Here is a 123,208-nt window from a genome sequence, read left to right as displayed (position 1 = left end):
TGAAGAATGAGGGTGTAAACGAAAATAGAGTTTACAGCTCTCCTAAAATGTCAAAAAATATTTACGATCTCATGAAAAACAAACCGGCAATTTAACATGGAGTTCCAGATTTTGGATGGAGGAGGCCGCAACAGGTGGGGTCTGAAGCAGATCCTGCTGCTGTAGCCTCTCTCCCAATTCCTGCACCATTTAGGCCAGGTTATGTACCTGATCTGTGAGGACACGCATAGGGTCCATGGTAATTGGTATGGCCTGTGATCCTGTTATGTAGGAAGGAAAGAGTGCAGCCCTGAATTCCACCCACACCTCTATCCCTGCCTACTTGCACAGACCGTCCTAACTGACGGCATACAACTTGGCGGCGGTCCCTAGCGGGTCCCTACTGAAGAGAGCAAAAACGTAACAGTCAAGGAAGCAAGGGTCAAGGCCAGGAGGTCACGCAATACACAGCAAGAAGGCAAAACAAGGTAAAAAACTATCTGAAGTCAGAAGCCAAGAGGTAACGTCAAATCCAAGGAGGCAGCAAGGTTGAGGTCAAAAACTAGCTGAGGTCAAAACACAATAGGAAATCCAAACACGCAGGTGAAGGTAGAAAGACCAATTACAGGCAACCTGTGGCCAGGTGAGTCACGTGACGTGGCCAGCCTCACGTGACTCGCATTGCACACACACATCTGAGCGCCAATTCATTCCCATCAGCGCTCAGATCCCCTGCTGCTCGTTGCCTAGGGGATGGAGGCCGCCGGCCGCGCTAAGGAGGCGCACGCGGCCGGATTCTCCCCGCCTCCTGGTTGCTGTGGAGACGAGGACGTCAGCTACGTCTCCGCTCCCTCCCAAGCACGGGATGCTACTTCACCGTGGCCAATCCAAGACTAAGGGCTGTATTAGAAGTGCAGATGGTCAGCCAGATCTTCTCTAACAAGCGTTTGTAGGAATGCTTGCAATGATCTGCCTATGTAAAAATGACTCAGATTACCCAATGAAGGAGCAAACGCTTGTTCATTGGGCAATCGTAACTTTTATTCAGGCTAAAAAAGCATCATTTGCTGGTGACAGATGGTGCCGTCACGCTTTGCTGCCAGCACAGCAAATACTGATTTTAAATGGGAACAAGTAATTGCATTAGCGACCACTCCTCCGCATACTGTGGAGGAGATCACTGAATGTAATAGCAGCTCTCTCCTTCACTGATGAGCAGGCAATTGTTGGGAAGGAATCCTTGCTTCTCGACAATCTTCTTAGTGTGATTTGGGTATTCACTATGTCAAAGTCCACCCGTCCCTGAGGAGACATAGGGTGAAGAACACACAATCTCTTAGACCCTACACACTGCAAATGATATTACAGCTTTAGGATCCACCTTCGCCCCCGGTGGTGTAACAGTAGCATTGCTCCTCAGTTTCTATTACCTTATATCTTCCTACTTACTGAAAAGATAGGGCATGTACAGGATTTTAGTGATAACCTTTAGGTTTCTTCATAACATGAAATGGTTACATTATTTACTGACTACAAGGGTTTCTTATAATGTCCATATAAACAATGCCAAATGGAGGTTAAAAATACAGTGCCTAATGACTTGGTAAATGAAGAGTTGACTTTTTGCTACATCCCTTGGCACCCAGTACTCCTAGAAAATGCCCTGATAGCTTCTTAGATATGCCCCTGAGTTGATCATTAAATCATTTCATTTCTGGTATATGGGGAACTACCTTTAAGGACAAATGAATGACCATTTCAAAAAAGGTTTTACTATATGGTCCAATGAGTAAAAACTTGGAGGTGTTTGAAGCTTCGGAGCGGATGTGTTCTCCTGCCAATTCTGAGCTGACTGCGTGCTTATATTTGCTGAATTGTGGAAGTAATACACAGTTAAAAACACTATAGACAGGCCTGAACTTTAGGAGCCTACTTTGACATGAAGATGGGAAAATCAATTAATAAATTATTAAACTTTTTTTTTTTTTAGGGCATTTGTAATAGTTTAAAAGCAAGTTGTATTTGAAAGTTTTGCTACACTTTAAGGAGATTTCTCTCATTGGTTGGGGTGATCAAATGCTTGTCGGTGGTCCATGCACCAATATAGTCCACTGAGGAAGGATTTCCTTCCTTTTTGGGTCGTCTGCAAAGATACCAAAAAGAACCCACCCAACAGCCCATCCATCCCTTCAGTTGTTACTTAACCTGTTAGTTTTTTGTTATATCAAACGTCAGATTATTGATTCTTACATTTGTGTAGATGTCACAGTTGTTGGTACTTAAGGACATGTCTCAATTCCAGTTAAGGAAGGGATTTGTCAATCTGTGGTGGCGAGGCATGCGAGGTCTGTTTTGATTTTTTTTTTCATCTAAATTATTAAAGTAATCACCGGCCAAGGGTCTCCATACATTAATAAAGCAGTGGATGACCTCCACCTAATTCACAGAACAGTCTCTGTTGGTATTTAATATGGATGACTGGTGGCGCCGCAGGGTCGAATCCGTCATGCTGCAACTCACTAAATCATCCTTGCATTGTGTGAATTACTGTATCTCTACTCTGTGACATTACTTTGTGCATTGTCACATTAGGGTCCATTCGCACGTTCGCAGTGTTTTGCGGAACGGATCCGGACCCAAAGTGTGGACGTGTGAATGGATCCTTACTGTGAGATTGCTGTGCACATAATTCCTGTGCTGTAACTTTAGTTAGTTAAAGAGTGATAATCCAGCAGTCCAACTGCCCCCCGGAACAATGCCAGAAGATGCCAGTAGCACAAAGATTAAGAAGTGACAAGCTCAGAGTCTTGTCTACAAATGCTCGCAGTTTAGGGAATAAGATCAATGAACTTGAGGCTATAATGGCATCTGAGAATATAGATGTACTGGCTGTTACTGAGACGTGGTTCAAGGGGAGTAATGACTGGGATATAAAAATACCAGGGTTCTCTCTATACAGGAAAGACAGAGAAGGCAAGAAGGGGGAGGGGTGGCCCTGTATGTGAAAGATAGCATAAAATCTAATTTGATACAAGTTAGCGAGAACAATTTACAGTCAGTTTGGGTTACCTTGCAGCTTTATCATAAGGTAACTCGTGTAGGTGTGATATATAGACCACCTAGCCAAAGAATTAGACGATCTACTAGTTGAGAAAATAGCTAAAATGACATTGAAGGGGGAAGTTATCATTATGGGAGACTTCAATCTTCCTGATGTAAACTGTAAAACCAAAATAGCTAGTTCTGCCAGGAGTACAGATATTCTAAATTCCCTACTGGGATTATCCGTACAGCAAGTAGTTGAGGAGCCAACCCGGAAGGAGGCCATTTTAGATTTAGTATTCACAAATGGGAATTTGGTATATGATATTAATGTAGGTGAAAGCTTGGGATCTAGTGATCACCAGTTAGTGTGGTTTACTATAAGTACAGTGACTGAGTCACACCACACAAAAACAAAAGTTTTAGATTTTAGAAAAACTGACTTTTCTAAAGTTAGATTAGTGGTATACGAGTCCCTTTAAGATTGGAACAGTTTCATTGGAGTCCAGGAGAAATGGGACTACTTAAAAGTGGCACTATTGAAGGCAACAGAAAATTGCATTAGGCTTGTCAGTAAAAGCAAAAAAAGGAAGAGACCACTGTGGTACTCAGCAGAAGTGGCCAAAATCATTAAAAACAAAAAGATAGCATTTAGGAATTATAAAAAAAAAAAAAGAGGATGACAGGCAAATTTATAAGATTAGGCAGAGAGAGGCCAAACAAGTTATAAGAGCTTCTAAAGCACAGGCAGAAGAGAAATGAGCTCAGTCAGGGAAAAAAGGCGATAAGGCATTCTTCAGATACATAAATGAAAAAAGGAAACTAAAACAAGGAATTACCAAATTAAAAACAAAAGAAGGAAGGTATATGGAAGAAGATAAAGAACTAGCTGACTGCCTCAATGAATACTTCTGTTCAGTTTTTACAAAGGAAAATGAAGGAAAAGGACCTCAGTTAGGAAAGAATACTAATGAATCTTTTGATGCATGTGTCTTTACAGAGGAAGAGGTTCTAAGTCAGCTGCGCACATCCCCATACATAACCCTTTCTGCTCAATGTCAGTGAGACCCGGCGCTGGAGGTCACGGGTCTCACAGGAAGACGTGATGATGGGGGTGGGGGGCCCCAACCCAAAGTTTGCCCTGGGGCCCATAGACCTCTAGTTACGCCACTGCTCAACAGCATACTGCTAAGGACAGTGATTGGCTGCAACAGTGATGTGCCATTTACCCGCACGTCACCTCTGTAGTCTGTAAACAGACAGCAGCAGAAAAACTGGACTACTACAGAAAAGGGCACAAGAAAAAGATGGGAGTATGCAGTACTTTTTTTATGATTCTTTTTTTTTTTTTTACAGCATTCGGCGGCATTACTTAAACTTTCAATTATCAAGGACAATCCTTTTAATTTTCCCTTTACTGTGAGGTTACACGTGTATAATCTGTAAGCTATGGCACCACTGTGGGCAGTATCCAGGGACATAACTATACTTAATAGGGTTCTAGTGCAAAAATTAAAACAGTGGCATACGGTAAGTAGCAATAATAAAATATATGTCTATACATAGACCATATCTAAGAAAATCCATATAAAAAAAGCCACCATATTGTTATTCCCCACAAAAGGTTACAATGTTCTTGAACCTAATTGGCGACTATGGCTATAGTTAGGCCCCTGGAGACATTATGTGTGCCCATAACAAGAGTTTGAATTTGAAAGACCAACTTTACTCGGCCTCTAATCCTGTGCACAGTAGCAAATAATCAGATATTAGAAGGTTTGGTACCGTGAGGTTCGACATGTATGTTTAACCTCTTACTGTACATAGTAAACTGTACCTTCTTCCCCTCATGTATGGTCCTCTGCAGCTGCCTTCTGTGGAAACGTTTCTAGAGATGCTCACAATTTCACATTAGTGTAGAACCCTTTTAATCATGTTATACAGTATAGATCCCATGTATGGAGAATTGAGTCCTGTATATGAGGGCTGTAGGTTCATGCTGCTAATCTTATTGTACAGTTCACAGTGACCCGACATGTCCGCAGTACACTGTTAGGTACACAGGCCCTGATTGTACAAGGAACTTGAAAAATCTGCTGCTCTCCCTTATAAATAACCCGTGTTTCCTCCCTCTAGACAAAGTTCACATACAGCCTTATAACAACACATCCTTTTAGGGAATGCCAGACATATGGCTTGCGGATGTAGGACTGATTAAGTGAGATGTATATCAAAGAAGACCAGATTGCTTCAAGTGGAAAAAGTTGTACATTTCAGTGCCAGCATTCCTCGCTCTCACTAACTGCCTGTCCTCTGCGTGGAATATTTTTGAAACCATTAGTCTAAAGGACTTATTTTCTGCTGTTGGTGAGAAAATCTTTGACGTTTGCATTTTGTGTTCTACAAATTTGCCAGGGTCTACTAGGGTATAACTGATCCCTAAGAAAAGGAAAGTTGAAAAAAAGATTGAGATTCCTCAGTGGTTGTTACCTTTTAATGGCTAAAGTTATCAACCACTGAGGAATCGCAATCTTTTTTCATCGTATATTTACTGGCTAACACGGTACAAATATATATTTATCTTTTTACTCATAGAAAAGAAAATCGTTTTAAAATATTCACAGATTTCTGTCCTGTAGAAAAAAATAGTTCCCATTCTGAAGTTCTGTGTATCTGTTATTACCTGGGTGTCATTAAAATGAGTTGTGCACTTTTAACCGTTTCTTTTTGTTATTTTCTTTATTTTACTCACTTATATGGTGCTGACTAGGGGTGAGCGAATCGCGCTTCGGATCCAGGATCCAAAGTCGATTCATTGCCCAACTTCGTTTTAATGCTGTACGGAGACAGGTCCATAAGCATTAAAATGTATGAACTTTGTTAAGTCCGAAGTCGCACGAGACTTTGGTGAAGAACTTCGGCCTTCGATTCTACAACTTGAAAAACATTTTAAAACAGCAATCCGAAGTCAGTTTCGGTACCAACTAGTACCTTGGTATCGGTCTCCGTACAGCATTGAAACAAAGTTAGGGAATGAATCGACTTCGGATTTTGGAGCCGAAGCACAATTCACTTACCCGTAGTGCTAACATTACTTGCTGTCTCCAGTGGATTTCACAATCTAAGTTACCTATTAAGAAGAGTTCACATCACTGTTATTTTTCCGTTCTTCTGATCCCTCAGAAGAACAAAAAATAAAGAAAAAAAAACATCCTGTAAAAAAACGTATCCTGTGCATTACTTATGCACATTTGGCATCCGTTTGAACCATTTCTGTCAGAGATCTGTTATTTCAGATCAAAACAAATATTCCTGCATGCACAGGACCTGTTTTTTTTATAGGACCCATTTTTTTTCTTTATTTTTTTTGTTCCTCTGATGGATCAGAAGAATGGAAAAATAATGGTTGATGTGAACTCCCCCTTAACCCTTAGAGGACCCTGCGATATTCGTTTTTCACTGCACGCCTTCGCATAGTCTTAACATTTTTGTTTTTCCGTTCCCATAGCCTTATGATGGCTTATTTTTTGCGGGACAAGTTGTACTTTCTAATGGCGCCATTTACGGTTGCATACAATGTAGTGAGAAGTGAAAAAAAATTCCAAATGGGGTAGAATTGGGAAAAAATTCTATTCTGACAAAGGTTTTTATTTTATTTTTTTCTACACCGTTCACTATGCGGTAACTTTCTCCAGGTCAGTAAGGTTACAACGATACCACACTTGCGTTTTAATACCCACATTTTTTTTTAAAACCCTTGAGAATTTTTTTTATCACCATATTCTGACCCCTATAACTTTTTTGGCGGGGCAATCTGTACTTTTTAGTGATACCAAATTGAAGTGTGTGCGACTATTTGATTACTTATTATAAAAAAAAGTTTAGGGTGTTGAAGTGACAAAAAAATAGCGAATTGGCTGTTTTTATTTTTTTCCTCATTATGCCATTTGCCGTTTGCCTATAATATTGTTATATTTTAATTGTATGGGCATTTTTTGCACGTGACGATGCCCATGATGTTTATTTTTTTATTGGTTAAGTATTTTTATTTTAAGGAAAGGGGTTTGATTTGAACTTTTTTTTTTTTTTATATTTGTAAAAACTTTTTTTTAAGTCACCCTGTGTGACAATAACTGTCAATCATTAGATTGCCCATTGTGTTCATTGATGGCTAAATACAGTGCTGCCGCCTAGTGGCCTGTATTGGTATATAGTCTATTAGAGCAGTGTAACAGGTTCCCGATCTCTGCGGGGGAACACTGTTACCGCAGCGGAAGCGCGCGACTTCCGCTTCCGGACTGCTAAGATGCCGTGGTCACATTTGACCACGGCATCTGAAGGGAAAAATGTATGTGATCAGCCTTAAGGCTGATCGCATACATGTGCCGCAGGTCTCTGCTATTTTAAATAGCAGAAACCCGGCGGCTATGGCGCCCACTGCACGTGCGAGCGGGCGCCATGTTTAAAGACTGTTCCAAAGATCCACAGCGGAAATGGAAATTTCTGTTCATAGGACCACTATGAGCCTTACACTTAACAGAGCAGGAGTTTATGGAAGAGTGGCCATAAAGAAGTAATTGCTTAAGGAAAAACCTAAACCATGTTTGGGGTATTTCAGAACACTTGTGGCAACCCCCTCCTCCCCCCAAACATATGGAAGAAGGTTGTCTGGTCAGATGAGACTAAAACTGAACTTTCGGGCCATCACGGGAAATGCTATGTGCATCACGAGATATTCCATCACCAAAAGCAGGGGCGTAGTGGGAACATAAAGTGGCCCTGGAAAAAACCTGAGTGGCCCCCAAGTTGTAGGCAAGTCCAAATTAACAGAAACTTAAATCCACAAGTAGGCGGGGACAATAGAAGTAGGTAGGGCCAGCAATACTATAGTGCAGCACAAAATACCATACAGCAAAACCAGCTACCACAGTGCAGCATAAGATACTGCCCTACCAGCATACTGAGGACGGTAATACAGTTGAATTCAGGAAAGCACCTGCAGTTGCTGGCCAGGTGCATAAGTATCTGAAGCTCCTGGCTTAATTAATGCTGAGAGCATCAGATCTATATGTAGCTGGCCAGCGGCTGTGAGGAGGGCTTGGGTGGCCCCCTAGGCATCAGCCCATATGGCCAATCCGCCTCTGACTAAAATACCACCATTCCCACCGTAAAGCATGTTGGCGGTAGCATCATGCTTTGGGGATACTTTTCATCAGTATGGACAAAAAAAATGGTCAGGATTGAAGAAAGGATGGACTGTAGTAAATACAGGGGAATTCTTAAGGAAAACCTGTTTCAGCCTTCCAGACCTCAATCCAACGTTAAGACTACTGTACATCAACATGACCCATCTAAAGTGAAAGCTTTGGAGCAATTTAGTCTGGATGAAAAGACAAAACTCCCAGTGTCTAAATGTGCTGAGCTAATAGAGACCTAGCCCATGAGACTATCTGTAATTGCAGCAAAGGGAATTGACTTTCAGGACATAAATACTTATGCACATTAAAATAGTGTTTTTTTGTCTGAATTATTTTTTGTCACAATAAAAAATATTTAGCATCTTTAAAGTGGTAGACATGATGTGTAAATGGTATAAACCTCCAAAGGGGTTGTCTGCCATTGGAGACAACAACTCCTTTGGTCCGCCTGAGCAAAAAGCTGCAGCTGCTCTGTTTGTAGCTGCTTCAGGTCCAGGAAGCGGCTTGGTACTGTGACCGCTGCAGCCAATCACAGGCCTAGAAGACATAGAAGCTTGAATGGTACGTGACAGCATTGAGGCCTGTGATTGTCCACAGCTGTCATGGGACCTAGCCGCTTCCTGGTCCTGTGGGGACTGGAAGTGGCTGGGAACACAGCTGCAGCCGGACCCCAGAGAGGTGAGTTTTTTTTATGGCTTTTCAGGGGGACAGGGGAGGACTCTAGGATTTGTCATTTCAAGGCTGGACAGGCCCTTTAATTCCAGGTTGTAATACAACAAAGGAAAAACAACAAGGGGAGAATACGTTTGCAAGGCACTGTATGCTGCTAGCTGATTGGTGTAATCCTCACACGTGCTCCATAACCACCTCCCGACCGCCTAACGCACCGATGCGTCTGGGAGGTGGTTGATTTACTCCTCCTGGACTCATCGGCGCGTCATCTCGCGATACCCGAGATTTCCTGTGAACGCGCGCACGCAGGCGCGCGCGCTCACAGGAACAGAAGGTAAGCGAGTGGATCTCCAACCTGCCAGCGGCGATCGCTCGCTGGCAGGCTGGAGATGTGATTTTTTTTAACCCCTAAAGGTATATTAGACGCTGTTTTGATAACAGCGTCTAATATACCTGCTACCTGGACCTCTGGTGGTCCCTTTTGTTTGGATCGACCACCAGAGGACACAGGTAGCTCAGTAAAGTCGTACCAAACACCACACTACACTACACCCCCCGTCACTTATTAACCCCTTATGAAACCCTGATCACCCATGATCACCCCATATAAACTCCCTGATCACCCCCCTGTCATTGATCACCCCCCTGTCAGGCTACGTTCAGACGTCCGTATGATTTTTACGGATCCATGGATACATGGATCGAATCCGCAAAACACATGCGGACGTCTGAATGGAGCCTTACAGGGGGGTGATCAATGACAGGCGGGTGATCACCCATATAGATTCCCTTATCACCCCCTGTCATTGATCACCCCCCTGTAAGGCTCCATTCAGACGTCCGTATGATTTTTACGGATCCATGGATACATGGATCGGATCCGCAAAACACATGCGGACGTCTGAATGGAGCCTTACAGGGGGGTGATCAATGACAGGCGGGTGATCACCCATATAGATTCCCTGATCACCCCCTGTCATTGATCACCCCCCTGTAAGGCTCCATTCAGACGTCCGTATGATTTTTACGGATCCATGGATACATGGATCGGATCCGCAAAACAGATGCGGACGTCTGAATGGAGCCTTACAGGGGGGTGATCAATGACAGGCAGGTGATCACCCATATAGATTCCCTGATCACCCCCTGTCATTGATCACCCCCCTGTAAGGCTCCATTCAGACGTCCGTATGATTTTTACAGATCCATGGATACATGGATCGGATCCGCAAAACACATGCGGACGTCTGAATGGAGCCTTACAGGGGGGTGATCAATGACAGGCGGGTGATCACCCATATAGATTCCCTAATCACCCCCTGTAAGGCTCCATTCAGACGTCCGTATGATTTTTACGGATCCATGGATACATGGATCGGATCCGCAAAACACATGCGGACGTCTAAATGGAGCCTTACAGGGGGGTGATCAATGACAGAGGGGTGATCACCCATATACACTCCCTGATCACCCCCCCTGTCATTGATCACCCCCCTGTAAGGCTCCATTTAGACGTCCGCATGTGTTTTGCGGATCCGATCCATGTATCCATGGATCCGTAAAAATCATTCGGACGTCTGAATGGAGCCTTACGGGGGGTGATCAATGACAGAGGGGTGATCACCCATATACACTCCCTGATCACCCCCTGTCATTGATCACCCCCCTGTAAGGCTCCATTCAGACGTCCGCATGTGTTTTGCGGATCCGATCCATATATCCATGGATCTGTAAAAATCATTCGGACGTCTGAATGGAGCCTTATGGGGGGTGATCAATGACAGAGGGGTGATCACCCATATACACTCCCTGATCACCCCCCTGTCATTCATCACCCCCCTGTAAGGCTCCATTCAGACGTCCGCATGTGTTTTGCGGATCCAATCCATGTATCCATGGATCTGTAAAAATCATTCGGACGTCTGAATGGAGCCTTACAGGGGGGTGATCAATGACAGAGGGGTGATCACCCATATACACTCCCTGATCACCCCCTGTCATTGATCACCCCCCTGTAAGGCTCCATTCAGACGTCTGCATGTGTTTTGCGGATCCGATCCATGGATCCGTAAAAATCATTCGGACGTCTGAATGGAGCCTTACAGGGGGGTGATCAATGACAGGGGGGTGATCACCCATATACACTCCCTGATCACCCCCTGTCATTGATCACCCCCCTGTAAGGCTCCATTCAGACGTCCGCATGTGTTTTGCGGATCCGATCCATGTATCCATGGATCCGTAAAAATCATACGGACGTCTGAATGGAGCCTTACCAGGGGGGTGATCAATGACAGGGGGGTGATCAATGACAGGGGGTGATCAATGACAGGGGGGTGATCAGGGAGTCTATATGGGTGATCACCCGCCTGTCATTGATCACCCCCTGTCATTGATCACCCCCCTGTCATTGATCACCCCCCCTGTAAGGCTCCATTCAGACATTTTTTGGGCCCAAGTTAGCGGAAATATATATATTTTTTGTTTGTTTTTTCTTACTAAGTCTCATATTCCACTAACTTGTGTCAAAAAATAAAATCTCACATGAACTCACCATACCCCTCACGGAATCCAAATGCGTAAACATTTTTAGACATTTATATTCCAGACTTCTTCTCACGCTTTAGGGCCCCTAAAAAGCCAGGGCAGTATAAATACCCCACATGTGACCCCATTTCAGAAAGAAGACACCCCAAGGTATTCCGTGAGGGGCATATTGAGTCCATGAAAGATTGAAATTTTTGTCCTAAGTTAGCGGAAAGTGAGACTTTGTGAGAAAAAAAAATAAAAAAATCAATTTCCGCTAACTTATGCAAAAAAAAAAAAATTCTATGAACTCGCCAGGCCCTCATTGAATACCTTGGGGTGTCTTCTTTCCAAAGTGGGGTCACATGTGGGGTATTTATACTGCCCTGGCTTTTTAGGGGCCCTAAAGCGTGAGAAGAAGTCTGGGATCCAAATGTCTAAAAATGCCCTCCTAAAAGGAATTTGGGCACCTTTGCGCATCTAGGCTGCATAAAAGTGTCACACATCTGGTATCGCCATACTCAGGAGAAGTTGGGGAATGTGTTTTGGGGTGTCATTTTACATATACCCATGCTGGGTGAGAGAAATATCTTGTCAAAAGACAACTTTTCCAATTTTTTTATACAAAGTTGGCATTTGACCAAGATATTTTTCTCACCCAGCATGGGTATATGTAAAATGACACCCCAAACCACATTCCCCAACTTCTCCTGAGTACGGCGATACCAGATGTGTGACACTTTTTTGCAGCCAAGGTGGGCAAAGGGGCACATATTCCAAAGTGCACCTTTCAGATTTCGCAGGCCATTTTTTGCACATTTTGATTGCAAAGTACTTCTCACACATTTGGGCCCCTAAATTGCCAGGGCAGTATAACTACGCCACAAGTGACCCCATTTTGGAAAGAAGACACCCCAAGGTATTTCGTGAGGGGCACGGCGAGTTCCTAGAATTTTTTATTTTTTGTCACAAGTTAGCGGAAAATGATGATTTTTCTTTTTTTTTCTTTTTTCCTTACAAAGTCTCATATTCCACTAACTTGCGACAAAAAATAAAAAATTCTAGGAACTCGCCATGCCCCTCACAGAATACCTTGGGGTGTCTTCTTTCCAAAATGGGGTCACTTGTGGGGTAGTTATACTGCCCTGGCAATTTAGGGGCCCAAATGTGTGAGAAGAACTTTGCAATCAAAATGTGTAAAAAATGGCCTGCGAAATCCGAAAGGTGCACTTTGGAATATGTGCCCCTTTGCCCACCTAGGCTGCAATAAAGTGTCACACATCTGGTATCGCCGTACTCAGGAGAAGTTGGGGAATGTGGTTTGGGGTGTCATTTTACATATACCCATGCTGGGTGAGAAAAATATCTTGGTCAAATGCCAACTTTGTATAAAAAAATTGGAAAAGTTGTCTTTTGACAAGATATTTCTCTCACCCAGCATGGGTATATGTAAAATGACACCCCAAAACACATTCCCCAACTTCTCCTGAGTACGGCGATACCAGATGTGTGACACTTTTTTGCAGCCAAGGTGGGCAAAGGGGCACATATTCCAAAGTGCACCTTTCAGATTTCGCAGGCCATTTTTTGCACATTTTGATTGCAAAGTACTTCTCACACATTTGGGCCCCTAAATTGCCAGGGCAGTATAACTACGCCACAAGTGACCCCATTTTGGAAAGAAGACACCCCAAGGTATTCCGTGAGGGGCATGGCGAGTTCCTAGAATTTTTTATTTTTTGTCGCAAGTTAGTGGAATATGAGACTTTGTAAGAAAAAAAAAATTTAAATATAAATCATCATTTTCCGCTAACTTGTGACAAAAAATGAAAAGTTCTATGAACTCACTATGCCCATCAGCGAATACCTTAGGGTGTCTACTTTCCGAAATGGGGTCATTTGTGGGGTTTTTCTACTGTCTGGGCATTGTAGAACCTCAGGAAACATGACAGGTGCTCAGAAAGTCAGAGCTGCTTCAAAAAGCGGAAATTCACATTTTTGTACCATAGTTTGTAAACGCTATAACTTTTACCCAAACCATTTTTTTTTATCAAAGACATGTAGAACAATAAATTTAGCGAAAAATTTATATATGGATGTCGTTTTTTTTTGCAAAATTTTACAGCTGAAAGTGAAAAATGTCATTTTTTTGCAAAAAAATCGTTAAATTTCGATTAATAACAAAAAAAGTAAAAATGTCAGCAGCAATGAAATACCACCAAATGAAAGCTCTATTAGTGAGAAGAAAAGGAGTTAAAATTCATTTGGGTGGTAAGTTGCATGACCGAGCGATAAACGGTGAAAGTAGTGTAGTGCAGAAGTGTAAAAAGTGGCCTGGTCATTAAGGGGGTTTCAGCTAGCGGGGCTGAAGTGGATAATTAAAAGGGTTGTCTCAGCTCAGACATTGGGGGCATATCGCTAGCATATGCCCCCAATGTCTGATAGGGGCAAGTCCCACCTCTGGGAGCCGTGCCTATCTTTAGAATAGAGCCCACAAAGTGAAAGAGGGAGCACCGCGCATGCGCGGCTACCCTCCATTTATTCCTTTGGGATCGGCAAAAATAGCTGAGCGGTGCATGGCTATTTTCGGCAGTCCCATTGAAATGAATGGGATGCACACAGCGTAAGTGTGACCACCGCTCTATTAACTTCTATGGGGCTGATGGAAATAGCCGATCCAGCACTCCCCCTAGGATATGTCCCCAATGTCTGAGGTGAGACAACCTTTTTAAATTGATAAAGAAACTCCCAGAAAGAATTTATAAAAGGCCATTTAGTTAAATTTGCTGGCAATGGTTGACATAACCTTTAATGGTAATTAAAGAAAGCCACACTTATGTGACATACTTATTTCACAATAAAGATACAGCCATAATAAGTACAAACCCATTCCCCCCCAAAAAAAGTTATTTTTAAGGCACTGTTAATGGATTCTCCAGGCTTTTCATAAAATCCTACCATCTTCTGGTACATGCAGCTGAGCAGCAAGACTCGGGAACCAGGATTGGACTGGCCCACCAAAGTACTAGACGATCCTCCATTGAGCCCAAGCTTTGACAATATTGCACCCCTAATAAAAATAGGCCCTTAAAGTCAGACCGACGCTGTCGGGAACACATCAGGTCGGGACCCGCAGTCAGTCTCAGTACAGATGACACAGCAGCACTGGTGGTGCAACGAACGGTAAGTACTGACCAAACCATCTGTCAGGATTTTTTGAAAGCCTAGAGAACCCTTTTAAAAACTTTGGCCGGACTGCGGGGCAAAGCCTTTAGGGGAGGCCATCATGACGGGGAATTTGGTTCAGGGAGACCCCTGGGGATAGGCTTGGGGGTTAGAGGGGTGGGTTTAAGGAGACTCTGGGGAGTAGGGATTGTCCATTTTGCGTTTAGGGGGAGTGGGGAATGGGTTGAATAGTTAAGGCCAAGGGGAAGAAGGGGCCATTTTAGGTACCCTTGAAAAGAGCTCCCACCCACCCTCCCCGGATTAAGATATTGGTAGGCAGGGGCGTAGTGTGGGGGGGGGGCCAGGGGGGCCGTTGCCCCGGGCGCCAAACTGCAGGCTGCTAAGGCTAATAGTAAAAGTAAGTTTTTCAGGGCGGCTCTCTCTCTGCCGGAGTGCCGGGCCCTGCGCAACGGCCTGAGAGCTGTTTGATAGCGCGCCGCGCCCAGCGCCCTGATGATTCATTTGTGCGGTGCGGGCGCGACGCACTTCAGTTAGTTAACTTAACATACATAGGGTCGGGATAGGCAATCATTAGGCTGGCCTGGCTCCCTCCGGCTCCACCCACTTTCCAGGCGGGAAACACAGTGCGGAGCGCGGGAGCCAGAGCCAGCAGAAGCCACTGCCAGTTGCCCAGTAGAAGATTGCCAGGAGCAGGAGGCGGCGGCGGAAGACTGAGTCCTGTCAGACTCCAGTCCAGAGAGAACTGTTGAGTCAGTCACTGACCAGTCAGCCTGAGTGAGCCCTGAGCCTAGAGTCCAGACTACAGAGCAGAGGTAGAGGGGGAGCCAGGCAGCTGCTGCCCGACGGCGCTGAGGCATTAGGTCTAATGCTCCTGATGAAATACCGACAAAAGTAAGAAATACATGCAGACTGACTCTCGCTTCCATACTTAGCCTATTAGGGATTAATCCTCTAAGTGTGAGATCCTATACAGCACTTACCAAAGGGTTTACAGCCCCGTATATGTAGTGCACTAGAGGATTTTTTCCATTATCCATATACTCCTAAATATAAAGGAGTCTTTCTGGTAGGGTGTTACTAGGAACCAGCATATAAATAGTCTGAAATATTCCAGTTCACCTTATCAGCCTATTCATGTGGAGATTTATTATTTTTAACATTATCAAATAAAGTGTTTTTAACGTACTTTAGATAGGCAGTAAACAATTATTTTTGAGCAGTACGTCTACAACATTATCATATTCAAGTGAATTAGTGACCATGTCACCATGAATGATGACCTCCCTGAGTCTGTGTGTGGGGGGATGGTGGCTGGTGGGTTTACAGTGTGCACCACTGCCTGGGCATGCAATAATAAGGGTAATGAATCAGTGAGTGAAGTGCCAGAGCTCTGCCAAATAGGTGGCATGGCAGTCTGGCATTCATGGTTCTGATGTGGCAGGATAATAGTAGAGAGGCACTGAGACAATACTGCCTCTGGGATGCCATCTGCCTATCTCTATACTAGGCCTACCCTGGGCCTGGGCTGGTATGGACAGCAGAGATAGGCAGAAGATGGCATCCTAGAGTCAGTACCGTCTCTGGTCACCCTTCACCAGCACCCTGACTGCCACCTGCTTGGCCTGCCTGACTCTCATGGCACTTCACTGCATACCTGCTGTTTGGCTATCAGCTTCCTCTTCACCTCATGTCCAGACAAGTATCTCTGCAGTCGCAGACCAAGTTTTAGGCTAATTTCTCATTAGCGGCAGGGCATGCTGTCCGGCGGGTGAACAGCCTGACGGATCCTGCCGGTGATTTACATGTGCCCACGGACTGACAATCCATCCCCATTGACTATAATGGGAGCGGTGGTGGAGTTCTGGTGGCCTCTTACTGTGCACTGCCGTACTGCCGCCGGAACTCAGCCAACACCCCCATTATAGTCAATGGGTATGGAGCGGCAGTCCAGAGGAACATGCAAACTAGTGGTGGGACAGATACGTCAGGCTGTTCAACCGCCGGAATGCTGGTTGCTAGGAGCAACGTCCAGTACTGCAGTCTGTGCTTTCACTTCAGTATTCATGCAGGCTCCCCTCCCTGTTTAATTCTGATGGGGTTAATGGAACCCTGTATTTTATGAGATCCTGCAATGAATTGAGGTATATGTCTCTTTTATAGTATTAGTGGTAATATTGGTCTTGGTATGCCTGTGGGGCGTCATTCTATAAAAAGGCGCATGCACAAAAGTTAGGGGGCGCCTTACTAGGTTCGCCCCGGGTGCTGGCAACACACGCTACGCCACTGTTGGTAGGTTATAAGAGGTCGGGCTATGAGGGGAGAACAGGACGGTATCATTTGTCACAGCGGCTGGGGCGGGGGGAGGTCCTTGAAGTTGGTATATTCACAGGGGTGGATGATGGGAGGGCTCCATGGTTGGGGCTGGACTCCCAGTTGTGGCGGAATTAAAAGGGGCCATTCAGTGGTGCTTCCAAGCTGGTGGGCAACGGCTGGAGGCAAGATGGCTCACTCTGGTGGGGTAATTTCAGTTGTTTGGGGCTTCAAGGACCTCACCTTGGAGGGAATTATTATTTAGAAGTGTTTATGGTTTTATGTTTTGTATGTTAATAAAAAACGGCTGCTGTGGCCGATTTATTCCAACCTAGTGTCTGAGTTTTATTATGGTAAAAAGGGGGGATTGAACACTGGGTGGGGGAATTCATCGGTGGGGAAGGGGTCAGAGGAGGAACAAGTGAGGATTAGAGGGGTCGGACGGAAGGTAACCAATACCACCGTCATGTGTTTCCCATCAATTTGCACTAGCGGTTTGTATGTTTGCAGTAATCAACTGAGGTAAAACCTCCCCATCACATGATTTTTCAGATACACTTCAATGGACCTGGAATTCAGTAAACAGCATTAAATTCACATCCTAAAGATATGAAAAATATAATAAATATATACAATTATTATTATTATCCTATTGCGTTGATTCATAAGCCTAGTGCAGTTTATAGGGCCTAGCGCTTTCTTCTACGATATAAAATATTGTAGAAATTTGTACAATAAAAATAATCTAATCTGAAGAGTTTACGCTCTTGGTAGGTTCACTGTAAAAGATTAGAAATCCAGCCTACGCATCTGCTGCCACGTAAACAAACGTAAGAGTTTCCATTTGCTCAGACCTATCTATCTGCAGGTTGGAACACTGTGCTTTATGTACTGGAACAGCTTACATTTTTCTCTGCCACAAACCAGGTGCAGGAACAACGCAAGCAAAAAGAAGCAAACTTCCTTCCATTTATCTAGCAATTAAAAATAGCTACACAGGCCCACAAGTATCTGCAAGCAAAAAGGATCAAAAAGATACATTTCGCCCCCACTGTGAAATAAACATAGGCTTACCGGTGTTCACTTAGTTTTCAGTTAGGTGATGAATAGTTTATTGATATAAATGGAAGCAGCATTCCACGTATAATCTTTGAAAAATAGTAGAGATGTGGGTGCTCGCCACAGTGGGGTTTGGTCCAACTTACCCTAAATATGACAAATCCAAAATAAAAAGTTGAGGCAGCACTCCAAAATGAAGCAAGAACGCCCGGCTTTTTACGGAACTCCCATAGAGGTGAAAGGAGAGCGCCCCCGGGGCAAGTGCGGTCACCTTTACATTCACTTCTGTGGGAGTTCTGGAAATAGCTGAGCCGGAGCTTGGCTATTTTTGGCACTCCCATAGAAGTGAATGGAGGGTGGCTGCGCATGAGCGGTACACCCTCGTTCACTTTGGGCGACCAGCACCTACTGTATATGATATGAGTATGCTATCAATGTGTGAGGTGGGCTATCACAAAACCACAGCAATCATGGTAAAATCAAGTGCGTCTGTTTTACCACATGGTCATTTTATGTAATTACTGTCCCCAAGTCAATAGGCAGCTTTAGCAGAACTAACAGTGCGTGTGAGCACTAGTGATGGACGAACATCTGCCGAGACGGTTCGCGAACGTGATCGCGCGAACACGATCAAATGTTCGCGAACCGCAAGTTCGCAGCGGGTCCCATTCATTTTAATGGCAGACGAACCTGAAAAACCTTCAGCTCATATTTGCAGCCAAGAAATAATTACTAGAAGTGCACAAATAGTCCCACAACATGGACAGTGACATACCAGAAGTATTATTAGAATTTGCGATCTCCATTCATTTTTGTTTTTAATGCAAAATATTGGCAATATAATTTTCGCATACGCACATGCGCAAATTCACTATACAGTACCCAAATGCACTATAAAGAAAGTACCGTATTTTTCGCCCTATAAGACGCACCGGCCCATAAGACGCACCTAGGTTTTTGGGGAGGAAAATAAGAAAAAAAACATTTTTAACCAAAAGGTGTGCTGTGGGTTTGGAACTAATGGTGGTCTGTGGATGGCACTATTACTGGGGATCTGTGGATGACTGACACTGTTATGGGGGGGATCTGTGGATGACGGACACTGTTATGGGGGGGATCTGTGGATGACGGACACTGTTATGGGGGGGATCTGTGGATGACGGACACTGTTATAGGGGGGATCTGTGGATGACGGACACTGTTATAGGGGGGATCTGTGGATGACGGACACTGTTATGGGGGGATCTGTGGATGACGGACACTGTTATGGGGGGATCTGTGGATGACGGACACTGTTATGGGGGGATCTGTGGATGACGGACACTGTTATGGGGGGGATCTGTGGATGACAGACACTGTTATGGAGGATCTGTGGATGACGGACACTGTTATGGGGGGATCTGTGGATGACGGACACTGTTATGGGGGGGATCTGTGGCTTGCACTGTTACAGGGGGGGGGGTCTGTGGCTGACACTGTTACAGGGGGGATCCGTGGATGGCACTGTTATGGGCTGGGGGGGGGGTCTGTGGGTGGCACTGTTATATATGTGCCATCCACAGACCCCCCAGCCCATAACAGTGCCATGCACAGACCCCCCCAGCCCATAACAGTGCCATTCACAGATCCCCCCCCCCTGTAACAGTGCCATCCACAGATCCCCCCCCCCCTGTAACAGTGCCATCCACAGATCGCAATCTGAACCGTCGACCCCCCCCCCCCCCCGCGCCCGTCGCCGCACAAAATATAAGTTGTCATATTGAATTAATATTTATTAAACATGCCCCCCAACTCCTATTACTACCTTTCATCCTAATCGCTGCTGTAGAAATCAGACTGGCAGGACGGCCGGCCGGCGCGTCTCACTGACGTCACTTGCCTGCGCCGCCTACTTCATTCATAAAGTAGGCGGCGCAGGCACGTGACACGAGTTACGCTGCCGCCCGCCCGACTGGCCTGAATTCTACAGCAGCGATTAGGAGGGAAGGTAGTAATAGCAGTTGGGGGGCATGTTTAATAACTATTACTTCAATATGATTTCTTATATTAGTATACCAGAGCGGCGGGGCGGTGCTATAATACACTGATTGCACCGCCCCGCCGCTATTGCCGGCCCCCAGCTCCTCCCAGTCCCTCCCCGCTCACTGATACATCGCTGCCAGCGATGTAAAACTCCACGCATTCGCCCCATAAGACGCAGGGGCATTTCTCCCCCATTTTGGGGGAAGAAAAAGTGCGTCTTATGGGGCGAAAAATACGGTATATTGGTATATAACACCCCACTTCAATCAGTTTTTTTGGGGCGGCGACTGGTATATCACACCAGTAGAAATGATTTGTTCCAATAACGCTTGTCCCTCTATATACCTGCAGTATCGCAGCAGAACCGCACACAACTGCCGCACAATACAAAGGCACTATAATATACTTTCTAACATAGAAAGTATATAATAACATTGTACAAGGAAGGCAATCCATTAGAATATACATGAAGATAAAACGTAACATTTAATAATTTTACTATGAGGGTCCATTCACACGTCCGTAAGTGTTTTGCGGATCCGGCAATGTGCATTCCGCAATTGGCCAGCATATGCTGTGAAGATACGAGATGTGCAGCACCTGAAACTACGGATACTGGAAGCCTGTGCTAGCATTTCTCCTGCGGTGTTGCTATCAGTGTGTGAAGAGTGGGAGAAGAGGGTTGCATTGACAATCCAACACAATGGGCAGCACATTGAACACATTTTATAAGTGGTCAGAAACTTGTAAATAACTCATGAAAGAATAAAGTTACGTTAAAACCAAGCACACCATAGTTTTTCTTGTGAAATTCCCAATAAGTTTGATGTGTCACATGACCCTCTTCCTATTGAAAAAACAAAAGTTGGATTCAAAATGGCCGACTTCAAAATGGCCGCCATGGTCACCACCCGTCTTGAAAAGTTTCCTCCCTCACATATACTAATGTGCCACAAACAGGAAGTTGATATCACCAACCATTCCCATTTTATTAAGGTGTATCCATATAAATGGCCCACCCTGTAGTATGCAGCAGCTTTTGTCCTCCTGAAGAACAGAAGCTGCCGCACAATAGTTCCTAGGGAGCCTCTGGCACAGACTCCATAGGAACATAGGGGGTCATTTATGAATAGATATACGCAAAATTTTTGGTGTATATGTTTCGCACATTTAGACGCAAAGGGGATTTGTGGCCGAATCTGCAACTTCTCCCCCATCCACGCCATGTACGCCAGTTCTAAAAAAGGGGGTATGGCATGGGCGGCCCGGCCAGGTCATCTCAGTTATCATATTGTATGCCTGTAGTTATCATTCTCTACGCCTGGCATAGATTTAGGCCGGCGGTGGATGAGCCTAAGTTATGTAGAGGCCCGGTGCTTCTACATAATTTAGGCGCATCAACTGCCAATGCAGGGGTATTAAGACTGGCGTTTTTCAGCGTTTTTCACATAACGCAGGCCCCATAGAAGTGAATAGGGTTGCGTGAAAATCGCAAGCATCCGCAAGCAAGTGCGGATGTGGTGCGATTTTCACGCATGGTTGCTAGGAGACGATCGGGGTGGAGAGACGATCAACTGGACTAAGGTGAGTTAAATTATTTTTTATATTTTTTTAACCCCTCCAGCGCTATTTTACTATGCATTCTGTATTCAGAATGCTATTATTTTCCCTTATAACCATGTTATAAGGGAAAATAATAAAATTTACAGAACACCGATTCCAAGCCTGAACTTCTGTGAAGAAGTTCAGGTTTGGGTACCAAACACGCGCGATTTTTCTCACGCGAGTGCAAAACGCATTGCAATGTTTTGCACTCGCACAGGAAAAATCGTATGTGTTCCCACAACGCACCCGCACATTTTCCCGCAACGCCCATCTGAAAGAGGCCTAAGGCAACTATAAAAAACTGATTTACAGCGCCATCGACACTAGAGGGTTAGAACTTTTTAACTGACTGAAATTAAGTATAATATTTTTATGGGTCTTATATTTTGCTGGAATTGTTTTTAAAGAAAAAAAATATAAAAATCACTTCACTCCCCTTTCCCCAAAAATGTAAATAAAAATATGCAAACAAAAAAATACACATCATGAGCATCGCCACGCACGAAAATGACCGTACTTAAAATGTAAAAATATTTATTCCATACGGCAATTCCCTTCAACAATTTTTTTTTATAAAAAGTGATCAAAAAGTCATACAGACTCCAACATGGCATCAATGAAAAGTGCAGATCGCCCCACAAAAATTGAGCCCTCACACAGCACCGTACACATAACTTGAAAAAAAAATATAGGGGTCAGAATATGGCGATGAAATGAAAAAACTTTTTTTTTTCAAGGTTTTTATTTTTTTCAGCATTAAAACTAGAGATGAGCTAATTTAATATTTTGAAATATGTTCACACTTCGTTTGTTGGTAAAAGGTGAATTGCGTTATGGATTCCGTTACCACGGACCATAACGCAATTCTATGATGAAACGCATAATGGAATGCCTTTAGAGGCATTCCGTTATTCATTCTGTCATAATAGAAGTCTATGGCCTGCATAACGGATCCGTCCTGTTATGCATGTTTAGAGGTTAAGCCCCCTTTGTGCTCCTATGCAATGATAATGTCCCCCTACATGACAAATATCCCAATTCATGCCCCTTTTGCAACAGAACTGAACCGCATCCCCACAATCAATATCTGGACTCACTCTACTTCCTCTTCCCTGCTGTCCAGGGCTCAGCGCAGGTGGCTTGATACAACACATCCTTTCAGTGCTTCTGGTCTAACAGGCCTAAAACAGCCTGTCATTTTTCATAAGAAATGATAGGGCAGAGAGCCAATGATCATCCTGAGGATGTGGATACAGCTGGAACCAGTGCTTGCCCGGAAATTTGGTCTCCCTTCTACTTCAGACCTGGTTGTAGTTGCACGCCCTGCAACCACGATCGTTACTCCACTGCTTGACACCTGACTGGCTGTAACTGCCAAGCCGTGTACCATCTGTAAACACCAAGCTATGTACCATCTGTGACTGCCAAGCCATGTACCATCTGTGACCTCCAAGCCGTATACCATCTTTGACCACCAAGCCATGTACACCATCTGTGACCGCCAACACATGTAACATCAGTGACCACCAAGCCGTGTACCAGCTGTGATCGCCAAGCTGGGTACCATCTGTGACCATCAAGTCATGTACCATCTGTGACCTCCAAGCTTTGTACCACCTGTGACTGCCAAGCAACTGTACAGACTAACCGTAAAGCCTGTCCCTCATTGTTGGAGTAAAGTTTCTGTGCCTTCCCATCCACTATGTGCTGTGCCATTCCTGTACTCGATTGAGCAACCACCATTCCATTTGCTTAACACCCTGCCTATTGCACCCCATGAGCTTTAATGATCAGGTAGAGCACTCCTGAATGTCTCTGCCAGATCATAGAGAGAACTGTGTGGACGTACCACGGCACAGTCCTCTCTCGACCCCCTCCCCGCCCCCAGCACTTATCTCTATGATGTGTGCTGGGAGGAATCAGGAAGTTACAGACAGGAATATGCCAAAGCCTGGAGGTGAGTAACCACTTGACCCAAGTCGTGCTACATCAATCCCTACACTGTCCTAGATCACCAGGGATTTCAACATTAACCCCTTTAACTGCCTTAGAACACTAAGGATTTCGACATCAACCCCTCCACTGTCCTAGACCATAAGGAATTCTGACAATAACCCCTTTAACTATCCTAAACCATCAGGGGTTCCAGCATTAACGCCGTCACTGTCATAGACCAGCCGGGATTCTGTTATTAACCGCTTCACTGCTCTATACCAGGGATTCTGAAATTAACCTGTTCACTGCCATAGATCACCAGGAATTTTGACATTATCCCCTTTAACTGCCCTAGACCACCAGGGATTCCGACATTAACGCCTTCACTATCATAGACCACTAGGGATTCCAACATTAAGCCCTTGAAATGCCCTAGACCAGGCATCCTCAAACTCCGGCCCTCCAGCTGTTGCAAAACTACAACTACCAGCATGCCCGAACAGCCTACAGCTATCAGTCTACAGCAGGGCATTGTGGGAGTTGTAGTTTTACAACAGCTGGAGGGCCGCAGTTTGAGGATGCCTGCCCTAGACCATTAGGCATTCTGACATTAACCCTTCACTCCCTTAGACCATCTAGGATTCTGAGATTAATGCCTTCACTGTCAAAGACCACCTAGGACACTAACCCCTTTAATTGTAACAAAAGATAAGATATTTAGTAGATTATTCCTGGGGGTACAGTGTAACATACAAGGTTAAACCACGGGATGCAGTGTAACATACAGGATTATACCCAGGTGTGCAGTGTAACATGCAGGATTATACCCGGGCATGCAGTGTAACATAGAGGATTATACCCAGGTGTGCAGTGTAACATGCAGGATTATACCCGGGCATGCAGTGTAAAATGCAGGATTATACCCGGGCAGGTAGTGTAACATACAGGATTATACCCAGGTGTGCAGTGTAACATACAGGATTACACTTCAGGGTGCAGTGTAACATACAGGATTGTGCCCGGGCATGCAATGTAACATACAGGATTATACCCTGGCGTGCAGTGTAACATATAGGATTAAACCCTGGCGTGCAGTGTAACATATAGGATTAAACCCTGGCGTGCAGTATAACATACAGCTTTACACCCAGCAGTGCAGTGTAACATACAGGATTATACCTGGGCATGCAGTGTAACATGCAGGATTATACCCGGGCATGCAGTGTAACATACAGGATTGTGCCCGGGCATGCAGTGTAACATACAGCTTTACACCCAGCAGTGCAGTGTAACATACAGGATTGTGCCTGGCATCAACACTGCATTTAAAAAAAATGGCACACCGTCCTTCACTGCTTCCCTTCACAGTACTGACTATTCAAGTCTTGTGTTAATTTCCACAATGACAATGACTTGAACAACCATCTTCCTGTTCCTCTTCTCACAGCATTTCGATGCTCCCTCTGTCTTTTTGCTGCGGAAGCCTTGACGCTTGATCATTAATACTCATAAATATGACCTTGGTTACCAGTCTGTCTTCACCTTGCTTAAAGGGAACCTGTCGCCTCCAAAACACAATTTTAAACCGACATCATTACCTTACAGTGGCCCCCAGTGTGTTCCTAATCATGTTTTCATTCCTCCACTGGTTGTTGTATACTTTATAAAAACGCAGTTTTAATCTGTGTTTTCGCTATCCTCAGAGTCAGCCTGAAGTCAAGAGGGCAGCGGCCTCCTCGCTTCAAGCCAAGTGAAACCCGGCCCTTACCCGTACTCCGTGCAAGTCTCGCGCATGAGCGGTGAGCTCCTTGTCGCTGCGCGATCCTGACTCCCGCACTCAGCCGGCCGCTTTCCCTTCTCTGTGCATGCGCCGGGCGCGTGCGCGCATGATGGAAAAGCCCGGTGCATGTGTAGTGTACGGGAGAGTAATACCCCGTCACTACAGAAGGGTCACTTGGGTACTGTCGTTCCCCCTGTATTTATGGGGAGGTTGGTATAAAACATCTTGTTAATGTAATGCTATGTACTTCCTGTTACTGTGAAATGTGCATGTGCAGGCCGGCTAGGGTGTCATTCCAGCTCTGAGTCACTAGAGGGAGCTAGGGAACCCTAGTTTATATAAGGCCCAGTCAGGAAGTAGTAAGCAGGCAGACAGTGGGAAAAGGAGTCAGAGATGATCCTGTGTCTGAGTCAAGGCCAGGCTATGGGCCTGTGAGAGCAGAGCAGGCCTGAAGCCTGCCGACTAGGAGAGGGTAGTAAAGGCCCTGTAACCGGGTTCCGGATCCAAGGAAAAGGTTCCCCTCCTGAGTCATCATCCGTTTCATCATCAAACATCATAAGCAACCAGCCGGGACACAGAATACCACAGAGGCCAATCTGATAAAGCAAGAGGTACTCAAGATAACAGAGGAGGTACTAGATAAAGACAGCTTCAAGGATACGCCAGATATAGGGCATTAGACCTTGGAGAATAAGTCACATGTTTCAGGACCAGTCAGGAATAGTGTGCAAGCCGCCTGTACTGCATCTCCTGTAATTCAAACTCTGTAAAGAACATTGCTATGACCGGCCAGTCTGTACTTCTAAGAACCAACTGTATTCAAATAGAAACCAACTGTCTTCCATGGAACTGCGCTTCCAACTGCGTCCATGTATGATTATCACTGATATTCAGTAAAGTTCCAGTTTTGGTTGGCTATCCCGTGGTTGCTTCATTCTTCTACATTACTATACACGGCGTGTCACCGTTTAATTGACACTGGCGTCACGAACATTAAATACCTGCCTGTTCCAGTATTTGCCCCGATTGAAGACGACAGTGGATCCCAGGTTAGTGGGTTAATCTGCACTACAAAGCCCAGAATACACTACTGACCCCCTGGGACACTGCATCGCTCTTTTTGGCGTCACGAACAGGATCCGCATACTTCTGAAGTGCAGAGAAGTGTGAACTGTGTGCTTTAACTATTCCACCACCGTATTGCAAAGACTGTAACCTTTATTCCCAAATCTGTGGATTACAATTGTGCCTGGGAGGAATCAGAGACGCTGTACTGTGTTGCGCTACCCCCAGAGAGAAAATCGTATTTGTGGACTGTGATTTATTGGACATCTAAAATGGCCGCCGACGCCATGAGGCTTTTTACTGCGCCATCACGATGTACAGAGGCGCGAATATTTGGCGCCAAAACCCTCCAAGAAGGAGGAGGAGATTGCCCTGGAGCGCCACCCACCTTGAGGAGTGATGATGCAGCTGAGTTCCCTGGAGAGTTACGCCTGGGAGGCGGGCCTCAGATGGAGGTAGACCGGCCCAGTCAGAGGGAGGGGCCAGTGTCGACTCTGCACACGGTGGAGAAAGAGAAGCTAGATAGCTACCAGCGGGCGGAGGAATGCGCTGAGGCCCGACGTCTAGCAGCGGCTGCCACCGTTACCCTAGAGGCCACTGTCACCGGACCTCCGGTAGCCCCAGTGACCTGCACAAAGGCTGACATAGAGGCTCTACGCAAGAGGATTTACTGGGTGGAGGACCTCGGGTACGCCGGATGCCAGTGGATCCCGTTTCCCAGAACGGACGCAGAGATGGAGGCAATGAGAGATAAGCCTCCTCCTTTAAAGATCGTCAGGGGGGACGGATTCCAGATGTGGCCGGCCTTACCAGAGCACTTGCTGCAAGATCCGTTCATCGACTCTTCATCAGAGGAGGAGTATGACACTCGTCTGTGAGTAGTCCTTTCTACATGTCTGTCTCTATAATGGCCGTTTTGTCCCTCCGTTTGGCAAAGCTGGTGAAGCTTGCTGCCAGTTACACACGGCCGGTGGCATTCTAACCGAATGATGGTGCCACTGTATACCACTGCTTCCAGCTGCCCATGTTGTGTTTGAGACATCCGGCCTGCATGCTAAAATCCCAGTTGTGCCTTAGTTTGCACAGTTTTTTCCCTTTTTACCCCCATTTCAGGTTGAAAAGACATTTTTATGTCAGCACTATTTTAAAGGGTAAGCAGGACTTGCCAGGATAACATGGCCCTGGTATTGTTAGAGTCCTGTATTGTCATTTTATATATGTGCTGCTGACAGTATTTAGTAACCGGTTTTTATTCACGTCTATGTGCCCAGAGATGGACTTCCTATGTGCAAGCCTCTGAGAGGTTAATTTTATTGTGGACTTATTTATTGTCATGGACTATCCTGGTTCTTTTTAACATTCGCTGTGCCAGGTCAGCGCCCCCGTTCCACTCACTATCCTGAGAAGAAGAGAACGACGCCCCTTGTCACCGCACTTCACCTTTGCCAATTGGGTCTGATATGAGTGTAATTGACATATATGTATGCATGCATGTGTCTTTCTCTATTTCAGGTAATGATTCCAGTTGGGCGGGCCCTGATGGAGTACGAGGTCGTACTCAGCTTAAAGCAGCGGGGTATGTAGTGTACGGGAGAGTAATACCCCGTCACTACAGAAGGGTCACTTGGGTACTGTCGTTCCCCCTGTATTTATGGGGAGGTTGGTATAAAACATCTTGTTAATGTAATGCTATGTACTTCCTGTTACTGTGAAATGTGCATGTGCAGGCCGGCTAGGGTGTTATTCCAGCTCTGAGTCACTAGAGGGAGCTAGGGAACCCTAGTTTATATAAGGCCCAGTCAGGAAGTAGTAAGCAGGCAGACAGTGGGAAAAGGAGTCAGAGATGATCCTGTGTCTGAGTCAAGGCCAGGCTATGGGCCTGTGAGAGCAGAGCAGGCCTGAAGCCTGCCGACTAGGAGAGGGTAGTATAGGCCCTGTAACCGGGTTCCGGATCCAAGGAAAAGGTTCCCCTCCTGAGTCATCATCCGTTTTCGCTGAAACATCATAAGCAACCAGCCGGGACACAGAATACCACAGAGGCCAATCTGATAAAGCAAGAGGTACTCAAGATAACAGAGGAGGTACTAGATAAAGACAGCTTCAAGGATACGCCAGATATAGGGCATTAGACCTTGGAGAATAAGTCACATGTTTCAGGACCAGTCAGGAATAGTGTGCAAGCCGCCTGTACTGCATCTCCTGTAATTAACACTCTGTAAAGAACATTGCTATGACCGGCCAGTCTGTACTTCTAAGAACCAACTGTATTCAAATAGAAACCAACTGTCTTCCATGGAACTGCGCTTCCAACTGCGTCCATGTATGATTATCACTGATATTCAGTAAAGTTCCAGTTTTGGTTGGCTATCCCGTGGTTGCTTCATTCTTCTACATTACTATACACGGCGTGTCACCGTTTAATTGACACTGGCGTCACGAACATTAAATACCTGCCTGTTCCAGTATTTGCCCCGATTGAAGACGACAGTGGATCCCAGGTTAGTGGGTTAATCTGCACTACAAAGCCCAGCATACACTACTGACCCCCTGGGACACTGCACATGCGCAGAGAGAGGAAAGCGTCCGGGTGAGTGTGGCAGCCTCCCAGCAGGATGTCAATCACAGTGAAGGGAGGACGGGTAGGGGCCGGCTTAGCTTGACTCTGAGGATAGCGAAAACACAGATTAAAACAGCGTTTTTATAAAGTATACAACAACCAGTGGAGGAAAGAAAAACATGATTAGGAACACACTGGGGGCCACTGTAAGGTAATGGTGTTAGCCTAAAATGTGTTTTGGAGGTGACAGGTTCCCTTTAACCCTTTCAGTGTTGATCACGGTGCTAACAAATGCAGGGGGCTATCACTGTGTTTGTCACTATGAGCCCCAGCACTGAGGTTGCTGGGTCCCTTGATGACATGAAAAAAGCAAAAATAAAATGATTAAATAAAGATTATGTTAATAAAAAAAAAAAGAAGCAAACGATACAAAAACTGAAATGCATACACAGATGTCCTAGGGCCCTATAGCAAAACTCAGTATGGGCCCCCAAGTGAGACTTCTGGTGAATTTACTATTTTTTTAATTTGTGGTGGAACCTTGTAATAAAAAAAGTCATATTTTCGCCCTTTTTCTTGAATGGGAGTGGAGCTGCAGTGATGAGAGCCGTCCGCTACAATTCTGACAGTGCTCTGTGGCGCTCGTCATGTCTTCCGGCTATGGAGCTACACAGAACACCTCATCCCGAGGATAGGCCATCACTTATAAAAGTCTGGACAACTCCTTTAAGGAGTTAATAAAACATGTAACAGGCAAAGGCTATACATTTCCTAGTGCATAGCTCAAAACAGCGAATCAAGAAAAACAGAAGTCTTGGGCCAGATTCACACACTACGTCTGCAACAGTTTTCATTTGCATGTTTTTCTTGGGAAGGGAGGAGATGAATCCAAAAGAGGGAAGAAGTATGAAGGGAAGCTTTCCAGAAATATTCAGATTGCAAACGCTGTGTAAAAACAAATCCTTAAACACGCTAGCCCAGTATATGCATACTCAACAGTACCATCTGTTCTGCAGGTATGACCGCCAACCCTAGGGAATTACCGCGGGGCAGTGGACATCAAACAGATATGTATTAATTAGTATTTGTTACGTGAAGCAGTCACATTATGTGCAGCCATTCATTATCCAATTATTATTTCATCACGTTGCAGAGCTGATACATAATTAAACCAATACATGATTCGGAGAACTGGTTATACCTTTCATTTACAGCATTGTGCAATGTTCAGTTTGCAGAATGTAATTCTTGAAAGAGTCACAGCACACAGAGGACAGGCTTGCTGCGGTATTATGTCAGTAGACTGCCGTACTACTAAGCTTCCTTTGTCTGGCTAAAGCTGGGCTTCTGCCAAAGAGCTCATATGAAAATTAGCGGCTCTAGACCCAGCTCTGTAAATACCAGTAAGGACAAACCCAATTAAGGTTAATGGCTGGCCTAGTTCTCTATTTATCCTCATAGCGTGCACAAGAAATTCATTGGTCTTAAGTGCTGTGAAATGTCTGCAATCTTAAAGGGACATTAAGGGGGTTCTCCGGTTACAGTCTCAGACTGGCCCACAGGGGTACAGGAGAATCCCCCGGTGGGCCCCTGAGCAAGGGGGGCCCCTAGTCTCCCACCCCCTGCACAAGTGGCACATAACACAGTAGACTTACTGCACTACATACATATATTCAATGTACAGCACCTCAACCAGCCTATGTTCATATAAAAAAACTGAAATATTAAAATTTTTGTGGTCACCCAAAATAATTTTACTGCTGGGCCCTAGGCACCCCAGTCTGACACTGTCCGGTTATAATGCTTTTTAAGCAAATGCCTGCAGCCTGCCTACTGAAACGGAAGATTCCTGCTCAATGCCACTCCGGTCCTCCGCTGTCTCCATTTTCCGGTCTTAGTCCCCGAAAGCCAATAATTAACTGGAGCGCTGCATGTGACCATGCCCATATACTCCCGGATGTAAACAGTGAGGGGACCGGAAGATGGAGACGGCGGAGGACCGGAGACGACAAACAAGGAGGAAGTTTGGGAAAGGGGGCCAGGCTAAGTCCCTACTGACTATAATGGAGTCTGTTAAAGGGATTGTCTGGCTTAGGAGCTGACAGCCCAATGCTCAGAACCTGTCAACAGTTAAAAAGCACTCATCTGTGCACAGTCTCACAATGCATGTCCCACAGTCTGCTTTGGGTCCAGAAGTGGCTTGGTCCCATGACCACTGGGGACAATTACTGGCCTAAGCATTCACATGTGCTAGGACAGCACTTCACTGGCATGTCACTGGCAGTGATGTGCCATTGTAGCACATGAGACTGGCTGCAGTGGTCACTACGGGACCAAGCCATTTCCAGTCTAGCAGAGAATCAGCCGGGAAGAGGGCCGCAGAACAGGAATGGCATCACTTCAGACTGTGAGTGTTTTTTTTTTTTTTTATTGGGCATGGGTTTCGAGGATTGGGTTAGTCGCCTCCTAGGCTGGACGACCCTTTCAACTGTACAATGCTGAAAGTCCGGCGGCTCAGAATCACTGTAGCTCAATAGCAAGATTTTTACCTGGGATAGGAGTTCCATATGTTTTACATTTTCATTAAGACAACTATGGTTGAATATGTTTTCAGCATTTAGTGTAATAATACAAAAACTTTGTTCTGCCATTTTCACAAAAATGTTGCAAAAATGTGCAATGGACATGCTGAGAAATTGTCACTAGTGAATGCCTTTACATAGGTAGTAACACAATTTATAAAGCTACAGCTTAGCCTGTTATCCTGTAATGTTGATCCAGAGGAAGGAAAAAAATCCATAAACGGTAAAGCTAAAAGCTAATTTTTTCTCATCTTAGGGAAAATTCCTTCTTGACTCAAAATAAGGCTAGGTCTACACGACGACATTTGTCGCACGACATTTTGTTGGACTAATGTTGCGCGACAATTTTTATAATGGCAGTCTATGGTGTCGCACTGCAACATGCAACATGCTGCGACTGCGGCGCAACAGTCGCAGAAAATCCATTCGTGTAGACCTAGCCTAAATCCCTGGATGGACGACCTCATAAATCGAATAACTATACCCTATAGCAGTGATGGTGAACCTTTTAGAGACCGAGTGCCCAAACTGCAACCAAATACCCACTTATTTATCGCAAAGTGCCAACACAGCAATTTAACCTGAATACCAATATAGTATATCTTTCATGTACTTCATCATTTAGCTATAATAGTTTAATAACCTACATTCAGTGCGCTGCCCGTGTTGTTCATAGTGCGTCCTGTGCTGATGAAGGGCAGGAAAAGTCTAAAGCATATTGGTACGCCATAGACTTTTTCCAAGGTGCGGGTGCCCACAGAGAGGGCTCTGAGTGCCGCCTCTGGCAGCCGTGCCATAGGTTCGCCATCACTGCCCTATAGTATTACTACACACCAGAAATCCTGTAAATCCAGGCCCTTCCTCACCACCTCCTCAGGCCGAGAGTTCCATAGTCTCACTGCTCTTACCGTAAAGAATCCTCTTCTGTGTTGATGTAGAAACCTTTTCTCTAGACGTAGATGATGTCCCCTTGTCACAGTGCCTGAGGAAGAGAATGTTCCAGTGCTCAAAACGCGTAGCACTGTTTGCACTTTATTTTGTATGCATATTTTTTAATAAATTATTAAACCTGTGGAGCGCTCTGGAATCTCCCTTTTGCTTCCTTTTATCCCAGTCGTGTGTATGGAGTGGAGCTGCACCTGGTCGGCATCAGTTCCCATTCAGACCTGTATGCGCCCAGCAGTGTTGTGACGGCTTGTGCACAACCTCATCTGGTAAGCCTTACTTTCTTCTGGGTGTTTGCTCTACTGATGGTCCTCACATTATGTAGGGCCCCGCTTCTCCTCTTTTCGTCCCCTTGTCTCAGTCCTGGGTATAAACAGATGATGGGAGAGATCTCTGTATTCCGCACAGTTATTAGGTAACCTCTCAGCTGTTGTTTTTTTGCAAACTAAATACCCCTATTTTAGTATAATATTTCAAGCACTATAATATTCTGCATTGTCCACAGCCTTGAACTCTGCCCACACATCTGGGCATGTGCTCTAGTCTCTTACAGAGCTCAAGGACAAGGACAATCATTGCATAATTATATTATATGAATGCTAATGAATGGTGAGATCCGTTGACCCACTTTTCTATATTTTTCTTCAGCGCTTTGCATGGGGCAGCTTTAAAATGTGAAATATGTGGTGTAGTATCATGAGAATCTATGCATTCAGCGTGCTGCCCTATGGCATTGTATTCTCCTATAGAATTAATGCCTCTGACACCTCCAGAACACAGAAAGTTTGCTGCAGTTCATGTGTTTTTTCACACTCATACGTAATAAAAACCTGTGGGCCTCTATATTCAATCAATAGCAGTGTAGTGTATGGGTTGGCAGGCTATAGTTACCAAATTATACATCTGTATGACGATGATCTGTGCAACATGTCTAGATCCAGGGTACTAATATACTGCCTGATTTCAGGGCAGCACAAGCGCTTGATGATAAATCCGGCGATTAGTTAGTTTGCATTGGTCTATTACATGCAAAATAGTATATGAAGGAGCAATGATTTCTACAGTAGTGGTTCCTCCCCCATTCAGATGTATTTATTGGCAGCTCAGCTCTGATTACACAGAGAGATGTTCTTACAGATGTGGACCCGCTAAGGGTGTTATTCTGGCAGCCCCATGGTCTTCCCCCTTTAAAGAGGACCTTTCATGTTTTTTTTTGTTTTGTTTAGATAAATACCTTGCGGGGTACTGATGCTGCCACCTTGCCTGTTTTTTTCAAATCTCGCTCCTACGCCCATCTGTGTTCCCTTGCAGTTTTCCCGGTCAGTATGTTAATATACAGTACTGAGCATCAGTACAGAGGGGAGGAGATGCCAGGGTTTATCAATGGGCGTCTCCTTCTCCCTGGCTGTGATTGGATCGCGGCACAGCCAGGGAGAAGGAGACGCCCCTTAAGAAACCCTGGCCTCTCCTCCTCCCTGTACCGATGCTCAGTATTAACATACTGAGCGGGAAAACTGCAGGAGAACACAGAGGGGCATAGGAGCGATATTTGAAAAAAAAAAAAAACAGGTAGGGTGGCAGCATCAGTATCCCGCAAGGTATTTATCTAAACTTAAAAAAACATGAAATTTCCTCTTTAAGCCCTATCTTAGGATATGGACTCTGCTGGAGTTAAGAGACACTGGTGCAGAGCACCAAGGGATCAGGAAAAACCCTAGTCAGGGAATGGCTGAGGTCAGGGCGGGCAGAGTACATGTAGCTCAAGGTCAGAATGGAGATCAGGCAGAGGTCAGGCAGCAAAGGGTCAGTCCCAGAAATAGGCAAAAGTGAGTACACAGACAGATAAACAAAGAGATAGCACAGAGCGGACATTTAGCGTCTCCCACTCTCACACCATCTCCTCGTCTCATCCCTCTCTGTTGGTGTCCCGCAAGGCTCTGTCCTAGGACCCGTGCTCTTCTCAATCTACACTTTTGGCCTGGAACATCTCATAGAGTCCCATGGTTTTCAGTATCACTTTTTTTGCTGACGACACACAAATCTACCTCTCTGGCCCAGACATCACCACCTTACTATCCAGAATCCCACAATGTATATCTTCCATATCCTCTTTCTTCTCCTCTCGCTTTCTAAAACTTAAAATGGATAAAACAGAATTCATCATCTTTCCCCCATCTTGCTCAACCCCCCTAACAGACCTATCTGTCACAATCAATGGCGGCACACTCTCCCCGGTCAACCAAGTCCGCTGCCTTGGAGTGACCTTGGATTCTGCCCTTTCCTTCCGACCACACACCCAAGCCCTTTCCACCACCTGCTGCCTCCAACTCAAAAACATCTCCCGCATCTGCGCTTTCCTCAACGTCTGCAAAACTAATTGTACATGCCCTCATTATCTCCCACCTAAACTACTGCAACATTCTCCTCTGTGGCCTTCCATCTAGCACTCTCGCACCCCTCCAATCTATCCTCAACTCTGCTGCACGACTAATCCACCTCTCACCATATTACTCCTCTGCCTCCCCCCTCTGCCAATCTCTTCATGGGCTTCCCATTGCCCAGTGAATTCAGTTCAAAATACTAACAAATACATACAAGGCCGTCCATAACCTGTCCCCTCCCTACATCTCTGAGCTACTTTCCCGATACATCCCCACACGCAATCTCCGATCCTCACAAGACCTCCTTCTCTCCTCTTATCACCTCTTCCCACAATCGCCTCCAAGATTTCTCCCGTGCATCCCCCACATTCTGGAACTTGCTACCCCAACATATCAGACTCTCACCGACAGTGGAATCCTTCAAAAGAAACCTGAAAACCCACCACTTCAGAGAAGCCTACAACCAGTGTCCCTGCTGCCTCTATACCGCCATCACCAACTTCACCCGCACCTACTGTGTCCTTCTCCCATCCCATGTAGATTGTAAGCCTCATGGGCAGGGCCCTCTCTCCTTCTGTACCAGTTTGTATCTGGTCTTAATCATGCTTATTGTGATTGTCTGTATTATGTATGTATACCTCTTCTTATATGTACAGCGCTATGGCATGAATGGCGCTTTAATATTAAATAATAACAATAATAATAACAAACCTTTGTAGGAACCTTGCAAACTAGAACCTTTCGCTCAGGCACTATTACAGAGGAAGCTGGGGAGGATTAGAATGTGCGCACTGGCCCTTTAAGAGCCAGAGGGAGTACACATATGGTTGTATGGTTACAACAGAAGCAGGCCTCAGTGGGCACGGGCTGCTGCTATTAACCAGGCAACTTTCATTCTGACACTGTGCTTCATTATAGATGTGCACCCCCAACCCATGGAAAATGTATGGATCCGTTTGGAAAAAAACTACAACACAGATGTGAACAGAGCCTTAACAGGATGCATGAACGTGATGTGAGCCTAGCTCTGCTCGGAACACCTGTTTTCCTGCCCGTCACCACACAGCTTTCTTTCATTTCTGACCTAGTACAAGATGTACCTCGTCTGCATGATATCAGTAACACAATAATAAATAGCTTCTTTCTACATTGCAAGTCTCAGGAGGTTCCTTCCCTCTACCAAACGTGTTCTCAGACACTTCCGTTTAACAGTTTAGCTTGTCTACTTTATTTACAGTGAACTTTGCCAGTTTTAGATTTTTTGTAATACCTTTATTTATTTCTTGCCGTTTTCTAGTTAGACGTGGCAATTTTAACACAAGCATTTTTCACATTACGTGTCATTTAAAGGGTTTCCGTATAAAAAAAAGATATTGCAAAGCTAGTGGTGTCTCAATATGGCCGAATGCACACGGCCGTGGAACACGGTCGTGAGCGGTCCGTGGTACCCCGGCCTGGCATCTTGCTGACAGCAAGAGCGCACGGCGTCATTGGTTGCTATGACGCCGTGCGCTTAATGCCGCCGCTGCACCGCAGTAATACACTGGTATGATCTATAGACTGTATTACTGTAGTGCAGCAGCGGCATGAAGCGCACGGCGTCATAGCAACCAATGACGCCGTGCGCTCCTGCTGTCAGCAAGATGCCAGGCCGGGGTACCAAGGAACGCTCACGTCCGTGTTCCACGTCCGTGTGCATTCGGCCTATGGCAAATTCTTCAGAAAAATAAACCTCCCCCACAATCAGGTTTTTGCTGCAGATTGTCATCTGAAATCCTAATCAGCCAAGATAGCAAATGAAGGCTGCAATACCCACCGCAGGCAATGGTGGCCATAGTCCCTACAGGGAAATTTCATGGAGGACCGAAGCCCTCCTCACTGCTACTGGCTCGGTACATAATGATCTGCTGCTTTCAGTGGTAATTAAAGGGGCCATCGCTGCATCTCCCTGTTTCGCGGTTTAAAACATCTGGAGACGGGGGCAGCCAATAGCAGGCCGCCACAGGGACCAGCCTTCCTAGTGTCAGCCACGATGCTAGGGAGGCTCGCCCCCGTCACGGCCTGCTATTGGCTTCCCACCGACACCACCTGCCCGTCGCCGGATGTTGTTTTGATCCTCGTGACAGAGAGATGCAGCGGCAGCCGTGGTTGAGGGGCCCGGACATTAGAGGGGGTATTGTAGGGGTTGGACGGTGATACAGTTAAATACTGTGGCAGGACATGGGTCCCAAGGCTTCATGAGTCCAGCTAGAGCATAACCCTTATGGAGAGATTAACTTTTAATGGTACTAATACAACAAACAGATGTCCACTGGTGACCAGATGCATATGAAGCCACCGAAAATATAGCATGCTATTTGGATATATGGGGGAACTATCCCTAGATGCATGCCCTGAGGCTAGACCCTCTGCCCAGGGGCGACCCCTTATGGTGGGGACCCCCCGTCCTCGATCCTAGGCTAGCAACTCCTGAATTGCCCTGTTATGAATGGGCTGATAATTGTCGATCTGACGGTGGACTCATATACAAACAGACAGAGAGGACCAAACAAACAACACGAAGTGCACAATGTATACAGCCCTGATGATGTAAAACACCAAGAGGTACACGGTGCATCAAACGAATTATATAAAAGACACCTTTGTACGATAGTAATTAATGTCACAGATATTTTCTGTGGCCAACCCCAACGCATTTCCCCCACGGTGTGGGATCATCAGGGGGTAAATGAATCTAGATACTTATATGGATGAACAAATTAAGAAATATCGAACGGAAGGAGGCCCAAATAATGTTAGGGTATCCGTAAAGAGGGTATATGTAACCGTTCAACATAAAGTGGTGTCAAGTCACAAGCAATAGTGAAATAAAAAAATGGACCGGATGACAATCATAGGAGGAGAAGGAAGAGCGGATAACGCATCCCCTGGTGTGTGGACACATTCATTTCACATGAGCCGAGCTCAAAGTAGGTTTTGTGTCTGGGGATAACGTAGTGCACATATAAACAGAATTTATATTACACTCGAAGCCCACCAAGTTATGGGTCACTGTAGGGTTAATGGTGTCCAACAAGGCTAGCATCCATGTATGTTAAATGAAACGATAAACTCAGATACGCTACTGATCAGGTTAGGCATCCGCCCAGGATAAAAGGTCTGTTCATTGTGGGTCACTGTTGGAGCCTGTGGCGGCGCTTCCCCCAAACTCAGTCCTCCTAGGGTCTGATAAGCAGCGTAGCTATGAACTACAGATGTGATTATAAAAACAACCTCACCCTATGGGCTCGTTCTCGCGACCCTGCCGTTTTTTTGCGGTCTGCAAATTGTGGATCAGCAAAAAACAGATGCCACCCGTGTGCCTTCCGCAATTTGCGGAACAGAACAGGAGGCCCATTATAGAAATGCCTATTCTTGTCCGCAAAATGGACAAGAATAGGACAGGACTCATCATTTTTGGGGGGCCACGGAACGGAGCAACGGATGCGGACAGCACACAGAGTGCTGTCTGCATCTTTTGCAGACCCATTGAAATGAATGGCTCTGTATAAGGACTGTATGCGGAACGCAGAAAACGGCCTGTATACGGAACGCAAAATACGTTCATATGAACGAGCCCCATACCAGAGGAATTGTGGCCTCGTCGCCGAGCACTTAGCATGAGCTTCGTGAAAATTGCAAGTTTTCCCCAGATATGGCCCAATATGTTCTGCTCAGCGTGTACCATCTGAGATACACCGTGTCAGGCAGGTTCTACTGGTTACTGAAATGGCATAAACGTGGATGTAAACTGCTGTGTGGGCACTCTGCAGGGTTCTGAAGGGAAAGACCGCCATTTGGATCTGGCAGCTCAGATTTTGATGGATTGGTTTACGGGTGCCATGTTGCTACTGATGCAGTACGCCAGTCCTTCAGGGTGAGTGAATGTGAGGTCACAGGGGACAGTTAACAGACCGAGGGTTGCTCTTGGTACTCGCCATTTTTAATACACCCTGGGCAGGCGTACAGCAGTGATGGAGAGGCTGGCACATAGATCCTCTGGGGCACTCTCTGGATATAGGGACCAGGCCGGGTGGTAGGTGAGGTGCCCTGGGTGTTGGAAGTTTAGCGTGCCGGTGGCAAGATCCCTTACAGTTCGTGACGCCAGTGCTGGTAACGGTGGCACACCGATTTGTTGGAGGAATATAGGAGGTACACACGTTTGTAGTAAACTAGAATTCCTCTTTACTGAACAGTTCAACTATATACAGGTTTCAAACAGTTCCATATGAAAGATCTTGATAACAGGCAGGCTTCACATAAATGGCAGGCAAAGTCCTTGCACTGAGAGGGAATAACACTCACAGATCAGGCTGTACTTTCTGCAGAATCCTGTCTGGCTTTCTCCAAGGCCCGTATGCCCTATAGCTGGCTTTATCCTTGGGTAGGGAAACCTTCCTCTGGTATAAATCCTCTTTCTGTAAATATCCTTCTGCCCTTCAGCTTTCTACTTGGCTGGATAAAATTGTCTCTGCTCTGTACTTTACAAGGTGCTAGATATCTTCGGGAGGCAACTTCTTTCCCTGGATGCAAGCTAGGAACCTGGGCTATCTAGCTGCATGTTAGAAGCTGATCTTCAGCTACTACTTGGCTAATGTCACACTGGCTTCTAACCACACACTCCCTCTCCTGGACTGGACCTGTCTATATATACTAGGGGGTTCCCTAGCTCCCTCTACTGCCTAGGAGGAGGAACTACACCCCTAACAGGCCTGGTACACAGGAGATAACATGACAACATACATTAAAATGCAATACAAAATACCATGACCATGTTCCACAGGAGGTGGAGAACAACGTAACCCAATTGACCCTTGAGTAGTGGCCACATTTACGTAGTGGGACACTACACTGAACAGCCTCTGGGGACGAGTTCAGCCACTCTCTGACAATTATACGTTTATTGTTCTCTCGATTGAGCTGTGTGACTGCGTGTGACTTTTTTTATATAGTGATTTTTATATTTTACCACTTTTTTTTTTAAAAACATGTTTTTGTATCACCTTTTTCTAAAAGCCATATATATTTTTTTCTGGCGATCCTCTTCTATGGGGGCTCATTTTCTTGCAGAATTAGGCCTCATGCACACGACCATTCAGTTTTTTGCGGTCCGCAAACCGTGGATCCGCAAAAAACGGAAGCTGCCCGTGTTGCCTTCCGCAATTTGCGGAACGGAACAGGCGCCGGCAATATAAATGCCTATTCTTGTCCGCAAAGTGCGGATAAGAATAGGACATGTTATATTTTTTTAGCAGGGCCGCGGAACGGAGCCACGGATGCGGACAGCACACGGAGTGCTGTCCTCATCTTTTGCGGCCCCATTGAAGTGAATGGATCCACATCCGAGCCGCCAAAACGGGGGCTCAGATGCCGACCCAAACGGTCGTGGCCATGAGGCCTTAGATGACATTTTTATTGGTACCATTTTGGGGTACATTTGGCTATTTGATCACTTGATAGTAGGATTTTTGGAAGGTGAATATATGTGTATATATGTACAGTATATATTTATAGTGTTCCATAGTTGCCAACTGTCCTGAATTTGCAGTGACTGTCCCTGATTTTCAGTCCTGGCAAATTTGTGCTGCCTCGGACTGAAAAATGGGTGGAGCTAATGCACATCCTGACCACAAATGGGTTTCTGGGCAGATCTGGGGCATTCCCAGGGGCAGGGATTATATGCCCCGATGTTACCATAAAGGCCTTGTCTCATCTCAGACAATGGGGGCATATCGTCATTGTCTGATAGGTGCATGGCTATATCGAGAATGGAGACCCGAAAGTGGTGGAGGGCGCATGTGCCATTTCTATGGGGCCGCCGAAAATGGCCGAACGCTGGCTTGGCTGTTTTCGTTGGGCCCATTGAAGTCAATGGGAGCAGTGGTCATGCACGGTGCACTCCCATTCACTTCTATGGGGAGAGAGGTTGGTGGTGGCCGGACCGGAGTTCTCCAGCCACCTCTTTCGTGACTCTGTTCTCTATATAGGTGCGGGTCCCAGCGGTGGGACTATGGGCGTATATCCTAGCGATATGCCTCTATTGTCTGAGATGAGACAACCCCTTTAACCGCTTAAGGACCCATGACGTAGCTGTGGGTCCAATCCCTAAACATGTACGAGCGGGCGCCTTAGCCGCGGGGTCTCTGCTATTTTAAATAGCAGAGACCCGCGGCACATGTATGCGATCAGCTGTAAGGCTGATCGCATACTACTTACCTTTCAGATGCCGTGGTCAAATGACCATGGCACCTGCACAGACCAGAACCGGAAGTCGCGCGCTTCCGGTCCGGTAACAGCGTTCCTCGGCTGAGATCGGGGGACCTGTTACCTCGATCTAATTGACCGAAGCCCCAAGGTGGCAGCCTTGCAATAATATAGTCACTGAATACTATGGGCAATCGAATGATTGCCAGTTATTGTCACTCAAGGTAAAAGTTAAAAAAACAAAAAGTTAAAAAAGTTTTTACAAATATAAAAAAATAAAAATAAATGAAAGTTCAAATCACCCTCCTTTCCTTAAAATAAAAATACTTAACCAATAAAAAAAATAAACATCATGGGCATCGCCCATAGCCAATTTGCCATTGTTTGTCACTTCAACTACCCAATAATTTTTTTATAAAAAGTGATCAAGAAGTCGCACACACTTAAAAGTGGTATAACTGAAAAGAACAGATCGTCCCACAAAAAATGAGCCCTGACACAGCCCCGTACACATAACTACAAAAAAGTTATAGGGGTCAGAATATGGTTATGAAAAAAAGTTTTGTTTCCTCAAAGGTTGAATTTTTTTTTTCAGTATTAAAACGCAAGAAAAATTATTTGTGTGGTATCGTTGGAACCGAACCGTACTGACCTGGAGAATGAAGATAAAAGGTAAATTTTACCGCATAGTGTACAGCGTTTTTTCCCAATTCTACCCCATTTGGATTTTTTTTCCCGCTCCCTACTACATGATATACAACTATAAATGGCGCCATTAGAAAGTACAACCTGTCCCGCAAAGAATACGCCCTTACAAGGCTATGTGAATGGAAACATAAAAAAGTTAGGACTATGGGAAGGCTGGGAGTGAAAAACAAAAACGCAAAAGTGGAAAATCCCAGGGTATTGAAGGGGTTAATAAGTCCTCTTTCACACTTGTGTTATTGAATTACGTTACAAAGGCAGATGAACAAAAATGATGGAAGTGCTGATCCGGCAGATAATTTACCCCAACAAAACCAAACAGATCCCATGGCCCAACAGCTGTGAAACTACAACTCCCAGCATGCACACTTGCTCAGCTGTTCTTGTAACTCCCATAGCAGTAAAAGGAGGATTCTGGGAGTTGTAGTTTCAGAACAGCTGGAGGGGAAGCTGCTGATCCCTGCTATAGACTGTCATTTACTGAGGGAGAATAAAAGAAAGCAGCAGAGTGTAACCTTGGCCTGGGTGAAATGTAACATAAATGAAGGAAGACTGGGAGGCTAGAAATGTCGCATGCGGCTCAGCATTTTTCTCTGAAGCGGCCGCTCTGCCCGGACAGAGAGTGTGACGTCAACCAATCAGCTGCGCTTTCACATCCACAGCGGTCCTCCGTCCTATCAGAGGATTGGGATTTATAATCTGGTCGCTGATTGGCTGCTCGGTTCCTGTGACACTGTGGCCGCCAAAGCATGAGTGGAAGTTGTGGAGAGAAGGCCGGGCCCTGAGCCCTGAGCCCTGAGCCCGGGATCTCTGACAGGTACCGGGACGGGTGAAGCATAGAGCCGCACCGGTAACGTGCCGGCTGTGTCACTGCCGAGATTTATGTGTTGTGACTCCACTTTACAGGTTGTTTATGGCAGGAGGACATGATGTTAGTGCAGCTCCTTCAGTCACAGCCTTCCGTGTTATGTCCGTGTGCACCCAGTGTAAGACATGGGCAGAGTGTAGCCTGCACAGCAGGTGGGATCCGGCGGGTTTTCCGGTGTGGCCACTAGCAGAGAGGGGTTCACTAACGCCTCAGACACCCTTCTGACAAGCAGGAGACATGTTTGATGCGGTTTTCCCCCCTTCAGTAAGGAAACTGAGGAAATAGTCTCAATTCTGTATCACTCTATGAAACAAAGGCACCTATCCAGCGTGCGGGGGCGTCTGTACCAAAGCCTGGTCCTAAAGGCCCCTGACCTGTCTGTGGTGATAGCTTCAGGCCTCCCCATGTAATAACTATTGTGTCATCCATTCTTATGTCTGTATGTTCTGCCATTCCTGTGTTATTTCTACTAGAAGTTATGAATGAATTGCTAGCAGTCTGCAGTAAGGGTACAGAGGGGAGGTAACCAGTTGGGGGGGTGGCCCTGCACAGTCTGACTCTATCCAATCAGTGCTGCCATTGTCACACTGTGTAGTTACACCCCCCTAACTGGTTACCTCCCCTCTGTACCCTTACTGCAGACTGCTAGCAATTCATTCATAACTTCTAGTAGAAATAACACAGGAACGGCAGAACATACAGACATAAGAATGGATGCTCCAGAATTGTTAGTATGTCGGGGATGCCTGAAGCTATTAAACAGACAGGTCCGGACCGGTGACGGGTCGTCTTTAATCGTGGCCATTATGTATGGACAGTTCTTACATTTGGTCTGTTTGCAGGGGATTGCTCCTGTTATTGGCGATGACGGTGAGCTTTTTGTCAGTGATGTTTTAGGCCAGGGCTACAGGGGGACGTGTTGCTGAAAAGTCGCACAATACTTTTTAAAATAATGATAGCCAATGGTGTCGCACTGCAATATGCTGCGACATGACGGATCAAGTTGGCGTTTTGTGTGACTGTCTTGTCGCAGTGCGACTCCATTCGCTATCATTACAAAAAAATGTTGTGCGACACGTTGCCGTGTAGCCCTAGCCTAACTTAAAGGGGTTCTGCACTTTGTTTAAACTGATGATCGGTGGGGGTCCGACATCCAGGACCCCTGCCGATCAGCTGTTAGAGAAGGCAGCGGCGCTCCAGTAGCGCCGCGGCCTTCTCACTGTTTACCACAGGCCCAGTGATGTCACAACTAGTATCAATGGCCTGGGTGGGCCTAAGCTCTGTTCACTCTGGCCCCGCCCAGGCCAGTTGATACAAGTCGTGACGTCACTCTGCCTGCGGTAAACTGTGAGAAGGCCGTGGCGCTACTGGATCGCCGCTGCCTTATCAAACAGCTGATCGGCGGGGGTCCCGGATGTTGGACCCCCACCGATCAGATGCTGATGATCTATCCAGAGGATAGATCATCAGATTAAACAAACTGCAGAACCCCTTTAAGGAAGATTTATGTCCTCCTATATCTCAAGACTGGAATGCCCAACCCACGGCTCTCCAGTTGTTGTAAAACTACAACTACCACAATGCCCTGCTGTAGGCTGTCCTGGCAAGCTGGGAGTTGTAGTTTTGCAACAGCTGAAGGGCCGCAGGTTGGGCATTGTGTCTTAAAGAATTTGCCCCGCAGACCTTAGTTTCATCCCATTCATGGACTGGATATCTATCGGGGGCAGCACTCTGCCTCTTACTGCTTGCAGTTATCTGCTTTATACTACGCCTGATGAGGCTTGAACAATTGTCATCTTTTCAGTGTCAAGCAGTAAGGACTCTCATTGGTTAATGCAATCTTCTATGTGTTGCGCCTCTATCAGATGGGGCGTTTCACCCGCTTTACAGCTACACATGAAAATCTGTATTCCAAAATAAAACTTATGTGCAGTGTTGTGGAAAAGCCGTCCTTAGGAATTAATGGGAAACGTCTAGAAGTGGGTGTCAAGAACGTCCATTGACTTCAGAAAGTTGGGTGTTGGTACCAAATATGAAGCCTCGTCGGCCACCAGAATGTATTCCTAGTGTTGCCGGGTTCAGATGACGGGAGAAGTTCTGGTGATACAGTAAAATGTTTTTCTGGGTTAGCGATATTAATTACCTATCCTCAGGCCATCAATATCATATCTGTGGAGATCTGACACCTGAGCCTCGGTAACCCGGCCACTACTGAGAATGGACCTGTCCTTCTTCTCAGGAATTTCTACTTAGATCCACATTGGTGCCATTTTTTCGGAAAATAATAAAAACGTTCAGCCTTCGTAGAGTCTAAATGTTTGGCTCTGTTCTTTCTTACAGAGGACCTGCGGGCACATTATGTCAATAAACCCCCTGTTTACAGCAAAGAAAAGGGATTTCTCCATGTTATACAGTGCTCATAGGGTTAATGCCATCTCCTCCCCTGCCGTACACCAAAGTCTCCATTCTTCCTGCAGTGATCGAGGAGCATATCCTCCATCAAAGCGTTATCGATCGGTCAGTGGCACGGAGTCTGAAGCCATGGAGGATGTGTTTGGTGACGGGGAAGACTTCACAGCTGATGATTTGGAGGAGATCGACATCATAGCATCTCAGGCCTATACACAGGACTGTGGGGCTGCAACCAGTCGTACAGATCCTATCCAGGGCAATCGACCGCCATCTACCTTCCTACAGCCACAAAGACCTGCACCGCCAAAACGCGGAAGAGATATCTCCAGTATGTATTTTATTACAAAATATGAATTTTCATTTCCATTTGTAAAAAGTGAATCCATGATCTTGTTCCTGCGGCATTCTTCTATAAGCTGCGATCAGTCGACCACTTCAGTCTGGCATGCACGCACCAGCGACCTCCCCATCCAACTGTTTGTATACTCGCATAGCTGTGGTTAATCTGGTTAGAACATTTTGTCTTTTGCTGGTCCAAGGCTTCGTTTCAGAGTTATGATACTTTTTCTTAATGCAAATTAGGCTTTTGGTGCAATGAGGGTGTTACTGTTTATCTTGTTGCACCCAGACTCCACTCATTTCTATAACCAGCCCTTCCTTCTCTGCTTTGCCACTGCCTGACCTGGTCAATTAAAATGGCCAGGCAGGGTCTGGCCACCGAAATGAGTGGAGCTTTTGGTGGAGCAAGAGCAATGGTGACACCCTCTTTGCACCAAAGGCCTTACTTTTTCTTAATATGCAAATATCATAACTCTGGAACGGAGCCTTTAGATTAACAAAATAAAAATGTTTTAATCAGGAGAACCACGACTGTGTCTATGCAGACTTTTAGATAGGGAGGTCCTAGGGATATTCTAGTTATAGAAATTTACCCTTTGGAGCCCCCCCTGAAATGGATGGAGCATCTGGTCGGAAATGTACAGCGCGTCTCCATTCATTTCTATGGGAGCGCACGAGATGGAAGAGAACAGTGCTCGGCTATCTATGGGGCCTCCACCCATCTGATAGTTATCCCCTTTCCTGTGGATAGGGGATAAGCTGTTAGAACTGGAATACCCATTTAAGGCCTCATGCACACGGCTGTGGCCATATTGCGGCCCTCAAACGGGTCCGCAATATACGGACCCCTGCTATTTGTTCCGGTGTGGAACGAGTGCCTCCGTGGGGTCTCTCTCCGTGACTCCACAACGCAAAAAAATTGAATCTGTTTTAATTTTTGAGGAGCGAACAGATCATGGGCCCATTTAAATTGAATGGGGCTATATCCGGCTGCAGCAGTCGCACAGATAGTGCCTCTGCATTTGCGATTGCCATTGCACAGAACGGCCCGGTAACGGCTGTGTGCATGAGGCCTAACTAATCTGCAGCCAATTTTATTTTTCTGGGGTGCTGATCCTCTTGCGTACACAATTGCTTTTCGCTCACATTTCCCTACACGCTGTAAATATCTTGTTTGCACTTGCGTGTGCTTGTTTTCTTTCTGGCCTCTGTACCTGTGTCCAATTGTCACACACGTTGTTGGGAAAACATCCTAGATTTGATGTGCACTGGCTGATCACACTTGGTCCATGTAGCTAAACAGTGATCTGATATGGATTCAATAAAAAAAAAGTAAATAATAAATGCAAACTTAGCATTATTTTATTTTCATAGACTCCCGTACTAATAATGAGACCTCTGTGCTTGAAGTTTTGCAGTCTCAGCATGAAGAACTAAAGCAACAGGTGAGAGTTGCTCCTTAACCACTTCCAGACCGGGCCATTTACCCCCTTCCTGACCAGGCCTAATTTTGCCAATCTGACACGTGTCACTTTATGTGGTAATACCTTGGGAACGCTTTTACTTACCCAAGACATTCAGAGATTGTTTTCTCGTGTCACGTTGTACTTCATGTTAATGGTAAATTGAATGCAAAATGTTTTCCTTTTATTTTATTTTTTTGTATTTTTTTTTTTTTAAATACATAAAAAGGGGGTTCTGCACTTTGTTTAAACTGATGATCGGCGCGGGTCCCGGGTGTCGGACCCCCGCTGATCAGCTGTTTGAGAAGGCAGCGGTGCTCCAGCAGCGTCACGGCCTTCTCACTGTTTACCGCTGGCCCATCATGACTAATATCACTGTCCTGGGCGCGGCTAAGCTCCGTTCAAACTTTTTTTTTTTTTTTTTTTCCCATGACCTATCGCTGACCCTGTTATGCCTGGGGTCAGGAGGTCGCAGCGGGTGGCTACTCACTTGGTTTCAAAAGATTGCTCCATGACCTAGTGGTGGGAATGTATTCTGGTCCAGGTTTTGCTGCTTAGGTTTGCCATCCTTTTTGTCCCAGTTAGGCATCTGTAGCTTTTTCTTTCAGCTGTTCTGTCAGCCACCCCTAGCTACTATGTATTCTCCACTTCTACTTCCCTTGTTGCCAGATATAGACCTTCTTTCCAGATCTTCTATTCTGACCTCAGTTGGTGTTGGAACTGGAGCTGTTGGATCTCCGTTATACTCCTGTTGTCTCCCTTTTGGGGATTGTTTGTGGTGTTTGTCCTTTCCCTGTTGTTACCCTAGGTAATTAGGTAATTTATTTTAAAAGCCATAGATTTTATTTTAACTCGCAATTATTTCACTTTTAACGAAAAATTTTATATCCAAATTCAAGGGACCGCAATGGGCGCGAAATTTGCGCCGTCCTATGCAAACATCAAATTTTATCGAAGATTTATAGATATTATTTTAATTTGGGATAATGGCGTAGAAGAGGTCAAATTATTAATCAGTCACCTCAACTCTAACGACTGGGGCCTAACATTCAGCCCTGAATTTGACCCAAAAGAAGCCATCTTCTTTGACCTACAGCTTACTATTATCTCCAACACAATCATCACTAAAACCCACTTTAAGAAAGTAGATTCAGGCAGGTATCTTAATTGCACAAGTTGTCACCGCCAGAAATGGAAGAGGAATATCCCGTACAGTCAAATGAAAAGAATTAGAAGGAACTGTACAGAGGATTCAACACCTAGAGAACAACTCGAGATTTTAAAACGACGAAAAGGGATATCCAAAGAATTTTTAATAACTGAATCTACCAAAAGGGCCCTAAAAATGAACCAAAAGGAGGCCCTCAAATTCAAGCAAACATAAACCATTGAAATGCAAGAGACCACTCTCAAATCCTCCCAAAAAACTTCCATTACAGTCTGACAAGCTATAACTCGAACACACAAAAATCCGGCAGATATTGAACAAACACTGGGGCATACTCAAAAAAGAAAAATATGGGGGATTCAGCCCGCACAACCCCTAGCAGGTGCACATTGCTATGGCGAAATACAGATACAAACGCTAAAACACAAAATGCAATCGCACTCTGCCCTGCCTTTATGCTGGATGTTGAATAAGGTATTGGTGTACATTTTGGCCAAAGCGTAATAAGCCACTCACCACGTCAAGGTCGCCTTAATGAGTGGTCCCTAACACTAGTTCCTACCTTTTATGGGCCAGTATAAAACTGAGTCTGCTTATATAGCACCTACCAGTAGCCATTTGGCTCCAGGAGAAGTATATAGTGGGCTCAGCATGCATGTTGGTACTTGCATCCCTGGATCCGATGAAAGCTGTAATGGCACCAGACGGGGTTAAAAGCAGATTGTGCTTGGCGTGCATGCTGTACCTGCGCTCCCTGGACTTTGTGTGGCTGTCATGGCCATAAAAGGTAGGAACTAGTGTTAGGGACCACTCATTAAGGCGACCTTGACGTGGTGAGTGGCTTATTACGCTTTGGCCAAAATGTCATCTAATGAAACGTTTCACTTAAAACACAACATGAATTGCGGCACCAGCAATATCATTTATCTATTACAATGTCCGTGTAATCTATTATGTTGGCAGGACCACACAGACTTTCCGTGAAAGAATGAATGAGCACCGCTCTAACATCAATAGGAAAGTTCTCACTCATAGCGTCTCCAGACATTTCTCCACTCACCACAATAGTGATCCCTCTCTACTCCGTGTTACCCCGCTGGAATGGATCCCCCAGTCATATCAAGACCTGTGTAGGAAGGAGATGTTTTGGATTTTCCGGTTGAACACACTATCCTCTTTTGGGCTGAATGAGTCCCTAGAATACACCAATTACTAGCAAGGGAACCACTACAACAATGCCCTTGACCCCCTGACTACACTTCTAAAACATATATTAAACTTGTAGAACTTTTCATTATACTCCCGTCATTCCTGTGTGTCCCTGCCTTTTAGATTGCTGAATACACAGCGATGAACGAGCACCGCGTATTCAGCTAAGGAAGTGCTGTGCGCCAGGAGACTGTAGGAGCTGCCGGGTTTTCTTTAGATCTCAATCAGCCATGCGGTGAGGCTGTACAGCATAGTATACTGCTGTACAGCCTCTCTGGGGAGTGTGTATTTCCCCTGTAAGTGGGGCTACTATGTTAAATGCCCCATATAGGTCTTGTATGACCTTATGGGGAACACAAAGTGTAAAGTGAAAAATAGCGTTATAAAAATAAACGTTTTACACAAAAAAGGGCCCTTTTTGTCCAATAAAAAAAAGACATATTTGGTATTGCTGCCTCCGTAACGACCGTCTCTATAAAAGCATCACATGATCTATCCCATCAGGTGAATAGTGTAAAAAAAAAAAAATAATAAAAATGATGCCAAAACAGCTATACATCTTATTTTTTTTAGTCCACTTCCAAAAAACATAGGGAGTTATTTATCATTCTGAAATACTCCTAAATTAGGCGGATTTACCATTTCCTACGCCTGGTTTAGGAGTAGAAAATGGTCTAAATGTAACCCAGCAAGGAAGCTGTATTACATTTGGAACTGGCAGCGATTAGCGTGCAGCTGCAATCTCTGAATGGATGTTCTAAAACGTCTATTCAGAGGTTAATCCTGACCCCCAGGACTTTTATAGCCTATGGGTGGTTGGGAAGCGGTTAAAGAAGCACTCCAGAAAAAAAAATGTTCTCTGGCCCATTAGAAAGGTACATGATGTAAGTTGCAGTGAAGGTAATCTTCTTACTGGTGGCTATAGTTGTGACTTATCCAGTCCCTTCAGGTTCTCAGCTGTGTCATGTAATCGACTCTGACTGTATTTATGGGTCTGCATCTGTTCCACAATTTTTCAGGTTGTATGCAGATCCATTCATTTCAATTGTGCTGTCTGCATCCATACTCCCCCCCCCCCCCCCCCCCCCCCCTTCCCCGCGCGGCCCTGCAAAAAACATAGTGCATGTCTTATGTGTGGACAGGAAGTCACTTTCTCTATTTAGTCCTATGAGACTGCCATTGAGGTTCCCGTAGGAATGGCGATACTGACTTTAATAATGCTGGAATTACACGGCTCAATAGACAATTATTGGGAAGCGTTCCTTCCTGATAACTGCCTGCTCGTCAGTGGAGGTGAAGAGCGGCATTTTACATGTAGGGCTTCTCCTCCATTGCATGGGGATGAGTGATGGCTACTGCCTCTGCTCATCCCCATACAGATTCATAGCTTCTGGGCAGCAGAATTCCACGTCTGTGGCACCTGTACATGGACAGATTATCAGAAATAAGCGTTCATCCCCGACAATCTGGCAGTGTAAATCCATCTTAAAGAGGACCTTTCGTGCGATTTTATTACGGGAGATACAGTGGAGGAAATAATTATTTGACCCCTCACTGATTTTGTAAGTTTGTCCAATGACAAAGAAATGAAAAGTCTCAGAACAGTATCATTTCAATGGTAGGTTTATTGTAACAGTGGCAGATAGCACATCAAAAGGAAAATCGAAAAAATAACTTTAAATAAAAGATAGCAACTGATTTGCATTTCATTGAGTGAAATAAGTATTTGAACCCCTACCAACCATTAAGAGTTCTGGCTCCCACAGAGTGGTTAGACACTTCTACTCAATTAGTCACCCTCATTAAGGACACCTGTCTTAACTAGTCACCTGTATAAAAGACACCTGTCCACAGAATCAATCAATCAAGCAGACTCCAAACTCTCCAACATGGGAAAGACCAAAGAGCTGTCCAAGGATGTCAGAGACAAAATTGTAGACCTGCACAAGGCTGGAATGGGCTACAAAACCATTAGCAAGAAGCTGGGAGAGAAGGTGACAACTGTTGGTGCGATTGTTCGAAAATGGAAGGAGCACAAAATGACCATCAATCGACCTCGCTCTGGGGCTCCACGCAAGATCTCACCTCGTGGGGTGTCAATGGTTCTGAGAAAGGTGAAAAAGCATCCTAGAACTACACGGGAGGAGTTAGTTAATGACCTCAAATTAGCAGGGACCACAGTCACCAAGAAAACCATTGGAAACACATTACACCGCAATGGATTAAAATCCTGCAGGGCTCGCAAGGTCCCCCTGCTCAGGAAGGCACATGTGCAGGCCCGTCTGAAGTTTGCCAATGAACACCTGAATGATTCAGAGAGTGACTGGGAGAAGGTGCTGTGGTCTGATGAGACCAAAATAGAGCTCTTTGGCATTAACTCAACTCGCTGTGTTTGGAGGAAGAGAAATGCTGCCTATGACCCCCAAAACACCGTCCCCACCGTCAAGCATGGGGGTGGAAACATTTTGCTTTGGGGGTGTTTTTCTGCTAAGGGCACAGGACAACTTATTCGCATAAACGGGAAAATGGACGGAGCCATGTATCGTGAAATCCTGAGCGACAACCTCCTTCCCTCTGCCAGGAAACTGAAAATGGGTCGTGGATGGGTGTTCCAGCACGACAATGACCCAAAACATACAGCAAAGGCAACAAAGGAGTGGCTCAAGAAGAAGCACATTGGCCTAGTCAGTCTCCGGACCTTAATCCAATCGAAAACCTATGGAGGGAGCTCAAGCTCAGAGTTGCACAGAGGCAGCCTCGAAACCTTAGGGATTTAGAGATGATCTGCAAAGAGGAGTGGACCAACATTCCTCCTAAAATGTGCGCAAACTTGGTCATCAATTACAAGAAACGTTTGACCTCTGTGCTTGCAAACAAGGGTTTTTCCACCAAGTATTAAGTCTTTTTTTGTTAGAGGGTTCAAATACTTATTTCACTCAATGAAATGCAAATCAGTTGCTATCTTTTATTTAAAGTTATTTTTTCGATTTTCCTTTTGATGTGCTATCTGCCACTGTTACAATAAACCTACCATTGAAATGATACTGTTCTGAGACTTTTCATTTCTTTGTCATTGGACAAACTTACAAAATCAGTGAGGGGTCAAATAATTATTTCCTCCACTGTATATACCTGTACTTGTGGGGTACATGATGCTGATGCTGCTTCCCTGCTTGAAATTTATTTTTATTTTTTAAATATGCCTCCTATGCCCCGCTGGATTTCTCCCGCTCAGTATGCGGATTCTGAGCATCGGAGCAATGAGGAGGAGACTGAGTCTTTCTCCGTGGGGGTCTCCTTCTCCCCTGACTGTAGTGTTGTCCAATCGCAGCTCAGAGGGAGAAAAAAACCTTCAGGGAGAAGGAGACTCCCACGGAGAGACTTTCTCCTTCTCATTAGGCCCCATGCACACGGCAGTGTTTCACAGCCATGTGCGGGCCGTGGAACCGCGGCCTGGATCCCTCCTGAGAGCAGGAGAGCACGGTGTCATTGGTTGCTATGACGCCGTGCGCTCCCTGCTGCCGCCGCAATACAGTAATACACTGGTATGATCTATACCAGTGTATTACTGTACTGTGCCGGCAGCAGGGAGCGCACGGCGTCATAGCAACCAGTGACGCCGTGCGCTCCTGCTCTCAGGAGGGATCCAGGCCGCGGTTCCACGGCCCGCACACGGCTGTGAAACACGGCCGTGTGCATGGGGCCTTACTCCGATGCTCAGTATCCGCATACTGAGCGGGATAAGTCCGGCTGGGTATATGAGGCATATTTAAAAAAATCAAGCAGGGTAGCAGCATCAGCAGGGGGTACCCCGCAAGTACAGGTATATGTTCCTATGAACGCTCATTCCTGATAATCTGTCCATGTACAGGTGCCGTTTAAAATCGCATGAAAGGTGCTCTTAAAGATGCTGTGTCAGTTAGAGATGCAGCTGGGGCCAGTATTGGGTGCAGAACTCCCCAATACAGCAAATGGTAAGAAGATTACCTTCACTACAATTTACATCATATACCTTTCTAACAAACTAGAGAACATACATTTTCTGGGCGTGCTTCTTTAACCACCTCCGGACCGCCTAACGCAGATGTGCGGTCCGGAGGTGGCAGCGCTGCGCACAGTCACGCATATACGCGTCATCTCGCGAGACGCGAGATGACGCGACTATGCGCGCGCGCATGCGCAGTTCGCGCCGGCATTTCGCACAGAAGTATTTCGTCAGCAACCTGCCAGCCAATGATCGCGGCTGGCAGGTTGCTGATTTTTAAAAAATCAAATCAAAGTGCTAGATAGCAGATCATATTAGTAAATATGATCTGTTATATGGCTGCCTGCTCCTCTGCTGGTTCTTTTCGTCGGTTGGATCCAGCAGAGGAGCAGGCTTCACAGTGAGTACACCAAACACTACACTATAGCCCCTGATCACCCCCCTGAACCCCAATTAACCCTTTGATCACCCCTTTGATCACCCCTGTCAATCACAAGTGAAAAGAAAAAAGTGATCAATGCAAACTGTCACTTTTTTTTTTCACTGTTATTGACCGTTAGGTTTTAGGTATAGTTTAGGTCCCTTGGTTAGGTAGTTAGCGATCAGTTAGCGCCCAGCCCACCGCACCGCAGTCCGTTATTCGCTGATTAGCGTATCGCTAATCAGCATTTGTACTTTTATAGTATCTGGAAGTGATCAAAACTGATCACGGTCAGATCTATAATAGTACTAGTGTCACTTTAGTTCGCCCTCCACCCAAAACGCAGTGTTTGCCCGATCAGGCCTGATCGGTCGCCCACACGTGCGTTCGCCCACACCCGCCCCACCGCAGTGACAAAAAAAAAATTTTTTTTTGATCACTGCACATTCACTTTACACGCACTGCGGCGATAAAAAAATCAGTTTTGATTTTTTTTTATCAACCGCAGCGGCCTCCGGTACTTCGCTAGCCTCCCCTTTGTAAGACAGGCTTGCTTTTTTTTTCTTGGGTAGTCTCAGGGAATACCCCTAAATTTAGTTGCCCACATGTCTAAACATGGCTTTATGCGGATATGATGTGCGTAGAATTGGCTTTCTATTTACTGTGATGGATTCTTACCCTTGGGTGAAATGTGAATGACTGAGTGAGGCTGGATAAGTGATTCAGAACCTCCATTTTAGGCTTCATTCACACGTCCGTGGAACACGGTCCGTGACATACCGGACTGGCATCCTGCTTTGTGCAGGAGCGCACTGCGTCATTGGTTGCTATGACGCTGTGCGCTTTGTGATGCAGTACAGTAATACACTCGTATGATCTATAAGAGTGTATTACTGTACTGCGTCGGCAAAAAGCGCACAGTGTCATGGCAACCAGTGTCATGAGTTTAAATTGAGATTGTGGCGCCCCAGGGGTTAATCCGCACAGGATGCCGGCTGAAATCATTCAGCCGGCATCCTGTCACAACGCCTGGGGGGGTCATATGACCCCCCCGTATCGGCGATCGCAGCAAACCGCAGGTCAATTCAGACCTGCGGTTTGTTGCTATTTCTGCTGTTTCTGATCGCCGTGGTCCCTGACCGCGGCGATCAGAAACTTTAGTGTGGCACAAATCTATAGTGATCACCCCCCCCTGCACCCCTGCATGATTTTAGCCTGGTGGGAGGTGCAGGGGGGGTGTTGCGGGCTGTGTGGGCGGTGCGGGAGGCGGGCGGTGCGGCAGGCGGGATCGCGATCCCCCGCCCGCCTCCCGCCGAATAATCGTTGGCTTCTAGTGGGTATACCAGGGTGCCAGCACATTGCTGGCACCCTGGTATAAACGGCTGACATCTGTGAATGGATGACAGCCGTTTAACCCTTTCCATACAGCGGTCCGTACGGACCGCTGTATGGAAAGAGTTAACAGTAAGATGCGGCTCCCTCCCTCTCCCATCGGGGGGCTGCTGTGCCTTTGCAGCCCCCCGATGGGAGAGGGAGAGAGCCCCCAGACAGCCCCCCGACACCCCAGTCCTTACCCTTCCCCGTCTGCGAAGTTGTGGCAGACGGGGAAGGTTCCCATGGCAACAGGACGCCTGCTCAGGCGTCCTGCTGTCCATGGTGCTGAACAGATCTGTGCTGAAAGCATAGATCTGTTCAGTGTAAGTAAAATACAGTACAGAAACATATATAGGTTCTGTACTGTATTATGCAGACACCAGACCCACTGGATCTTCAAGAACCAAGTGGGTCTGGGTCAAAAAAAAAGTAAGAAAAAGTAAAAAAAAAGTGAAAATCAAAAAACACATTTATCACTAATTAAAAATGAAAAAAATAAAATTCCCTACACATGTTTGGTATCGCCGCGTCCGTAACGACCTGATCTATAAAACGGTCATGTTACTTTCCCCACACGGTGAACGCCATAAAAATAAAAAAATAAAAACTATGATAAAATTTAAATTTTGCCCACCTTACTTCCCAAAAAAGGTAATAAAAGTGATCAAAAAAGTCGCATGTACGCCAAAATAGTGCCAATCAAACCGGCATCTCATCCCGCAAAAAATGAGACCCTACCCAAGATTATCGCCCAAAAACTAAAAAAACTATGGCTCTTAGACTATGGAAACACTAAAACATCATTTTTTTTGTTTCAAAAATTAAATCATTGTGTAAAACTTACATAAATAAAAAAAAAAGTATACATATTAGGTATCTCCGCGTCCGTATCGACCGGCTCTATAAAAATATCACATGAGTTAACCCCTCAGGTGACCACCGTAAAAAAATAAAAATAAAAACGGTTTAAAAAAAGCAATTTTTTGTCATCTTACGTCACAAAAAGTGCAATAGCAAGCGATCAAAAAGTCGTATGCACCCCAAAATAGTGCCAATAAGACAGCCATCTCATCCCGCAAAAAATGAGACCCTACATAAGATAATCGCCCAAAAACTGAAAAAACTATGGCTCTTAGACTATGGAGAAACTAAAACTTTTTTTGTTTTAACAATGAAATCATTGTGTAAAACTTACATAAATAAAAAAAAAGTATACATATTAGGTATCGCCGCGTCCGTGAGAACCTGCTCTATAAAATTACCACATGATCTAACCGGTCAGATGAATGTTGTAAATAACAAAAAAAAAAACGGTGCCAAAAAAGCTATTTCTTGTTACCTTGCCGCACAAAAAGTGTAATATAGAGCAACCAAAAATCATATGTACCCTAAACTAGTACCAACAAAACTGCCACCCTATCCCGTAGTTTCTAAAATGGGGTCACTTTTTTGGAGTTTCTACTCTAGGGGTGCATCAGGGGGGCTTCAAATGGGACATGGTGTAAAAAAAACAGTCCAGCAAAATCTGCCTTCCAAAAACCGTATGGCATTCCTTTCCTTCTGCGCCCTGCCGTGTGCCCGTACAGCAGTTTACGACCACATATGGGGTGTTTCTGTAAACTACAGAATTAGGGCCATAAATAATGAGTTTTGTTTGGCTGTTAACCCTTGCTTTGTTACTTGAAAAAATATATTAAAATGGAAAATCTGCCAAAAAAGTGAAATTTTGAAATTGTATCTCTATTTTCCATTATATCTTGTGCAACACCTAAAGGGTTAACAAAGTTTTTAAAATCAGTTTTGAATACCTTGAGGGGTGTAGTTTCTTAGATGGGGTCACTTTTATGGAGTTTCTACTCTAGGGGTGCATCAGGGGGCTTCAAATGGGACATAGTGTCAAAAAACCAGTCCAGCAAAATTTGGCTTCCAAAAACCAAATGGCGCACCTTTCACTCTACGCCCTGCTGTGTGGCCGTACAGTAGTTTACGGCCACATATGGGGTGTTTCTGTAAACGGCAGAGTCAGGGCAATAAAGATACAGTCTTGTTTGGCTGTTAACCCTTGCTTTGTTAGTGGAAAAAATGGGTTAAAATGGAAAATTAGGCAAAAAAATGAAATTCTCAAATTTCATCCCCATTTGCCAATAACTCTTGTGCAACACCTAAAGGGTTAACAAAGTTTGTAAAATCAGTTTTGAATACCTTGAGGGGTGTAGTTTATAGAATGGGGTCATTTTTGGGTGGTTTCTATTATGTAAGCCTCGCAAAGTGACTTCAGAGCTGTAGTGGTCCCTAAAAATTTGTTTTTTGTAAATTTCTGAAAAATTTCAATATTTGCTTCTAAAGTTCTAAACCTTGTAACATCCCCAAAAAATAAAATATCATTCCCAAAATAATTCCAACCTGAAGTAGACATATGGGGAATGTAAAGTCATCACAATTTTTGGGGGTATTACTATGTATTACAGAAGTAGAGAAACTGAAACTTTGAAATTTGCAAATTTTTCCAAATTTTTTGTAAATTAGGTATTTTTTTTATGCAAAAAAAATAATTTTTTTAACTTCATTTTACCAGTGTCATGAAGTACAATATGTGACGAAAAAACAATCTCAGAATGGCCTGGATAAGTCAAAGTGTTTTAAAGTTATCAGCACTTAAAGGGACACTGGTCAGATTTGCAAAAAATGGCCAAGTCCTTAAGGTGAAATAGGGCTGAGTCCTTAAGGGGTTAACGTCCCCTTTGTTTAGAATTTTATTTTATTTTTTTATACTAAAGATGGGTATGAATTTTTATTTAATACCTGTTTTATAGTGAACCTGAGGCTACAGCGTTTCACCAGGAATGTTATTAGACATATTTATTAATAAACTTGCACAGTTTTAATTGAAATCTCCATTGAATGGAGGTAATCTGTGACCAGACTGCCACGGTTTAATAATACTTTATATAGCGGCAACATATTCCACGCCACTTTTTATATAAGAGGGTTTATGGACAAACAAAATCCTACATTACACAGTAGCAGGTCAACGATTAAATCAAAAGGCATGAGCCAGTCACGGTGCTTTCCATCAGTGATTTTGAGCTGCGCCTGACTTTGGCTCTCAATAATTGATGAAGATCACTGACGTGTGAAAGAGGCATAAGGCTTGGGCTTTTTCAGCAAAACCAGAAAACTTGTTTTATTTGCAGAAAGTTGGAAAATCTGTTTAAACTTTTAATAAAGGTAATGTATACAGCTTTAGGTTATACTTTTATACTTTTGTTTAAATTTCTCACTGTTTTCAAGACCTTGCTGTCAGTTCATGCCCTTCAGGGGCTGGAAAACAGTCCTTGGCTGTGTCCTAGGCACTCTTCTGTTGTGCAGCTGCTGCTCGTGTATTTAGCTCACAGATCTGATGGTTCGCTACAGTGTTAAAGGGAACCTGTCACCGGGATTTTGGGTATAGAACTAAGGACATGGGTTGCCAGATGGCCACTAGCATATCCGCAATATCCAGTCCCCATAGCTCTGTGTGTTTTTATTGTGTCAAAAAAACGATTTGATACATATGCAAATTAACATAAGAGTCATATCTTACTTGTGTAACCAGAGAAGTCATATTTTCAAGCTCTGACTCATCTTAGGTTAACTTGCATATGTATCAAATCGGTTATTATACACAATAAAAGCACACAGAGCTATGGGGACTAGGTATTGCGGATGTGCTAGCGCCCATCTAGCAACCCATGTTCTCAGCTCTATACCCAAAATCCAGGTGACAGGTTCCCTTTAAGGTGCATTCACACGACTAAGTGTTTTGTGGTCCGCACTTGAATGAGTTCGCAAATCCGTAGATGTGCTACGGAACGGAAGTGCTGAATGGAACCCCACGGAAGCACTATGGTGTTCCGGTCCGCAAAAAGATAGAACTTGTTCTATCTTTTTGTGAAACGGACTGATCGTGGACCCCATTTAAGTGAATGGGTCTGTGATCCGCATACGGCTGCCCTACGGTCGGTGCCCGTGCATGGCGGACTGCAGCGTGGGCAAGTGGCCTTACAGGGATTGTCCTCGATTTTGATATTGATGGCCTATGCGCCACACCTTCTGCTGATCAGTTGTGTGCTGGTAGCTCCGACACCAGAATTACACTGCTCCATTCATTCCGTATTGGACAGAGCTGGTAACTGCAGCACTGCTATCATTACCGGCTCTGTCCGCTACACAATGGCCGAAAGGACAAGATAACAGCTAATGCAGGGTACCAGACCCCCTCCGATCAGATATCAATGCCCTATCCTGGGGATAGGCTAACAATGTTAAAATTGTGGACAGCTTGTTAAGGAAGCTCGTTCATCAATGTCTGTCTTATTCTTTTTATACAAACTTGACTTGCATAAAGCAGCTAAGTTGTGTTTTTTTTTAAATTTATTTATGTTTTTACTTGCAGTTGAAGGGGCTACAGGATGACATTATTGTCAAGAATGGCGAAATTAAAGTTTTGCGTGATGCCTTGCATCAAACAGAGTCCAGCCTTGAGCAGCAAAGAATTGCTTATTCCTTGTCTGAGAAGGAGAAGACACAAATACAGTGTGAGAAGGAAAAAGAACTGATGAAAAAGGTAAGTGTTTTCTAAGACAGTAATAGTGATGGACCAATATCTTGGGATGGTAATTCCTCATATATATATATACGCTTGGTTCAGTGTGTTTTTGTAGCTTTTTTGCTGCATTTGTAACATTCAGATGTTTTTCCCTCCTTCCAGCGGGCTGTGTGGGGTATGGGACTTTCATTTGTTATCTAATTTCCTCCTGTGGATAGGATAGGGGATAATATGAAAATACTGGAGTACTTATTTAAGATTGAAAAAGAAAATACGTTATTTGATCAGCTGATGAAAAATAATAATTTAAGTGTAAGACAAAGAGGAACAGGAGGCAGCGCCTCATACACGGTGTAGTCTAGATATATGAATAAACAGGTGTAATAGTTGTGCTAATTGTCTGGAGGAAGAGGGCGCTGAGCCTGTGAAACACATTGACAAAGAAATAAAAGTAACGTTCTTCACCATCCAGTATGCTTCACTGGATCGGCGTTGTCAGCAGGAATCAGTGGTTATACTTCTGTTTTTCTTGCTTAACAGAGTATGGGCATCCTTTAGGACACCATTAAGCCACGCTTTGCATAAGCTGCTACTATTCCATAAAGAGGATCTGACCTGCAAAAAGTAATCTTTTGCATTGCTGGTGTTATAGAAGGAGGGCTGTCAGTTTCTCAAAGGACATTTTTTTTTTTTTATTTTTTTTATTTTTTACGCTAAGGCTAGTTTCACACTAGCGTTCGGCTGTCCGCTCGTGAGCTCCGTTTGAAGGGGCTCACGAGCAGTGTTCCCTCTAAGCTACGCGGGTGAGCGGCCGCACAGCAATTATTGTGCCCCCGCTCACAAGTTTAATAAGTCCGCTCAGCAGCACCTGGTCACAAAATGCCCACACTTGCCCACACTATTGATGACACTATACATGTCCCCGCACTACTGCTGCCTCCTCCTTTTCTAACTGAAGAGGAGGACTGGGCAGCAGTGCCCAGGCAGAGGTAATGTGGCAGTCTGATGGAGAGAAGGGCCCCGCTGCTAACGTCCCCCAGCCCCATAAATCTCACTGCTGTGCAGGTGGAAGAAGGAGACAGGGCAATCCCTGTTCATGAAAATCCTAATGTATTCCTCACATCCCGCCCCAAAGCAGTCACCCTGACACCGCCACAGTAATAAGGGGGGGGGGGGGCGCTAATATTTATTAAATCGGACACACTCCTTGACAAGAGGCATTCTGGGGCGGTAAGGTCTGTTCCCCACAAGGAAAAGTCACTTTGTGGGGTTTGTCACGTATGGAGACCAGGATACCGGTCCTATATGTTGACGGGATGCATGCAGCAGAGCTAAGCTTCTCGGAGTAGCAGAGCCGGACTTCTTAAATGCAGCAGAGCTAAGCTTGTTAGCTGCAGCAGGGCGGAGCTTGTTAGACGCAGCAGGGCCGAGCTTGTTAGATTCTGCAGAGCTGATCTTGTTAGGTGCAGTAGGGCATGTGCTTACTGTATATGTTGGGGTACAACTTCTTGTGAAATCCTACTATGTCCTGACCCCTTACATTGGACTGTAGCCGCATGTACCGACTGTTCACAGCACAAACACTGCGGCCTCAAACAGTCAATTTACAAACCAAGCTCTGCTACATCTGTTCTCAAATCTCTGTGTGCCTATACTTCAATAATATTTATTTTCTTTAGTTCTATCCGCTTCTAGAAAAGCTGGGTGAAAGCCAATATTGCTGCCATTCCGACCTTCACCCAGCTTTCCCAGACCACAGAACAACAAACCCTGAGCAGCAAACGTCGGGTGCACCTCTGCCGTTATGTGCCTTCCACAGATATAGGTATAGCCTGTATATAAGTATATAAGTATATATAGGTATAGGCTGTGTATAGGTATAGGCAGTATATATGTACATAGGTATAGGCTGTGTATAGGTATATCTATCTATCTATTAGCTTTCCCACAGGGGTTATATTGTCTGGCATGGTGTAACCTCCATACATTTGCTGTACAGTATACATTATAATCCATACACAATGCCGTTCAATATATAGTATAACACCTACACTGTAGGGTTATGTTGTATATTGCACGGCATGGTGTATGGATTATAATGTATATTATACGGCATGGAGTATGGATTATAATGTATATTTTACTGTATGGTGTATGGATTATAATGTATTCTGTACAGCAGGCATGCTCAACCTGCGGCCCTCCAGCTGTTGTAAAACTACAACTCCCACAGTGCCCTGCTGTAGGCTGTTCGGGCATGCTGGGAGTTGTAGTTTTGCAACAGCTGGAGGGCCGTAGGTTGAGCATGCCTGCTGTACAGCATGGTGTAAGGATTATGCTGTATATTACACAGCATGGTGCAGGGCTTTCATTGTATGCTCTTTAATGTGACAATTATTTTAGGTTTTCCTATCGCCCACCTTTGATGGCGCTGTGTCCAGCTCTGAGGCGACCCCGCTCAGCACCTGCCCAGGCTTAGAGGGAACACTGCTCACGAGCGGACCCGAACGCTTCCGTCCAGCCCTGATGCAGTCTGAATGGATGCGGATCCGCTCAGACTGCATCAGTCTGGCGGCGTACAGCCTCCGCTCTGCTCAGCAGGCGGACACCTGAACGCTGCTTGCAGCGTTCGGGTGTCCGCCTGGCCGTGCGGAGGCGTGCGGATCCGTCCGGACTTACAATGTAAGTCAATGGGGACGGATCCGTTTGAAGATGCCACAATATGGCTCAATCTTCAAACGGATCCGTCCCCCATTGACTTTCAATGTAAAAGTCTGGACGCATCCGTTCAGGCTAATTTCACACTTAGCCATTTTTTGCCAATATAATGCAGACGGATCCGTTCTGAACGGAGCCACCGTCTGCATTAATATGAGCGGATCCGTTCAGGACGGATCCGATCGAACGCTAGTGTGAAAGTAGCCTAAGTTTGTGAGATGCAGCCGGCTGTTCTGGCAGCTCACTCTGGAGCAATATTTGTCCGGCTGATTCTCTGCAAGTTGGCCAGGTTGCGGCCAGATCTCCACAGGTCCCCCATTATAGATTAATGGGAACACAGTGGCTTCCAGCAATGCAGGACCAGGCAGCCTACTGGAACTTGCAACACTAGTGTAAAACTAGCCTAACCTGAAATGTTTATTTCTATTTTTAGTGAATAAATGCATTCCTCATGAAATAATATTTGTTTGGTCTTCATTGTGCTGGTATTCCTCCTGAAGAAAAACCTATTTCTACCAGCTGAATTGCTTCATACATAACCTTAGATATTGTACTTTGCCTATTCAAGGGACATGAAATGTATACAATAGTTTGATCCTATTGCGTTGACAAATGAACAAAAATACTGTTTGCTCTTGTTGTGAGAGATAGTCTAAATTGTACTTTTATTCTAAGCCGTGTATTTTGTTTTAATGTTACGATGTATACTTTATATCCCAGATTCAGTCTTTGCAATCACAGCTACAGTTCAAAGATGCAGAGATGATTGAATTAAAAACAAAACTTCAGAACGGTGAGCGGAGAGCGCTGGTGCCACAGGTTAGGTATGTATGTTTTTAATATTCTTAGTAGAAAGATGTTAAAATATTTTTTTAATGTATTATTCTGCAGGTCATTGATGAAAATGAACATTGCTCGTCTAAAGAAAAACAAAGCCACTTGGCCTTAGGACTTATGTCCGTGGCTGTATTAGCCTACCTGTGTGTGTACAAATATATGTATGTACACACACTGTAATATATCTTCTATATAAAAAGACTCTTTATATGAAGAGAGGATCAAAAAAAAATTTTATAGGTAAATAAAAAAAATTATATGATCCTTCAGGTGGACATAACTCCTCTAAGTTCTTTTATCGAGTATCATAATTTCATTTATGCAAGCAGTAAAACAAATGGACAATTGTCTATGCAAAATAATTTATATGTCGTTTATTATAAAACAAAGAATATAAAATCAATACAATTGCAAAACAAACGAAGTTACAAATTAATACGCAAAATATGCGACACGGTACCTATCTCACCAGCACGGTACAACTTAGTTACTTATGACAACCAGTGACACTTTTTTAATTACCTATGACCTAGACTTGTTGGAGTCACTGTCTTTCTGCTATCTTTTTGAATATATGTTAATTGATAACGATATATATAATGGCCTTGATACTTGGCATCGGGACATGTATACTTTACTTATCTACATGGATGAATAACTACCGTCTGAAATCGCATTTAACTCTTTTCAGAAATCCAACTACCAGAAACGTACTTCAGTGTTTCTGTATCTCCTACAGGATACATTCTAAATGACACATACATGGTATAATATATATAAATCGATACATTGTTACACATAAATGACACATTACATGAATTATTGGTTAAAATATGTTGTAAAACTGAATATACCATACGGTCATAAAATGTGATCTGATCTTCATCTAAGTCACAACAATAGACAATCACAGTCTGATTAAACTAATAACACACAAAGAATTAAATGTTACCATGTTTTTATTGAACCCACCATGTAAACATTCACAGTGCAGGTGGAAAAAGTATGTGAACCCCTAGACATCTCCAAGAGCTAATTGGAGTGAGGTGTCAGCCAACTGGAGTCCAATCAATGAGATGAGATTGGAGGTGTTGGTTACAGCCCCATCTCCCCTGGTTACGGCCACCGCTCTTCTCAGGAATCGCGGTGGCCGCGCGTGCGCAGACTACTTCTTTTCTTCGCCCGCACTCTGTACTGAACGCGCACGCCGAGTCCGTGCATGCGCCCTGGTGACTTCTTACTGGCAAGTATACTATACTGGCCAGGAAGAAGTCACCAGGGCGCATGCACTGACTCGGCGTGCGCGTTCAGTACAGCGCCCGGCCGGGAGAAGACATCAATCAAGATGGAGCCCGCCGAATGCCGAAACCAGGAAGTGGACGGCGCGCCGGGAGCAGGTAAGTATAAAACTGCGTGTTGAGAAAACCCCTTTATGCTGGGTTCAGACCTGAGTGTACTTGAACGTACGCTCTGTATGCGCGATTGTACGGGCGTTTGCAATCGCGCACTCAGAGACAAGCGAACGCCCATTGTCGCGCGTTCCCGCTGAAGTCTATGTACGGGAACGCGTGACAAGACGCCCCAAAGAAGCTCCTGTACTTCTTGGGGCGTCGGGCGTTTTACAGAGCGATCGTACGCGCTGTAAAACGCTCAGGTGAGAACCATTCCCATAGGGAATCATTGGTTCTTGCCTGTTGAGCGTTTTACAGCACGTAGGAACGCGCTGTAAAACGCTCAGGTCTGAACCCAGCCTTAAGGATATGAATTCTTATCTCGTCATGGCTTATCCATGAAACAACATTGTCTGAAGAAGCTAGTATCCCCATAGATAAACCCCTATCTTTAGCAATAACTTTTAAAATACAATGTCCGTTCATATTCACAATTATTCTTATATAAACTGAACTTGCCATGAACTCATCTTGGCTTCTTCAGGCACATAACAGAACTTTGGTTCAAACTGATTTCCTCTTAAAGGCAATGAGAATAAATTTTTGCTAGAATATCGTTAGATAATATTGTAAACTCATGAAAATTCCACGACAACACAGGTAGGTGAATACAGCCACGGACATAAGTCCTAAGGCCAAGTGGCTTTCTTTTTCCTTAGACGAGCAATGTTCATTTTCATCAATGTATATAAAAAGCGATAGTTTGGATTTGTGTTTTTATTTTATGCAGATTTCATATAATATATTACCGTTATCACAGAATACAGCATATAAAAAACACACATAAATCCAAACTATCAATTATATTTTTTTATACTGTTACACTGTTGTAGATTTTCTGTTTCTTTTAACAACCCCTTTAAAGTCTATGGGGAAACAACTCTACATAAGGTCCAGAATTGCACAAACAATTGACATGCTGCAGATTTTAAAATCCACACGGCAAGTCAATTTCTGCACATACTAAATACAGTGTGTGTATATGGGATTTAACAAATCTCATTCACTTTACTAGTAATGTGCTGTGGTTTTTCTGCATGAAAATTGGTGCAGAATAAACGCGCATATTTCGCAATGCGTGCAAGTACTTTTTTAAGATCTGTTTGTCAGAACTGTCTACGCCAGTGTTCCTCAACTCCAGTCCTCGGGGCCCACCTCTCGGTCGCGATTTGAGAATATCCCACAGAATGAATACCTGTGGTAAGCCCTGGTGCACTGACACTAATTATATCACCTGCTCAATACTAAGGAAATCCTGAAAACATGACCTGCAGGTGGGCCCTGAGGACTGGAGTTGAGGAACTATGGTCTACGCAACCAGTCCAAGAAATGCTAACTGAGGTGTCGGCTTTGTCATGCAGTTTTAGACCCACGCGGGTGCATAGCTGGTGCTTAGTCTTGCATTTCATAAAACTGTCCTGGGAACAGGACCACGTATGAATGGCATCTATGCCAATTTGTGTTACAAGGGAGGTTTCGTATCATTTGGGGGCTCCCCTGAATGGATTTGAGACCGTGCATAATATGTCTAACACTTTGAGAATCAAATTATGCTAAAGCATTGAAATAAATGTTTTGTTGTATTCCAACTGTAATCACTTTAACTTGTGGATATCCTGAATTTAACATGTGTTCCTGAATCACAATGAATATTTCTGCCCCCTGTTTCTTTGAAGTTTGCATAAATTGGTTTGCAGCACTCATTATGTTCACAACTACCTGATCACAATTCTTCACTCAACCATTTTACCAATTCCATCCCATAGACATATTCAGAATGGGAAATACCTACTATTTTATTGAAATTTAATAAAAATTGCCTGAAAAAATGGGTACAGTCAGGAAGACACATTGTGATCTGGATGGAGTGTGATTGCTCCTGATGAGGGATGTTTTCAAGTTCAGCGTATAAGGTTTGGGTTCGGGTTATCTAAGAATTCAGATCTGGTCTGTGGTAACTAAATTCTTGGTTAACCTGAACCTTGTACGCTCATCCCGACTCATGATTGCACAATTATCTATTGAGTCGTTCAGGTCTCACTGCATCCCGCCAGATAATGTCCCACCATGGCCAAGCATGCCCCCTCGTACCCTGATGCCCTCAAAGGCCTCTCTTTCCTCACTTCCTTCTGCCCTGACACAATAACAAAAAGCAGCATCCCAGTTCTAGAGCAACTTGCTTACTACTAGCACCACTGTGCCGGGAGTGTTCACTTCCCAGTAAGTAAAGTGAATGCTTGTCCCCCAGTCCTCATGCAGAGGTGCTAGTAAGACAGGAAAGGCACTTTACACTGCTAGCTGAAGCTTCCTCCTAGCACTGCGTGGTCTGCCTCTATTGGACGTGCACCACTGCATGTGTGCAAGAACGGCACAACGCTACTGAGCCAGGTTATATTGATTTGTGGCTCATGTAGACAGTCCTACCCAGTGACTGACAGCTATATCTGTATCAGTGTGTATATATAGATAGAACTGTCACTGATGGAGCCGCCCACTAGACTCCTAAGCACCGATTTGAGCAGAGGCTTAAAGGAATGAAATACAAGGTATGCTAAATATTTTCCCTCTAAACTGTATATCAATCTACTCTGCTCCTCCTGTAGTAAACCATGCTACCTGCGTTGTCATCATGATGAATTCCATTTGAATTGTTCATTTAATTCAGTATTAAAGGGGTAAATTCTAGCATTTAGACATCCCATGGAAGGAATATCAGATCACCACTACTTACCGTTCCGTCATGCTGCTGATTCTGCAATCGGGGCTGTGCTCGCATAACTGCCTGACTGGCTGCAGGCTCTTCTGCTGATGTCTCCACCGGATCTGCTCCCATTCAGCTGCATACATGTAACTGAACAGAGACACAGGGGCAGATCCCATCAAGACATTAGTGGACGGGCCTGTAGCCAATCAGGCTGTCACAGGAGCATAGCCCAGATTGCAGAATCGTTGAAATGATCTTCCTTCCACAGGTACTTTAAAAGCTAGAATTTATTCATGACCCAGGAGAACCCCTTTCAGTAGAACAGCTGGCCCTAGAGCGGCAGGGCAGCAGTGACATCTGTGCTAATAGCTGCAGAACAAGGCAGGAGGCTGCTGTCCCTGGGCTCGGCAGCAGTGGTGGTTTCCTCTGTAGATGGCTACTGGAATAATGAACATACAAGGCATGTCTAATGAACCACATGGGTCTATTTTAAATGTGGACACATTGATCTTTATGAAAAAAGGAGGGAGGAAGTTAAGAAGCTAATGAGCCTGTCAGTCTACCAGGGCATACAGGAGAAGGTAGACCAGAACTCCAGCCACAGGAGAAACGGCAGGAAAATGTACAGAAATAAACCTAAAATAAAATGTAGTAATTTTTTTTATTTTTTATTTTTTTGCCATGTTCACCGTACAGTAATACTTTGTGTGGGTAACCATTTTAGCCAGTGTGTTTCCCAATGGCATCACAAAGTCATTCAGAAATCTGATTGTCAAACTGAATCCGTTCTTTAAATGGCTTTTCTCAGTGTCAAGATATTGGTGACTGATCCTCTGGATAGGTCATCAATATCAGATCGGTGGAGATCCGATTTCTAGCATCCCCTGGCACCAGAGACTGTGAATGGAGCCGGAAGCAGACAGTGGCGGTGTAGTCCGGCTCACGTTCATACAGTAAGCCTACAGGCCGCTGCACAGCGAATGGAGCTTTTTGCTTTGGCTCAGCTTTCTAATTGGTGGGACCAGACATCCACAATCCCCACCAATCTATTATTGATGACCTATCCACATTAATCAATGTCTACACACTGGAAAACTCCTGTAAAACAGCCAATAATACTTGGAGAATTTGACAAGGCAATTTTTGGGTTATTCTAGAAGTTTAGCCATATACCTAGGAGGTCCAGCTACTGCAGCATCACAACCTCTTTGCACTAGATCTGCTGATCGTTGTGTAAATCTCTGTATTTTTGTTTGCAATTCAGCCCCAAAAAGAGACCTTCTCTGACCGTGAAGCTTGAATCGTGTCCTTCACCACAACCAGGAAAGACCAGCTTCCCCACCAAGGAATCCTTTAGGGCCAACAACAGTTTAAAACCACACGTGCCTGTCTCTCCTCTGCACGTGCATCTTCCGGTTAAAACAGGTAAGATTATATAATGCTACAACATCCTTCATGCCGTCCTGCTGTCTTCCGGGCCCTGTCATGTAAACTTCCAGACAGATGCGGTCACCTGCACTGCTGCAGAATTTGAGGACTAATTTGGTGATCTATACAGCACTGGCCGACAACAGCAGAGGCTCGAGGTGAAACAAAAAAACAAACTTCCATGAAATGGCCCCATTTTAGACACCACATCCCTCCCAGAATTTACCTAGGGGTCTAGTGAGCATTTTGATGCCACAGGTGTTTGCACCATTTGCAGAGCATTCATTGTTGCAAAAGCAAAAATTGCATATTTTCTAAAGATATGCCATGTCAGTTACCAATATGTTGTGCCCAGTGTATGCCAGTGTGAAAAATCAGCCCTCTTATAATTATGCAGCTTTTCCTGGTTTTACAAACACCCTATATGTGGCCCTAATCTTTTGCCTGGACATAGAACATGTGCTTTTGAAACCTAATTTGATTCACACCGCTTGTGCTGATAACTGTACAGGCTTTGGGGAGAAAACTCTGGAATCCCGAGAAATTACCTTTATCGGAAACTACACTCCCCAAGGAAATTGAGGGGTGGAGTGAGTGTTTTGACGCCACCCTGAAATTAAAGCACAGGGGACCTTGCAAAATGGAAATTGCTGTTTTTCCACAAATATGGCATTTTAGTGCCCAATGTGCTGTGCTGAGCCTGTACCATCTCTGACTCGCACCCCTTATATTGTTAGTCGAGTTCTGCTGGGCATGGAAATTCTAAATGTGAACTTAAACTGCTGTTTGGGTACACTGCAGGGTTCAGAAGAGAAGGACCACCTTTTGGCTTTTGCAGAGCGAATGGATTGGTTTGCGGGCGCCATGTTGCTATTAAGCAGCCTCTGGGGCTCCAGTAAAGCTATAGGTTGTGTGAGAGCGTATCTTTTGTGGGATGGGATTCCCTTTTTGGGAAGCCAGATGAAGAAAAAGAAGCAAGTTTGTTTATGGGTTTTTTCCATTTCATCCACCATGACGGCCCATACTATTCAATGTGGGCCGTCATGGTGGATTCAAGGAAACGGAATTACCGGTAAGTCTAATTGCGTTTTTTTTGGATATTTTTTTTTATGGTGTCTACTGTGCTGGAAAAAAATGTGATCTTGATTCTGCTGCTCAGTACGATTACAGAGATACACATTTTATAGTGTTTTTACATTTTATTACTTTGACACAATAAAAGCATTGTTTTGTGTTTTCCATATCTTTATATTTTTTTGGTCTGCTGATTTGTCTCTTATGAGGGCTTGCATGTTTTTTTTTTTCGTTTTTTTTTTTGCAGAATGAGTTCACATTTTTATTGTTTCCCCTTATAATTCATACAGCTTTTTGAGTGTCTGAAAACGGTAAATCTCAATTTTACAGAGTTTGCCTATGAGACCCTGCCTATGGCTGTGCCTTATAGGCTTCTGTGGCTAGCAGACCTGCAGGCCTTTGTAAGGCCTCAGGCTACCCGTAACCACCATCGTCACCCCACAATCTCTGATGAGCCCTTTCCCTCTGTAAACCACCTTGATGTGGCTGTCAGAATTGACCACTTCATCTATGAAGTTATACAGCCGGCATCGGAGCTATCTCCGGTGCCAGCCTTTACAACAGGGCACCCTGCCCTGATCAAGCGAGCACTACTCGATCAGTGCACTACATATGTACGGCATGATGCTGGAACTTCTTGCCCATTGCACTGGACATGTATGTCGAGTGTCAGGGGTTAAAAAAAAATAAAAATCTATAAAAAGAAGCATTACTCAACATGCTTACTGTCTTCTGCTTGCCTCTACGTCCTGGTCCCTGCTCCCCCATTCTGTAGGCATGCAGATACAGTTTAGTAGTAAAGTACATGCTGCTTTGTTCATTTGAGAAACTAGTAACACTTGTTCTTGCCATTAGCAGTCAGCCCCCCATCAATCAAGTATTTTTTCTTTTAGCCTAATATAGTATAGAGACCCTTTATGCCCCATAAAGCTGACAGTTCTCTACAAATTCTGTCTTTTGTCTAATCTGCACATTTTATCGTAATGTGGCCATTAATTTAAACGCTAAAAGCGGACATTGTAATTTTTCTCTGTAGAAACTGAAGCTTTGAATATAGCAGTGAAGCAAGCACGAGTATTTTCTTCTTCCTATTGCAAACACAGCATGGACAGACAAGGTATGTACCTAGCAGATCAGCCAAGTGAAAAAATGTGCACCTTGTCACCACCACAGTTTGTATAATTCATGTATGTGATTGTTGACATGAGGTTGTGTTTACAATGCGTTTATAAACTACATTCTAAGAATGTGCTGGGAAAATTTCAGTTGCACTCCTCAAACGTATGTGTGGGTCCCCAGTCACCCGGTGTATAGCAGAAGGTGTCCTTTGTTATACCCAGGGCTGGTATGCATTAATATGTTGTGAAAAGAGATTGTGCTACCAGAGAAATAACAAGTCATCAACTACCATTTAGAATTCCATGCAGCCATCCAAATGAATTGGCATTCATGTAATACTGCATTTCACTTGTACTTGGCACTGCAGGGGAAATGAATGGCTGACAGCAGCTCCACTTTGGACTTTGTTGGTTGTCTCTAGCTCTCAAATGAAAGAGGTGGTTTAGGTTCTAGATATTGAGGACCTATCCTCAGGGAGATCCTCTCTATCAGATCTGTGTTATCCACTGTGTCCTTTCCAGCACTGGTGGCTGCTGATCGGTGGGGGTGCCTCCAGCAGTACGATATTGATCACCTATTCTCAGGATAGATCTTCAGTATCTTGAACCAACCCCTTAAAAAAAACTTTGTAATCTATCAGGTGTAGAGTGATTTGTACATGTGTTTTCAGATGTTAATAAAAAGAGTGCAGCAGATATTTTTTGTGTATGCAGTGCCTGATTAATACACCAATACTGACATAGTGCTCAATTTAGCACAGAGCTGTATGATCAGAAGATAATGCCCTGACTGTACAGCAGCCTATAATCTGAGGCCACAGTGTATAATAAGTGTGTGAGATTGGTATTTAAGCAGTCCAATATAAAATGTAATAATACATTTTTATTTTTATTTTATTATTTTTTCTTCAGTAGGTTCGGTTTTATTAAGTACATTAATGCAACAGTCGGAACCTCTTGGTCTACCTGGTCTGTACCACCTTCTCAGCAGTAATCTGAGTGGTCCGGCAGTATCTTCCGTACAACAAGCACAATCGACTAAGTGAGCATCAAAAATGGATATATTGTCTATTACAGGAAGTGAATCTATAAGTGTATGTTCTCACATTGCGGTTGTACTGCAGTAATTGTTGCCCAGAAAATCCACATTGTGAGGGAGAAGTAAACGCTACGTGATACACTGTAGGTTACCATCCCAGTGAGTCTAGGCATGCTTCATGAATTTGCAGTGGCTGTGCTCTGTATGTTACATTACAGTGATCCAATTAAGTCACGCTCCAGAATTGATCTCTAGATTCAGATAGGCTATAATTATAGCTGTGGTGTTTTTGGTCAAAACTTGAGATAAATACTTAATATGTGATGTGATGTGATTTTAACCGCAGACAAAGCTGTTTTTCGAAACCTGTCGGGTAAGGAGGGTCCTAGGTGGTTAAAGGGATATTGTCATTTAAACGTTTGTGACATATCACTAAATGTCAGATAGGTGCATGTAAAACAAATGTGACCCACATTTATTGCAAGAATGGTGACTTCGAAGTGAGGGGAGAGCATCCATGCATGGCCACTCTCCATTCACCGCTACAGGAGTTCTGCTATTTCCTGCAGTCCCATAGTGGTGAATGGAGCAGCAGCTATGATTGCGTCTTTGCTCTTCATTTACTTCTATGGGACCTCTGAAAATAGCCAAGCGAGCAGTGAATGGAAAGCACGCTGCACATGCACAATGCAATTACCTGCACTAACGTTAACGGCAGAAATATCTGTATCTGTCCACAAATGATGGACTTTCTACAGAATGGAAATTGAGAAATAGATCTGCTGATTACAGGCAGTCTGTATGGAAGTGGCTGATAGCTGTGCTATGTAACAGGACGTGGGGGCAGGGCAGCCGAGCTTGTGCTGGTGCATGTGAAATCCACAGGAACACCCACAGAACTGAGGAGACATGAGAAACATTGGGGGAATCTCATAGAGGAGCATTTCTGAGAGCATGTGATGCAAAGCTACCAGTAAACAAAGAAGTGCAATTTTATTATGTGCTGCATTACTGTAAGATATGGGGTTATTGATTTTTAGTGCACAAAGGCACCCATAGCCTTTAAGTGATGGACTAACACGCTCAGTAGCTTCTCTGCTCCCATCTCTAGTGCTGGTATAGTGATCTGCTACAGAAGCAGCCCATACACCTCATTCATTCATCCCACCTGATAAATTCATAGATGTATTTACTGTTGCTATATATCCCTAGACAGTGGAGAAGTTGTTGTCTGGGTTCAGAGCTGAACCCAGACATATCCACAATTTCACCCTGGCAGCCCCCTGATATGAGCATCGGAGCATTTCATGCTCCAATGTTCTCCTTTGCCCTGCGCTGAATCCACAGGCCTTAGATTGACTGAACTGCTCAAAATCATAGACAGCATTCCATGTAAACTATATTTAATTTTCTTTTTGTTTAACATTATAGCTATTCAAAGGCTTTTTCCAAGTCCAGGAACCCATTTTCAGATGGCCAAGCAGGGTGCAGGAATTAAAAAAAAGACTCCCATGTCACCGAGGCTCTGGGTCCACCACTTCTGGTTCCCACTGGACTTCACCGCTGCCAGCTATTCATTTCCTCAGCGGCTGTTCCTGGCCATGTCACTGCTAAGGCTGGCAGCAGTGACGTGAATGTAGGTGGCACCTCACGCTTCCAAATCAAGTGGGGATTAGAAGCGGAGAATAAGGGAACTTTGCGCTGGATCCAGATTACAGTGAGACTTAGTATTTGCACCTTGCCAGTGTTTCTGATCTTGGAAAAGCCCTTTGATAGTAACATTACTGCACATCCCCCCCCTGCAATATTTGGGTGCGTCCCCACAGTGTAAATTGCAGCATATTTACCAAGGATTTCACTCTCTACATTGTAAAGAATGAAATCTAGAGCACAAATTGACATGCCGATTTCAAATCCTCGCAGATTCTTTGCAGATTCTTTTTTTATTCACAGCACATGGATGTCATTTGATAATCTCATCCACTTTGCTGCTATGGTAATATGCTGTGGATTTTCTTCCGCAGAATTCAGGCTGAGGATCCATAGCAAATCGGCCATGTGTGAACTTACCCTTTACCTGTTAAAAGCAAAAACAATGTTTTCAATGTGAAATGTAGAAAAGTACCTGACGCGTGTCTTACCATGACTGTGCTATATATTGTGTGTGTTCTTGTCTGTGTCCTAACGGATATCTGTCACTAAGCTCTGCAGGCACATCAGGCTCCAATGTTATGTCTCCATCACAATGTGAAGCCCTTAAAGACTATCAAAAAATGGCAATATCTGGACTAAATTCAATTGCCTTGGGTGAGGAAGGCGCAGAAAAGAGAGGCTCACAATGCCCGAAAGGACCAGTGTATCTCAACAAGATGTGTCTGCTTCCAGGGGCCCTGCAAATATTGCCTCTCGTAGAGTATCATATTACAGCGTACTACCAAGCCCTGCAGACCATGGAGAAATCAGAAGTTGGTACATCTGATAATCAGTCCATGTCATCCTCCAGCACTGACAGCAGTACAATGGCCAGTGCTAAGGACATGGTCTCGAGACTTGCAGAGCCTGCACTGGCCTCACTCAGGACCCTGTATAACCTGGTGTTTTATAGCCTAGATGTTGTGGAGACTTTGCTGCAGAAACGTGGAGTGGGAAAGACCCCATCAGAACCCGAGCGAGAGTCTAGTACCGTGACTAACATAGAGATGGACAGTGATGAACAAATGCTGCATCCGCTGTTTAAAACGATTGTACTGCTCTTGGCACCGAGTGTCACATGTAACAAAGAAACTATCCGAGAGCAGGTGCTCCGTGTTCTGGTGAAATTGGCGGAAAATGCTTCCATTGAGCAGTTAACAAGGTAATACACTATGTTACTATGTTACATTTTGAGATTGAGGTAAAACCCCTGTATACTAGAAACGGGCAGGGAGGTGATCCAGAGAAGATGGGGGGGCGGGGGGGGGGGGGGGGAGAAACTAAACATTTTTACTTGAGTGCCCACTTTTGTAACGATGTCTAACCTAATGCAGTGGGAGGTACGGGAGCATACGTTCACAGCGGCCAATGACTGATATATCTGATTGTATGGAATACAGTTGTATATAATGCAAGACCCTAAGGCCCCTTTCACACGAGCGAGTTTTCCACGCGGGTGCGATGAGTGATGTGAACACATAGCATCCACACTGAATCCTGACCTATTCATTTCAATGGGTCTGTGTGCATGAGCGTTCTTTTTCACGCATCAGTTCTGCGTTGCGTGGAAAAATGCAGCATGTTCTATATTCTGCGTTTTTCGCGCAACCCTGGCCCCATAGAAGTGAATGGGGCTTCAGTGAAAAACGCATTGCATCTGGAAGCAAGTGCGGATGCAATGCGTTTTTCACTGATGGTTGCTAAGAGATGTTTGTAAACTTTCAGTTTTTTATCACACATGTCAAAAATGCATCAAAACGCATTGCACCTGCAATCGCAGACAAAACTGACTGAACTTGCTTGCAAAATGGTGCGAGTTTCACTGTATGCACCCTGACCGTATCCGGACCTAATCTGTCACGCTTGCCTAAGACCTAATGCACATGACTAAGTATTTTGCTGTCCATAAACCGCACATCTGAAAAATACAGAAACGTTTCCCACACTTAACCGTCCCGCCCTATTGTTAAAAAGTGCCTGTTCTTGTCCACAATACAGACAAGAAGTTGAGATACTGATACATCCGTGTGCTGTCTGCCTTTTTTGCAGCCCCCTAGAAATGGGTCCGTGTGCAATCTGCAAAAACATGCGGATTGGACATGGACTGAAAATATGAGGCCTAAGGCTGCCTTCTCAGAAGTAGTGTCATCTCCACCATACGTTTTTTTTTTTTTTTTTTTAAATAAAAGATTAGGATTGGATTCTAGTGTTTCAAACAGCAGAGACCCGTAGCTAATGACCGCGACTGGCAATGCTGATCGCTGTTATTAAAGCCTTTTAGATGCCGTGATCAAGTGAGATCACTGCATCTAAAGGGTGAAAAACCGGGCTTCTTACTGGCATCATCTGCAGCCAATGAGTATGCTGGTAATTGGTTTCAATACCCTAGGTCTTTCTGAAGAGACCAAGGGTGTTGAAGCTGCAATTCTTATTTAGACCATCAGTCGGCAGGCCAACATAAGAAATGAGCAGTCCTGAACAATAAATGGATGTAAAAAAATGGCCAATCTGCCGTTTTTTTTTTTTTTTTTTTTTTCCATCGCTTCTCTTACCCAAAAAAAGTGATCAAAAAGTCACATGCACTCCAAAATGGTATCCATAAAAACTACAGATTGTCCCACAAAAAATAAACCTACACATATGTGGTATTGTTGTAATCATACTGACCCAGAGAATAAAGAACAAAGGTAAATTTTGCTGCAAACGGAACGCTGTGGAAAAAAGAGTAAAACTGGAGGATTTTTTTTTTTTTTACTTTTTTATATATTTTTTTCTCCCCGTTTGGCTTTTTTCCGTCTACATTTTATGCCATATGAAATGGTGGCGTTAAAAAGTACAACTTGTACCGCAAAAAAAAGTTATGGCTCAAGGAAGATGGGGAAGAAAAATTAAAATGAAAAAAAAAAAAAAAATACAACTCTGGTATCCTATGGGTTAAAGGAGTTTTCTAGATATTTATGACCTATCCTAAAGGCAGGTCATCATTATCAGATGAGTGGGGTATTGCCTGTGCTCAAGTGATTTGTTTTTTAGGTTTCAGGGATTACTCGGCTCTCATGTGCTGCTCCAGTGCTTGTGTCCAAATGCTTCTCACGATGTGGCCCTCAAGACTGTGGCTTTGCTATCTCTTCTTGCAGATGATGAAAGGCTAGTCAGGCTCTTGTGTTCATGCTCAGGTTAGTGATCCTTTTCCACTTAAAAATAAATAAAAATAAAAGCCACGTAGTTGAAGCATTTGGTAATTATCATTATTACGGGTATCTCGTACAGTACAGCTTGCCTAGATACTCCTTGGCATATTAAAGCTCGGAGTCTTAGCTTTCAGAGTTCAAGGTGCAATATTCAGGGAGGAAGAAAAGTGGCTTCTTTGTGTCTGTAAGGGTGCTAACACTCTTTGATGCAGTTTTTGAAGCCAAAATCAGGTGTGGATCATAAAAGGAGAGAAAAAGTGTTAAAGACAGATAAAACTGCTCCACTTTTTCCAATCCATTCCTGGTTTTGGCATAAAAAAAAACTATGAAAAAAAAAATATGAATTGAGTTGTAAGAGAGTCCTCATCACAGCCAGTTATCTCTTTCTGTGCAGCATTTAATGACCCAAAGTGTGTGTATGTGGGGGTCAGGAATTATTCATGTTCTCACCCCTCCTTATTAAAGGAGTGAGAGAACATATGTAATCTCCTTATGTAAAAAATCATGACCTTTCTCAGCATCTGGGATGCAAATGTTTATCTGGGTTTCAGAGAATTTTGGTCTTCTCAGTTTGCTTCTGTATGGCATCAGTCGTAGGCATCTTGGAGACCTTGAACATGATGTGAACACATCCCTTAAGTTGTATCGTGATATATGCTAAGGGTCTGAGTACAGACCAAGTTTGTATGTGTTATTAGGATAACTTGTCATTGCTATACTCTGCTGTAAGACTGTATTATTACGGTATTTGGCGATGTTAATAAAGGATCTGATTTTAAAAAAGATTAACATGGCCGCACATCTCATGCAACCTTGTTGATCTTGCGCATGCACCTTTACTACAAGTAATGGCTCATGCGCTATGACATTTGCTTTTTCCTTGTAAATTGTCACAACTGATTCTTCACACTCTAAATGTCCATTTTATTTCTATGTAGAAAACTGTCTCCTGCTTTCCTTGTATACATACATCATCTCCAGGCTGGATAAACGAGCATCCGGGAAGGACTGGCTTCAGTTAGATCATGAGGTACATAACATTATTGTCTAATAATTGCAGTCTGAAAGTCAGGCCAGTTTTTATATGCATTTTTATTTCTTAAAAGGGGAACGAAACCCTGAAAAAACTAATAAATTGCACAAATAGATGTAACCCATAGTGCACACACACAGCTGTGTCTACAAGGTGCTCCACAAACTGCTGCCATAAGCCGTTTAGGAGAGATCTTGCAAATAACTTTTTCTTTCCCCCCCACTCTTCTCAATCTTCGTCACACACATTGAGCAGGTATTTCAGGGGAGCAGCGGGGCTTAAAGGGTTTCTGTCATCAGAAAAATCGTTATGTAGCTGGCTGACATTAGCGATGTGCTAATGTCAGCAGAACAGAACTGTATGACTTTTATCTCCCTGCCTGCCACCGTTCCCGCTAAATAATGATATGCAAATGAGCCTCTAGGTGCTAGAGGGGCGTTGCTGCAGCACCTAGAGGCTCCGTCCTCTCACAGTTTGGCACGCCTTTGTTAAGGTTATTGACATCCTTGGTCTCCTCCGTGCTCTGCAAATCCTGTGCCTGTGCCGTCCGTTTTAGTATTGGGCACAGCCGCAGGGAGTGGAGGATGGCAGCAGGCGAATACTAAAATGGACAGCGCAGGATTTGCGGAGCACAGAGGAGACCGAGGATGTCAATCACCTTTACAAGGGCGTGCCAAATGGTGAGAGGACGGAGCCTTTAGGTGCTTCTCAATAGGCTTCTTTACGTCCTGGCTGTAGCGTGGTCCAATCGCAGCGGAGAACGTCACAGCCAGGGAGAAGGTTAGTGTTGTCAGGCACAGTGCCTGATCCTCTGGGGCTGGATCTTCCTCTCCCTGCCTTACTGAGATCAACATCTGTTAAAGGGGGGACATGTGACAGCTGCAGCCATTCACAGGCCACAGAGGGGATTTTTCTCCTCTTGTGTCACGACAGATCGTCATGTGATCAGTCCGTCAGGAAGAGGTAGAGCCGGGCCTGGAGCATCGATCGGACACTGAACCCAGCGGCATGTTGCCCACTTTGGGAGGACTGTCTTAGAGGGGTATTCCCATCTCAAACAATGGGGTCATATCGCTAGGATATGCCCCCATTGTCTGATAGGTGGGGGTCACCGCTGGGACCCCCACCTACAACGAGATTGGAGTGGAGAGAGCTGTGGCTGGAGGACCCTGGATTTCCCGGGGTCCGTCGACCACCAAGAGCAGCTCCCATAGAAGTTAATGGGAGCGCATCAAGCACGCGCGGCCCCTGCTCCCATTCATCTCTATGGGGCGGACGGAAATAGCCAAGCCAGCGCTCGGCTACAGTACTTTCGTCGGCTCCATAGAAATGAATGGAGGCCGGCTGCGCATGCTTTTGGGCCTGCTAGGCCGCGATCTTCCCGGCCCCTCCTCCTTGCTTCCCGAGCTTTTCTGACCCCGTCCGGCCCTTGGGAGGGGCTATCTCCTCCACCCTTCCCTGGTCTAACGTGGGTTTTCTGTTGGAGGGGGTGGCTAACACCCCCTCCCCCCCCCCCCCCCCTCAATTGCCTCATTTCTCCTGCAGCCCTCCTGACCACCTCCTATAGCTGCTGCAGCACCTCTTTGGGGAACATGGCATTCGGGTCCAGATAAGACAGCCTCTGCTGGCTGCTCTAGGAGGGTCTCCTTTCCCAGCCTCTCCTCGGATCGCCACGTGTTTTCACGTGCGTCCGCTGTCTACGAAGGCTGCCATGCGGTCAGCCTGTCCCTGCTTGTGTGCAGTACCTCTTCCCAGACCTCATCATTTCCCCTGACCAATCCTTTTGTGTAGGTTTCCCCCCCCCCCCCCCCTCAATGGTCTCCCTCCCTGTCAAAGCCATGGGAACCTTGTCCGACTCTCCCAATCCCTGGCGGAGTCGATGGACCGCTACCTATCCAAATTGCGGCCACCTCTGCCCTCCCAGGGTCCTCCCTGCAGATGGGGCACGCTCAGATACCGGGTCCGGCAAGAGGTAGCTCACAGTATAACCTCGGGTGGTCTCAACAGGGTTCCACCCCTCCTCGGCATCCTTGGGTCCTCCCCAGGACAGGCCTGAGGCTGGTGACTAATCCTTTCCTTTCACCCCATCCGTTGCCTCTGGGGACACCTCTGCACCGATTCCCTCGGAACAGAGCATCAGGCGGTCTTCCTCCATACAGAAGCCCTCTGGGAGGTCAAGGCTAACGTGCACGGAGGAACCTCTCCTACCCAGGGTTGGCATCCGCTCTAGTGGATTTTCGGATGGTGCTCCCCTGACTGCACAGGTAAGGCAGCCGTCCCCGTGTTTAGCATACTGAGTCACCTACGTGGTGTCTCTGGTACGTACGCCTTCTCCTTAACAGGGGGGTACCTGCACCAATGCCATAGGCTGTACCTGACAAGCCTTCCTGGTTCCCCTATACCAAGGGCTATGCTCAAAACATTTTAATGTGCTTCCACCGGGTTCCCATCCTGGTGCTGGTGTTCGCCACTCTACCTCCTTACAGAGGGTTCCTGTTTTAGGCAAGCTGTTGGCTCAGGCAAACGCCTCCTGTAGGTTGGTGAGTAAAAAGCAATTGTATCTGTCTGTTTCCAGCCGCCTTGCTCCTTTTTATCGGTAGAGTACCTGCACCTACTCCAGATGCTGAAGCCATTAGTCCTGGCTGGCTCTATGGTGTTCCATGCGGCAACATTTCTCCCTACGGGGCAAGATATATAGAGGCCACTTTCAATTGCCGTAGAATTGCCTCTAGTCTGGTTCTAGTGGGCACCAAGCTGCCACCTTGATCCCTTCATAGGTAGAGTACCTGCACCATCTCTGAATGCTGTAGCCGTTACTCCTGTCTGGCTTTATGGTGTACCATGTGGCATTTTTTCTCCCTTACCGGACGAGATATTGAGGCCTCCAATTGCCGTGGCCATTGCACCTACCTCATCATAGTGTGCACCAAACAGACATCTTACTCCCTTCATAGGTAGAGTTCCTGCACCGTCTCTGATGCTGCAGCCGTTACACCTGTCTGGCTCTATGGTGTACTATGCGGCCCTGTTTCCCTTTTTTTCAGGCAAAATAGAGGGCCTCCTTCAGTTGCCATTGCACCTACCTGATTGTAGTGTGCACCTGTCTTGTTCTTTGTGGTACCGTGCGGCCCCATTTTCCCCTTCCTGGGCGGAATATAGGTACCATTGCTAATGCGGTAGCTGTTGCACCTCTCTGGTTCTAGGGTGCACCATGCGGCCACATTGCTCCAATCTTTAATGTAGTACCTCTACCATCTCCAGATGTTGTACCCATTACACCTGTCTGGTCGTATCTCTGCACTACACAGCCGTATTTCTACTTTACAGGTTGAGTACCTGTACCCTCCAAATGCTGTCGCATTCCCAGATGCTGTGGCTATGTTTCCACTCTCCTTAGAAGGCAACATGCAGCCACTTTACCTATATTTTAGGCGTGTTTGTAGTACCCCAAGTGCTGGGCCCTATGGTGCAATCTGTGGCCCTTACAGTTTCTGTATTACTGGGTGCTTTCTGCCCCCCGGGTTCTAATCTGTGCTGCGGATGTATGGAAGAACCATCTGCCTGAAAATGATCATTTTTAAACATGTCAAATGATTTGCATTGCCCTATGAACGAGAGTTTGCTCTTTCATTGGGTAATCGGCTGCAGTATTACACTGCCAGATTATCGCTAACGAGCATTACTACGAATGCTTGTTAGTAATCATCTGGCAGAAAATCTGCCCAACTAACACAGGCTTTACTTTTGGATAACCTGTTTTTTAGACTGATCTCTTGTAATCTATATCCATTCATTTTTATAGGTGGTTCGGTTCCTAAACAAATTGATCACCCAAGGCTGGAGCCCACCCTCTGCCAGATCGGGAGCAGCATGTCTGTGTAGCAGAGAGGTATACATGCTTGGTTGTTCTGCTTCTGAAATAATCTAAATGGTCTCTTTTGAAATATGTGTATTGTTTATTGCATATAATGGAAAGCATCCCATGACTTACAGAAAACGGATATCTAACAATGCAAATTATTTCTCTCAAGTTTTCTTGACTTGGGGGGGGAAATTGGGTTAGTTTTTAACCCCTTAAGGACACATCCTTATTTCACCTTAAGGACCAGGCCATTTTTTTGCAAATCTGATGTGTCACTTTAAGTGGTGATAACTTTAAAACACTTTGACTTATCCAGGCCATTCTGAGAGTTTTTTCGTCACATATTGTACTTCATAACACTGGTAAAATGAAGCAAAGAAAATAAATTCATTTTTATTTATAAAAACAAAAACAAATTTACCCAATTATTTTTTTTTATTGCAAATTTACAAGTTTCAATTTCTCTACTTCTATAATACATAGTAATACCTACAAAAATAGTTATTACTTTACATTCCCCATATGTCTACTTCATGTTTGGATCAATTTGGGAATGATATTTTATTTTTGGGGGATTTTACAAGGCTTAGAAGTTTAGAAGAAAATCTTGAAATTTTTCAGAAATTTTCAAAAACCCACATTTTAGGGACCAGTTCAGGTCTGAAGTCACTTTGTGAGGCTCACATAATAGAAACCACCCCAAAATTACCCCATTCTAGAAACTACACCCCTCAAGGTATTCAAAACGGATTTTACAAACGTCGTTAACCTTTTAGGTGTTCCACAAGAGTTAATGGCAAATGGTGATAACATTTCAGAATTGTGATTTATTTATTTTTATTTTTTTTTGGCAAATTTTCCATTTTAATCAATTTTTTTTCCAGTAACAAAGCAAGGGTTAACAGCCAAACAAAATGCTATATTTATTGCTTCGATTGCTGTAGTTTGCAGAAACACCCCATATGTGGCCTTAAACTACTGTACTGGCACACAGTAGGGCGTAGAGGGAAAGGTGCGCCGTATGGTTTTTGGAAGGCAGATTTTGCTGGACTGGTTTATTTACACCATGTCCCATTTGAAGCCCCCCTGATGCACCCCTAGAGTACAAACTCCATAAAAGTGACCCCATTTAAGAAACTACATCCCTCAAGGTATTCAAAACTGATTTTGCAAATTTTGTTAACCATTTAGGTGTTGCACAAGAGTTATTGGCAAATGGAGATGAAATGTCAAAATTTCACTTTTTTGGCAGACGTTCCATTTTTTTTTTTTTTCCCAGTTACAAAGCAAGGGTTAACATCCAAACAAAACTCTATTTATGGCCCTGATTCTGTAGTTTACAGAAACACCCCATATGTGGTTGTAAACTGCTGTACCGGCACACGGCAGGGCGCAGAAGTAAAGAAATGCCATACGATTTTTGGAAGGCAGCTTTTACTAGACTTTTTTTGGACACCATGTCCCATTTGAAGCCCCCCTGATGCACCCCTAGAGTAGAAACTCCAAAAAAAAAAGTGACCCCATTTTAGAAACTACAGGATAGGGTGGCAGTTTTGTTGGTACTAGTTTAGGGTACATATGATTTTTGGTTGCTCTATATTCCACTTTTTGTGAGGCAAGGTAACAAGAAATAGCTTTTTTTGCCACTTTTTTTTATTTTTTTTTATTTACAACATTCATCTGACAGGTTAGATCATGTGGTATTTTTATAGACCAGGTTGTCACGAACGCAGCGATACCGAATATGTATACAATTTATTTTATATTTTTTTAAATTTATGTAAGTTTTACACAATGATTTCATTTTTGAAACAAAAAAGAATCATGTTTTAGTGTCTCCATAGTCTGAGCCATACTTTTTTCAGATCTTAGGTAGGGTCTCATTTTTTTTGTGTGGGATGAGATGACTGTTTGGCATTACTTTGGGGTGCATATGACTTTGTGATCGCTTGCTATTACACTTTTTGTGACGCAAGATGACAAAAAATGGCTTTTTTTTTTTTTTTGCAGTTTTTATTTTTTTACGGTGTACATCTGAGGGGTTAGGTCATCTGATATTTTTATAGAGCCGGTCGATACGGACCCGGCGATACCTAATATGTATACTTTTATTTATTTTTTATTTATTTTTTTATGTAAGTTTTACACAAGGATTTCATTTTCAAACAAAAAAAAATCATGTTTTAGTGTTTCCATAGTCTAAGAGCCATATTTTTTTTTTTCAGTTTTTGGGCGATTATCTTGGGTAGGTTATGATTTTTGCGGGATGAGATGACTTTTTTGATCACTTTTATTACCATTTTTGGGAAGTAAGGTGGGCAAAATTTCAATTTCCTCATAGTTTTTTTTTTTGTTTTTTTTTTTTGTTTTTTTTTATGGCGTTCACCGTGCGGGGAAAGTAACATGACCGTTTTATAGATCAGGTCGTTACGGACGCGTGTATATAGTGTATTGTACTGTATTTTACTTACACATTCTCTGAACAGATCTATGCCTTTAGCACAGATCTGTTCAGCACCATGGACAGCAGGATGCCTGAGAAGGCGTCCTGTTGCCATGGGAACCTTCCCCGTCTGCCACAACTGAGCAGACTGGGAAGGGGAAGGAGGGGAGCTCCCTCCCTCTGAGACCCCATCCTGTCTGGGGGCTGCAAAGGCACAGCAGCCCCCCGATGGGAGAGGGAGGGAGCTCCCTGACTGTTAACCCTTTCCATACAGCGGTCCGTACAGACCACGGTATGGAAAGGGTTAAACGGCTGACATCACAGTACAGATGTCAGCCGTTTATACCAGAGTGTCAGCAATGTGCTGACACTCTGGTATACCCACTGGACACCAATGAACATACCATGTTACAAGGGAAAATAATAATGATCGGGTCTCCATCCTGATCGTCTCCTAGCAACAGTGCGTGAAAATCGCACCGCATCTGCATTTGCTTGCGGATGCTTGCGATTTTCACGCAACCCCATTCACTTCCATGGGGCCTGCGTTGCGTGGAAAACGCACAATATAGAACTTGCTTTTTTTTTCACGCACAAGTGATGCGTGAAAAACGCTGCTCGTGTGCACAGCCCCATAGAAATAAATGGGTCAGGATTCAGTGCAGTTGCAATGCGTTCAACTCGCACATCGCATCCGCGCGGAATACTCGCCCGCCTGAAAGGGGCCTTAGTCTTGCTATGTCCAGAGATGTCACCTTCACAGTAGTAATACCCAGAGATATGTCCCCTTCACAGTAATGCTCACATACTCCCTTCACGGTAGTAATGCCCACGTATGCCCTCTGCACAGGGGTAATGCCCACATGTGCCCCTTCACAGTAGTAATGCTCACATGTGCCCCCTTTACAGTAAAAATGCCTATCTGTGTCCTTTCACAGAAAAAATGCCCAGATATTTGCCCCTTCACAGTAGTAATGCTCACACATGCCCCCTCACAGTGTTTGCATTTCTTTCTGGCAAAGCTACCTGGTTCTGGCCCGCGAAATTTACTGTATACCATGTCTACTGCGGCCCTCAGACGAAAAATGGTTGGTTGGGAACCACTGCACTATAGGGATAATGCACTGCATTTTAAAAGCAATCAAAATACTGTCTGCTATAGTCCCCTTGTGGGACTATAAGGTGTTAAAAAATGTTTTTTATTAAATTAAAAAAATTCCATAAAAAAAAAAGAATTGCTAATTTACGGTATTCGTAGTTGCCACCGAAAAACAATAACAAGCGATCAAAAAGCGCAGTTTACTTGAAAATTATACCAATGAAAAATACAAGTCGTCCTGCAAAAATCAAGCGCTCGCACAACTCTATAGAAAAAAAAAAGTTATGGTTCTTGGGAAGCGGCAATGCAAATTTTTTTTTTTCTTAAAACGTAAAAAAAATAAAATATGTATTTGGTATTGCTGTAATCGTACTGACGCAGAGAATAAAGAGGTTATTTATACCAAAAAATGAATGCCGTAAAATTTATAAAGTAAAAACGCTGTGGCAGTATTGCTTCTCCCCCCCCCCCCCCCAACTCCCTCCCAGAAAGAGTTACTAAAAGTTGATCAGAAAGTTGTGTACCCCAAAATGGAGCCATTAAAAACTACAACTTGTCCTGCAAAAATAACAAGCCCTTAAGCCCACAAGCTATATAGACGGAAAAATAAAAAAGTTACAGCTCTTGGAACGCGACCATGAAAAAAGCACGAAAAACGCTTAGTCATAAAGGCCCAAACAGGCTTGGTTACTAAGAGGTTAAAGGATGAAACTGAGCGTGTGCGGCCTTCTCATTGAGCAGAGAATATTTTAAAAGAAAAATTGCTACAAGAGGACATAGTTTTAAATTAGAGGGGTAAAAGGTTTAAAAGTAATATCAGGAAGTATTACTTTACTGAGAGAGTAGTGGATGCATGGAATAGCCTTCCTGCAGAAGTGGTAGCTAAAAATACAGTGAAGGAGTTTAAGCATGCATGGGATAGGCATAAGGCAATCCTTCATATAAGATAGGGCCAGGGACTATCCATAGTACTTAGTATATTGGGCAGACTAGATGGGCCAAATGGTTCTTATCTGCCGACACATTCTATGTTTCTAAGAAATGAGAAGAAAACCGACAGCAGCTGGCGCTAAACAGATACATTTTATTGAATAGCTCAGTGGATGTTATTTCTTTTTTTTTTTTATTACATGCAATTACAAAAGTGTGCAGGTTTAAAACTGTAGAATATTTTTCATGGGACAACCCCTTTAACAGGTACATGTGTCAATAATTGTGGTGCAACAGTGCAGATTCATGCTCCAAAACGAAAATCTAAACGAGTGAGGGAGCTGTTTTTTTTGCTATAAACTATGGCAGTTTCCTGACATAGGTTATAATAAATGTGCCCGGCTGGCTATAGCCTGCTCTGCCCATTTTTTTGAAAATGTGTCAAGCAAGCTTTAAATCCTCAAACAGTCACAAAATTTTGTGCACCTGTGGTGTGCACCAAACTGTGATGCTTTTCTGTTGTACAAGGGTTGAGAACTGTACCCCTAAGGCTATTTTCACACCTGCGTTCAGTGCGGATCCGTCTGGTATCTGCAGACGGATCCGCACCTATAAACGCTTATATCCGTTCAGAACGGATCCGTTTGCGTCATTCTTTAAAAAAAAAAAAAAATAAGTCAAAACGAATCCATCCTGACTTGCATTGAAAGTCAATGGGGGACGGATCCGTTTTCAACTGCACCATATTGTGTCAGTGAAAACGGATCCGCATCACCAGGCGGACACAAACGCTGCAAGCTGCGTTTTGGTGTCCGCATCGAGAGCGGAATGAGCGGAACGGAGCCAAACTGATTCATTCTGAGCGCATCCTTATCCATTCAGAATGCATTGGGGCTGAACTGATCCGTTGTGAACCGTTTGTGAGATCCCTAAAACGGATCTCACAAACGGAATTCAAAACGCCAGTGTGAAAGTAGCCTAAGTACTTTTGATAATATTTTGATGCATTTTTATTGTGACATGTTTGCTTCAAAGTAATGCTCCAGCTTAAGAAACATTATTACTGTAAGTTCTCAGACTATTGTGTGTTCTCTGCTCAGGTTGTGAAGGCACTGGTCCTTACTCTTCATCAGGAATGGCTCAGTGTGCGGCGCTTAACCGTTCTTTTGCCCACTCCAAACCAAAATAAGTCTGTGTTGTTTCTAAGAGAAGCATTAATGGTTCTGCACAGCCTCTACCAGAAGGACAAAAGCTTCAGTGAGCATTGTTTGGAGGTCTTTCACCAGTATGACCAAGCAGTGCCCGGAGTCCGAGCGTTATTTAGAAAATTCAACACTTTGAACGAGAATGAAGGTCAGAATCAGCAATATGCTATGTATGATGGTAATTTACACTCAATGGGGAAACTGGCACCAACTGCATCCATGACATGAGGTTTTGTGTTCGTTTTTTTTTTATTTTTATTTTTCTCATTTTCATAAGTGGGAGTTTTATTTCAGTTTCCAAAGTAGAACCAGCTGCCTTTCTAGGTGCAGCTGTTAGATACCATAAAGTAAAGCGGTTGTCTGGTTATTTATAACTGGGCACAACCTGTTGAAAATTAAAGGAGTTTTCTGTGTCTTCTGTATTGATCATCAATATCAGATAGGCGTGGTCCGACTCCTGGCATCTCCGTCAGTCAGCTGTTTTTAAAGAGGCTGCAGAGTTCCGATGAGCACCGCAGCCTCGTCCTAGGCCAGTGACGGCATGTTCATAGGTGACATGGCCTGGTTGCAGCTTAGTCCTAAGCCTAAGCTGCAATACCAAGCACAGCTGCTGTACAGTGCCGTGCTTGGTAAACTGGAAGGACACCACATCACTTTTTGTAGTTGCCTCTACAAACAGCTGATTGACGGGAGTGATAAGTCTGTAATTTCTGTTTGCATGAGTCACCTGCAAAACTGGATAGAAAAGTTCCAGGATGTCTAACTTTAAGAAGAAGAATTACTCCAAGTTTGATTTAATAATACAGTGAAACCTCTTCATAGAAAAACCTCTGAGAAGATCACTTCCCCTTATCCTGACTACATTTCCTGTGACAGTTGTTCAAATCCACCATGTGTGATGCACACTGACCATCTTCTTTGAGAAGACCCAAATTGTATGCTTGGGGAGAAGGTGGTAGTACAAGTCCACTTCTACAAGGACACTTTCTTATAGCCCTTTAGGGCTCATGCACACAAACTTTTTTTCTCGCCCATTTTCCTTGGGGGACACAGACCTTGGGTATAGCTCAGCTCCCTAGGAGGCGTGACACTAAGTAAAACTGTTAAGCCCCTCCTCCATCAGCTATACCCTCAGCCTGGAGATAGAGGCTACCAGTTTTAGCTTAGTGTCCAAGGAGGCAAGACACTCCGCTACTGCAGGGCTGTTTTCTCCTTGTTATTTTTACTTTTTCTTCTAATTTTGTTATTTTATTTTTTCCTAGGGATACCAGAGACTCATTAGACCTCTCTGCTCTCCCGGGGTTGAGCTGCGCCAGTGCCAACTTATCTGCACTGCTGCCTCCCCCACAGAAGCAATAGGAGGATCTGGGCAGCAATGGCTCCCCTACATCCCGCCAGCTAGGGGGTCGCCCGCACGCCAAGCCCCTCTTCCAGCTTCCTGCCACTGCGGTGCCAGTGGCTGAAGGGGCGACCCTGCTGGAAAGGACTGAGGGTGAAGACGTCGGACGGTGAGATGGCTATTCCAGCCCATACCCCGTCCCTATCTGCAGCATCTACCCCTCTGGGTAAGGGGGGCACCCGTGGTCGCTCATTCTGAGCGCTCATCTGCAGGACAATGCAGCACAGCAGCATCCTCAGCACCCCCACGCCGTTCCCCCCCACGCTGCTATCTTTCTCCCCCCCCCCCCTCCCCCTCATTCGGGGCTGACTCCATTTTTCTCTTCTCTCTCTCCCCCTTCCCGCCGAGAACGGGGGGCGGGGCTTAGCGGTCCCGGCAGGGGGCGGGGCTTACGCGCGTGTCATTTTGGGGGCGGAGCTACGTTCTCCTTCACGGGAGACATTTCAAGCGCTGGAGGGGGCGGAGCTTGTTCCCCGTGCTTTCTGCTGAGGTTTCCCGCGCTTCCTCACTCCTGACAGGAAGCTGGGACACGGTGGGGGACTCTAACCTCCTGTGTACATCGCTCGGCTTCTGTGGGCGCTCTCTGCTGCTCACTGCTGTTCACTGCTTCTCTGCTGCTGCTGATCTGGGCCATCTCCTGACGTTCTTCTGAGGCACTGGTAGGACAGTTAACCCTCTCCTAACCCTCCTGGTAATAGCTGCTATAACCCTTTGTGGTCTCTATATTAGAGTACAACCACACTTCAGCATGACAGATCTCACAGGTGCCCCCAAACCCTGGTACCATGTCTGTACCGCCTGTAAGGAACTTTTTCCGCGTGGGCAATCTGAGCCGCATTGCCTTGCATGTCAGGCCCCGGTGCAGGGCCCGCTTCCCGCTGCGCCCCCCGGTGCCTCTGAACCCCCTGACTGGGCTAGGTCTCTGTCTCAGGCGGTGGAAAGCCTTACACACGTAGTGGGCCGTCTCGTGGATAGACCGCCTCTCCCGCAGGCTGCCACAATCCCTGTCGCACCCGCTGGGACTACCGTTTCTGCCGCCCCCACTGGTTCCCTGCCTCCAAGCGAATCTTCCAGGGCCCGGCATACTCAGAAACGTTCAAGGGTTGAGCGCACATCTTCTCCAGATGCTTCGCTCTCTCCGCCATGCGTGCGAGCTCAGTCAAGTCTATCCTCTCAAAGGGATACGCTTTCTGAGGGAGAACTGGCGGATTCGGACGTGGACATGGACTCAGAGCTTCCGTCCAAATTGGCGTCCGCGGTGGGGCATCTTGTCACTAGCATCCGTGATACCTTTCAGCTACACGATGACCCCCCCAGCTCTGAACAGGCTGGCGTGTCCTTTCTCCGCCCCAAACAGGCCTCCAAGGTTTTTCCCATACACGCTGATTTTTCTTCTGTGGTATCCAAGGCTTGGACTCGGCCTAACGTCCGCTTTATTACACCCAAAAAGCTGGACATTTGTTATCCCTTTCCAGCGGATTCTGTGACCACGTGGACATCCCCGCCTAAGGTTGATCCTCCCGTGGCTCGCCTGTCCAAAAGCACTACTATTCCTGTACAGGACGGATCTTCCCTCCAGTCTGTTGAGGACCGTCGTACGGAATCCCTCTCCAAGGCCATATTTACTGCCTCTGGTTCGGCCCTTAGACCGGTCTTTGCCTCCGCCTGGGTTGGCAAAGCGGTCTCTGAATGGGGTTTGCAACTGGAACGGGAGTTAGGGTCGGACGTCCCTGTTCAGGACCTCCGTTCCTTAGCCCAACTAATTGTTCAGGCCGGAAAATTCGTCTGTGAGGCCTCCCTTGATGCGGGTGCCCTCATTGCCCGTTCCTCTGCCCTGGCAGTTTCTGTCAGGAGGGAACTCTGGCTGAAGGTTTGGGCGGCGGACGCCGCTTCCAAACGCTCTTTGGCCGGCCTACCATTCACGGGTTCCCGCCTGTTCGGAACCCGTCTGGACGAACTTATATCAGAGGCCACGGGTGGGAAGAGTACTCACCTCCCCCAGTCCAGGCCAATGGGCGCCCCCCGTGGTCGCGCTGGTTCGTCCCGTTTTCGGTCCTTTCGCAAGCCCACCGGGTCTAGACCCGCGGCCAGTTCTTCTTCCTCTGGCCCAGCCCAGGATAGACGCAAGAAGCCGTTTTTTCGGACGCAACCTACCTGGCGCAAGTCCCAGCCTGCACGGGCTCCCACAGGCCAGCAGCCCTCTGCCTGAAGGTGCGCCCCCACCCACCCGGGTGGGGGGCCGCCTTCTCCTATTCAGGAACGTATGGCGGGCCCACATCTCAGACGCATGGGCGCTCGAGATTGTATCTTGCGGATACAAAATCGAATTTGCGTCCATTCCGCCAGACCGTTTCTTCCGATCCCGTCCTCCGCGAGATCCCGTACGAGTGGCCGCCTTCTTCGCGGCCATTCACTCTCTAATGGACAAGGGTGTCGTCGCCCCCGTGCCTCCGACGGAAAGGTTCAGGGGGTTCTACTCGAACCTCTTTGTGGTTCCCAAGAAGGAAGGCTCAGTGCGTCCGATCTTGGACCTAAAACGCCTGAACCGTTTTCTCCGACTGCAGAGATTCCGGATGGAGTCTCTCAGGTCCGCAGTGGCCTCCCTGGAAAGAGGGGATTTCATGGCCTCAATCGACATTCAGGATGCATACCTCCACGTTCCGGTTGCTCCATGTCATCACCGCTTCCTGCGCTTCGCGGTGGGGGACGATCACTTCCAATTCGTCGCCCTTCCCTTTGGTCTGGCGACGGCTCCTCGAGTGTTCACCAAGGTCCTGGCCCCTGTCTTGGCCCTTCTACGTTCAAGAAGTGTTTTTCTTCTCCCATACTTGGACGACATCCTGGTCAAGGCACCCTCCTTCTCTCAGACATCCCGCAGTGTGGAACTCACTCTGGAGACCCTGACGCGGTTCGGTTGGATTATCAACCACCCCAAATCTTCCCTTACCCCCTCCAGACGGCTGATCTTCCTGGGGATGCTCCTGGATACAGAGTTGGCGGAGGTCCGCCTTCCGTCGGACAAGCGTCTGGCCCTTCGCGGGTCGGTTCGCAGTCTCCTCCGTCATCACCGCCCTTCCCTCAGATCCAGCATGCGGTTGTTGGGAAAGATGGTTGCCTGTTTCGAAGCGGTGCCGTTCGCACAATTCCGATCCCGCACCTTTCAGAGGGCAATTCTGTCGGCCTGGGACAAATCACCGAGGAGTCTGGACAGGACCTTTCTTCTGCCTCCCCTGGCTCGGGCTTCCCTCGGCTGGTGGTTGCATATCCCTCTAAGGGGGAAGTCCTTCCTTCCACTGAACTGGCTGGTGATTACCACAGATGCCAGCTTACGGGGGTGGGGGGGGGGTTTTCCCTCCCCGGTCCGTCCAGGGCGTTTGGTCTCTATCGGAGTCCAGACTTCCAATCAATATTCTGGAACTGAGGGCGATTCTTCTGTCCCTCAGACACTGGACCCATCTGCTGAGGGGCCACCCTGTTCGGATCCAATCGGACAATGCCACGGCTGTGGCATACATAAACCATCAGGGAGGCACTCGCAGCTGCAGCGATGCAAGAGGTGACCCTCATTCTCCTCTGGGCGGAGACGCACGTGCCGGCCTTATCTGCGATTTACATCCCGGGGGTGGACAACTGGGCGGCGGATTTCCTCAGCCGGTCCACCATCGACCCGGGAGAATGGTCCCTGCACCCAGAGGTGTTCGAAGCCCTTTGTCTTCGCTGGGGTCGCCCCGACGTGGACCTCATGGCCTCCAAATTCAACCACAAGGTCCCCCTATACCTGGCCAGGGCACGGGACCCGAAGGCATACGGCGCCGACGCGCTCGTCCTTCCGTGGCGCGAATTCTCCCTTCTGTACGTCTTTCCTCCTTTTCCCCTCCTGCCACGGGTTCTTCGGAGGATCGCGGCAGAGGGCGTCCCCGCGATTCTAATCGCCCCGGATTGGCCCCGCCGGTCTTGGTACGCCGACCTAATGTTGCTGTTGGCAGACGCACCGTGGCCACTGCCCTCCAGGGAAGACCTTCTCTCTCAGGGACCGATCTTCCACGAGCATTTAGGCTCGCTACGTTTGACGGCGTGGCTATTGAGACCGCCGTCTTAACGCGACGGGGTTTCTCCGCGGACGTAGTCCGCACCATGATCCGGGCTCGTAAGCCCGTATCCTCTAGGATCTACTATCGGGTTTGGAGGTCCTATCTGGGGTTCTGTGAGTCCCGGAGCATCCCACCTCTCCGGTTTTCTCTTCCCACAATCCTGTCCTTCCTCCAGTCGGGTCTGGACCTGGGGCTGTGCCTCAGTTCTCTGAAGGGTCAGATTTCGGCGCTGTCTATTCTTCTCCAGCGTCCCCTGGCCCCTCTAGGGCCAATTAAGACCTTTTTACAAGGGGTGGCTCACTCTGTTCCGCCGTACCGCCCTCCAGTTCCTTCCTGGGACCTGAATGTGGTGCTCTCGTCGCTCCAATCAGCCCCCTTCGAGCCTTTACGGGAGGTCTCCCTTCGCCTTCTGTCCTGCAAGGTCATCTTTCTTGTGGCCGTCACGTCTCTCCGACGGGTGTCGGAGTTAGCGGCTCTTTCTTGCTCCGAACCTTTCCTGATCTTCCACCAGGATAAGGTTGTGCTTCGGCCTGTCCCGACTTTCCTGCCAAAGGTGGTCTCCGCCTTTCACATCAATGAGGACATCGTCCTTCCGTCGCTCTGTCCCTCTCCTTCCCACCCCAGAGAACGGGAACTGCACCGTCTGGATGTGGTCAGGGCGTTGAGGATTTACTTGGAGGTCACCGGGTCCTTTCGGCGCACGGACTCCCTGTTTGTGGTTCCGGAGGGTTCGCGCAAAGGGTTGGCGGTCTCCAAGGTGGCTATTGCCCGTTTCATTAAACTGGCGGTGTCTGAGGCTTATCGAGCCAAGGGCAGACCTCCGCCTTTCGGCGTCACTGCTCATTCCACCAGAGCAGTCGGAGCTTCCTGGGCGCAGAGGCATCGGGCCTCGGCTGAACAGTTGTGCAAAGCAGCCACTTGGTCCTCTCTGCACACTTTCACAAAGTTCTATAGGGTGCATACGCATGCATCAGCGGATGCTGCTTTGGGCCGCCTGGTTTTGCAGGCAGCGGTTTCCTGATGCTCTGGTGGTGTTCCGCCTTGGGTTTGTGGTCCCTCCCTTCTTGGACTGCTCTTGAACGTCCCAAGGTCTGTGTCCCCCAAGGAAAATGGGCGAGAAAAGGAGATTTTTGTATAACTTACCAGTTAAATCTCTTTCTCGCTCTTCCTTGGGGGACACAGCACCCACCCTTCTGTGTTTGGTTACAGGGTTATGGTCTGGCGCCCCGTTGGGTTGCTGGCTGGTTGTTTCCGTTATTGGTTGTTATCCTTTCACTACTTGGACACGCAACTGGTAGCCTCTATCTCCAGGCTGAGGGTATAGCTGATGGAGGAGGGGCTTAACAGTTTTACTTAGTGTCACGCCTCCTAGGGAGCTGAGCTATACCCAAGGTCTGTGTCCCCCAAGGAAGAGCGAGAAAGAGATTTAACTGGTAAGTTATACAAAAATCTCCTTTTTTGACCACATCTGATTCACGTTTTGTGCGTGTCTGATGCGGACCTGTGTGCTGTCCGCATCCGCATGTCCTTTCTGTGGCATCCGGAAAATATAGAACATGTCCTATTCTTGTACACATTACAGATAGGATTAGGACTGTTCTATTATGGGCCTAATTTTCAGTTCTGCAAAATGTGGAATGCAGACGGCCGGTAGGTGTCCGTATTGTGGACCGCAGGACAGGTGCTATGGTCGTGTACATGAGCCCTTAGATTAATTCATTTCAGATAGATCTAATATATTTTATTCTTTCTAGTTTTAGAGTTTGCACTTGATGAATTGTGTCCACCAGAAGTAGAGACAGAAGATGAAAGCATGGACTGCACATAGTCATTCTGACTCGGCTGCATAGATATTTGCCCTGCTCTTTGTCAATGTACATTTTAAGCATATGAAAATCCATTAAAGGGGTTATCAGTGAGTGTCCAACACCCAGGACCCCTGCTGATCAGCTGTTTGAAGAGAGCTGCAGCTTTCTTGCAGCTTACCCTAGGCAGGTGACGTTACGTTCGTAAGTCACGTGGCCAGGGTGAAGCTTAGTCCCATTTAAGTGAATGGAGCTGAGCTGCAATTCCAAGCACAGCTGCTATACAATAGATGCCACTGTGCTTGGTAAGCTGTGAGGAAGCCGCTGTGCTCGCCGGTCTCAAACAGCTGATTGGCAGGGGCCCTGGGTGTTGGACCCCCACCAGAGGATAGATCTTCAGTGTAAAGAAGTTGGGAAAACCCCTTTAATAATTGTAATATTGAACAAAATCTTCACAATTTTGATATATTTTAAATTTGTCCTTACATTTCTGATGCAATGAAATAAATGAATTTTCATGTTTAAAAATACAGTGTAAATGCAAAAACATCTTGTAATACGTGGTGCGTTTTCCGCATTTTCTACTATTTTATATTGGATACTATCTCACTAGATACATTTGTTTAGTAGAAGTCTACTTGATTGAAAAAGCTGCAATCGTATAGACTATTATATAGATAAATCCAATTTTGTATAAGGGCTCATTCAAACGGACACATTCATTTTGTTGGGGCTGCAAGATGCGGACAGCACGCCGTGGTTCTGTTTCGTGGACCTTCAAAAACTATAGAGCAGGGATCAGCAACCTTCGGCACTCCAGGTGTGGTGAAACTGCAACTCCCAGCATGCACACTTGCTGGGCTGTTCTCAGAGCTTGCATGAAAGTGAGTGGAGCATGCTAGGAGTTGTAGTTTCGCAACAGCTGGAGTGCTGGAGGTTGCTGATTCCTGCTATAGATAATGTCCTATTCCTGGCGGACAGGAATGGGCATTTTGTTATAGTAGCGTCCATGTACGGTCCATATATTGCTGAACTCACACTGCCCGTATCCATGTTTTATGGATCCGCAAAAGACTACCATTGTGTGAATGCGGCCTAAAGAAGAAAAAAGTGCATCATGAGAAAGGACAGTATGGAACAATGAAATGTGTATTACAGATAGAGGTGCTCTTACCTGTCGGCATTGTGCTAAAGGCACAATACTTTAACAAACGCTGGTATTGTTTTTCCCTGGGCGCGTAGCCTTGGCTCCAAACTGGCAGGCAGAAGCTGATACTAGAGAACAGTAACACATTCAGTGGGGAAAGACAGAATCTCTATTGTGGCGCTGTTGTAAGCGATTCATGAAGTGCATACCGTTGCCATGTACTTGAGAAGTGGACCTGCATCTATCAGACTTTTCTGGCATATTCAGAATGAAGTGGAGAGAGAGACTGAACTGTGCTTGGTATTACCGCTATATGGAGGCACGGATAATTGTACTTGGTCAGAATAAATGTATACATTAGTAAAAACATTTTAAAATGGTCAAGGGGACTAATACATGAAGGGTCACTCTTCCAAGTATGAAATTGCTATACAGTATTTGTAAAAAATAAATAAAATAAAGCTGTACGTGGGAAGCCCAAGACACTATTCAGAATTCTACAGCAACCTGCAAGTTTAAAAACTATAAAGTATTAAAAAAAAAAAATTAGTCGGAGCAACTGGACTTGAAAAGATATACAAGATCAACTGGACTTCTTGGATTACTACAGATTAAAAAAAACAAAACTCTACACATTGTAAATCCACAAATCATAGACCTGTGCTGCCCATCAAGCAACCAAATTAAAAGTACAGTTAAAGGGGTTGTCCAAGATATATTTATTGATGACCTATCCTCAGGATAGGTCATCAATATCAGATTGGCTGGTGTCCGGCACCCCCGCCGATCAGCTGTTTAAATTGTTTACCTGCTCGCCGTTGCATCTGCAGCGGTGAGCAGGTGTAATTGCACCTAACAGTCCCATTCATTTCAATGGTACGGATCGTTCCCATACACTTGTATAGGAGCGATCCGTACCATTGAAATAATTGGGACAGCTTGGGTGTAATTACACCTGCTCACCGCTGCAGATGCAACGGCGAGCAAGTAAACAATGAAGAGGAGGCATCGCTGGTACGGCGCGCGCGCCTTCTCTTCAAACAGCTGAGCGGTGGGGGTGCCTGGTGTCGGACCCTAGCCGATCTGATATTGATGACCTATCCTGAGGATAGGTCATCAATAAATATAACTTTAACAACCCCTTTACTGCACACGACAAGGTTTTTGTCTGCATTCAATCCGCATTTTTTGCAGGTTGGATGTGGACCCAGTCGCTTAAATGGGACCGCAAAAGATGCGGTACAGTGTACTGGCCACATCCTAATGCCCATTCTGTAGCACCCGTAAAAATTATAGAACATGTCCTATACTTTCCCGTTTTATGGACAAAGATGGGGCTGTTCTATAGAGGGCAGGACGTTCCATTCTGCAAAATGCGTAACTCACACAGCTGGTATCCATGTTTTGTGGAGCACAAAAATGCCAAAGGTTGTGTGAATGAGCCCTAAGGCTAGTGTCACATACGGTATGCAGTCCTCTACCAGAACTGCCTGCTGGAGTTTTCTGGATTCTTTGGCGAAACAGCTGGCTTCAGATGTGGAACTAGCCTAAAAACAGTTCTCAAGTAGTAGTTATTTTTTTTTTTTTTCTGTTGTATTAGTAGAATCTCTTATAATGTGGCATCTGCACCATGTATCCTTAATCCTTCCTGTGCGCACTTAGAAGGAAACAGCCATCCAATAGTGCAGATACCAGACCATGGTACTTAACACAAGATTTATTCAACTGACACGGATTAAAAGTGAATCCGATGACTCGCACAAAACTGCCACTTTGGGTGCACCCAAATCAAGTTTCGCTCTCTCTTCTTCTGGAGCCTAACTCATTAAGGCTCATGCAGACAGCTGTTTCCCGGCCGTGCCCGTATTGCGGCTCGCAAACAGCTGTTCCGCAATTAGCAGGCACCGGCCATGTGCTTACTGCATCACTGCATTCAATAACTTGAATGGGTCCGCAATGCAGAAGGTGATGTGCAGAACGGAAACACTACAGCGTTCAATGGATCTGGATCCATCTGCAGAATCCGCACGGATGTTGCCTGTGCATTGGGGACCACAAATTGTGGTCATGAGCTCTTACTCTTTCCACCCATCTCCCATGCTTGAGGGAAGTCTCACTAATCGAATGAACAAGAACTAGAAGAGAATATCCTGTTTTGAACTGTACTTTTACTTTGGTCTACTGTGGGTCAACGCAGGTCCATTTTTTGTGTATTTGTGACTGGGAGATGACCTAGCATTATTGGCCATGTGTCGTGATTATCCCTTTGTTTTGTTAATATATTGTTAACACTAGGGGTCAATTAATTCTTCTAGTGTAGGCATGCGCAACCTGCCCGGTTGTAGGCTGTCTGGGCATGCTGGGAGTTCTAGTTTTGCAACAGCTGGAGGGCCGCAGGTTGGGCATCCCTGTTCTAGTGTTAATATATTGCATGACAGATGTAGTGATAGAATTTGGCCACAAGGTGTCAGCCTAAGTTTAGTATAAAGAAATATCTATGGGAGGAAAAAGACAGCCTCAAAGCTTAGCCAAGTACATGGAAGATATACTATATTGGACTGTAGTATTCAGGTTAACTTGCTGTGTTAGCACTTTGCGTTACATATGTGGGTTTTGGGTTATAGTTTGGGGCACTCTATCTGTAAAAGGTTCGCCATCACTGGTATATAATAATTTAATACAGATTTGTTTGAATTTTATATTTTGTCTAATTACACACAAGTAATTTTTACTAGAAGAAAACATTTTTGATACTTATTTAAAATACATCAAACCAAATTCCAAAACAAAGAAGAGGATTATCCCATGATTAAAAAAAGAAAGAAAGACATCATGTAGTACATGACCATCTCTAACAAAGCTGGAACCAGCCCTGTACCTCTTATGGATCCGGAGATCTCCCCCATTCATTGCTCCAGTTGTTCTGCTAGGCAGCTCAGAGGGTTTGTCTTTCCTACTGCAGCTGGGGGCATTTGAAGGATGTAACTGAGCATGTGCGTCCATCAAGTGGACAGAGAAATTAGAAAAAGACACTGTACAGATAGATTTCAGTGAATAACTCGGTGGCTATACTAAATAACTACATACAATTATAAAAGTACTGAGATTCAGGTGCTGGTTTGAAAACTAGAATATTTTTTTATGGGACAACTTTAAACCTTGACAACAACATCATTGTGGAGATGATTTCTTCTTTGAATGCAAATTAAAGGAGTGGCATTCAGTTTTTGTCTTCACCACTGAAACCAAGGGAGTGCAACTGTTTCTGGTGTGAGGGCCATATTGTCCGATTAGGCTGCTTCTGATACTTCTACCTGTTGGCTGAATGAGAATCTTCTGCCCCCCTTTTGATAGTCCAGAGAAGATGAGCTGCTTGCACATGGCTATTGTAGTTCATGGGCGTTATGAAGTGCTCCATTGTTCCTGCACCTATTAACAACCAGCGGATACTGCACAGCCAACTCTCCTCTCAGACATGCCAAACAAATCAGACATGTCTGATATAGATATAAATGTCTCATATGGAACTACACCCTTAAAAAAAAGTAATTGGGTAAGGCTAGTTTTACACTAGTGCTTAGTACCCGACAGGCTGGTTTGGATTTTCTGGATCTGGCATTGCTGGGAGCTTAAAGGGGTTGTCTGAGTTATAAAAATAAATAATATAGCACTGAAAATCTGATGGGCAGCAATATATAACTAAGCTAAGCAAGTTTTATGCAAAAAATAAATAAATATATATTTCCTCATTTCCCTGTTTCTTTTCTGGCCCTTTGTTTACATGCAACAAAAACAATCTCTGCCCCTCCCCCTGCTCTGCTAAGGGAGTGAATACAAGAGCTGCCCTGAGTGACATATCTGCCTGCTGGGGGACTCTGCAGCATGTTGTATGTGTAGGACTACAAGTCCCAGCTGTATAATGACACTGCTAAAGGGAGTGGATACAAGAGCTGCCCTGAGTGCTGGGAGAATCAACAGCAACTTGTAAGTGTAGGACTACAAAGCCCAGCTGTGTAATGACACTGCTAATAAACACAGGATCTTCCCCCTACCTTCTTGTGCAATGCTCTCTCTAGTCCAGTCTGTCAGCTCCTGTGCCCAGAATTGTTACTGCTGCAGCTAGCCAGTATGTGCAGCTGAAGGGGTTAAGAATCCTAGCAGAGAGTAGACGGCAGTGAAGGGGGGGGGGGGGGGGGCGTGGCCAGCACAGTAGTTTACAGGCTTGTAAACAACCTTTATCAGAGCAGGGAGAGAAGCTGACATCACAGGTCATGTGACCCTCAGTCAAATCTGAGAAACCAGGCACTGCAAATAAAGTGAGTTAATTGTAAAGCTGTTATATTTGCTGAGTTAGGAACATAGAAAGAACAAAAAAATAACTCGGATAACCCCTTTAAAGGGGTTCGCTATACCTGGATGCCGTTGGACCCCGTTTTACAGCTTTTTTAAAGCCAATTTCCCTAAATTTAAGTGCACATGTTGTAGAGTGGTGATGGTGGGGCCATTGGACCCGGCAAATTCACTAACGTTTACATCTGGAAATAGGCATAAATGGCGCACACTGGATGTTATATGTCAAATCTTTTAGCTACACTCTTGAGTGGGGGGGGGGGAGGTGGTCTAAAATGCGACTGTCTTAAAAATATGAAAGAAGATAAGACAAGTAAAAGTTGGCTCAAACATTTAGACAGGCAGTCTATAAATGCTCTAGATTTATCATAAAACCTGAGCCATTTGATTTGTGTGCATTTAAAGACTCCCAGGCACAGATTTACTAATGTGTATGTGTAAGCCATGTACCGAGGTGGGCTCCCCAGGATACAGCGAAGTCACGAACGAGGAAAGCAATTCCAATATCAGCTTTCGCCAAAACAGAATTTGACTAAAACGTGGTAATTAACACAACCACAAATGCTGGGAACATAAGATAAAATTACATACACCCAGCCCAAAGGCTGAAACCCTTGTGCTGCACACCATGGCGCCCTCCGATGGATGCAGGAGGAAAATGCTGTAATTTACCTACTGGCGGGCACAACTAAACTGCCACACCTTACCTGTTATTACCCTAAAAAAACAAGAATTATTGTATGGGTGTGCTGTACGGGCTAGCCTGTTGTGCAGTACAACAGCTTACAATCCTACACAGATCTACAGTATTCCCCCTCTCACAACTGGTCATGTAGCATGTGCCTGAGTATTCCTTCTGAGCAAAACGCCAGCCTGGCTTGAGTTTGTGGGTATTTATCAGTTCTCCAAGGTGAAATGTCCCTTTAAGTTATGGAGTCCTTGCAATGAACAGTATAACATTTGTGGCCTGACACAAACAGAAACCCTAACTAACTAACTACAGGCCTGGTCTCAGTCTCTAGACACCAACACCGTAATGAGATGCTTGCACGATCTTACCGACCCGGGTCTGCTTTGAATCCGCTGGTGAGTCTGAACAGAACAAATGTCTCTCCAACAAGCATGCGGTACCGCAGTGTATGTAGCTTTGTTCCTCTGTTCTCATCAGCGTTCCTGGCAGTAATCTTCCTTCTTCTGGACAGGATCAGGGTCTTGGACACGATCAGCTTCACTTAGCTTCAGCTCTGGTCACTCTCACACCTGGATGCTGTCGGATTCACTGCTCACACAGTCTCTCACAGCCTCCTTCCAATATGACTGCTGGCTTCCGCTCCAGACTTGTAACTCCACCCCTCTCATGAATATGGAGATATATGTACAGTCTGTAGCTGTGTTACGAAACAGCAGCATCTTGTGGCCAAACAACAGTATGTCAGTCCAGAACATTTAATTTAATCACACAGTGTTGAGACAAGGAGAGCTGTTTCCCCATCTCACATACCACCCCACTAGAGGTTGTCGTCCTAAGCAACCCTCCCCATCCGGGGCATAACGCTGTGTGGACACACCAACATTGGGCCTCGTTGACCTTCATAGAGTGACAGGCTCAGAAGCACTGGGGAGGGGCTGTTGACCGCTCAACACTTTCCCTGGGTGGCAGGGTACTGGGGCAGGGACAACCCACCATTCCTCCTCCTCTAAGGGAATTTCTTCTGTACTTTGAGCAGGAGGCGGCATATCATCCACGCACACTGGCTCATCAAAATTGCAACTCCTCAACATTTTACGGTGCAAGTTTCGTGAGGGGCCCCCAGTCCATATTGGCTCTACCTCATAGACCAGGATGGCAGGGTCTACTCTCCTCTTTAATGTGTATGGGACTGCCTCCCACTGCAAATCCAACTTTCCAGAAGGCCGTTTGGCTTTGACGATCACATGGGGCATACCCATCCCTCGTTGTATATACATTTAGTCATAGACTACTGGTTGCCTGCTCTTGACAGGTGCATTTGTATTTTTATTGATTTAAAATGTAACTTTTATTTAATTAGTTAATAATAAATGATAAACAGTTTTTATCTAACCTACTATCTTAAAACTATCTCTGGACATACATATGTGTGCTTCTTTTATTTTTAATTCTTGTTTGGCACTATTAATGCAGTGGTAGTGAGTAGGTGGCAGTCACTATTATATGGTTAGCCATTAGTTGTTCATGCTGTTGGCTGTGTGGATACTTAATTTGTATCCTTTCTCTGTGAAGTGTGGGCAGTTGAGACTAGTGTTTATTTGCTCAAGCAATTGGCTACTTGAAGAATCAACTGTTTGCTACTGTTTGTCTTAGGCTGGTAACTATGGCCGTATATTGCAACATTCACTGCCTTTGACTTGTTGGTCTCACAGAGAGTCTGGGTGCTGTAACTTATCTTATAGTGCTGCTGCTAAATTAAGGCTAGTTTCACACTAGCGTTCGGCTGTCCGCTCGTGAGCTCCGTTTGAAGGGGCTCACAAGCGGACCCGAACGCTTCCGTCCAGCCCTGATGCAGTCTGAATGGATGCGGATCTGCTCAGACTGCATCAGTCTGGCGGCGTTCAGCCTCCGCTCAGGCGTTCGGGTGTCCGTCTGGCCGTGCGGAGGCGTGCGGATCCGTCCAGACTTACAATGTAAGTCAATGGGGACGGATCCGTTTGAAGATGCCACAATATGGCTCAATCTTCAAACGGATCCGTCCCCCATTGACTTTCAATGTAAAAGTCTGGACGGATCCGTTCAGGCTAATTTCACACTTAGCCATTTTTTGCCAATATAATGCAGACGGATCCGTTCTGAACGGAGCCACCGTCTGCATTAATATGAGCGGATCCGTTCAGAACGGATCCGATCGAACGCTAGTGTGAAAGTAGCCTAAGTATCCACACAGCCAACAGCATGAACAACTAATGGCTAACCATACAATAGTAACTGCCACCTACTCACTACCACTGCATTAATAGTGCCAAACAAGAATTAAAAATAAAAGAAGCACACATATGTATGTCCAGAGATAGTTTTAAGATAGTAAGTTAGATAAAAACTGTTTATCATTTATTATTAACTAATTAAATAAAAGTTACATTTTAAATCAATAAAAATACAAATGCACCTGTCAAGAGCAGGCAACCAGTAGTCTATGACTAAATGTATATACAATAAAAGTGCCTCTACACGTGCAGGGTATATATGAATGTAATATATACCCATCCCTCTGCACTGGTCTTGGTTTAGGGTGTACCACTTGTCCCAGGTGCTCCCCCACAACCTTGTGGATCCCTCTCAGCTGGCGGCGGTGCTCTTGCACCCATGCGGTGGTACTTCTCGGTGGTGGCTCCATCGGATCGGGCATGTGGAGATCTTCAATCTCCCATCCGGGTCTCCCAAACATGAGCATATGTGGGGAGTATCCACTGGAACTGTGTACCCTGTTGGTATAGGCCCACATCAGTTTGGGTAGGAACTCGGGCCACCGAACCTTTTGGCTGTCCTCCAGAGTCCGCAGCATCTGCAGCAAAGTGCGGTTTCCCTGGGGGTGATTCGGAGTATTGCGGGAACGTTCGATCCCATACAGTTGTTACAGCTCATTCATTAGAGTACCCTAAAACATGCCCCCTGGTCCAAATGTATCCTCTGTGGACACCCGAACACCTGTATAAAGTGTTTGCAGACCGCTTCAGCGTCCGACTCTGCTGTCTGGTCTCTGGTGGGTACAGCCACTGTATACTTTGTGAAATGATCTGTCATAACTAGACAGTACGAGTGTTCCGAGGTAGAGTACCCAATCTGTACAGAATCAATCATAAGAAGCTCTAGGGGTGCTGAGGTCCGGATGGCCTGGACAGGAGCCCGCTGTTCAGTACTCTTACTCAGCCCACAGGGTCGACACTTAAGACATGCTTTGGCCACCATGTCTCCCAGATCTGGACAGTATACCAGCCGTTGGAGCCATTTAAACGTTTTGTCGCTCTCAAAATGGGCACCCCTCTCATGGGCTTCCTGGGCGGCCTCTGGTACCAATGACATGGGGATAACAATCTGTTGCCGTTACTGCAGCTCTGACGGTAAGTTTATGGTCTGACACAGGAGGCCCTGGGTAACAGTCAGCTTATCCCACTGCCTCAACAACTTTTGGCCCTCTGGAGTCAGACGGGCCCGCTCTTCTGACCGAGGTCAGATCTTTGTCCGGACCCATTCTTTCACTTTCCACAGGTCCGGACAGCCATTCTGGACCCTCTCCCAATCAGCCAACGTCTTTCCAAGCACCATGGGCATCTCAGACGCCACCTCACTTGAATGTACCACATCCTGGAACATGGGTTATCGACCAAGGTCAGGAGTTTTAGTGTCCTCTAGCTTCTCATCGGCACTCTGAGTCGACAACCCTACAGGTACTCGGGAGAATGCATCGGCGTTGCCGTTCTCCATGCCTGACCGGTACTTGATGCAGTATTGGTACTTAGAAAGGTAAGCCAACCACCTCTGCTCAAGCGCACTGAGCTTGGCATTCTACAGATGTGTTAATGGGTTGTTGTCCATCTTCACGGTAACCTCTGTAAGGTACTCCGCAATCCTTTCGGTCATGGCCCACACCAGTGCCAGTAGTTCCAATTTAAAGGAGCTACAGTTGTCAGGGTTGCGCTCTGACTCCCTCAGAGACTGTCTGCCATAGGCAATGACTCTCTCATGTCCACCTTGGACTTGGGATAACATGGCCCCCAGACCTTGTAGACTTCCGTCAGTGTACAGCAGGAATGAGGTGTCGAACCTTGCATAAGCCAGAATTGGGGCACTAGTCAGCGCCTCCTTCACTGCTTCAAAGGCTTTTTGTTGCCGGGTCCCCACTCGATGGGACGATTCTTTTGGCCCTCCGCACTGCCCCTTGATAACTCGTTTAACGGGTCCACCAAATGAGCAAATTTGGGTATAAACCTCCCGTAGTAGCCGGCTACTCGCACGAATGCCCACACCTCTCGTAGTGTATGTCGCTGGGGCCACTTCTGGACAGCCTCCACCTTGCTAGGGGCCGACTTTACCCCCTCCTGGGTGACCAAATGTCCCAAATACTCTATCTGCTGTCTAAACAGTTGGCACTTCTTGGGGTTGATCTTTAGCCCATGGTCTCGCAGATATCACGGACCGCACATTGCAGGTGTCCGTGTTTTGCGGATCTGCAAAACACTTACGGACGTGTGAATAGACCCTTACTGGCAGTCTCCAACAATGAGGCAGCGTATTTACCCACATCCATCCTTCACAATAGCGAGGGCCCGGGCTACCACTGGGTGAGTCTGCGTTTCCTCTTGGTAAGCGGGCGCGATCATGACCTCCAGTTCATTCAGTTGTTGCCCAGCCCCCACCGGCAGCATCAATATTTGTTCTTGTCGAGATGGGATCTTCACCGGGTTCCTCAGCGGCACCTTTATGTGTCCAATGGGCCGACCTGACATGTTGCTCTTTTGCAGACTACAGCTCCTCACCATCTGCTGTAGAACCTTCTTGGTTGGCCAATGTGTGGTGGCCCATTGCCAATACTTCGGCCCTTCTTTGGCATAGAGTTGATGGTCTAGGTCTCTCAGCACATTCATACCTAACGTCACATCCATTCCTCTCCGGGATGAATGGTCCACCAGCATGACCCCCTTCTTGCCGATGTCTTGCCCAAACAGTCGAACCCGCATCCAGACTATTCCTCAGACGTCCATCAATCTATTATTGGCAGCTGTCATCCCAACGACGCTCCCGTCTTCCGAATTTTAACGTTGGTTCAGACTTCATCTGTTCTGGGCACTCTCTGGCCATATGGCCGTACTGTCGACAAGCCCAGCAGAGGGGTCCTCTTTTGAAGAGCCTCCGCATCTGAGTTATCCTGGGTGAAGTGGCGCAGGGCACTGGGGTCATTTCTGGAAGCCGGGGTGATCCTGCCTTCATCTGGAACACTTCCAGCTGAAGTTCTCTGAATTCTATCCTTAGGACCTGGACCACATCCTTTAGGCCTCTTTCACACGGGCGTCATGTTTTTTAGCCGGATGCGTTCAGGGTGCGTTCAGTTAAAAGCTTGCGATTTTTCAGGTGAGTGCTGTCAGTTCATTATACGTTTGGCTCGCGTTCCGACGTTTTTCCCGTGCGTGTGACATCCGGATGGCATGCGTTTTTTTCAACGCGCGTTAAAAAAAACTGATCAATCCACTACATTCACCTGTAACTGCAAACACCATATAAATACCCCCAGCATGCATTGTTTTGTTGGACAGCTCCATTTTTTGGTGGAGTGGTTTGTGTGTTGATTGGTGTGTGTGTTTGTTAGTGGATTATCCTTTGCAGGATGTCCACTTTCACCCTGTCATCCACTGACCATGTGTTTTTGCACTGGCTGGTCTCCCGCTGTTTTGGAGAGCAGCCAGAAATGATTGAGGAGGAGCCGCGGAGGAAGCGCATGTGGGTGCATCCCATACTTTCGCAGGTATCTTTGTTGGCTTGTACGCTGAGCTCCGTGCGCACCCTCCAAAGTTCTTCAATTATTGCCGCATGTCGGTGTCTACTTTTGATCGTCTGTTGGAGGAGTTGAGGCCTTCCTTAACTTTTCAGGACACCAATATGCGGCGGAGTGTGTCACCTGAAGAACGGCTTATTATTACTTTAAGGTAAGACTATATATATTTTCAGACTAAATACTTTAATGCCACCCTGTTTTCCAATACATAGTTGTTAGGTCAATGGCCTATGTATTTTAATTTTTTACTATTATATGCCTGAGTGCGTAAATGAAGTAGACCTGTATTTAAACTCCCTTATTTTTAGTGATAAACTGTGTGTGGTTAGATTAGTCACACCAGAATCCAGTTCCGCAGGGGTTAATTATTCAAATGCAGCCTGTAATGATGAGGACACTTCACCTGTGTGTATATGTTAATTGTCTTGAACTTTTTGAAGGTTTCAATGCTATTCCTTATTTAGTTTGATATCAGAATATAAATCATATTTTAGTCAAAATATACCACTATGTGCTTGTTTCATATATTTATCAGCTACTTTTCCATTAAATAATGTCAAATAATGTGCTAGATTTAAAAACATATGCTCTGAAAGTATCTAATTCTATTTTTTTCTTTTTTTCTGATATCTGGCGACTGGTAATTCTTTTTCGTCTTTGCATTTTGTTTTTCGAATGGGCACTTCCACAATTGCTGGCGTGGTACGGGCTACATGTGCCGCCATTTGGTTGACACTGAAGGCTTCAGTGCTGCCACAACCAACCAGGCAGCAGTGGCTTGATATAGCCCATGGCTTCGAGGAAAGGGCTCAATTTCCTAATTGTCTTGGTGCCCTTGACGGGAAACACATACGGGTTAAGAAGCCACCGAACTCAGGGTCCCAATACTATAATTATAAGCAGTTTTTCTCTGTAGTTTTGTTGGCCTTGGCTGACACAAACTACAGGTTTATAATTGTAGATATTGGGTCCTATGGAAGTTCTGCAGATGCTCGCATCTTCAGGGCTTCCAGAATGGGTCGCTGGCTTCAGTCCAACCAACTGGACGTACCACAGCCAGCAAACCTTCCTGGCTCTACTGGCCCACCTGCGCCTTATGTGGTCGTAGGGGACGAGGGATTTGCCCTTTCTAGCCACCTGATGCGTCCTTATCCTCGACGCGGTTTGGATGCCAAGAAGCGCAATTTTAATTATCGGTTAAGTAGAGCCAGAAGGTTTGTGGAGTGCACATTCGGCATTTTTTCAAATAAATGGCGGGTTTTCCAGTCGTCAATACAGCTGGAACCACAAAATGTCAATGTGGTCATCAAGGCATGTGTAGTGCTGCATAACTACATACGCACCTATGAGGCCACACCTGATGAAGACGCCCAAGTGTACAGTACACCATCACCCAGAGACACTTTACTACTTGGACGATCTGGATATGCTGGACTCAGAGTGCGGGATTTTTATTCAGATTATTTTATGTCCCCTATTGGTTCTTTTCCTTTTCAACAGTAGTCCTCAATGCATGGACTTTTGTGTTTGCCACTCTATTTTCATAACCAGGATGGTTTGACTTTAGTTAAGTTTGGATTTTTGTTAGTTAGGGACTCGCAAGATTATGAGGACCCTTGACGTGGGTTGCGAGCTTACATATTTTGCAAATAAATAGTCTAATCTACATGGTATTTGAAATATGTACTAATACCTCATTTCTCTATTACCTACAAAATGTGGCTAAATTACTCAAAATTGTAAAAATGTTTTTCGGTATAATACAGAGTTAAACAAATGTCTTAATATTGATTATATGGTGTTGGAGGAGTATAGATTTGTTGGTCTAACATGTTTTGTATGTATGTGTAATAAAACAAACTAATTTAAATTGATTATGACCTCCATTTTGATGTAAGAACCCCTAAAAATAAAAACTATTGAACGTCAGTATTTGTGTGCAAAATTTACATTTCATATGTGTCCTATGTGGTTACTAATGTCTAGTACAAATGTACTATCTATATATTGTGTTATGTGTATGCACAATAAAATAAAATCAGACACATTCGAAGCTTGAAAACAAAAATGTGTTTTATTGCACACATTAAAATAAAATAAAATCTCTGGGATATGAAAATAAATACATTTTTATGGCCAAATGACTACAAATTAACATATTGCCTTGATGGCGAAGAAGATCCCTGATAAGGAGGGGCCGAATATTGTGAGGGTCCAGGCTGATTTTGACCTTTTCCCTCATAAGGAGCTCTTGAATATTGGCCCTGGGATGGGGGCCCGGAATATTGGCCCTGTGAAGGGGGGCTGGAATATTGGCCCTGGGATGGGGGCCCGGAATATTGGCCCTGGGAAGGAGGCCTTGAAAATTGTGCCTGGGAAGGGGGGCCAAGGCATTGTGGTGGCCCAGCTCGACTGGGCGAGGGTCCCGGAGGCCCATAGCTGGGTTCACCCAGAATCTGTGGAACATATGGTGCCATTGGTGGCCCATAATGATCCCTTGGGGGGGGCATTTGTGGTTGGTCGGGGATTGGCTGGGAAACAGTGGGGTGTTTGGGGACAATTAGTTGCCCATAGCGGCGTAAATTTTCAAGGGCGTCATGCATGACCGAGGGATCAGGAAGGGAATTCGCTAGCTCCAGAACGATTTCTACGGAAGTTCTTGTCCGTAATAATCGTTCTGGAGGTAGCTGCCGCATATAATGGGCCAGACTACGGGCAAACATATCGTGATGATCCTCCTGCCGAGCCCGAGATAAATAATCCAAAACTTGAACATTCACATTGGACTCGGCAGGAGGATTTGCCCGTCGTCTGGACCTGATGGGTAGAGCCAGGGGGGGAGGGGGGGGGAATCAGCTCCTGATGCTGCGGGAGGCTCGGAAGGTGCTGGTGTTGGTCCTGGAACAGTCTCCTGCTGCCCAGCTGTCGTCTCCTCCTCGCAAGCACTCGACAATTGTGGTGCCGATTCTTCTCCTTCCTCCTCTAGGTTGTCCTCCGTTCTACAAAATGAGTAAAATATATAAACATGAGGAATCAAAAATTTATATTATTAACATATTCCTGTCATGAGCTACACAATCTACATTTGTCACATAGTACTAACAGGTCCAACAAACCGAGGTTTCATTATGGCAAAACATTAGGGGCTTGTGCCCCATATGTTTGGTCCAGTGCCCTGAATGTTATGCTGGATTGCTGATAGAATGTTAAGGAAATATTCAAGTGAATTTTTCCATTGATTGGAACTGGGCAACCCCCTGATCACCCCCCTGATCACCCCCCTTGTACTAGTTCCGCTACTTATTTGCTGCGATTGAGCACCGATGGCACAGAAGTGACAGAACTCATGCCAGCGCAACAGATAAGTAGCGGAACTAGTACAAGGGGGGATGGGGGGTGATCTGGGGGTTGCCCAGATGGCTAGTCCCTTTGCAGTAGTTATTAAACCACTTTCAGCACTCCCCCATTCACTGAAGGGGGGACTGCTGAAAGGGGTTAATAACTACTATGAAGCCCCCCTCCCCCCGGGGATGGCGACATAGCTTCATGGGTGTAACTTGGATTCACGGGGGCGTTGTACAGTGGCCTTGTGCCCCAGATGTTTTCACACACTAGCAACTCCCCTGCCAACCTAAAATAGACATATGTGGTAATTGTGGTAGTATAGATGTAGCAGGGATAACCCACACACTCAGAAATATAAGGTCTATACTCGTGTATACTATCGTGTTAACTTTATGGTTCAATCATATTTATTGAAGCAAAAATGAAAAGGAGTTACAAAGTCACGCAAGTGAGGAAAAGGGCACTATGGCCTGAGCCCAATTATGAAGGAAACATGACTATCATAAATATGCCAATAAGTGTGACGAATCCGAACAAATAAGACCACGACAAGGGCTGAAAAACAGGGGGTAAGGAGATACAGGGGAGGGGGGGGGGGGGCGAGGGTATGTGAAGAAAAGAAACCTGAACTTCACCAGATACAACAACCAGTTTCTAGCCAAGTGTGAAATCGAGGAGAGCTTCTGAATTGCAGCCAAGGGTCCCATGTTTGCGAGTATGGACGCACCTGATTGTGGGCCTCAGCTCTCAGCTCCTCCATCCGGACCAGAGTGTCCATAGCGTGGACCCAGGTAGATCTCCTCAGGCTATCTGCTGATTTCCACTGACGCGGTATGATCTGCCTTACAGCCTGCACAAACAGCCTAAGGGCACCTTTCTTAACAAGTTTAATTCTACCAGAGTAGATAGAGAGTAGAGCTATCTGAGGAGATGGTGCTATAGAGGTCCGGTACAAAGCATTATGCAGAGCAAAAACATCCTGCCACAGAGGGGCAACCCCAGGACAGTCCCACCAGATGTGGAGCATGGAGCCCACTGCATCGTGGCATCGCCAACATGTATTGGGAACAGAAGGATAAAACTGATGTAGCTTGACCGGAGTCCTATACCACCGTGTAAGGATTTTATAGTTTAACTCTTGTAGGCGGCAAGAAACCGTCAACTTATGAGTGAACAAAAGGGAGCGATTCCATTGTTCAGCGGAGATGGTAACCGCTAATTCACCCTCCCAACCAGACACAAACCCCACATCCTTCAACTGTTCGGCTAATGTGCCATCCCCTACCTCCCCGGCACCGATCAGACCGTATATCAGAGATATGCCATGACAGGGTCCTGATGCCGCTGTGCACTATCGTGTTAACTTTAACCAAAACGAGTAAACCAAATTAAAAAAAAAACATTTATTAGACATCTATGTACCATTGAGCATGTGGGTTAATCCTGCTACATTATTTACGTACCATCAATCTTTACTCAACTTATCATTTTAATATCCTACTTTGGGTTAAGAAAGGAGCAATGTGAATGTTTGCTATTGCAAAATATGACATTTCACATTGATCCATTCAAAACATTCACAGTATGTAACAATTCGCCATACAGTGCGTATAGCTTATTGTGTAGAATGGACTTACGGACGCAGATCCATGACAGCGCGGAGGAACATTAGCTGCTCCCGGAAGAGGTACAGCCTTTTCTTGTGGAGACCAGCCCTGCTCCGCCCCTGCTTTCTCATTTCCTTACGGAATTGGTCACGGCAGCTCCGCCAACGATTCTTGACCTCTTCAACTGGTAATAGAAAGGCAAGAAAGGAACAGGGATCAATTTCTAAAGTGATAGGTAAACTAACGTATAACAAGGCATATAGACTAGGGAGGACAACATAGATCAAACATGTATACATTGTTTTAACTTACTTAAATTCCTGCGACTTTGGCCTTTGGTCGTTTGCCATATGGCTGCAAAGAGATCCTGGGTAACCTCCTCCCAGGCAGCGTCCTTTTTATATCGGTCCTGGTATTCCGAACAACGGAGATCCCAGAGGCAGGGCCTATCCTGCACCAGGACTATCAGCCTCTCCACATCCATGGCACGTGGATTTTTGGGCATTCTGACAACTATTCGCTCCACGAGGGCTTGAAAAAGCTGCAGAAAAAACTGATCCCTCATGTGCTGCCACAAACCACATGCAGACAGACACAGAGAAAAAAAACGCCTACTTCCTGTATTATATAGCCCAGGAGTGTTGCTAAGTGACTTCCGTCAAAAAAAACTGAACGCAACGCATGGTATCCGGATGCCATCCGATTTTCACGCACCCCATTCACTTCTATGGGGCCTGCGTCACGTCAAAATCGGACAATATAGAGCATGCTGCGATTTCAACTGAACGCACAAGTGATGCGTTAAAAACATCGCTCCTGTGCACAGCCCCATAGAAATGAATGGGTCAGGATTCAGTGCGGGTGCCATACGTTCGCCGCACATATCGCACCCGCACGGAAAAGTCGCCCGTGTGAAAGGGGCCTTAAGGACTCTGAGTCTTCAGATGCAGACCGACCTCCTGTAGCATGGGTGCTACTCACTACTTTCGCCACCACAGGCATGTGCTCCTCCTCGCTCTCCACGGCAGCTAGGTAGACGCTGTGGAATGTCATGTTGGGTGTCGTCCGGATCATCTCTTGCAATTTGTCCTTTAAGAATTTGTTGGAAAGCCCCACTATGAACTGGTTTCTTAGTAGCCGGTCCACCTCCCAGAAGGCTCCTATGGCCTCTGGGTCTCGCCACTGTATTTCATTTAACGTCTCCTGTAGGGCATTGGAGTACTACATCAGGGTCTCGCCCTCTCACTGTGGTCAGTTGAAGAGGTGGCTCCGAGTTGCACTACTTTAGCACGCCCCCCCCCCCCCCGGTCTCTATCCGGCAGGGAGAATATTTTCTCTACGGTGTCTCTCTCGGATTCGGACCTTATCATCACTGTCCTTCTGATGTTACTCTCCAGAGCCCCCAACACAACCTCAGCTCCCAGCTCAGGGGTCAGGTTACACATTCTAACCGCACTTTGCACCCTTTCAGTCCAGTCCTGCAACGTCATGTTTTTACAGTCAAATTTTGGCAGAAGACGCAACAGCGCCTCCTCTGAGATGTACCCTACTGAGGCTAGAATGGCAGGGACAAGCGGTGTTGGGGCAAGTTGGCCTTGCACTGGAGCACCCTGAGCTGGGCCCTGGACCGGTGCCATTGGCGCCGGGCAGTGGCGTAACTACCGGGGAAGCAGGGGAAGCAGCTGCTTCGGGGCCCGGGCTGCCAAGGGGGCCCGGCGCCCCAAGCAGCGTGTGTGACAGTTTATTTTCAAGTTAGATAAATATCGTGTTCAGGGCCCCTTCACAGCCGCTAGAGTGATCTAATTTTACTGTCTGCTAAAAGTCTCCTGGTCTGGGATTCGAACCCACAACCTCCAATCTATAAGTGAATCAGTGGCAAAGCATTTACCCTCACAGCCATAAAGGCTGTATTACAACTGACTGTAAAAAAAAAAAAATACATCTATACACATGACAGCTGCCCAAACACACCTAGCACTGCTATATCTGTATATGACAGCTGTCCCTGCACATTCAGCTCTGCTACATCTCTATATATGAACAGCTGCCATGTGTATAGATGTACACTTAGCCAGCTATAACAGTAGAAGTCTCATATTTTTTCACTCAGACTCAAGGCAGCTCTTATGGTCTAGTGGATAGCTGCTCTGCCTCTGAAGCAGAAGGTCCTGGGTTCGAATCCCAGCAGACTCTTTTCTGAAATACAAGCACTGACTCCATATAAGGGCATACAGGGCGGGACAGAATACAAGGCGGGACACAGGAAGAGGCTGCATCGCATCGCTGACATGGAGGTAAGTAGAAGTGTTTATTATTTTTTTTTTAATACCCGACTGTTACTGCCATGGGGGAGCGGAAGGCACCTGATACTGGCACATGGGGGGAGGGGGGTTGGCACCTGATACTGGCACCTGGGGGGGGGGGGGGGTTGGCACCTGATACTGGCACATGGGAGTGGGGTTGGCACCTGATACTGGCATGGGGGGGGAGGGAGAGAGGCACCTGATACTGGCATTGGGGGGGGGGGGGGAGGGAGAGAGGCACTTGATACTGGCACTTTTTTTGTGGTGGTGGTGGGGGGGGGGAGATGGCACTATGATACTGGGACATAGGGGGGGGGGGGGAGGCACCTGATACTGGCACCTGGAGGGGAGAGGGGGGATTGGCACTTGATACTGGCACATGGGGGGGGGCACCTGATACTGGCACATAGGGAGGGGGGAGGGAGAGAGGCACTTGATATTGGCACTTTTTAGTGGGGGGGGGGGGAGATGGCACTATGATACTGGGACATGGGGAGGAGAGAGGCACTTGATACTGGCACATGGGGGGTGGGAAGGAGAGAGGCACTTGATACTGGCACATGGGGGGAGATGGCACTATGATACTGGGACATGTGGGGGGGGAGAGGCACTTGATACTGGCACATGATAGGGGCACTTACTGGCACATTATTGGGGGGCATTATGGGGGACACTAGGCCGGCAGCCTATCAGAGGCCGGACACTGAGCGGCATCTACTGGGGCACTATATATGGGGCATTTTATACTGGTACATTTTGGGGGGGCACTAGCAGGAAGGGGGGAGAGGAGCACTATGGGGGAAGTTACTGGGGGCACTATATAGGGGTATTTTATACTGGCACATTTTTTGGGGCACTATGGGGACATTAGCTCAACTGGGGGCATTACAAGGGGGTATTTTTTGCACTGTCACATTATAAGGAGAATTATTACTACTGGGGGGGGGGGGGGGCATTATGGTGGGTTTTATTACTGCCCCATGGTATGACCCCCTAGTAGCGGCACCAGCCTCTCCCTGCTCTGCTATCCCTCTGCCCCTTCTCCAAATCCTTATTATAAAATCTTTCTCATTAGGATAAAACACAACATCAGCTCCGCCGAGCCCCCGGCCAAAGTGTGGAAGTGGTGTCCGAGATCCCCAAGGACCAAGCCATGTAACTGTAAGTGTTCATGTGGAGTATGTTTATGTTATACACATATAGCCTACACTGTGCCACACAATATACAGTATACCGCTACACTGTGCCACACAATATACAGTATACCTCTATACTGTGCCTCACAATGTACAGTATACCGCTACACTGTGCCCCACAATATACAGTATACCGCTACACTGTGCCACACAATATACAGTATACCTCTACACTGTGCCTCACAATATACCGCTACACTGTGCCACACAATATACAGTATACCGCTACACTGTGCCTCACAATATACCTCAACACTGTGCCACACAATATACAGTATACCGCTACACTGTGCCTCACAATATACCTCTACACTGTGCCACACAATATACAGTATACCGCTACACTGTGCCACACAATATACAGTATACCTCTATACTGTGCCACACAATATACAGTATACCGCTACACTGTGCCACACAATATACAGTATACCTCTATACTGTGCCACACAATATACAGTATACCGCTACACTGTGCCACACAATATACAGTATACCGCTACACTGTGCCACACAATATATAGTATACCTCTACACTGTGCCACACAATATACAGTATACCGCTACACTGTGCCAAAGGAGTGGGGTTTACACAGGAGGAGGGAGGTGCGAAGCGCGCTGAGGGGGGCCCTTACAAATATTTGCTGTGGGGCCCAGTCACTTCTAGTTACGCCCCTGGCGCCGGGGGAGGTCTCCCGCCATGTTCCTGTCCACATAACGGTTGCTGTATCCTGACGACTACGCCAAGATGTAAGCTGTGTACTCAGGATACAGCAAAGTCACTAACGAGGAAAAAAACTCCACCACCAGCTTTTGCCAAAACAAAATTTTACTTAAACATGGTAATGAGCACAACCACAAATGCTGGCAGCCTCCAATAGATTTACATACACCTAGCCCGAAGGCTGAGACCCTTGTGCTGCACAGCAACCTCCGATGGATGCAGGAGGAATGCGTGGTAATTTACCCACTGGCGGGCATGACTAAACTGCTATACCTTACCTGTTATTACCCTAAAATCAAGAATAACTGTATGGGTGAGTGGTGCACGTGCCTGAGTATTTCTTCTGAGAAAAACGCCAGCCTGGCTTGAGTTTGTCGGAAGTTTATCAACTCTCCAATGTGAAATGTCACTTTAAGTTATGGAGTCCTTGCAATGAACAATAGCAGTACTTGTGACTTGACACAAACAGAAATACTAACTAACTACAGGCCTGGTCTCAGTCTCTAAGCTCCAACACTGTAATGAGGTGCATGCACGATCATACTGACCCAGGTCTGCTCTGCATCCGCCGGTAACTCTGAACTGAACAAATGCCTCATCAACAAGCATGTGGTCCCGCAGTGTATGTAGCTTTGCTCCTCAGCTCTTATCAGCGTTCCTGAAAGCAATCCTCATTCCACTGCACAGGATCAGGGTCTTGGACACAATCAGCGTCACTTAGCTGCTGCTCTGGTCAGTGAGGGATGCTCTCACACCTGGATGCTGTCGGATCCTCTGCTGACACAGTTCCTCGGTTTCAGCTACCTCTAAGATGGCTGCTCCCTTTCTCTTCCTCTCCAGGCTCTGTGTAACCCCATCTCTCATGAATATGGAAATATATACAGTCTGGGCTGTGTTTAGGAAAAAGCGGCATCTTGTGGCCAAACAGCAGAATGTCAGTCCAGATCAGTTAGGTGCATCTATGGTTTTTTTACAATATGCTTGGTGGTGAAAAGGGACTGGGCGTCATGTGAAATGGTTGGGACCCAAGATGTCTCATTATGCATGACAATTCTGGCTTACAAATCTGAAAGTAAGCCAACCAATAGTCAATATAGAGTCAGAGAAAAGTATCTAACCCTGCATAACATTTATTATCCAGCCTGGGACCCTGTAATAAATCAGGTGCAAGTCTAGACAGCCTGACTAAGCTTATGTCGTCTTTATGATTAGTAAATCTGGGTCACTGTCTACATGTCTACCCTGATTAACTAATAGTAAAAGCCAGAGTTGTTACAAAGGATGCTGCAAGTCCTCTTTAAGTAACTGGACATTTTTGTATCATTTTCTAAAATGTGTTATGTATGTAATTATGTAAGGTCAGCTGCCTATGCCCGCTCCTGCCCTGCCTTCCCCTGCGGGCATGATGCCTGCGCTACTCACCATGCTGCTGTCTCCATACTTCTGCCTTGTGCTCCAGCCTCTTCCTCCTTAAGATGAACGTGCGCCCACTTAGAGGGCCAGTTCATGCTCTTCAAAATTCTTCCCAGCCAATAGCTAGGGGTCTCTGGGTATTTAAGGCGCTCTCTCCAGCTGGATGTTGCTTGAGCTTTAGGTCCCCTTGTGTAACGGATCTCCTGGCACCCCGACTGGGTACCTCCGTTGATGGATGCTCCTAGCACTTCCGGAGGACTCCAAGCACTCGGCTCTACACCAAAACCACCACAGGAACAAGGAACAGGAACAGCTCTTACAAGAGCTAGTAGTTATAGCCAGGGGAGTATAGCAAATCTTCAGCATATAGCAATCTCCAGTGTCGATCAGTTACTTAAACACCAACCTCAACATGATGAAGGGTAAAACAGGAACTCTTTATTGAACACACAAGCATAGACTTATATACATATTTTCCAACAAGGGTACCACCCCCGTGGACCTGGTTGTGAACTGAGGACATAACATAGCAGCCAATCCTTACAGTTTAACCCCTTAAGGACACATGACGTACCGGTACGGCATGTTTCCCGAGTCCTTAAGGACACATGACGTACCGGTACGTCATGGCTTTAAATAGCGATGCCGGCGCCGCGGGGGTTAATCGGAACGGGATGCCGGCTGAAATCATTCAGCCGGCATCCTGTAACAATGCAGGGGGGGGTCATTTGACCCCCCCGCATCGACGATCGCAGAAAACCGCAGGTCAATTCAGACCTGCGGTTTGCTGCGCTTTTTGCAGTTTCTGATCCCCGCGGTCCCTGACCGCGGGGATCAGAAACTTTAGAGTGCCTAAAATCAATATAGTACACCCCCCCTGCACCCCTGCATGATTTGATGGCGGCGGGTGGTGCAGGGGGGGTGTCGCAGGCGGTGGGGGCATTGCGGGAGGCGGGCGGTGCGGCAGGCGGGATCGCGATCCCCCGCCCGCCTCCTATTGCGTAATCGTTGGTGTACAGTGGGTATACCAGGGTGCCAGCACATTGCTGGCACCCTGGTATAAACGGCTGACATCGTTGATGCGATGTCAGCCGTTTAACCCTTTCCATACAGCGGTCCGTACGGACCGCTGTATGGAAAAGGTTAACAGTAAGAGGGAGCTCCCTCCCTCTCCGATCGGGGGGCTGCTGTGCCTTTGCAGCCCCCCCGATGGAGAGGGAGAGAGCCCCCAGAGAGCCCCCCGAAGCCCCGTCCTCACCCTTCCCCGTCTGCGAAGTTCTGACCATAACTGAGCAGACGGGGAAGGTTCCCATGGCAACAGGACGCCTGCTCAGGCGTCCTGCTGTCCATGGTGCTGAACAGATCTGTGCTGAAAGCATAGATCTGTTCAGTGTAAGTAAAATACAGTACAGAAACCTATATAGGTTCTGTACTGTATTTTACAGACATCAGACCCACTGGATCTTCAAGAACCAAGTGGGTCTGGGTCAAAAAATAAAAAGAATAAGTGAAAAAAGTTAAGATAAAAAAAAACATTTATCACTGAATAAAAATTTAAAAAATAAAATAAACTACACATATTAGGTATCGCCGCGTCCGTAACGACCTGATCTATAAAACGGCTATGTTACTTTCCCCGCACAGTGAACGCCATAAAAATAAAAAAATAAAAACTATGAGAAAATTGAAATTTTGCCCACCTTACTTCCCAAAAAAGGTAATAAAAGTGATCAAAAAAGTCGCATGTACGCCAAAATAGTACCAATCAAACCGTCATCTCATCCCGCAAAAAATGAGACCTTACTCAAGATAATCGCCCAAAAACTGAAAAAACTATGGCTCTTAGACTATGGAAACACTAAAACATCATTTTTTTTGTTTCAAAAATAAAATCATTGTGTAAAACCTACATAAATAAAAATAAAGTATACATATTAGGTATTGCCGCGTCCGTATCGACCGGCTCTATATAAATATCACATGACCTAACCCCTCAGGTGACCACCGTAAAAAAAAAAAAAAAAAACGGTGTAAAAAAAGCTATTTTTTGCCATCTTACGTCACAAAAAGTGTAATAGCAAGCGATCAAAAAGTCATATGCACCCCAAAATAGTGCCAATCAAACTGTCATCTTATCCCGCAAAAAATTAGACCCTACTCAAGATAATCGCCCAAAAACTGAAAAAACTATGGCTCTCAGACTATGGAGACACTAAACAATTTTTTGGTTTTAAAAATGAAGTTATTGTATAAAACTTACATAAATAAAAAAAAATTGTATACATATTAGGTATCGCTGAGTCCGTGACAACCTGCTCTATAAAATTACCACATGATCTAACCTGTCAGATGAATGTTGTAAAAAACAAAAAAAAACGTGCCAAAAAAGCTATTTCTTGTTACCTTGCCGCACAAAAAGTGCAATATAGAGCAACCAAAAATCATATCTACCCTGAACTAGTACCAACAATACTGCCACCCTATTCCGTACTTTCTAAAATGGGGTCACTTTTTTGGAGTTTCTACTCTAGGGGTGCATCAGGGGGGCTTCAAATGGGACATGGTGTCAAAATGTCAAAAAACCAGTCCAGCAAAATCTGCCTTCCAAAAACCGTATGGCATTCCTTTCCTTCTGTGCCCTGCCGTGTGCCCGTACAGTGGTTTACGACCACATATGGGGTGTTTCTGTAAACTACAGAATCAGGGCCATAAATAATGAGTTTTGTTTGGCTGTTAACCCTTGCTTTGTAACTGGAAAAAAAATATTAAAATGGAAAATCTGCCAAAAAAGTGAAATTTTGAAATTGTATCTCTATTTTCCATTAAATCTTGTGCAACACCTAAAGGCTTAACAAAGTTTGTAAAATCAGTTTTGAATACCTTGAGGGGTGTAGTTTCTTAGATGGGGTCACTTTTATGGAGTTTCTACTCTAGGGGTGCATCAGGGGGGCTTCAAATGGGACATGGTGTCAAAAAAACTGTCCAGCAAAATCTGGCTTCCAAAAACCATATGGCGCACCTTTCACTCCACGCCCCGCTGTGTGGCCGTACAGTAGTTTACGGCCACATATGGGGTGTTTCTGTAAACGGCAGAGTCAGGGCAATAAAGATACAGTCTTGTTTGGCTGTTAACCCTTGCTTTGTTAGTGGAAAAATGGGTTAAAATGGAAAATTAGGCAAAAAAATGAAATTCTCAAATTTCATCCCCATTTGCCAATAACTCTTGTGCAACACCTAAAGGGTTAATGAAGTTTGTAAAATCAGTTTTGAATACCTTGAGGGGTGTAGTTTCTTAGATGGGGTCACTTTTATGGAGTTTCTACTCTAGGGGTGCATCAGGGGGCTTCAAATGGGACATGGTGTCAAAAAAACTGTCCAGCAAAATCTGGCTTCCAAAAACCATACGGCGTACCTTTCACTCTACGCCCCGCTGTGTGGCCGTACAGTAGTTTACGGCAACATATTGGGTGTTTCTGTAAATGGCAGAGTCAGGGCAATAAAGATACAGTCTTGTTTGGCTGTTAACCCTTGCTTTGTTAGTGGAAAAAATGGGTTAAAATGGAAAATTAGGCAAAAAAATGAAATTCTCAAATTTCATCCCCATTTGCCAATAACTCTTGTGCAACACCTAAAGGGTTAACGAAGTTTCTAAAATCAGTTTTGAATACCTTGAGGGGTGTAGTTTCTTAGATGGGGTCACTTTTATGGAGTTTCTACTCTAGGGGTGCATCAGGGGGCTTCAAATGGGACATGGTGTCAAAAAAACTGTCCAGCAAAATCTGGCTTCCAAAAACCATACGGCGCACCTTTCACTCTACGCCCCGCTGTGTGGCCGTACAGTAGTTTACGGCCACATATGGGGTGTTTCTGTAAACGGCAGAGTCAAGGCAATAAAGATACAGTCTTGTTTGGCTGTTAACCCTTGCTTTGTTAGTGGAAAAAATGGGTTAAAATTGAAAATTAGGCAAAAAAATGAAATTCTCAAATTTCATCCCCATTTGCCAATAACTCTTGTGCAACACCTAAAGGGTTAACGGAGTTTGTAAAATTTTTGATCACCCCCCTGTCACTGATCACTCCCCCTGTAAGGCTCCATTCAGACGTCCGCATGATTTTTACGGATCCATGGATACATGGATCGGATCCACCAAACACATGCAGACGTCTGAATGGAGCCTTACAGGGGGGTTATCAATGACAGGGGGTGATCAGGGTGATCACCCCCCTGTCACTGATCACCCCCCCTGTAAGGCTCCATTCAGACGTCCGCATGATTTTTACGGATCCATGGATACATGGATCGGATCCACAAAACACATGCGGACGTCTGAATGGAGCCTTACAGGGGGGTTATCAATGACAGGGGGTGATCAGGGTGATCACCCCCCTGTCACTGATCACCCCCCCTGTAAGGCTCCATTCAGACGTCCGCATGATTTTTACGGATACATGGATCGGATCCACAAAACACATGTGGACGTCTGAATGGAGCCTTACAGGGGGGTGATCAATGACAGGGGGTGATCAGGGTGATCACCCCCCTGTCACTGATCACCCCCCCTGTAAGGCTCCATTCAGACGTCCGCATGATTTTTACGGATCCATGGATACATGGATCGGATCCACAAAACACATGCGGACGTCTGAATGGAGCCTTACAGGGGGGTGATCAATGACAGGGGGTGATCAGGGTGATCACCCCCCTGTCACTGATCACCCCCCCTGTAAGGCTCCATTCAGACGTCCGCATGATTTTTACGGATCCATGGATCGGATCCACAAAACACATGCGGACGTCTGAATGGAGCCTTACAGGGGGGTGATCAATGACAGGGGGGTGATCAGGGAGTGTATATGGGTGATCACCCGCCTGTCATTGATCACCCCCTGTAAGGCTCCATTCAGACGTCCACATGTGTTTTGCGGATCCGATCCATGTATCCATGGATCCGTAAAAATCATGCGGACGTCTGAATGGAGCCTTACAGGGGGGTGATCAATGACAGGGGGGTGATCAATGACAGGGGGTGATCAGGGAGTGTATATGGGTGATCACCCGCCTGTCATTGATCACCCCCCTGTAAGGCTCCATTCAGACGTCCGCATGTGTTTTGCGGATCCGATCCATGTATCCGTGGATCCGTAAAAATCATACGGACGTCTGAACGGAGCCTGACAGGGGGGTGATCAGGGAGTTTATATGGGGTGATCATGGGTGATCAGGGGTTCATAAAGGGTTAATAAGTGATGGGGGGGGTGTAGTGTAGTGTAGTGTTTGGTGCGACTTTACTGACCTACCTGTGTCCTCTGGTGGTCGATCCTAACAAAAGGGACCACCAGAGGACCAGGTAGGAGGTATATTAGACGCTGTTATCAAAACAGCGTCTAATATACCTGTTAGGGGTTAAAAAATTCGAATCTCCAGCCTGCCAGCGAGCGATCGCTTACCTTCCGTTCCTGTGAGCGCGCGTTCACAGGAAATCCCGGCCCTCGCGAGATGACGCATATATGCGTGACTCTGCGCAGGGCTGCCACCTCCGGACCGCACATCTGCGTTAGGCGGTCCGGAGGTGGTTAAGGGGTTAAACACAAAAACTATACATTCAACAAACACAATGGCATTGCCTGTGACACAATTAACAAACACAATAGCATTGCCTGCTACGCACTCAATAACAGAATAAGCATTGTCTTTGACGCAATCAACAAAATACAATTACCAAAACACAATGGGCTCTGCCTGTGATACAATTACCAAACATAATGGACTAACTTAATCATTCACAGGCAGAAAACACATTTCTCCCCAAAACACAGAAACCACCTCAAAACCCCCACATATCCCCATAATTGCCAAGCTT

The 123,208-nt window shown here is 45.5% G+C and overlaps 1 protein-coding gene and 1 long non-coding RNA gene across 7 annotated transcripts; both read left to right on the top strand.

The window, feature by feature from the left end:
- The first annotated feature begins 32,620 nt into the window (after positions 1-32,620).
- Positions 32,621-35,995, top strand: LOC122943103. Its single transcript, XR_006390823.1, has 2 exons — positions 32,621-32,732; positions 35,763-35,995. It is a non-coding gene; the product is annotated as an uncharacterized LOC122943103 (long non-coding RNA).
- A 6,524-nt stretch (positions 35,996-42,519) lies between these two features.
- Positions 42,520-95,268, top strand: LOC122943523 (ATR interacting protein). Of its 6 annotated transcripts, none has more exons than XM_044301321.1 (14): positions 42,520-42,609; positions 45,001-45,400; positions 46,786-46,856; positions 59,467-59,637; positions 63,058-63,161; positions 68,594-68,754; positions 70,868-70,948; positions 71,865-71,991; positions 74,192-74,842; positions 76,714-76,856; positions 77,810-77,901; positions 81,707-81,793; positions 87,339-87,591; positions 94,694-95,268. In XM_044301321.1, exons 2-14 carry the CDS (start codon positions 45,019-45,021, stop codon positions 94,759-94,761), a joined length of 2,391 nt encoding a protein of 796 aa, XP_044157256.1. In that variant the 5' UTR covers positions 42,520-42,609; positions 45,001-45,018; the 3' UTR covers positions 94,762-95,268. The 6 variants fall into 6 exon arrangements, with proteins under 6 accessions (XP_044157256.1, XP_044157254.1, XP_044157257.1 ...); XM_044301319.1 differs by having other exon boundaries at positions 71,862-71,991; XM_044301322.1 differs by having other exon boundaries at positions 42,533-42,609; positions 45,138-45,400; positions 71,862-71,991.
- Positions 95,269-123,208: the final 27,940 nt, after the last annotated feature.

Source organism: Bufo gargarizans, chromosome 7 (genome assembly GCF_014858855.1).
Source record: "Bufo gargarizans isolate SCDJY-AF-19 chromosome 7, ASM1485885v1, whole genome shotgun sequence".
Lineage (NCBI taxonomy): Eukaryota > Metazoa > Chordata > Amphibia > Anura > Bufonidae > Bufo > Bufo gargarizans.
Note: the sequence above shows the minus strand (reverse complement) of the source record. Positions and strands in the feature narration are given on the sequence as shown.

Coding starts and splice junctions, on each gene's coding strand:
- LOC122943523 (XM_044301319.1), top strand. CDS start 45,019: ATGTCAATAAACCCCCTGTTTACAGCAAAGAAAAGGGATTTCTCCATG. Junction 45,401..46,785: donor ACGCGGAAGAGATATCTCCA/GTATGTATTTTA, acceptor TTATTTTCATAG/ACTCCCGTACTAATAATGAG. Junction 76,857..77,809: donor GCTCTTGTGTTCATGCTCAG/GTTAGTGATCCT, acceptor ATTTCTATGTAG/AAAACTGTCTCCTGCTTTCC.